We start from the raw sequence: 120588 nt of genomic DNA on the forward strand, positions 1-120588 counted from the left end.
TGTCTCCGTCCCTGTGGACGCAAAGTGATAGGCCACTTACTTACCCCTCCACCAAACACACCTGCACCTCCCCGAGTCAGGATAGCAAAGAACGACAAAGACGATAGCGAGAGGGTAGAAGAAGAAAAACTAGCGTGAATAGCTGCAGCCAAGTACGGCACACACCAAACGGTGGGGGCATTTTGGTGGACTGCCTGACCGACAGATTACAGTGACCTAATAGGAACTCAATTGCGGTTCTAGTCTCGTGGTTAATACGGCCCACACATCGCCAGCCATGGGACCTCTCCCTCCCTGCCTTTTTCTAAATGGCTGGAGTGAAGCCCAAGCACTATCTGTGACTTCTGGGAACTGGAGTTCCGAGTGGGCCTCCTGTCCAGTGAGTAATTCCAAGCCGAGATCCAAGAGTTGCCTGACGAGTGCTTCTACAATATTCCACTGAGGATGTGAGACGCGTATAGAGCAGTGCGGTACAGTGCTGAGCCGAGCAAAAGTAGGACAGACCAAAGCAGACTAGACCAGAGCAGAGCACAGCAAAGCAGAGATGACTAGAGAGCAAAGAGAAGCAGAATAAAGGCAAGCAGAGACTGAATCTAATTAAGAGTAGAGTGTTTCCCTCCCCTGCTCTGATGATATTGGAGAGGCGGCAGCGCCCATGATCACTCATTCCCCTGCCTGGCTGGACGGTCAATAGACGTTAGCATGGCCCGCTAATGAAAGCCCTAGTGATGTAGCGTGCTAACCAGAGTGACTCTGCAATCACGCTACAGGTTCTCGGCCCTAACCGCTCGCTACTGATTAGCATGACAAAGAGCTTTTATAAATGGGCCCTTCGGCTGGCTAGCACGCTACGGAGCTACACGCTAACTGTTAGCCGAGAAGGCCGTCGCGCATTTGCGTAGCGGGGCTTTGCTCCTCTCACAAGTCCAGCCCTGGCCTTGCCTCGCTAGTCCAATGTTAATGCGTGTGTATTATATCAGCATTGATTTTCATCCCCGGCGTGGCTGTTATCGACAGTTGAATACATCATGTTAACTGCTGAAGCGTGGCCGGTGGCGGCTTTACAGAGCTCAGTGCCGAGGTCAGGACCATTTGCGAAGGACCTCGATGTGGACGACACTCTGCTCTTCTCTGCAGTCCTCTCTACTCGATACAACAGTAGTCTGGTGGTCAGAACCACTGTGTCCTGTAATCCAAATGACAACAGGTTCCGTTCGGTCACCAGGTCTATGGTGCGGATCCAATACAGCCATGGTAATGTTCTCTTAAGGGTGTGTGAAATGCTAAAGACAGCTGGTCTTTTTCTCTCCCTTCCTCTCTCTTTGTCTCCCTCTTTTTCTCTGCGTGTGTCTGCGTGCACCAGAGCAGGTACTTGTGGAGGCTGTGAAATTGAATTGATGCTGCTCTCCACCACACCCTCCTCTAACATGCAAAGGTTTTAATGATCATGAACCCGGGAAGCATTCCAAATTGCAAATGCTTAATTGAGAAAAATGGATGGGAAAGAAAGACAATTCATTCATCTGAGGGAGGGGGGGGGGGGGAGGAGGAGGAGGGGCGCTTCCTGTCGTCGATCGGCCATTTTTTTTCAACTACTCGCTCAAGTGAACAAGTGGAAATTGCATTAGGTGACAACGCGGGAATAAATCAAGATGACGAATATCCCCACCTGTTTTAATTGTGTTTCGCTCAGCAGAATTTCTCAAGACAGAGAATGTTTTATGGCTGGTGGTCTAGGTCTGGCTCAGTGTGGTCATATTTGGTGAATTAAGTGAGAGGGATTTGTAATAGGCCGGTTCAGGTATTGGTTGACATGTCATTGTGTGTGTGTGTGTGTGTGTGTGTGTCTTTCTTTGTATGTGTGTGGCGTGTGTGAATTTTCCTTGAATTCCGTCCAATTTAGGCATTATCATAAATGTTCTTGCATTGTTCCTATTGTTCCACCGTCATAGAAGTGATTGTGCCAGGGTTTGGTCCTGACAAAGTCAACGTCAGGATGACATATGGCACAGTTCAGAGAGGGTTGCCTCGGTAATGAACACCTCATTAGTGACATCATTAGGAGAGGCCTCCTGCGGTCAGGATCACACCTCAGGGAGATGTCCTGCAGATTTGCTCAGGTCAGACTTGGTGCCCTGGGAGAGGGGGCCGGGCACCCAGACTGCCAGGGGTTAATGTGGGTGGAGAGCCCCTCACAGCGCTCCAGTCTGGAAGAACTCATCATTCTCCGATGGCAAGGCCTAATCTGTGATTATGTGTCAAGCGGGAGGCCATTTATTCCAGATTAATTTATGCTTGAATCCAGCTGCAGGGGATTGATGGTGCAATATATCTGAGGGAAAGAGAACGAGAGCGCTCCACTTCCTGCATCCACAGCCTCGGGCTAGCACTGAATACTGGCCACTCTACAAGTTATTGTCAGCGTTCGCTCCTGAAAACATGTCCCGCTGCCCTCCCCAGCCAGGCCACACGACAGAAAATGAACTCAAACAACCGACATCAGATTATCCACATTGACTTGGCTACGTCTTAATCCAGAGACCATGCTTTGGTATCTTTCCCTTACAAACACGTCTCCTCCTCCCCCTCCCCCCCCCCCCCCCCCCCCCCGCCCGCTCTCCAATACGGGGGTTCTGGGAGCTGTAGGCCTTCAGACTTCTGCAGTGACTACTAAGTAGATGGAGGTGGACTGACGGAATACAGAGCAGTAAAAAAAGAGCACCTCACATGAAGAAGTGGCTCTCTGTCAATCAGCATGAATAACTCATTTTACCATCGACCACGTGTTTGGTATTCATCAGGTCCTTGTATGGGCGGTGCCTAGTTTTCATCTAGTTAGAAGATATCATTAATCCATGAATGGTACTTTTAGTGGGGAAGGTGGCAACTTTCTCTCTGCCTCTCTCTCTCACGCCGTTCCCTTGGTCTCTTGTTGACGGGTGCATGCCTTGCGCAGGTGAACGGGAATTTGATGAAGGCTCTTGACAGACCACCTCCTGTGTGTATGGTTCCATCACACACACACACACACACATACACACACACACACACACTGCTGCTCCTCAAGACCACATGACAGGCACAGACAGGCAGACAGTGCTGTCTTTAAACATATCCACTGGAGGCTCGTGGAAAGTGCGTCTGGGTGTGTGTGTGTGTGTGGCTTTGAAGGCCATGAAAAGAAATGAAAAGCTTCCACTTGATGGGAAGGTAGAGGTGTGGAAGAGGTCCCCCATCAGCCTGGTATCAGTAGACCCTCGACGATGGTCCCAGGGCTGAGAAGCCGTGGAGAAGGGAGCACAGCCAGGGCTGCCCTTTGAAAGTTCCCCTCAGGTAGCACTGTCTGTCAGAACCGACATGCAGAGATGAACCACGATTTCAAGCAGGTGGATTGGGCTGAGACCGCTGCTTAGCTAGAGTGTGCACGCCCTGATAATCAAGCTGTTATCCTCCCCAAACCTGTCACTCATGGTGTTAGATCACCAGGAAGGAGAGCAGTGCCTTGAAGCAGACCTGCTTTTACAGCTGAGGTCACGCGAGCACAGTGGGGCCCCGATTCGTCTGCAGCAGGTGATATTGTAATGATCTACAGGTGCACCTCGATGCAAGTGTAAACTACCGTGGACTTTGTCGAAGAGCCTAGAGGGCAGATTGAAGGTCACACGATCTGTCTCAATAGCTCTCTCTCTTTGTCTCGCTCCCTCCGTCGCTCTCGTTCTTCCCATTTCTTCTTCTCTGGCATACCTCCTGAGGTCTGTCTGTCTCTCCGCTCCGCTCTCCTAGGTCCTTCCAGATGTGCCACATTAATTCAACAGCTGCTTTCCCCATTAATGTTCACCGTCACAGCTTGCACACTGTCATTTCCAGCTTTTTCAACCTCTCCTGTGTGTGTGTGTGTGCGCGCGCGTGTCTGTGCACGCGTGCTTTTAAGGGTGAGTACGTTCGCATTCTGCGCGCGTACCTGCGAGCACTGTTGATGTGGGTGTGTATGTCGGTGTGCCCGGTCGCAAGTGTAAGTGTGTATTATGCGTGTGTACGTGCGAGTGCTGTCGATGTTTTGTGTGTGTGTGTGTGTGTGTGTGTGTGTGTGTGAGATGGTGCAGCTGTTCCACCTGCACCCCCCAGTAAAACTGTGGTAGAAGTGGTGTCAGGACGAGATAGTGTTGAATTACTCAGTCACAGAGGTGTCATGAGAGACTCCTGTCAGGGTTGGCTGTACCCCCTCCCCCCCTCCTCGCCTCCCCCCATTCAAAGCAACCCTGCCTGAGAAGATTTCAATAACCCACTCTCCACAGTGGGCTGTTTTTCCAGCACATTGCCCCGGCATGTCCTGCCCCCCCACACCCACACGCCCACACACCAGGCCCAGGGAGGTTCCAGCTCGTGCCCCTCTCTCTCTGTGAGTTATCCCTGGGGAGAGGATGCTCTGGGTCCCCCTCTCCCCAAACTGGAGAGTGGAACTCTTCTTCTTCAGAACTGCTTCTTAAACTAACAGATTCAACCCTCCAACCTGCAGCGAGCTGGTGGTGAACAGGAATGTTGTTTCTTTGCAGAAATCCTATATACAGATGATACATTATTAATTTGTTTACTTTACAAGCAAGGCTTTCTTATGGTGATACATTTCTTGTGAGTATATACGAGATCAGGGAGTATTTATGCTCAACCTATTAGGCTTGGGCTGAATATTAATGTGGGAGGTAATGTGATTTGTGTCTCCGGCCAACCGTACATCAGCCTAGCTGCTCCACACCTCCTCCCCTCCTCTTTCCCCGCCTCCTCTCCTCCTCCTCTCCAGCAAAATACTCTTAATTTATCTGTGGCGAGGATGTGAAGGTCACACCTTTTGTGTGGGCTGTTTAACCTGATGAAAGCACCGCTCTGCTGCTGGAGCTGCCACTGGCTCCTCTCTGCCACCCTGGTTAGGTGTGCCGCGACACAGGATGGGCGGTGGCACTCACATGTCATAGACAGCAAGGAGATCGCCAACCAAAACGGCATGTAATAAAGAATCTCTATAGAATTAGATGATAAAAGACACAGTGCTGTGAATGAATGAGGGGTTAGGACACTGGTGAGGGGCTAGGACTAGGACACTGGTGAGGGGCTAGGACTAGGACACTGAGGGGCTAGGACTAGGACACTGGTAAGGGGCTAGGACTAGGACACTGGTAAGGGGCTTGGACTAGGACACTGAGGGGCTAGGACTAGTACACTGGTGAGGGGCTAGGACTAGGACACTGGGGGGCTAGGACTAGGACACTGGTGAGGGGCTAGGACTAGGACACTGGTGAGGGGCTAGGACTAGGACACTGAGGGGCTAGGACTAGGACACTGGTGAGGGGCTAGGACTAGGACACTGAGGGGCTAGGACTAGGACACTGGTGAGGGGCTAGGACACTGGTGAGGGGCTAGGACTAGGACACTGGTGAGGGGCTAGGACACTGGTGAGGGGCAAGGACTAGGACACTGAGGGGCTAGGACTAGGACACTGGTGAGGGGCTAGGACTAGGACACTGAGGGGCTAGGACCAGGACACTGGTGAGGGGCTAGGACACTGGTGAGGGGCTAGGACTAGGACACTGAGGGGCTAGGACTAGGACACTGGTGAGGGGCTAGGACTAGGACACTGAGGGGCTAGGACTAGGACACTGGTGAGGGGCTAGGACTAGGACACTGAGGGGCTAGGACTAGGACACTGGTGAGGGGCTAGGACACTGGTGAGGGGCTAGGACACTGGTGAGGGGCAAGGACTAGGACACTGAGGGGCTAGGACTAGGACACTGGTGAGGGGCTAGGACTAGGACACTGAGGGGCTAGGACCAGGACACTGGTGAGGGGCTAGGACACTGGTGAGGGGCTAGGACCAGAACACTGGTGAGGGGCTAGGACTAGAACACTGGTGAGGGACTAGGACACTGAGGGGCTTGGACACCAGTTGGATGGGTTCTCTGTGCCTCTCTTCCTTCAAACAAATGCCAGTTAGAACCCTGCTGGGTCTCCTAATGCTAATGACAGCCACATGTCACCACGCTGCCATGTTACTGTCACAACCTGAACCCGTTAGGATTACAGCACTGGAGAGACCCACACACACAAACAAAAACCACCACAAAATCGGGTGACTGGGGAGACTGCACTAAATCTGGAGCCGTGGCCAAATGTGGCCTGCCTCACCAGATAACAGAATTACTGCAAATTGAAGTTTGAGATTTGCTCTCTCTCTCTCTCTCTCTCTCTCTCTCTCTCTCTCTCTATCTCTCTCTCTCTCTCTCTCTCTCTCACACTCTCACACTCTCGTTCTCTTTCTCGCTCTCTCTGTCCATCTTTCTCGATATATATGTTCCCTCACACTGCTGCTGCCAGTACCCTCTCTGGGATTTATGAGTTTCTCTCTGGTTCCGTGGCACCTTCTGCCCTTCAGAGAGAAAAAGATAGAGAGGGAAAGAGTGAGAGGGAGATAGAAAGAGCGAGGGAGGGAGAGGGAGTAAAGGCACTAAGAGACTGATGCCTTCAAAGTAGGACTGAGAGAGTGAGAGGCGATAAAGAGCGGGAGAGAGACAAATGTGGAATCACAGTGGAAAGGTGAGGAAGAGCAATGTGGACCGAAAGACACAGATGTAGAAAAGAAAAGAGAGAGAGAGTGCGTGTGGGGTGAGAGAGAGGGCCGAAGGGAGAGCGTGTGAGAGACGGGGGAGTCAAGCCCGGGGTGAGACGTAACGGGAGAGACTCCTCTTCCCTCATGAGGAAGGTTAGAAAGCAGACAATTATGCTTGATGATTCCTCTAGCCAGGAACTTATTACCTCAAGGCCTTCAAGGCTGAGTACTCATTATGAGGGATGTTGTTTGAAGAGAGGCTGGAATTATGGTAAGACTGACAACAGTTTTCCTGAATCGACTATTAAAGGGGCGGCTCGTTAGCAGAGAAGAGTGGAAAACCGACAAGCAGATAAGTGAAACAAAGGACCACCGATTCCTACGACATGTTCTCCTCTCAGCGCCCCAGATAGGAGAGGGGCCAACAATAATCCTTACCCCCTGCCCTGGCCTCGCCCCTATGACCTCTGACCTGTGTGGAAACAGATGCCTGTTGGCCGAGGTCAAGCATGTTTACCCATGAGCCACCTGCAGGAGAGGACACCGCAGTGGGAGCCGTGTTCCTGACTGTGATCCCACACTGAGAGGGAGTGAGAAGGCCCACTGTGACACACAATGCCTCAGTATGTGGACCCTGTAGTTCACAATAAAACACGCAGTGTATCACACATAACAATGTAGGCCTCTTCTGCAGAAACTCCACTGAGACAATACCTCCCAGGCTTGATCTCCATGTGGCATAGCTACAGTTTAGCGTGTGCACTTCAGCATTGTCATTGAGGGGTTTATTTTCCCCCACTTTTCTCCTGGAATGTTCTGGTTTCTTTGCTAGCTTAACCCAATAAGAGGGAGCTTTGAGGAGCGAGAATCAGGGCACAGTTTGTAATTTATTTCTGAGGGACAAAGAAAAAAAAAGAATATAAAAGAACAGCCTTGTTTCATTTTGCGGCCTCTCTTATTCCGCAGAGCAGAAAACGTGTTTCCCAGCCAGAGGCTCTGCATTGGAGTTCATCTTGGAGCATTTGTTTGCGTTCCCTCTGACCTGCTGCATCTGCCAGCCCCGCAATGTTGCCTGTCCCCTCCTCTCCCCTCTGTTTTCACCCTCCGCTAAGCAGGAAACAGTTGTCATCGTAACCGCAAGTGTCTCTCTTTCACTCGGTTTGTGTCTGATCCTCGGGGTGATGTGATAAATATTTATGGAAAGGGTGAGGGGGGGTGGGTGGGGGGGGGTCAAATGGAAACTCACTTTTGAAATTGAATTTGGGCTGATGATGGGAGGACCACAATCATTGCATGTGTATATGCTGTGTATATTAATATACACACACACACACACATACCTGAATGGAAAGAGGGAATTGATTGTTAAGGCGGTCTTGAGCTTCACTGCCTCTGTCGCTCCTTCAGGGCCGGCGGAGACCTGTTGCTTGCCCCCTCTCAAGGGGGTCTTCAGTACGTGTTGAGGTAAGGAGGTCGTGGAGGCCTCCGCTGTGTTCCAGTCAGTCACTTCTAATCATACGAAGCTGCCTGGGCGCTCTGTGGTCCCGTGTAGGCTTCCTACCTCACCCTGCCCTCTGTCAATTGATTCTGAAATAGACTTTTTGGAATGTGCGGAACCTCCATATAAGAGAACAAAGGGGGAGCACTGACATTTCTCCTTCCAGGAAATTGGTGTGAGATTCATGCACCGCCGAGGTCTCATGCAGCTGGATGGGTTTCACTGTGGCCTCTTCATGTTTTATTCAGTATCGTAGCGTATGGCTCACTCTTGGAATTGAGTTCCATCTTTGATAGTTGGTATCGTTGATATGATCTTAGCGACGGTCAGTTTTATCCGTTTTTTGGGGGAAGGTGTTCCACTCTGTTTTTCATCAAAGGTCTGATATGGGACATCGTCAGTGGGTGATGATTTACTCCGAGGAAGTTCTCAGGGAAGCAAAGTCTGTCTGGGCGCTTTGAATCTGTGAACCGTGAAGGCCTGTTATGCTGTGGTTTTGCATTTGAAGTAAGCAACAACCCCTATCCCTCCCCTTCCAACCTCTCCAACGGTCTTTTCCCACTGCCTCTCAACGGCCCACAAAGACAATCTCCCTACAGCCATGCCAGCCCTAACCCTAACCAAATCCTCTGGCTGCGAAGGAGCTGAGAGTGGTGTGTTTGCCCACATTCTCAGTCTTTTGCCGCAAAACATTACACGCATTAGTAGCACCCGGACAAAGCATGGCCAAGCAGGGGGAAGTTCTTGAGGTGGGATGCAGGCGTGGGGGAGGAGGGGTCGGCGAAGCTCCTGCTTTGCATTGCAATAGGCTGATAGGGCCAGCGGGCAGGGGGAAGTCACAGGCCTTGCCAGCCATTCGACGGGCCTGAATACTTGGAGGCTGGTGTCTGTTCCTTCCATGGATAATTCTGTTTGAGGGTTGGGCTAGGGGGTGTGTGTGTGGTGGAGGGTGGAGGATGGGGGGCGGGGGGGGGTGCACTCGGACCAGCCCGCTCTCAGCCATTGTCGACTGGAGGTTCGCTGTTTTGAAGCCATTCACCCACAGACAGAATGCTCCATGAATAGAACCATCCAGAAGCAGAAAGAAGAAGCGTCTGAAAGAAAGAGAGAGAGAGGAGTTTGCTTAGTCCATTCCTATTTTCTCCCATAGAGAGAGAGAGAGAGCGAGAAACAAAAATAAAGGGAAAGCGATGAAGAGAGGGTGGCCGATGTTTTCAAACATTTTGCTCAATGAGGGTCCATTGTTGGAAGTCCAAGGGGTTGCAATTCGAATTCATCCCTTCCAGACTCCACGGTGGAATGCCAAATCAGGTTCTCTCCTATGTGATAGATTGACTAAGGAGTTCATAACAGTGGCTTGCCAGGGTCAGGGTTAGCTTTTGATTACCTCCTATTGATTCCCAATAGAGTTCCTTGTTTATTGGTGTGTCCTCCTCACCCTCTTAACCAATGGATTCGTGGGCAATGCAACAGAGAGCATTTAATGACCGTGTCCATACACACCCAGAGATTGAATGAGCTGCTTTGAACCCAACCACCCCGGTCACTGTACGGTGTCGGCGGTGCCGTAGCCTCAAATCGAATCGGTTAGCGTCACGGCGATGTACGACTCCGAAAAGACATTGGCGCCATTTCTTGCTGAACGACTCGCCTTCGCTCCCGTTTCGCTTCCTTTCCTTTTAGCGATAACTCAGAGTGACAAGGGGAGTATTGAAAAGCTCCAGAACGTGCTAGATCTTGTCTGACAGTGTCTCAGGCACGGCGGTCCGTAGAAGCCGCCGGACGCCCCAACAGCCTTCGCCTTCCCTCCTCACGTCCGCTTCCAGTTCCTGACGCCGCTGACCTTGGGCCTTCCCCCCGGGATATTAAACTGGGGCTTTCTTTTCATTTTTATGTCTTTTCTAACCTTTGAGAGAGAGAAAAAAGAAGCTTTGTCTCCATCCATCTCTGTCGGGCACCCAGAGAGAAATAATCGTATTTCAGTGGCATTAAACAGCCAATAGCCCCCATCATTGGGAGAAGTTCCAGTAACCAGGTTAGAAACCAGGCTGCACATTTATCATGTGTCGGGCCGGACAGCCGTAGATATGCTCTGCCAGAGGACTGCTCTCCTAGTGCTCCTCTCCTCTCGGCCACCACAGCCAAGGGGGGGGGGAGGGTATGGATGGATCCGGATCCGGAAGAGTAAGGCCTGTCTCATCCAGCGTGGTGTCTCACCAGGGTCATACTGTGCACAAGGGTTAATAGGGTTCCCTAAGCTGAGAGAGAACGATGAGAGGATCCGTAAGACAGATGTGTAACCTGGGTCTTCGACCCCCCACCTCTCCCCACCTCACCTCTCACCCCCCCACCCCACCTCTCACCCCCCACCCTCCAGCTGACACCAGCCCCGGTTAGATCAAACTTCCTCCCTGTAACCAGCTTCGACCTTCTGTCAGTTAGAACCACTGTGAGCTGTGCCTTCGACGGCCATATTCATTTCAGATGTCTGTGTTGTTTGTCCCCGAAGATGAGAAACAAGGATTAGCAGCAATAGGACGTATCATTCGTCATTGTCTGTGAGCGTCCTGGTTTGCTCTGGCTGGAAGACTGATGAAGAGGGGTGAGTGTTGACTGTTGTCGTGTCAGGCCTCTCTGGATGGAAATATGTCTCATTCCTACACTTGATAAAGGAGGCAGCCGCCTCGCTAAAATTGTATTCCATCTCCACTTGAGAACCTACTCTCACATGATAGGAGTAATGAAAAATCCTGGTCTTGTGTTTTATCCCTATGTTGCACCCGTGTACACAAACTTGTTTGGGCTGTGTCTGATGATATGAAAGGTGTGTGAGTGTGTGTGTGTGTGTGTGTGTGCGTACACGAGTGTGTGCGCAAGAGGGTGGGGAGATTGTGATCCGTAATAATTTCGCACAGGGGAATGAGTCGCCTCATCAATCAAGCGGCGTTCGTTAAAGGTTACGTCTCGCCACGTCAGAGGGAATGTATTCGGCAGGAGCGGGCGAATAAAAAAGTAATTATCCTTTATCATCAGCCAGAGGAGACTTGACATAATTAGTTTTTTTGTCTGAAGCTGATTTGAGCTTCCTGTCCCGGAGGATTAAATGTATTGAAGAATCGTATCAACGTTGGCACCGGAGAACTGCCCAGTCTTGTGACTACACACCCCTGGAGAACAAGGGCCATTCAAGCTGCTTCACGCCGTCATTGATAAGTGATAGCAGTGTGTGTGTGTGTGTGCGCGCGCGCGTGTGATCCTGTCCTTGTTGAATCTTGGAGAGAGGTGGATAGCCATATTGTTGGTCATTGCCGTGCAATCTGTATGTTCTGCATGGCAGCTGATATGAGAGCAGGTTCTATCGACGGGGATAGCGTACGACATTCTGACTGGCTGAGCTCTGCCCCATGTGAAGTGTTTGTGATGTTCAGACTGAGCTCAACAGCACACAGCATTAATGAATAGTTAAAGCTGCTGATTCTGTCTGTCATAACAACAATAGCGTCAGGCCACAGCTCAATATGAGCAATGTCACTTAGTCATTTATGCCCGTCTTTCCCTCCCAATAAAAGGTTTGATCTCTCCTCGCCTCTCCTCTCCTTCGCGCTGCTCTCCAATCCAATCCACTCGTCTCCTTCTCTTTAATACAGCTCCACTGAAGCTCAGAGGACAGTTCCTTTCAAAGTTCAATTACCTACGCGGTCCTCTCTCTGAAAAGACAGTGAGTGAATGAGTGAATGACTGAATGAGTGAATGAGTGAATGAGTGAATGAGTGAATGAGAGAGAGAGAGAGAGAGAGAGAGAGAGAGAGAGAGAGAGAGAGAGAGAGAGAGAGAGAGAGAGAGAGAGAGAGAGAGAGAGAGAGAGAGAGAGAGAGAGAGAGGCAAGTGGAAATCCATATACATGATTTATACCAGTGCGGCTGCGTGCGGTTGGCTGGAGTTATATTTTATTTATGAGGGCTTCAGCAGCAAAGCGCCCAGATGTTAAGCTGTATGGGGATCTCATCTCGCCAGAGTCGCTCTCTGGCAATAAAGCCAGGCTGAGGGAGAGGAAGGGTGGGGGGGGGGTAGGGGAAGCTCTGTCTTTAACGCCAGGGTGGAGACATGCAAAGGACTCTGCCTTCCCCAACTGACGGCTGTCGACCAGTGCGGGTGGCCTGAGGCGGGTGGGGGGGAGACTTCTGTCACATTTTTTTTTACACTTCATTAAAATGAAGAAGAGAGAAGAAGACGTTTTGCAGAAGTCATTTTCTCAGCTCGCCGTTCCTCCCTCCCTCCCCCCCCACCCGAGTATACGAGTAGTTTGTCTCTGGAGTGGGAATGCTCTTTGTTTGTGCTTCTGTCACCAGCTCATTCCCAACGTGCTCACGAGTCATCAGGATGACGAAGCCCCGGCGGTCGACCCTTGCATATCAGTGGCACCGTTCTGAGGAGAGCCATGCATCGACCTGAACTCTGATATTAGAGGAAGGAAAAATAAGAAAGATATCAGCTTATGTTGTCATGTTCAAACACATCTCCCGCCCCTCTAACCAGCAGAGGGAAGAAATTGGCACAGTGTTGCTGCATGCAACACTGGAGGTTAATGTTGCCAGTGTGACAGCCTGCCGTTTCCTACACTCCACCAGCCCTGGTTTTATCACAACAAATCTTGTTGACAAATCTCCCACAGCCTGGGGGTGGCGGGGGGGGGGAGGTGAGAGGACCGGGGGGAGGGGGGAGGACCGGGGGGGGGGAGGGCGAGACGGTGAACTGTAACGGCGGGAAAAGGTTATGGCACGAACAGGTCACGGAAGCGCCCCGAGCGCCTTGAACCCGCAGACGTTGGAAGCGTGGCTTAACCGGCGCCGCGCTCTCCGTCCTCCTGAACATTCACCGTTTCCATCTCAGCGGGGGAACGTGGCAGCACCAAATCTCAAGCCCCATATCATCGGCGCATGTTCCATCGCCTCGGCCGAGTGATTGCTTCTAAGCCCACCACACCCTGCTTTTCCCCTCCTGCTTACAGACACCCGTCCTCCTAAATCCCGCCAGACTGGGCTGCACTGGGAGGTTTTCACAAGCACCCGAAGCTCTGCGAGGTCAATTAAGATTTAATCCGTGAGCTATCAAACACAGTACTAGGAGCGCCTGTGGAAATGAGCTCTGGGAGGCTCAGAGGGGAGTCCGTAATAAGACGACGGCACAGTGAGCAAATGTTTATAAAATGAACAGAAACCCATTCGGCGTCTTTCTGGAACAGTGGCATTCTAAAAGGCTGGGCTTTGATCAGACGCGACAGTAACCGTTAATTATTGCTTCTCCCACTCTCATCTCCTCATTATCCCAATGGTGCCAATTAGTCATATGAAGGGTATACACCTGCCGTTTGGCTCCCAATGTGGACACTTACCGTATAAAACACTATTGATTGGAGTCCGGCAGGATTTGAACTTGGTGTACAGAAAGTACATTGCTGATGGTTCATTCCTTCACCCTCCGCTGAACCAAGGGAAATAAGAGAAAATGTGATTCGTTTGTTGATGGTGTACAGTCGTGGTGGGGGCGTTTTGTTCTCGTCGTTCCTGCAACAGAGCAAGCCCAGTTCCACAGAGAGAGAGAGTTGATATTGTACATGTATTTCCTGTTCCAGCACCAAGTCTATCTCAGATAACAGAGATCCATATTGTTTACTCATCAGACTTGTGGTAATGGTGAGAGGTGGAATCTCTGATGAGGATGTGGAGGTCTAGTCTCTGTGCTGAGGAGCAGCTTAGAGAGAAAGCGAGAGATCAATTGTGTGTGTGTGTGTGTGTGGCAGCCACTGCTGCAGGCAAGCAGACAAAGAGCCCCTCTTAAGGGTGTGTGTATATGAGAGGTTGCTGTGTAGACGCATGTCCTTGTTGCGCAGTATATACTCTCTACATACACACTGCTAATACCACTGAACCCTCCAGACATGGGAGAGGGTTTTGGTTGGATCCTGGCCGCACTAAGATTCCTGAACCTTGGGGCAGTGTGATGAAAGGCCGCGGATCCAGGTTGAACAGACAGCTCAGGAGTTCCCAGGTCCCTCTCCGTCTCTGAAAGCCTGATGTACCGTACCTGTTGTCCTGAAGATGAGACTAACATTCACACATCACATTCAACTCACCAAACCCGCCTTTCCGGTTCTTTCCGGGAAACCCGGAGGATTTTCCGTGGGGGGGAAACGGAGTGGAAAAAGAACTGTGGGGGTGCAACAAGCACAGCCCCCCCCCCCTCCCCACCCCCCAACCCCTCCCTCCCCTCCCCCCCTCCCCCCCCCCCCGTTAATCCTTCTCCCTGCTCCCGTCGCAGGCTGCTACTCAGCCCAACAGCTACGGCGGCGGCGGCGGCTGCAAATCACCCAGCCTGTCATTTAGGCCCTGTACGCTCCCCATTATCCTAACGTCCCAGGGCTCACCATCCCATCCCAGGGGCCAAGCGGGTCCCCCGCCGCGCACACGTCTAATAAGGCAAAGTGGCGAATCCAGAGGTTCCCATCAGCCTATAGATGGAACCTGTTTACTGGGAGCCCCATTAAGAAGATTGGGGGTGTGTGTGTGTGGGGCTGACGTGCGTCAAAGGACCTGGGACAGATGTAAGGTAGGAATAATTCATTGGCAGTTAATGGGATTTCAGTGAGGCTTGTGTTGCTGGCTGTTTACCGCGCCCACCGCACGTGAATTATTAAACAGCCTTGGGTTTCTATTAATGCTCCTTTACAATGGAGCAGGCAAACAAAGAGTTAGCCTTCTCGGGCAGACAAGAACCTTGGGAGGGAAGTGGAGTGGAGAGGACAGGAGAGGAAGGAGAGAAAGAGGAGAGGAGGGGAAAGGAGAGGAGATAGCAGCGGGCCAGAGGAGAGGGAATATTTCCCCGGTTGCAGGGAGCCTTAATTCAATATCCCACTGTTTGCTCCTAGATTAGACAAGGTCATTTGCATTTGCGGTCTTATTATTTTTCCGGCTGTTCCTATGCCCACCAAGGTGGGGAACGGAGGCATGGAGTGGGGAGAAGCAGAGGAAGGAATGAATGAATGAAGGGATAATAAACCTAAATAAGGAGTTTGTGTGTGCTGGTGCCTGTTGAGCATGATGTGTGGTGGGTGTGTGTGTGTGGGTGTGGGTGTGGCTGTGGATGGGTGTATGCATGTGAATGTGAGCATGTGTGTTCAGGGCAGGGCCATTAAAAGCTAAGGTGCTCCTGGCACGCTGTCAAGTATACTGCCTCTCAGCGTGATTGGCTGGGTGTGTGAAATCGATGGGCCTTGGCCCGCGGGCCAGCCACTTAAATCCGTACGGACAGAGCGTTACCGAGATGCGACAAGAGAAAGCGAGCTCCCCTCTCCCCCTCCCTCTCCTCTCCCCCCCCTCACAGGCTCCCTGCCGTTCAAGGCCTCATCGATAAGGACGTCCGAAGGCGTGGACTTTTGTTTCCTCGAGCAGCGCATGGAGAACAGCCTGGCTGCCCCCCCCCCCCCCCCCCCCCCAGATGAGACTAACAGGTCATTAGTCCAGTGGTGTGATGGCACGGCCAACAGGCTGCCTCCACACAGAACAGCATCTGGAAACCCTCCCCCCCCCCCTCCCCCGAACCCTCTCCTCCAGCCCCCACCTCCGAACGGCACAGGGACCAGCGGTCTGGCCACGGTCAGTGCCAAAGCAGATGGTGCAGCTCGTGGGCATGAGCGGTGGTGCGGGTGATGGTGGCTTGGGCCGATGGGCACTGGCTGCTTCTGGGCTCTCTGGTCATATTTATTTACTGAGGGCTGATAACAAAGTGGGCCGGTGGTTTGGCTCGCGGACATAGAGAGTGCAGTGAGGGGCCTCGAGTCTAGGCCAGGGGTTTGGTCATGGTGCAGGGAGGTTTGGTGGTTTGACTGGTTAGTTTGAAAGTGTTTTATGTGTGTCTACAGACAAGCAAGAGCTTTGTCTCTTGCTGGTAACTGATCACACATACCTTACTAACACACTTTCAGATCAAACCCAAACACCAATTAACACACACAGGACATGATCCTGACCGAGTCATAAATACACCAAACTCAGTCATCAAAGACACACACACACACTCTCATCACTTGAATTGGGATGAATAGGACACGGGATAATTAGCTGGTGTTTCCTCTTCATTAATCAGTCAGGTCTGGTCTGCACATGCTCAGTGTCTGCACAACGCTCATCAACTAAGATTGGGACCAAATTGAGCTGCTCAATATGCAATTATTACATGATGAGAGGGGAAACAAATCCCAAATGCCATGCTACACAATAGGAGTCCCCATAGAGATATGGAAACGTGTATGTGTGTGTGCGTGTGAGTGTGTGTTTGTCTGTGAATCCTACACAGACAAAGCCCAGGTCTGAGACAGGATAATCAGACCTGCAGATGGCTGTGCCCTCATCAGGAAGCTGTTACATATTCATTGCCCTCCGTGTAGCAACAGGCCAGGCGTGGAGAGGACAAACAGGATCGCACGCACGTCCCCCCCCCCCCCCCCAACCCCCCGTCCCCCCCCTGCCCCGGAGTTGTGCCTCCTTGACAAACCGACTGCTCCCCTCTTGTGCTTGGTGGGAATCCACTGCGGCGGGGGCAACACGGCGGGGGGGGGGGGGGGCCCCCCCAGCTCCAACTAGCCGGCGCTAACGCTAATTAGCGCTCTGGTTCCAGGAGTTGTATGGCTATCATCATTACATGCTCTTCAGTGCTCCCGAGGGCTAGCATTAGGGTGAAGAGACGCAGGGCTTTCGTCCAGCACTTGCCTCATCGCGGGGCTTTTGTTGGTTGTTAGTTTTTATGGTGAGCCTAGGTATAAATATAGGCCTGTGTGTCTGTGGGGTTGGTGGAGTGTGTATGTGTGGATGGGGGGGAGGGGTAGGTTGTTGGTAGGTTACAGAGCCATCAGCTCTGAGGCCTGGAGCATGGAGAAACAGAGTGGGCTGGGGAGGGAATCCAGGGCTGAGGAGAGAAGGTTCTGGAGACATGGAGGCTCTACAGATGCTTCTGTCAGCTTCAGTCATCACCCAGGAACAGGCTCATTAAAAGACTGTCCATCAAAGCCCACGCTCGTGCAAAAAAAAGAAGCCAGCCCTAGAGGATGAGGGGAGGGAAAAGGGGGGGGGGGAGCGTGGATAGGGAGGGTGTTAGAGTTTTAAACGGCACAACCTCCGTTGCTTAGGGATTAATCCGTTGATAGATTGGACCCTGAAAGTGTGAGCCAGTCACTGTTTTGTTCCCATAAACTCTACAATTATCAAGCTGGTCGACCACAAGGGAACCTTGTCTGTGTTTGTGTATGCTACTGATAGCTGCGTGTGTGTACGTGTATCTGCATATGTGTCTGTGTGTGTGTACCTGATGTAGGTGCGACGCGGGGCTGTGCGTGTTGCGGTGTGTACGCTTTGCGTGCGTGTGCAGGCGGCACGTGTGTTTGTGCGCGGGTCGACATGCTTGCGCTTGCGTGTGTGCCACACGTATGTGTGCATGCCTGCGCGTGTGTGAGTGTGTGTGAGGCTCAGTAATGAAGGGGTACTACTGCTGGTCTCCTGAGAGAGTCTCAGCCCTCCTCCAGGACGTGTGTCCATGTGGACAGGACCCCACACAGTCAGGAGGGAGAGCGTTTCAGCTCAACATTACGGGTCAGAGTTCCCCTCCTGGTTTCTGTCTGCTGTTTTCTCACGTCTCTCGTTACACAAGGCCCTAATTTAGGTTCTTCTTGTGTGTGTGTGTGTGTATGTATCGGTAAAAGGCCACTGTGGACCATCCAGAGTATTTAGCTGTAGAAGGGCATCCTTTGACCCCCCAGCACTCGAAAACATCAGTGATTTATTCATCTGTCTCACCGTATGGTCCTTTAAGGGCCAGTGGCAGAGACCATTAGCTGGTGTGTGGGTCGGTGCTAAGCGAATATGAGCATGTGAATGCAATGTGATGGGTCTGCATTCTTTTCCAGTCAGGTGAGTTTGTCTGCGTGTGTATGTGTGTTTGTGTCTGTGTGCGCGTGTGTCTGTGCGTGTATCAGTGTGTTTGTGCGTGTGTGTGTCTGTTTGCGTGTGTGTGTGCTGTGTGCCTCAGTCGGGCTCCTCCTTTAAGACCTGCACTGCTCTCTGGGAGATAACAGCTCCATTTAGGCTGGCCTGCCGCTCACGGCTGATAGCCTCTAATAGCAGCTCCATTGGCAGTTAACCACAGAGCACATCCAGCCAGCCCAGAGCAGGGGCCAGAACAGAGGCTAGCCCGGACAGGGGTCATCCAGAGAACAGCTGGCCACACTTAGACCTCAAATACAACACAACAAACGATGAACACCGGCCAATTTGAGCCAGGCACAACCTGGAGTGTTGACATTGAACGCTGGTTAAACGGCGCGTGTTTGTTCCTCTCCCGGCTAACCCCCCCCCCCCCCCCCTCTTCACCTCACCTCTCTGACCTCCATCTCCCTGGGAAGACACTGTACCACTCCTCCTCTCTTCGCACCAATCATCACATAGAACCAATCTGACCGAGGCAGGGATGGGGAATTCATCCTCCGTAGAGACACACAGAAGCCACATGTGCACAGCCCGTGCACAGCCGCCATCCTGAGCGTATCCATCTCATTCCGCGTCAGTCAGAACTCTTCACTTCTCCCTCTGAAGCTTAGGGAGAGAGAGAGAGGCATTGGTTCCGTCGGGACGAGCCGGCCCGCTCTCTCAGCCTGTCAGGGTGGACGTGATAGATGTGCACACAGGCAAATGTATCCTTCAACACATTCACATACACCGCCGTGATCTGATTAAGGCCCCGGGTGACCTCCTGAATGGACACGGGGTCAGAGTTCAGGGGTCGCTCCCCTGTTGTTGGCCAGTGTGGGAGAGAGGGTAAGCATACACCAGGGCAAGTCCCTGGTTACCCAGAGGCTGCATCCAAGGGGAGGGGGAGAGGGGGGGGGGGGGGTCGAGGGTTCGAAGGTGACGGCTTCACACCCAAGCTGATGTGTGTGAGAACCACCTGATCAGAGCTGACCCAACCAACCAAACACACACACACACACACTCTGGGTCCTGCTGTCATCTGTGGCATGGTAACCAGGGCAATGGGCTGTTCTATTTTCTTTCAATCTTCAATAGCTTCCTTTCCCCTTGTCATTATCTCCATTTAGAAAGCACAGGACAAAAGAATGGGCACCGATCCAACACACGGATGTATCAAGGAAAGGAGATGAGGGAAGGAGACCGTGTCTTGGTCTTTGTTTCAGAGGGGCCTCATTAGAAGAACAGGGAAGAGGCAAAAACGGCCGGCCTCCTTAGCTTGTTAAAAAAAAGACAAATCCCCTTAGCCTGCCGACATCACACGCTCCGACAGCACTCGCTCGTTCCACCCCACGGCATGCTGGGGGAAGGGGGGGTGGGGGGTCCGGTGGGGTTGAAGGAGGAGAAGGGTCCTTTCATGTGGGGACTCAAGCCGGTGACTTGACGCCGCGGCAAAAGTTCTGATCGACCTGTTTGGCCAATGGAAGCCAATAGTGGAGAAGAGGGGGTTGGGGAGGGGGGGGGGAGGAGGAGGGGGGTCCCTGGAGACTCCATTAGCGTGGGCAGCCCTTTAAGTGCTGTCATTAGGCAGGTGTGTGTGTGGTGTGTGTGTGTGCGTATCACTGCGTCAACATGCTCATCAGCACAGAGCACCAGAGTCCACCAGCAAGGGCAGGATGGAAGGCTCATCAAAGCCAGACTGCTTCTCTTGTTCCCTCCCAGCACTGCCCAAGCAGGAACATGGAGAGCGGGATTGGATGGGAGGGAAGGAAGGAGGCCGGAGAGGGTAAAGGAGAGGAGGCGGGAGGGGAGGAAAGGAGAGGAAAAGAGAAAGGAGGGGGAAGGAGAAGACGGGGCCAGGGGAGTGGAGGAAAGAGGAGAGGAGGGGAAAGAGCGAATTTGAGGATGACAATTTCCTTTTCGGATAGGTGACGCCTGACATCAGTGGTCGTTTTTTTGGCTTCAAAAGGGTTTGGTCTGATCCCAGAGATCTAATGATAAAGGGATCAGAAAGGAGTGTCCGTCCAAATTTGGAGACCCAATGAGCAGTGCAGGAGGGGAGACAGAGGAACCCAGGATGCTCCCGATTGGTTAAACCCGGCCGGGGGGGGGAACGTCATCATTCTCTGTGGATCTAAACAAAAGTCTATGTTGTCTGTGTTGCCACGTCCTGTGTATGTCAACACATCTGAACAATGGGCTTGTTTCAGTCTCTCACCCCGCTGAGTTCTCCAGTGTTGGAAATGTGACAAAGCCAACCACACCCCTACACAAACACACACCTTAATAGACACACATGCTCGTACTCAAACCCACACACACTCGCGCACACACATCAGAAGTATAAGGCTTGTTTTCTCTTTTGGAAACCCAGAACAAAGGCTCATGCTCTACTTTTGTCGACAGGATACACTGAGGCAGGAATGGGAAGAGATAAAGCATTCTGGTTGGCACAGATGTCTGTAGGATCACACACACACACACACACACACTAGTTTATGTAAAGAGGCTACTCAGATCCCTGGAGGGCTTTAGTGCCCTCTTCTAGAACGTAGCAGAGGAAACATCAAATATTCTGTCAAATCCCCCTCCTCTTTAGTTTCCATAGCGGTGTGTGGTGTGTGTGTGTGTGTGTGTGTGTGACCCCATCAAATGACCATCACCACCACATACTGTCTGTTTCCTCACCTGTACATCACACACACACACACACACAACATGCTGTAGTTAGGCTGTCAGGGGTTGTCAAAGATGTTATTTGCAATCCAGGATGGACCCCTCTGCTCCTCCTCAATCCCTCCAGCCCCCCCCCCCCTTAACCCCCCATAGTCATCCTTCAGCTTATCTTCAGTTTACCTCCAGCCCCCCACCTTTAATCTCTCTCTAGTCCCCTTATCCTCCCTGCAAGCACCCCAGAGCCTCCTCCAGCCTCCCTTTACCCCCATTCTCCACCCAGCCCCCCTAGCCACCCCCTCAGTATCCCTCCAGCCTCCCTTCACCCCCATTCTCCACCCAGCCCCCCTAGCCACCCCCTCAGTATCCCTCCAGCCTCCCTTCACCCCCATTCTCCACCCAGCCCCCCTAGCCACCCCCTCAGTATCCCTCCAGCCTCCCTTCACCCCCATTCTCCACCCAGCCCTTCTTCCCCCCCCCCCCCCTCAGCCCCCCCAGGTCCACCAGTTAGGTGAGGGCTGAAGGTAATGGTTTTCATTTCACTTTAATGCCAGCAGGTCAAGAGTCACTGCAGGTCCCAGCTTCATTACAGCAGCACAGCAGGGACCCCTGTCTCTTGGAGGAATTCATTACACTGCCCCCAGAACCTCCCACACACACGCACACACACTCACTAATATCACACACACACACATTAGCCACATAGTATCACACACACTAGCTACTACTAGTGCACGCACGCACTGATATCATACACACCCACGAGCGACATACCGTCACACACACATGCTAGCAACATACCAGCACACACACGTGCACACACACACACACACCATGTCTACATTCACACACATGCAGGGGAGATAGAAAAGGACACATGCTAAGGCATTCGGAAGATCCGGACACACTCAAGTGCGTGTGTACAAACAGAGGTGCGCACCCGCACACACCCAAGCACACGGAGCCTTGCAGACTGATTAATGGGCGCTCACACCTAGTTACTGCGCCCAGGAGCCTCTCCTGTTCCTCCTCCTTTGTCTCCGTGTGGCGGAGAGAGGAGCCAATAGGAGGCAGCTGCTTTGTTCTACAGACACATCTTCCTCATGCAGCCTTGACAGAAAGCCACTGATTCAGAAAGCCACTGCTGAAAGTGCTTTACGAAACAGTGTTGAATAGTCAAGGTTGTGTACACCAGGCCCGTACAAACAGAGAGACGATGGTGGAATTTGTCTGCGCCCTCCACATGATCTGTGCTCGTGTTTAAGAAATACTACACGGCATACATGTATGTGTGTTGTGGTTGTGAGCGTGAGCGTGAGGCACAGTGAGTTTGATTGTGAAGAGCTGGAATCAGCCTGCGGCCTTTCGTGTCTGTGTGGGAGTGTGTCTGTGTCTGTGTGTGTGTGTGTGCGTGGGTGTCTGTGTGTGTGTGTGTGTGTGTGTCTACTTGGAGCAGGAAGACGAGGCCATGTCCTCTTCCTAGCTGTCATGGTAACGTTCTCTACTTTCCTCTAGTCCACAGCAAGCCCAGAAGACTGGCGTCACCAGAGTTTAACCTCAGGACATGGCAATACACACACACAAGTGCGCACACAAACACACACACTAAAAGCTGAAGGCTCAGTCACCCATATCCTGGCACTGTGCGTCAACTGACTGTGTAAAATGTTACCATTGTTTAGACAGACCATGCACCAGGTATATACAACCTCATATTTTCAAAAAGGCTGTTCATACAAACCATTCATGTCCCCAATAGTTCACATGACATACTTTGTTCCCTGGTATGTTCATTCAGTCAAAAAGACGAGATGGATGGATCGGTTGACTGATTCATTTAGCTTAAGGGTGCATCAGCCTGTCTGGAACATTGGGGTAAACCTTTGTGTGTTTTCTGCTACGCCACGGACAGTCAAGGACAACCAATTTGTCTGATGTGTAAATTAATTTGTGACATTAAAACATGGATGGAGATATGGAAATGAAAGTAATTAAGATGATAGATTGGATGCAGCCCACAGATTCAGGTGTCTTCCATATTCCGCTTGCATTTTTAGAACCAGGGCAATAACAACGCTGACGTGCTCAGAGATACAAGAGGGGGATTCTGGTCATAACTAACGCTCTGATTCATTTATGCTTCGTTATTTTTGATGTTGTTAATGCATGAAGATATAGTACAGGGTTCTTCACGGCCTGACGAACATGGATTCTAGTTGTTCCAGAACCCAGGGATGTTTAAGACCCTATGGCGACAAGGATTCTGGCACATGTCATGGAAGCTTGCCATTATAGTTGGTGGACATTGCAACAATATAGTGTAGATCGTTTAAGTATTGATGTACAGTATATTTGTATAAAAAAAACAGCTTGAGAAGTGAAAGAGTGGTTCCTTTTTTTAATCTTTCCTTATTTTTCTATCTTATTCTAATCACACCATTTTTTTCTGATTGACCACTCATGTTGTGCCCTCCAAGCTACGGCCACTCTTGAAAAACCAGGCAGTAACCAGGGCAATCACAGCCCTTGTAATCTCCCCTCTAAATGCATTTTCCTTTCCTCATCTCTTTTCCTCATCCTAACTCTTCCTCTCCTCTCAGCTTCCCACCAAGGGCAGCAGGCTTTTATCATTTAACAGAGAGCAACAACCCAGAGAATCGCCTGTGCGATCACCTTGCCCAAATCCAGTCCACATGGGTTCAGACAGGTAATTCTAGCTTCGTTTAAAAACAGGTTTTATCCTCTCAAGGCACGCTGTCCTTGTCTCTTTCCAGATGTTGCTTAAAAAGCAGGTTGAACTAGCTAAGAATTTGATTTGGTCCTTTTTTTGGGGGGGGGGGGGGGAATTGAAGCAACTATTGTCCAGTGGCGATTGCAGAATAGAAATCCTTTTACAACCTTATCTCTTTTTTTCCTTCTCCCGCTCTCTCTCTCTCTCTCTCTCTCCCTCAGCTACATTGTTTTTAATCATGTCAGTGCTGTATTATTGCTTTAGCTGTGTTCCTTGTGACTGAAAGAGGTCAGACAATTACTGTCCTCCATCCACACTCCATCTCTTTCTTTCTCTCTCTCTCTCTCTCTCTATTTCTCTCTGTACTTCTCTCTCACTCGTTCTTTCCCTCGGCCTCCACAGTCTTTATTTTCTTTCCCTCAAACCTCCAAAACCATTGGTTTTGTCTCTTTGTAGTTTGTGGTCTGTAGAATATTGACGTCTGTCCGGGTGCCCGCTCGCACGCTGACTGTGTTTACTCTGTCTGAGAGCACTCTTCCTGCTATGGGTTTTCCAGTAAGTAGCTTTGGCCAGAACCCTCTCCTCACTGGAGAGACACAATATGCCTCTCTGATTTTCCCATGTAGCAGAAACATTCACAGGGAGCGACTTTGTTTTTGGTTGCTGCCGAGTTGCGAGATCTCACCTAGCCAAACAGTTTCAAGGAACTGAGGTGATTCTAGAAAAAACCATTAGCATAATTTCCCAGAGGCACGGTGAGCTTAATTATCAACACGGCTCATGCAGACTGCCTCGCAGCTCATCACGTTAAGAGCCCGTCCCTGCTGTTCCCCTGCTCTGCTTCAGTCCCAGCTGACTACCTGGAACACATTCAGTCCAGGAAAACGAAAAGGACAAACTTCACCAAAGGTTCCCAAACTATATCTCCCAGGGCATACTGGTGGTGTGTGTGGAGCCAGGAGCAGTGAGGAACAGCAGATAGCCGTAAATGTTCAGTAGTTGTAAACGCAGGAGAAAGACAACGATGATTTAGTGAGTCAGCCACTTTAACTACACATCCATAATTCCTCCAGAAGCCGGGACGCTGAGTAACATCCCTATGACATAAACATACCGTGCATCCATCTACAGCAGGACATACCCATATTTACCTCATGTATTACTTTGACAACATCTAAACACCCAAATGTCATGTTCTGTCTTTATCACGACGTCTTGTTGAGAGAAGGAGCCTGTTGGTGTTTTCCCGGAGAGCCGCTCGCCTCCGGCGTCTTGGTAATTCCATGCACGGTCAGACAGTGTAATGGTGGCGTGTGGCTGCCTCTCTCCTCCATCTCTGCCTCTCCTCTCGTCTAGACCGGGGCAGGAGGAGGTCGTCCATGGCTATCACCGTCTGCCTGGTGAGGGAAATGGAAATGCGCGACGTGGTCAGCCAATGAAAAGCAATTTTCGAGGGACACTCGTATCCACCCGGCCACCCTCCTCTGCTTTCATTATAAAGGTTTATGCCAGGAAATGATAGGAAATGACTTGACTGGAACACACACGCACACACACACACTTGCAATAACACTTACTGATTCAACAACATAGACTAAGCCACACATGTCCTGTGTGCCTTTCTCATTGCAGAGATGTATATTCTTACACCAGAATCTTTTTCCTTCACACATCCAATCATTTTGCTTCCCAACGACAGCTGCAGTTGTGGTAATGATCATGGAGACACATTCATCTCTGGCCCAGACAGGATCAAGCCACCTGTCCTGTTGTGTATGCACAGCATCTGTTAATCAAAGCAGAGGGGAAAGGTAGACAACAAGAAATGAGTAGGAAGGAAAACACCCTTAGAAGACCAGTTTTGATGTATGGCCATTAGCCTGCTACTGTAATTAAACAATATTTTTTGGTATTTCCAGGGCCTACAGCATATGGTTCATTTAGCTGTGTTTCAACACTGACAAACAGCGTAGGCTACACAAACAAATGAGTGTGCGGTTTTGGCAAATCAAGATTTATTAGACATTCCCCGCATACACAAATGTTTGCTTCAAAATATTTGCACAGAGAGAGACACCGTACATACTCATTCATTGAGTGAAATCACACAACATTTGTGTTCACGAGAGAATTCACAAGTCCTGCGTACTCTTTCAAACTGCACAGTGGCAGATAGATATCACCAGATGGATATCACAAAAAGCTATAAAGCCAGGAGTTGAAGACCAAAAAACCAGTGGGTGGTGACTCAGTGAGATTGTGGGGCTGGCATCTGAACCTGGTGTGACTGACCAGCGATCCACATCATCTGGACTGGGGCTGGTCAGGGAATGTCAGAGACTGGGACAGACTGGGACAGACCGGTCCGGAGGTCAAAAGAAATGGTCCTAACCTTCCTCTGTGAAAATAATGATTTACCCAAGATATGTTTATGCTTGAACAGTGATAAACAGTAACCCTGCCTTCCATGACCCTGAGGAGTTAAAGCCTTCCTGTGGCTCCTCTTACCTTCTCTCACCTACTGTGTGACCTTAACACTGTTTAGAAAGGGGGATAATTGCTACTTCTGTACATAGTCCGAGCCCTGGCACAGACCCAGCAGTCTGCCATAGCCAGGTGGCTAGGTCTAAGCGTTGGGTGACAGTAATGATGGAATGGGATGGCGTGGTTAACAGATGGAGCTAGAGGGAACAGGACAGGCTGATTACACCCGACCACGGGTCCGACCAGAGATTAGACCGGCCCCACACAGAGAGCCGTCAATCTCTAACTCAATCACACGGGTAACTTTCTTCAGCACTAACTCTAACTGAGTTATGGCAGTCAGCGTTTGGAGGTAATAAAGTTTGATCCGAAGCAGGAGTCTTGGCGTTTGTAATGAATGGGCCTCCAGGCTCCCAGGGAGGGCTGTAATCATGGCCTTCCATGGTCAAGGGGAGGGCCAAGTCTCCACAGCCAGGGCTGCAGCCCTCCACTCCCCTGCCACATAAACCTCCAGTTATAAGATTACTGTAGTCCATTGGCGTACTGCAAACCACATAAGGTCATCTGCTCTAATGCTCTGATCTCATCAAGGTGATTTGCGAAGCAGCAAGCCTTGCACAATATCAGGTTAAAACAGCGCGATCGACATGGACACTATTGGCGGATCGGAGATAATGATTCATACATAGACCCGTCTGTGGTCTGTCCTCAATCTTATTGGGTTAGCCTCTGCCAGGGCGGTGCGGCGTGTGCAAATGTGTGTGTGTGATGTGTGTGTGTGATGTGTGTGTTTCTATAGGGCCGCGGTGGTGCCTGGCAGCTAGTTAATGCACTGTCACGCATGGAGGCTATCTCATCACACACCTCGCACTAGGGACAGGCCATGGGCCAACAGGTTCACCTGCAAACCTTTAGAAAAAGCGTATTGAATCTTCTCTCTCCCCCCGGCTGCTGTGTCTCCCAGTATCATCCCATCTGGGGCTCGCCGCTTTATCCAGAAAGGTGAGCAGAGGAGGGATGATAGAAAAGAGAAAGTCTGACTCTGTGACAGTCACACTGAGCTTTGCCAGCCACTTCTCCCCCTTCAGCCCTGCCCTCCTCTTTACCTCTGCTTCGGAATCCCTCCTCTACTGTGAGGCAAAATACTCTTTCTCCCTATGTCTCTATTTCTCGCTCTCTTTCAGCCCCACTGATTCCTGTTAGTTTTCGACGCCTGGCTATAAACGCTGTAATGATCCAACACAGGGGCCCAGCGGGCCTCTTGTAAAAAAAAATGAAGCCTCACCCACGGACCTCGAGAACCTTCTCGACACCACGCCATTTGTCAACACATGGCCGGTTCAGACTGAGTGGACTTTGAAATCAGCCCGGGTGCATCAACACAAACGTTCGTTCACAGGCAATTAACCCAACCGTCCAAATCCACAAACAGTTTTCCAGGCTTCAAGGGCGGAAGCTGTCAGTTCTAAAGCCACGGAGCTACAACGAATGTGATCGTCTCATCGCAGAAGAGGGAAACTCATAGAATATGCTCAAACGGCATATGTTGCTGAATATAGGGGGCATACTGCATGTCTGCTTGTGATTTCACATGGTTAGCTTCATGTTAACTGGGCTGTTGTGATTATTTCTCTCGACGGCAGGGAAGAAGCAACAACTGGAACGGGGTTACGGAGACGTGTCTTCATTTTTCTCCGTTAGCCCCATCCTTTATTCATGTTTTGTGTCAGGCCGACGGGGAGAACGCAAGTGGGCTGTACATGTCACTGTCTGCACATGGTCATTCCTCATCCCCCCCCTCTCCTGTGGAGTTTCATCAGGATTCACAGAAAATGGGTTAAATCTGACGCAGAGAAGAGCCAAGCTCCTGGGCTATTTTTCACAACTCAAAAGAGTAGCGAACCACCTCAACCCCAAGGCATCGTATTCTTCTTTGTGACGTGTGCGTGTGTATTGAAATTGGAAGTCGCTCTGGGGACACTTTAGGCTGAACTAGACCTTCACCGTAGACGAATGTAACAATCTCTTTCTCTCTCTTTCATTCTTTTACCTGATGGACTCTCTGCTCAGTGGTCTCTGCCGATTAGAGGTGGATAATCACACTCTCCACACCTCTCTACCCCCCTTCCACTGATCCCCCACAATGCATTGTGTTGAAGAGGCAGCTGAGGCCTGCTAAACTGTAGCTAATGGGAGGCAGGAAGGAAATGGTTGAGGCGCTTTTTACTGCCCTGGAGCTATTGTGCAGACAGCTCTTTAAACTCGCTGTAATTGCATTTTAACTGCACTTCCTCATGGCTAACTGCCTTTATTAGTGCTGTACCTGCCGCCCAAGTGTGTCTCGAAGAAACCCTCCACCCCATCTTGGATGTCTGAGTTGACCAGCCTGAGAGTCACCGCTGTTGCTTTAGATAGTGCCTACTGCTCTGCCATTGTGTGGCAATTTATAGTAAGTAAATCAGCCCAATGGGTGTTTGTGGCTCATTAGCCCCCGCCAATCAGACGTTGTGTTTGTTTGTAGTGTTAGTTGTTGCCACTGGGACATTTCCTGAACGCTAACTTATCAGTCCTACCATTATCCCTCACCAACAGAATAACGACAGTTTGCCTCTATTTTTGTATATTTTTTACAAGACCTCCATAATCTCAATAAAACATGGGATATTCCGTTTGCTCGATCAGATGAGAGGAGTCTGCTTCTCGGGATGCTGGGGTAATGAATGCTACGAGGTTACCATGAGCAGTTTCACTGCAGGCCATCATCTTGTCATCTGTCACCACAGCATCCGTCCCCATAGGATTAGCCTGCCTTAGACGCCTCTGTATTCATGAGAGCGGGTTTAGCCAAGCGCGTCCACAGTGCTCCTTTAGCTCACATACCATTTTTACCTTTTACTGGACTCAAGGTTGAACGGGGGAAACCGCTTATACAAACACGTGACATCCTCAATAGCGCCATAGCATCTCGACGTGTTTTGGGGAGTTTGAATCTTCTCGAGGAAGCACCAAGAATGACGTCTTTCTGGATCCGTGGTTTTAGATGTGGTGTCCCTGCAGTAGACTTGTGTGTGTTCTCGAGAACTCAGTTGTCATTAACAGAGCTATGCAGCCCACAGAGATCCTATCGACCTGAAGCACAGTACTTATCTGATTTTGACAACAGTTGCCCCTGTGTACCCACTTGCCCTGCCTCTGTTGATGAAACCCAGCGCTCGCTGCTTTCCTGCCAACCGTCCACGGGCCGCACGTCGGCCTTGATTTCCTTCCTGCATTGATTATTTGGCATTTTCTGTTGTGTTCCCCCGACTCATCCATTTGGGTTGTGGCACAGGCTGTCTGTGTGAATCCGGTTGGCACAGCAACACGTGAGAGCAGAGACTTGGAAGAACCCCCCCCCCCCCCCCCTTTCCCTGCCTTGTGTCTTTGTGCCCCTACCACAAAAACAATGATAGTTTGATAGAGAAGGCCATTAAAGTGTCATTAGTGCATGCATTGTGGAGCCAGTCCCCCACAGATGAATACCGTTCATTCCGAGAGGAGGAGGAAGAGAAAGAGCCGGAGCCTTGGAGAGGTGATTCTAACACACGCAGTTTATCCATCCACTCTGACAGCCCCCTCTCTCCTCTCCTTTCTTTCTGTCACTCTCCCTTCTTCCCTGACTGCGCCCGAGCCGTCGTTCCCAAGTCATTCCAACGCGGTGAGAAAGCTGAGGAATTTCGTCTGGACACTCACCATTGTGCACGTGCAGTGTTACAGCAGGAAACCCTACATACATCATTTTACTGTTCCCTAATGTGACTATTACGTTCCATCTGCCAATGAACTCCGTCCTTGATCGTCCAATGAGCTCTTTTGGTGTGCTATATAGAAACTGCCAACAGCTCACCTCCGAAACCTATACTTCATATTTCCATTTTTGTGCGGACGACGTCCAACTGAAACCTAAGCTGTGTATTTCTCCTCAACATGAGTGAGAGCAGTAATGATACACTGCAGTCGATAGCTGCTTGGCTGTGCTGCCTGGCAGACTTGACTCAATTTGTAAAAGTGAGCCACTGGCTGACTGCACGGCCACTGACGACGTGATACTGTCTGGGAAAGCTGATCGCCTCTGAAGCACCCTCTTTTCTCGTGGTCGTCAGTTTGGGATGAGAAGTGCTAATGGATTTTTGGAGGCATGATTCACTGTGCATTAGTAGGGCCTGTCAATCAAGGGCCATCAAGTGCTCCTTTTTAATACACAAAAAGCCTCTTTCTGTCCATCACCGCCTAACTTGGGACACTATCTGGGTAGTGATTTATTTTCCGACAAATAGGATGTTAAGACTAAATTTGGTATTCAGGCTGCGACTGGAGATAGCCCCAGAAGAATGTCTTTGGAGCAATGCTTCGGAACGCCGCGTTATAAAACTTGCACTGCCCCCAAGTGGCTTTATGTGAACACAACCAGGAAAATTCTGGATTCCGGCAGCAGTCAGCGCCACTAAACATCCACATACTGATGATTGGGTAATCATTATCAACAAAGAGACGACTTCTACAATGTATCTCAGTAGTAAACCCTCCTCTCTTTCCCTCAGTGTTCATCATGGGCTCTGGACTGCTGGTGTATCCTTTCGGCCTCAACTCCTCCCTGGTGAGGTCCTTCTGCGGAGACTCGGACATCTACGATGCCGGAGAGTGCCAGATCGGATGGGGCTACATGCTGGCCATCGTGGGCGTCATGCTCACCCTGTTCCTGCCCTTCTTCGCCAAATATGCCCCCAAGGAGCAGCTGTCTCCTACCCCCCTGCCCACTCTCTTATAGTGCAACACCAGACCCCTTGGTTCCGAGTGGACTTCACCACTGTTCCCTCTCTTTTTGCCCCTGTATGATGTCATGAACTGATCCCTGGTTTTCTATTGGATGCCCTTTGGAAAGCCCCTGTAGATTTGTTTGTATTACCTGAGTATGAACAACTTGGCCAACTTGAATGCGCCATCTTTCTCTTAAAGAACCCTCTCTGACTGGCTAAATTGGATGAAAAACCTTTTCTTATTATAACGTCAATCGTTTAAAAAAAAATCCATATTGTTTCATGTATGTCATTTAATTCAAATAACAAGGTAATCATCATGTGAACTTTTTCCAGTTTAGACTTAGCAGTTAAAACAAAAATGTTCACGCAAGGACTGACAGCAACAACCAGTGATTCAACCAGAGGCTCCAGTGCATCAACACACATCCTCGCAGTGCAGATAGCGAGCATTCAAAAGACGGGGGGGGATTTAGGATTATACCAATGTTCTGAGTCTGTGTCAATATTTTACTGTCAGAGTGGTTGGCAAGAAAAACATTCTGTGGTGGTCAGGGGGAGCTGTTTGCATGAAATATGGGACGAGGAGAATCTTCTCAACTGGAGACGGAGGACGGCAGGAGATAAGCTGATGAGAGATTGCCACGCTCCTACATGCTCCCTTGTCGGTTGGTGTCTGCTTCGAGGATACTTCAACAGAATTGCAAAAAGACTTGACATTGACAGCAAGAGAGTCAAGATGGATTCAGACGTCACTGCAGCGTGCCCACGGATGTGTTCCGCGACGCAGTGGAGAGCTTGAATTGTACATATGTTCTTGACCGACGGAAATATTCCTTAGAGCCACAAATACCGTTTTGGATACGATGACACCAGAAGATGGACGAACGTTACTGTATGCAATACAGTAACTCTGGTAGGCTTGAATCTGGTTTATCAATGGATTCAAAGGACAGACCGTTTCTCAGTCAAAAAGAATGCTAACAACACCAGAGAAATGGTTGCTGACATGTTTGTCAAGAACACTGTGTCACAGTCAATAGAGTTGTACCATAGATACAGCATTTTACCTGCCTTCATGACTCAATTGATATATTGTCCTTTCTGCTTCATAAAATAATTGTCTCGAAGCAATGGGAGAATTTGCTGAAAATGTGATGTTTCGGTGATGTTGCATTCTTTTGTCAACCAATTTATTGTGTTAATATGATTGTCTTTTCTCAATTCTTCATTTGATTTTTCCAGTTTACACTACTATAACATACAGACTATTTCAGGACCTCATAAAATCAGGCATTAGACAAGGAGACGATATAGCACCATGCAATGCAAAATAAGTTGGGTTTAGTTAATAGTAAAAAGTTGATAACGATGACAAAATCTAATCTGACCATACCAACTTGTGCCTTTTCACATTAAACCAAGACAACAAAGTTTGCTTCAATACTAGTTTCAGATTGTTAAAACTGTTACATCTTCTGAAAACTGTGGCTATTGATTTGTTTAGATTTGCTTATCTTTCCAGTGCATTGAACCCGTTCTTTTTCATTTCTTTACTTATTAAACTTGGTGTGTAACTTTTCTGTCTACTTCAGATTGGTCTTCTGTACATGGTATGAGCTCCTTGAACTTGCATTACATTCTGCAAGTTAAAGCCTGATGCGCATTAAAGGTAATACTGTCAGAAAGATGTACTTGTAATGAATTATGCCTCGACACGTTTGCCAATTCTCAAGAGGTAAATCATTTTAATCACGAAATTAAAAGGTTGTGACATGCAGTTAATGCATAACTCCTGGCATCCCGACAAAGTGGGATAGAGGATTTGAGTGGCAGAGCTTGAGAGCTGTACAAATTGAACTTAGGCCACAGTTATCAGTGTTGAGTTGACACATTATCCTAGTAATGTGTGAAGCATGGCTAAAAATAATTACCTTCTGAGATAAGCTAATGGCTAAGTTTTATTCTTCCATCCCATTCCTCTTAAAGGACTTTATTCTTGTCATGTTCCAAGGACAAGTAGTAGTATTCCTTCTCCACTATTCCGTGAAGTTAATGAATCTGGATGTTTCTTTCCAAACCATTTCTCTGTGTGTGTTATCCAGATGTTGGGCTGAATTACTTTTAAAATTGATAAAAGATATCGCCAAAGGTAAAATGTCTAGCAGTTGGAGATTCGTGTCTTTATGTTGCCACGTTAAAAAACAAGACAAAGGAAAGAAATGTTGGTATTGTATAGGACCTCATACTGTGCTTGATTGTGTGAATGACTGGGGCTAACTGACACCGACTTGCTCCCTAACATGTTGAACCATTGTGTGTCAAGTCTCAGCACTGGTGAAACTTTTGTAGAGTAGAAGTATTGGGTTTTTCATTGTGATGTGTTGTAAATAAACTAATAACTGTTTGTCAGGTCACTTTCCATTCTAAACTTTCCCCATTTTTGAAAGATATATTTTGAGATATTACCTCATCAGTGTGTTTGTTTAACATGAAACTACCCTCTTAACAATGTTTGCTGTTGTGTGAATTTCCTTTGTAATAAAATGTTTCATAAATTAAGTTACTTTATGGTTTTGTTGTCGAAGTAACACAAGCACACCGTTTATTGTGAACATTCCCAATGCATGAAAGAGTTTAACGTGAGAATAAGAAAAAGAAACATCAACTTTGAATCCTGTAAGCCGAAACAGCAAAATGATAACCTTCCAGACACGCATGCTCCTCATACAACTCACAGCCAGAGCCTCAAACAGAGCAATGACCCTGCTTTCCTCCAATCACAGTAATAACAACACTTCCTGACCTATCAGACTTCACTGAGAGACTTGACCAGCCCCCTCATCTCGGCGTCGGAAGCTCTCACCGCCTCCTGGGCGTTCCTCTGCTCCGAGGGCAGAGCGGCCCTGACGGACACGCAGGTGAGGACGTCCCTCCTGCTGTCGTAGTTCCCCACGCAGCGGTGCACCTGGCCCCGGATCAGCCTGGGCAGCTCCAGCTCCTGCCAGGGGGGGGGGGGACCGGAGCACAGCTGGCTCAGCAGCTCACGCCTCCGCCTGTACCACACACCTTTACCTGCTTCTCGTACTCACGTTCTCGTAGAAGACACACTGCAAGACCTCTTTGCCGTCTCTCACGAGGAAGTCCTTGGCCCCGTGGGATCCCACCGTGACCGCGGAATCGAGAGTTGCTGAGGGGGGAGGGAGAGTGTGATGTGAGCCCGTCACACCGAGGGGGGAGGGAGAGTGTGATGTGAGCCCGTCACACCGAGGGGGGAGGGAGAGTGTGATGTGAGCCCGTCACACCGAGGGGGGAGGGAGAGTGTGATGTGAGCCCGTCACACCGAGGGGGGAGGGAGAGTGTGATGTGAGCCCGTCACACCGAGGGGGGAGGGAGAGTGTGATGTGAGCCCGTCACACCGAGGGGGGAGGGAGAGTGTGATGTGAGCCCGTCACACCGAGGGGGGAGGGAGAGTGTGATGTGAGCCCGTCACACCGAGGGGGGAGGGAGAGTGTGATGTGAGCCCGTCACACCGAGGGGGGAGGGAGAGTGTGATGTGAGCCCGTCACACCGAGGGGGGAGGGAGAGTGTGATGTGAGCCCGTCACACCGAGGGGGGAGGGAGAGTGTGATGTGAGCCCGTCACACCGAGGGGGGAGGGAGAGTGTGATGTGAGCCCGTCACACCGAGGGGGGAGGGAGAGTGTGATGTGAGCCCGTCACACCGAGGGGGGAGGGAGAGTGTGATGTGAGCCCGTCACACCGAGGGGGGAGGGAGAGTGTGATGTGAGCCCGTCACACCGAGGGGGGAGGGAGAGTGTGATGTGAGCCCGTCACACCGAGGGGGGAGGGAGAGTGTGATGTGAGCCCGTCACACCGAGGGGGGAGGGAGAGTGTGATGTGAGCCCGTCACACCGAGGGGGGAGGGAGAGTGTGATGTGAGCCCGTCACACCGAGGGGGGAGGGAGAGTGTGATGTGAGCCCGTCACACCGAGGGGGGAGGGAGAGTGTGATGTGAGCCCGTCACACCGAGGGGGGAGGGAGAGTGTGATGTGAGCCCGTCACACCGAGGGGGGAGGGAGAGTGTGATGTGAGCCCGTCACACCGAGGGGGGAGGGAGAGTGTGATGTGAGCCCGTCACACCGAGGGGGGAGGGAGAGTGTGATGTGAGCCCGTCACACCGAGGGGGGAGGGAGAGTGTGATGTGAGCCCGTCACACCGAGGGGGGAGGGAGAGTGTGATGTGAGCCCGTCACACCGAGGTAAGGACGGGACAACGACACACAGGGCCACGATAACACAGGCTGGACTGAAGCTTCCACTACTCACCGTAGATTTCAAACAGGGCGGGAGCTTTGTCCTTGAACTGGCTCCAGTGTCTCATCCCAGCTATGACAGCAGTCAGGATCCTTAGGGAGCTCTCAGCCACTGGTTTGACCTGAAATGCAGATGTCGTCTTCCCAAGACGGTAGAAATATTCTAAGCGGATACATTCCTTACATGTTGAGCTTTAATTACTGTATTTACCAACTTTCGTGAGAGTAAGAACACATTCCACGTCTTGTTTTTTCCCCTCTGTGTGCTACCTGAGTTGGAGCAGCAGGCTTGGTGTTGTATATGTTGTTATTGCCAGCAGGCTGTCTCAGTGGTCCAGTGCTACTGGTGCTTTTGAACCTCCACGTGCTGTTCTGATGTTGAGGTGCAGGGGCGGGTCGGCTTGGTGGAGGGGGCGGGGCCTGATGAGGCTGAGGGGGCTGAAGTGGGTTGGCCTGTGTGTGTGCTGACGGCCGACCCCTGGGAGAGTAGCCCGTGGCGGGTGCAGGGAGGCTCTGTGCGTGCCCACCTCTGCGAGGGTTGGCGTGGCTGCTCTGCCTGGGGTTGCTGGGAACTCGAAAATCCTGCCTCGCTGTTGTGTTCTGCTGAGCGGTCTGTGAACTGAAGACACAAAGCCCATTTTGATCAAAGCCTACTTGTGTTGTAGTGTACACTTTATCCATTCAACCTAATTGGACAATTGTCAACCTTAATGTAATTCCAGGTTACATACTGCGGTGAAGTAATTATGATGTGTAAAATATAAAATACATACAAAGGTGCAGTTGCCCACCTGCTGTACCCTGTGTTGCCAGGTTTGTATGGATGAGGCAGGCGGGCACAGCCTCTCCCCATAGGGCCAGGTGCAGGCCTACTACAGTGGCCCTGGGAGAGCTGGTGAGGTTGGGGGTTATCTGGTCTGTTCCACTGACTATTCTGAATAGCAGGAGCAGGAGCTTGATTCTGGGCATGTCTAGTGTAACCTATTGAACAAGTGAAAACATGCTTAGGGGTTTAATGTGATTTGTTTTATACTTTGACTGTGCTGCCATCTAGTGGCTGAAATCATGATGATCCTACTTGTGTTTGATGAGGCAGGTCCCTGAGAGGGGGGCATGTATTCATTGCTGGGGAAGAATTCATTCTCTGTGGGATTAGATGTCAAGGGTAATCTACTTCTTTTCTTGTGGTTAAACAGCGGCACGGAGAGACACCCTGTAGAAAAATGCTTGACAATGTACTAATCACATCAAGCTGGATAAGTAAGCATTCATATATCAAATTAATTTAGGTAAGGTAATCAGGTAAAGCCTAACAAAACATTTGCAGCATAGTACATAGTTACACGTGCTGTTCTGATGTTGAGGTGCAGGTACACAGTTGAGGTACATAGTACACAGTTTACAAACCTGCAGTGGGTCTGGTCTGGTTTTCGTATCTTTTCATTGTCTCCAGTCAGTATCTTCAGTCAGTCAATGAAATCTAATCAATAAATGAAACGATTTGGGGTATTTACATTCTAGTACTACTACAGATAAGTATTCACTAATGAATAACATAGCTATGTGACGTTAGCTATCAGTACAACAGGCTTATTCAGTTGTCCAACTTGCTAGCTAGCCAACGTCTTAGCCTAGGCTAGTTACAGTACATGAGTAGCTCTAATTTTAGAAAGCAGACAAGTCACTAACTTTAAAAACAGTTTTGTCTATCATAGTCATTTTAACCTTCTATTGAAACCCCGTATACATTTATATGGGTACTTCCGTTCCACATTAGCTAGCTTGCTGCAAACTTTTAAGTTTGATCGAGTGATGAGCGGGATCTGCTCTCCAACACCCACGCGCCAAATAAATAGTTGGAAACGATTGCTGACGTACGGTGCTACACTCTCTGTTTCGGGGTTAAACTGGAACCACCGCCTGCAATATTTCATTTGTTTTACTCCACTGTAAAGGTGTCAAGAAATAAGCATCCAAGGCACATCAACATACCCAGGGTCAATTAAATCCGGACAAAGGGTGCCCTTTACCACCATTGTGAACCATAAACTTACATTTAGAGAGACTGTCAAACCAGATCACACACTTTGGGTGTGTCTTTAAGAGCCAATTATGTTTGAAGTGTCAACTCTAATGACTAATTAAAAAAGTGTGCTACAGTATTTATAATTTTATTAATAGCAGCATGACCAGTAACACATTGAATCATACGGGCAGTATTGAAAAAGAGAGACAGAGACAGACAGAGAGAGAGAGAGAGAGAGAGAAGAAGAATGTGTGTGTGTGTGTGTGTGGGCAATGTGCCAAAGAGCATCTAAAGGTCTCCTCAGTGAGTGAGTCGTGACTCCCTGCACCGGATCTGGCGTTAGACCACTCTATTCGTCCGGAGGGATCCTTAAACTCATTAATCTATCAGGGGGAGCCTCAGTGAGGGAGACCTCACATCTGTGTCTAAAGCCAAAGTATCTGTGCCAAAAAGGAAACAATAGTCTCTACTGAGTTCAAATATAGTACTTTTTACAAACATACCACGTTTTTCTGTTTTCAAGCATTACCATTTTAACTGAAGAATAAGAATTGTCTTGAGTTCTGAGAAAGTTCACATGACATGGATGATGTCGATTGCTCTACAAAAATGAGATTGCAGGCATAATCTCGAGTGTCGTGGACTGTATAAAGGAAATGACAAGGGTCAAGGCTGCCGAGCTTCCATCGCTGCACCTCGTTAGCTGTGAGCCTGAGGGTAATCACCGACTGTGTGGCCCTGTGACTTCCACAGAGAGTCCGAAGGCCAGTCTTTTACGATACACATGGCCTCTCTGTGAGTGACTGTGTCTCTGAGTCCCTGCATCCATGGCAACAGTGATTTGAATAGTCTTCAGAAAGCCAACCAACCCACCACTCTTTGCTAACCTCCCCCAATAACGCTCTTGGAGAGAATTAATAAATCTGAACTCGCAGGTGCAATGACTCACCACTGACAGTTTAGACAGGTTTCGCCGTCATAATATTTGTGTTTGTGGGGGAGGAGTGTTTGTTTTATATCAACCATGATGAGGTGTGAGCTGTGGGCTGCATTCCTGCAGTCGTAAAGGCCAATGTTATGAACATATTATCACATAACAGAATCCTAATGAGTTGAGACATTTCTGAGGTGGATTCACATTGAGATGGATGATCCCAACGGTTTAGGACTGCGTCCTTTGCTCTCTGTGACTCAGAATTACTACAGGTAATAGCGTTGAGCAGTATGAATTTACTATTTCACGTCCATGGCCTCATTATGGACATCTTATTTTTAAAATGACGTCTGAAACAGGGCTTATTAATTGTCTTCATCTTATGTTATGATGGTATGCTCTAATCTTACATGACAACCAGGGACAGTGGTAGAATAAATAATTTCCAGCTATGTGCTGATACTGCATTTTACAACCTGGCTATATAAATCTGTGACAATCTTACCCCTTTCTCCATTCCTCATTCTTCAGTGGAAATGTGTGTAGCTAGTAGCAGTATCTCCTTCAGCTTGGAGTTAGATCCCTGTTCTGTGGCTGCTATGAAGGCTTGTTCTGGGAAAACATGTCTGAGGGCCTGGGCTGTCAGATAATAATTGTCCAGATGTGCTGCTGGAGTTGGGTTGCTGAAGGATCTCCAGGGTGGAACAGATTCAGACACACCTCTCAAAGCTTGTGACTTTAGCACGACTGGCCAGACATATGTCATGCATCATTTGTACTATGGAATACATGTTTTGGTTACTCCATAATAAAATAATAACTAACTGTAGCTATATAATTATATATTATGTTCTATCAATACATATTCTGTAACGATTTTCTATATATTTATCTGTCAACTGCAACCTTTATATTTACACAGATATATGTTCCAAGGCAGATTGGATTGCTTAATATATTTCGAAATATCTTTGTGTAGATTTTAAGTGTTACCTCTGTTTTCACCTATTCTGTAATTGTCCACTCTGTTACCTGAGCACTTGACTTTCCTTATCAATAAAGGGATTTGAATAGTAGTAAAATTAAGGTTGTAAACATGTGTTGTAACTCTGCACGATCCATACTATTATGGCCAACTCCTTAGGTAAAACGTTTATGTCAAAGTGAGAGAACCACAACTAATTTTTTTGTTGTAACTTTTTTTTAAACTTCCATTACAAAAGTAGCTGCCGATTCAGCCTGTGTTTCAGCCCAATCAATTCCATCTCTTAACTCTGCCCACACCATTCCACAGAATGTGTGGGTGACTGCTGGCTCAGCTGAAAAGTTCTCTTGGTCAGCCTCTTTGTAAAGTTTTTGAGACAACTTTCCAAACTCTTACAAAAATATTTGTCTTTTGCAACACTCAGGCAGTGAACATACATTGTAGCATGTGAAAGAGGAAATGGTTGTTAGGATTGTACTCCACCCTTGGCAGGGTAATCTGGAATGATGTTGACGTTCACTTACAAATCCAGTCCCTTGAAATTAGCAACATTTGAGCTGTTTGATTAATTGAAGAAAAGACTGCATACATGTTTAAAGGGAACTGTATTATATGGACAAGTAGGCCAGGTGTATAGGTTGTTTACAGTACATAATTCTGCAATAAAAATGGAAACCATTTGTTTTCCATGACATTATTTTTAAATCAATACTCCGACAATGGAAACATATTTAACACTGAAAATGTTTTTTTGTTAGCCTCAACATTCAGAAAAATAGGAGGCAGCCCAATTCAACATTTTATTTAATTAATTTCAAACCATTGCACGATTAGGCTTATCCAAACAGTTCGCTAGGCTACACCCCTGTGCCGGTGCGAAACAGTCCACAGCAAATAGGAACTGACGTTAGTTCAAGAGGACGAATGATGTGGCAAAAATCTAAGGGCGAATCGCAAAGAAATAGTACCAAAGAGCCCGATGTCTCCAATTGGATGACGTATTTACTTTACAGTAAATCATTTCGGATTTGAAACAAGATTCAAATGTTTCTAATGCAAATATCCTACGTGTATGAATATAGTGTCCATTTTGTGGATTGTCACTTTTAAAAATCCACGAACTTGTATTCGTCCGCCTTGCTGAAGTGCACAGCCATTTCCGGATAGTTTCTCTCCTGAGCAGCCTCCATCGCCATTGCAGGTCCAGCCAGGGAGTCAGTGCAGCGGCAGCCGTCTGTCATCAGGGGAAGCGCGCAAGTAAACAGCAAAAGGACGAATAAAATAGCCATCAAACTGACAACACATTTTCAATCAAGACGTAGAGTTTATCCGTTTGGACTTTTTACTAGCCGTTCCCTGGCTGTCCGGCTAGGATCAGAGAGAAGAAGTCGTAGTTTGTTAGTAGTAGGAGAAATAGGAGGAGAGCAGAGGAACCGCCATGGCTCAGATCCTGCCCATCCGCTTTCAGGAGCACCTGCAGGTAGCTAATGTTGAATGAATGGAAGCTATGATATTGTTTTGAACAGTTGCTGTTGGATATGTACGAAACGATTTGTTTGTTGGACTGGGATATTACCATTAAAGTATAGCATACGTCTGAAAGAAAATGACCTCTCAACAAAATGCTATCATAGCTTAGCTTACGATAGCTAACTAGCACTAGCCATTAGTATGACACATCGTCGATGGTTTCTTGGGAAACCTATGACTTTAGCATGCTATCTTACCTTTCTTAGCTAATTGCGAGGTCACATGAATGAACCAAATATCAAAGCTAATGGTCAACTATAAAGTTAAGAATGTTTTTTTGGCCATCAAGTAACTAGCTAGCTAAGTACCTAATTAGACTACTGTAGCCGACTCGTACTGTACCAACGAACTAGCAAGATACTTTAGCTTTCGCTTGCTTTCCAGTCAGCTTGCTAGCTATTAGTAATTGGTGCTAACCAACAAGAGGCTGGTTGGCTAAGCCGGCTAAGCTAGCTTGCTGGCTACGATAGCTATCTTGCTAAGGAAATAGTATTAATGAATAGATAACTACGGTAGATGCTATCCTGCTCGTTGTCATTGTCAGATTAATACGATATAGTGTGTGCTACTATAATTTTAAATTAGTTGGTTAAGAAACCAGCTAGTTAAATACTTTTACTGTTAAGCTTCTTCCACGTATGCTTTAAATCAGGTTCAGCAGGTTACTTGACAAAGCCTCTTTTAAACTAAACTGACTAGCGAGCAACATATTTATTAAAAAGCAAAAAGTGCATTTTCTTGATTAAAGGGGCTGATTTGCCTCACTTGTTGATGTTTTTTTTTTTAAAGTCATGAAATTATCTGTATGGCTTATCTAACTGTATTGGGATTAGAGCATGACATCAGCAGGTGAAAAAGGCACACCTTCATACTAGAGACCACACAGATCCTAAATGACTCGGTGTGAATGTGGAGTGTATGATAATAAATGGATATGGTAATAATGACTATTTTGTGATTAGGGGAAGGTAAACTCTTGAGCATGTTGCATCATGCAGGTCATATCCCATCACTGTTTCCCAACCCTCTAGACCTACATGTATTAGCAATAAGCCAGCACAAAGATACATTAGGAGAAAAAAAGAATCCTGAATCTTCTGTGATATGTGGTATTAAATGGCCACACCAAAGCTTGCGTTGTGATTCAATAGACCTTAATCTATGTCTGGTTGAGGAAGTGAAAAACGTTTATGCACCTCCAAGCGCATAGATTGTCAAGACTGCTGGCTTGCAAGTTCCCTTTGAGCTAATGAATAAGTCATAGTTTGTTTGGTGTTTCTTGAGCAGCCTCAGGATAAGACATGCGATCCACCTACATCTCCATTTCAGGATAATTATCTGTTTGTTTAAAGCACTTTTTTGGTATCCTAGCATAATGAAAGTTTGTTTGTTTTTGGAATGGCCAGGTTCTGTATTCAAAACACTCCCCCCCCCTCGTTTCAGGGTTGAGTTTTACACACTGACTGACTGATACTATTGTGTAGGCCTCGCAGTGTTTGCCTCCCATATCTGTAAACAGAATGGCATTTGTTGCAGTTTTACATGTTACTTTCAACCATCAGTAACTTCCATCCATCAAGTAGTTATAGAGAGTCAGGTGGCTGAGCGGTGAGGGAGTCGGGCTAGTAATCAGAAGGTTGCAGGATCGATTCTCCGCCGTGTAAAATGACGTTGTGTCCTTGGGCAAGGCACTTCACCCTACTTGCCTCAGGGGGAATGTCCCTGTACTTACTGTAAGTCGCTCTGGATAAGAGCGTCTGCTAAATGACTAAATGTAAATGTAATGTAAGTACAGAGACCTGCAATAGAAGCTCTCTCATGTCCTCGCTTTACTGCCCGTCTTGAGTTTGGGAGGATGGTTTTGTTGTTCGTCTTGTGCAGGTGGGGTCTGCACGGACGGCTCACACATATGCTCTGCTGGTACACTCCCCCCTGCTCTCGATTAACTAAGCCTACCGTTGCCGTTAGTTATACAGTTAATGTTCCCAGATTCATAGAGGATGGTGGACAACAGTGCTGTTCAATTAACATTTTACTGTGGGAGTGGGAGTTTCTGTTGTTTTGTCAAGTGCTTAATTGCAGGAGTGGGATTTAGAGAGATTATGGTGGAACTGGTGTACCGGTTATCCTGTCCATTTAAGATGGACATGGCACTGCAATTGTTTGGTGGGAAGTCTGTTTGGCCGTGCAAATTCTTTCTCATGCTCCTTGAGTTGTAGGTTTGTATCACCTGAAAATGAGATTGTAGGATCACTGTTGCGAGCGTATCATAGTGCTTTTGACATCAGGCTCTGTGTGTTGTAGTGGAAGGTCCTGAGTCAGTCGTCCCTTTTTTCTTCTGTTGGCTCATTCAACAGCAGTAGCACACAAGGTCCCTCTGATAAGGACTGGGGATCTGGTAGCCGAAGTGTGCCTTCTATGATTTCTTTGTCGTTGCCGTGTCAAGGTCATTTAGTGTGACGAATAACTACCAAAAGGATCGCCTGCCAATATTACTAATGCATGACCTCCTGTACGAGCCGTTTCACGCATGTTTCACGCATGTTTCACGCATGTTTCACGCATGTTTCACGGTGAGCAGGTCATGCTCAGCATTGGCCACACCGACTGCCCCCGTTAAGTGGATGTTTTGAAAGCGGGACTAGTCTGAAAAGGAAGAGGCTGTGGATATTTCTCGGTAGAGCGTCACCCATGGCAGAGGCTTGTTGGGGGCTGTCTGTCAGGTCTGCGTGCAACATCCCCCCTCGGAAGTTCATCCATAAACCCTGGACATGGGGCTCGGCAGCAGGATCTGCCCCGTGCATCAAGCAGCAGGCTGGGGGGGAATCTCACCCACCGACTGGCTGACGGCAGCCACATGACCCGAGCGAGTCACTCCCTACGTCAGCCGCTGGTGTCTGCTGCTGTGACGTCACGGTGCTCCCAGTGGGCAGGTGATGGATGGTTTGCCGCTCCGCTCTCTCTGTGTACCACAGCAGAGCACAGCCCATGGCTGCTGCAGATGGTCCAGATATAGACAAGCCTGTTTGTTCCTCCACCACAGTCAGCTTTGGGCACACGAGTTCACCCTGTTTGAACCCTAAAGCCCCTATCAGCCCACCATGCTGAACATCCATAGATCTGCCAGGGTGCAAGTGTTATTTATTTTTTAAACCTCCCTGGACCTATACACAAAAGGCTCTCTCTTTATTTGCTGTCCTTTTGCCTGTGTTCTCTGTCACACATTGCATAGCTTGCATTTTTATACGTCAACCATTTATACAGCTGTGTCTCTCTACTGAGCCCTGTTACAGCCTGCAACCTCTCCACAGCGGTAAAAAAGAATCTTCCAGTTACTTACACGCACACACTCTTGAGACTGGGAGCCAGTGGTTGGGATATAATGGATGTTGGATCCTATTCATTGGCTGACATCATCATGCCTGGCCTGTGTTGACAAAGGCCCTTGCAAACAGTTTTTTGTAATCGAGTATGGTGTGCAGAGTGAAGTTTCCTTCCTGGAGTGAAGGATTGTAAATCAAATCAAAGTCAATATTATTTGTGGTTTAACAGGCATTGTTTTAAAGGACTTTAAAGTATTTTTACAATATGCTACATAGAAGGAAGATATTTATTAAATAACAGTGCCCGTAATCTTGCTTATCGAAATCATTTGTTGTCGATAACTAGCCAAAGTACACAGTTTCTACCTTAATAGCCTGTCAGATTAGTTGGTTTGTTGTGGTACCGCATTAAATGTTCCTGTACCTAGACGGTCCTGAGACCAGCAGTGTTGAACATCTGTTTTTGACTATATTGGCTCATTTCCCTACGAGCTCCCACGAAGCTGCTTGTTATGATTCCATTCTGCATGTTATATGACCGTATCAACGTAGCTCGTTGGAGTTCGTTATTGCCGTACCCATGTCACGGTCACTTCAGTGACATCTCCTACACAACATTTACATTGCAGTGCTTGTCTGCTTCGCCCGCAATAACACTCTTATTTAGGGCACTTCACAACCCGTAACAAGTTAATTTAAGGAGTAAAATCTTCCGGGTGTGGCTTATGGCGAGCTGCTTTTTTTTAAATGTCACTTCGAAAAGGCCGCCCTCGCAGCAAACTTTGCCCTCTCACCTGGTAACCTGCTGATATCTCGTGACAGGCTTGTGAGGATATGGATTTGCTGAACACTCGACATTCCTGAGCTTCACCCAAACGTACCATAAAGTTAGCCGCTGCATTTCAAGGCGAAAAAAGGGGGAAAAAAGGCTGCTGCCAGGAAACGGGGCCCTCAGCAGAAACGGCTCTGGATGTCGTTTTACAAACGTATGCATTCCTCTCCTCTCCCCTTTCCCCTCGATTCTCCCTCTATATCCATCAGTGCAGCCGTCTTCCTACCCACCTCTGGGCTGGTCACATGTCGCCCCTCGATCGCACGTCGGCTCTGGCGACAGCGCCCGCCTGTCGTTCCAGCCCGGGAGACAATGGGTCAGGGCTTCCTGTTGTTGGCCTGCCTGCTAACCGGTTAGCAGGCCTCAGCACATCACACATCCTCTCCTGGCCTTCCTTGAACTGGCCCTGCACAGGACGCAGGACCTGTTTGTGCTGAGCTGGGTGCCCTCTTCCTTCGAAGGAAGAGAGAACAAGTCCCATCAGCAGATTGTGGGGGCTCCCAAGGGGTTGAGAGAGCGAAAGAGAGGCTGCCTGTTCCTGGTCCAGTAGGAACACACTAGAAACCCACCAGCCTGCCTCAGAGCTGTCACATGTCTGTTAGAATGTTCCGGCTTAGCCCCAAGGCCCAGAGCTCTGAATGGGACGCCCCCCCCCCCCCCCCCACTCCGTTTAAGGTCACTGGTTCCTGGTAAGGGAGGACAGCAGCTGGAGTGAGGCTGTAAGTGTATCATGCAGCTCTCCCTGCAGCAGGGATGGGAGAGGAAGAAACAAAAGGGCCGGCCTTTTTCCTTGAACGCCCAGTGCACGGACGGCAGTGGATTTCTGACTTTTGGGAGCCCGACCAAACGCATCACTCCACAGTGCTGCCGGAGCAGCTGTGGCGCTCCTCTCTGATCCGGCGCCGTAGTAGCCCCCACCGGCCTCACCATACGGCCGAGCGCTGAGGTCACCCCTGCCCCCCCCTCCCGCCCCTGGCTGGAGCGGCGTGCCGCTTGAGAGCACGCACGCCCCCGTCAGTCCACGCTTCCTGCTTGCAGTGTCTTGCGTAACCCGAGGGAGCTGTGTGGGAAAGTGCTTTGCAGTTCAGTGTCGTGGCGTCATCAGCGATCCAGTCGAGGATCCTCTGGAGGTGGGAGGAAATGATGTGTGGATGGGGAGGGGATGGTGATGGTGGTGGTGGAGGAAGGTGTTTGCTGGGCTGGTCGTGACTCCCCCAGCCCTTGTGGCGGTCTGCTTTCCCACAACAAGCGCCGTCTGCACTGGCTATCATCACTCCTCACAGGCAGGGCTGGCCGCGATCCGGCTGCTCATCTCCTGTCACACGCTGCTCCCCTCTCTCCTCCTCCTGCTTCCGTCCCGGGGCTCTTTTCTCCTCATGTTGTGCCGCTGAGATGGTGAACTCACTCGAGGACACTGCCCGGATAAATATGCATGTCACGCTGCGGCAGCCGTGACTCTCTCTCTCTCTCTCTCTCTCTCTCTCTCTCTCTCTCTCTCTCTCTCTCTCTCTCTCTCTCTCACATCTCTCTCTCCATCTCCCTTCTCTCACATCTCTCTCTCCCGCTTCTCTCATCTCTCTCCCCCTCTCTCCTGTGAAGAGCTTTTCTCTCTCGTGCCTCCTCCCCTGCTGGGCTGGTCGACTCGTCATATTTAATGCAGTGATTTGGCCGTGTCTGGAATCAAAGGCCTGGAGCCAGCATGTTTGCCACTCTTTGCCCAACAGGTAAAGCGACCCCCATGCAAGCGAAGACGGCTCCTCGGCCTCATGACTTAATCAATGAGTTTCCAGGTTGTACCGACTGGCTAACTGGTTTTTTGACCTGGTTTCACCTCGAGAACCGGCCTGTTGATGGCACAGGCTTCCATGGAAATTGAGTCGACACGACTTCCTGAAAGTTTGGTCTGGCACTGTGCAACATCTGTCAGTCTGAAGAGAATCATTTTATCCCATTCATTGTTTAGTGTTTTTTTTTTTTTTTAATTTATGAGGGTTTTCAGAGTGCATAAAGGGTGTCCCGCCCCCCAGAACACAGCCAGCAGATGGAGGATGGAGAGGGGAGAGCAAGTAAATCTGTCTAGACTATTGTTCAGACAGTGATGCGGTGTGGATGACTGTGGCCTACAGCCTCTCCAATGAAGGATATCCAACCACCGGGATTACCGTGGCATACGAATCCTGATTCCCAGGCACTGATTCACTGAGTGGCACTAGAAAGATCAGCCATTTCCAAGGGATTACGCAACAAAACCGTTTCTAAAAAACGACATTGGCACAGCGTCTTCCTTCGCTAGCATGTGGGTTTGAGTTCAAAATGTGTGGCTTCGCACAATGTTTGCAGAGCGCATGACAGATGCTTGGAGTTATGTAACCACATGCGTATCGTGTCACTGAAAGAGTCATGATATGGGTCCTCCATTGGAGGTTATCTCCAGGGAAGTGGTGGCTTTGGTTGTCTGGGAGTGCCTTTTAAATATGGCTCGCTTTAGTAAGGGATGAATCATAGTGGCTCGAGGCTAAAGCTGCAGCTTTACAATGTCTACTGTTGGAATCCAGTTCACCCTTTTCAATGCACTCCCACACAAACTGACCTCGACCAGCCAATGACAGAAAAGCCAGGTTCTCCTGGCAGCCAATGAGTACTAAGTTACACTCAATTGTCAGGGTTTTCTGTGACGATACAGCCGAGCTCTTGAAGAATATTGCGCAATGTCTTTCCCAATAGGACGTGTGTCGCTGGCTATGTCATTGAACGGAAGCCAGGCTCCACACCAGTGAAAGAATGTGGGTGGGGGAGGGTGTGTCCTCCCATTGATAAAAGATGCTTCTGGTTTCGTTGGGGCCTTCCAAGAACTGCGGTGATAAGTTGTCGGCCGGAGTCGCGCCTCATTGATAACGGAGGGCCCAGACTGGGGGAGACCAGCAGCTATGTAGGACATGCTGTGGTCTCTCTCAGCTACAGACCTGAGACCTCATTCAGTCAGAACCAGGTTAAGTCTTATTTTGTTCCCAACCATCCATTCTAGAGGCCCATGTTGTTGCTTTGATCCCATAGATAATTGTGTAGAGGATTCTTCAGATGAATTTAATTACCTTTGGATCGCCCCCTTTATATGTGAGAGTCGTTCCAGTGAACCATGGGGGGTGATTTGTTTCAGTGATAGTGTGGCAGAGATGTGCCCTGAGTGCCCCTGGAGCAGCTAACGGTAAAACATTCAGTGCTTCCACCCTTTCCCTGACCTCTGCCCCTCTGTCAGGCTATGGGGAGACAGCAGGGATTTGGCTAGCTAGCAGCTACCGCGCTGGGAACCTCTTCTTTGTGAGCCCTCCACCAACCTCCTGTCAGTGCTGCTGGCCACGTGATGCATGCTAACAGTTGAAGCTTGGGCGTCATCTTGGCTGCTTTCCTTCTCCCCGGAGCCTCAGATGTAGGTACATCTGGCAGCCCTGGAGCCTCGGTCTGACACACACACACACACACACACACACACTCGCACATAGAGGGCGGGGAAAAAGGTGTTAAAAAAAGAGAGGGAATCCTAACTAGCGGATGAGCTAGTCGACACGCGTTCCTCCCCTCAGAAACAGAAGGGAGACCAAATGCTGCCGTGACCCCTGGACGGAACAGAACGACACCATGCTTTCCTCAGGCTCCGTGTTCCCACGTTGGGCTCTGGCTCTGCCAGAGAGAGAGAGTGGCCGGCCATGGAGTGGTGGCTGTGAGGCAGCTGGTGTGCCGGTGCTGATTCACCTCCCAGGCCTATGTTTTCATGCTGGCTAGCGCCTCGTGTGCTCCTCGTGTGCTCTACGGCGTGTTGTTACTATCCACTACCAGTTCAGCAGCATGTCACAAAACGAAAGCACTGAACACTCGGGTGAATCAAGGAAACAGTTCATCCAACTCGTGAGGCAGAAATCACCTTAAACCTCGAACCCCTGTTCAGCATTTCAGCATTAGGTGGGGAGGAGACCTGTGCTTTGTAGCTATGTACCGCCATCTCACATGGGTGAGATACTCGATGGCAGCGAAAAAGAAAATCAAGTCTCAACTCGGATTGTGAGCAAGCCAGTGTGTTTCTGTGCTCAGTACTGAGGCCAGACGAGAAGCCGGGCCAGACTGATATCCCCCATCCGAGGAGGCCTGCCAGGGCCTCGCTCCGTGTGGGGTACCACTCCGTGTCAGCCTCGGTGACATCACCAGCCAGACCCCCCCCCCCCCCCCCCCCCCCCCCCCCCCCCCCCCCCCCCCCGGAGGACAGAGCAGCTGAGCATCATGACATCATGCTTGTTGTTCAGCCGTGGTGTTCGCTGAGAGCTCATGAAATCAGCTACAACAATGTAAACGGCTTCGCCTTCACCACCAGCTTCTGTGCTCAATAAATCATGGAGCCGTAGCTCTGCTTTCGCCAGAGACCTCCAGATTATTTATGCCTTGCTGTTGAATTGTTTTTTTTCCAGTTGACCTTGGAGGCTGGGAATAAGTTCCCTTCCGGTGTCTGAGTTTATGTTGCACTAATTGACGGGGAAATTTAAATGGGAACGTTGTTGATTTCCCAGTTCTAGCTGCCTTAGATGACCCCATTCCAGCCTGTGTGGCTGTTCTGGTACCGGTGAACCTCAACATGGCAAACGTTCCGGCGCTTTCCGCCCCCCGTTTCATACTGCCTGCCCTGAGCTCACGTTCTCTCTCCCCCCCCCCCCCCTCCTTCCCCCGTGTTCAGCTCCAGAACTTGGGGATCAACCCGGCCAACATCGGGTTCAGCACCCTGACAATGGAGTCGGACAAGTTCATCTGCATCCGGGAGAAGGTGGGCGAGCAGGCGCAGGTGGTGATCATCGACATGGCCGACCCCAACACGCCCATCCGCAGGCCCATCTCCGCCGACAGCGCCATCATGAACCCCGCCAGCAAGGTCATCGCTCTTAAAGGTACGGCAACGCCGCACAGGCGCACGCTCGCCTAGCGCATCGTCGGAAACCAACAAACAAAAATTCATTATTGTGTCTACGTTAAATGCTTAGTTTAGCCCCTTTTGGGGTCCTCATGGTTGAGTTTTGGTGTGTGTGTGTGTAATGTAGCGACATTTGTCCATTATGTGTTGAATTGCATTATTTTACGTCCAGCTGTTTTGGTTTTCTTTCGTAAAGTAGTTTGAATTGAATGATCTATGACCAGCAGTAGTGTAATTGTGATACTGTTGTCCAGCAGCCATAATTGCTTTGTCTGTTTTTTGTTTTTGTTTCTCTGTTCTGTACGTTCTTTTTTTTCTTTACCGCTTTCTTATGTGTATGCAGACGGTGAGTTCAAATTTCAGTACACTCAGTTGTGGAAGTTTTCAAATCCTGTTTTCAAATCTGCACCGAAAAGGGGCAAACAGCCTGACTCATGACCTGTCCCAGTTTTAGTTTAGCTGTGCATTCACCGGCCTTGTTAGACTCCCTCTCAGTCTCACCCAGCATCAGTCACTCAAACAGTTCTGTCTTCCTCATTTGATTACGTTATATTCCTGTGTTTAGTCTTTATGGGGCTTCAAGTGTGCTCTTATCATCTTCCACACACAAATCTATATATATTTTGTCATTCAGGTGCTAGTATGAGATTATATCAATTAGACCACCTAAACAGGATTTGACTTTCACAACTTTATAGCTTGAATGTTTGCATTACATCAATTTTGTTTCTTAGATGTATACATGATTTAGTACCCTTTTCTTTGGAGGGGAGAGAATATATCGGGGGTAAAATTATGATTTCAGTTTAATTTGGTTCCGAATTACGTTGCTTTCCATCCGGATTCCCACGACCAATTCCTGTGTTTCTACACATGTACTTGTTCATGCCCAAAGTTCCAGATAGGCTCCTCCTTATGTCCGATTGATACCTCGTCTCAAATAGTAAGAGTCAGCAAAGCTCCTCATGTCCCCGTGGTTCTGACAGCCGCCAGCCCGTCTCCACAGTGAAGGCTGGCCAGGCCAGGGTGCTACCAGACTGTCAGGAACACGGAGGTTTGACTGGGTGCCAGGAGAGTGTTGTGTTGGGAGCCAAGCCCGGCTGGTATTGATCTGATTACTGAAGTGTCCGTTGAGACCTCCTCTCCCAGATAATGATGATTATGAGGAGGAGTCAGTGAGTGTGTGTGTGTGTGGGGGGGGGGGGGTTTGGGTGGAAGCACTGCCAGAGCAGAGAGATTATGAAAGAGGCCTTTGAAGAGTTCCCACTGGGCCTGCCAGGGACAGGGAATCAGATTAGGCACGAATTGATTGGTAGTTACAGGCAAAAGGCAGTGTGATTGGTTTAGAAGAGTAGATCCAATGTATGTGGGTGCAAAAAAGAACCTCTGGTCCCTTGCCATCGAACCCAATATGATTTTCAGGTCTAAATAGCTTGAGTAAACAGCTAGCAGGTCTAAAATAGCTTGTGGGTTTTCTTCTAATTCCTGGGATGTCCATGCAGACCCTGGTCCTGTGGTGCTTGATCTCCTCAGCTGGCCTTTCACTGTGGCCCTGTGCTTTCCCCTGACCACTTCCATCAACCAGTCAAAGTATGCCGTTTTTCCATAGAAAAAACAACAACAAATGGGGTCAAATCTCCCATTTCTAAAGTAAGAAATCTATGGTGGTAAAGCTGTGTCCTGGGAAACCAAGGGGTCCTGATCTATTACCCACCTCTTCTTCCTCAATCTGCATTCAGTCACTATCAACCCCCCCCCGTCCCCCACCTCTTCCTCTCCCACCCTGCTCAGTCTACCCCCCGTCCCCCCTCTCCTCCCTGAGGGGGCTAGGCACACAGAGGAAGTCCACGCTGCGTGGCTGTGATCATTCACGTTAAATTGCCTGATCTGGCCCCAATCAAAACTCACTGTACACTTCACATCTGGCTGCAGACATTGTAATTGGTGCACTGCAACCCTTGTCTTGGTGTGTTGGTCTGAAAACGTATGATGACACGGTCACATGATTTCAGCAGGTTTCTGGAATAGCACTGCGCTCTTAATATCTCACTTGCTTTCACCATGGTTAGCGAGCAGGGAACACACTGCTTCTTAATACAGGCTTCAGCTCACCGACTTAATCATGTCATATGCAACAACAAAAAAACACAACAACTAATAACCAAAACCAAACCAACTCAGGTGAGTGAACCTTTTTCTAACCCTATTCAGTCGTTGATACATTAACACAATAACAAGACACACAACATCCTAGATCACCAAAAGCGATCACCGTTTAAACAACTTTGTCTGAGGGATTTCCACACTGTGACACAGGCCTTTCTCCCCTCTTGTTGCTGTTCCCACTAGTATAAATCCTGTCCCTCCCTCCTCTATGTTTAACTGACTGTAGTGGTTGTATCCTGTGATGATTTGCTTTACTGTCCTTTGCTACTGTCAGTCCACGGCAGCTGTTCAGTCGGTCATGGCCTCCCTTGCCTGATGCTCCGCGAGCCATGACTACCAACATTTCAGACTTGACTCGGTTATTCAAGTGGAATTTGGTATTTAGCCCACTGCCGCTCCCTCTGTCCTTGCCACTGTGTTTATGGGGAGTGTGTGTGTGTTTCCTGTCACGACGTGGTAATAACAAGTTCCCCCCCCCCCCCCCCCGTGCGCCGGCCTCCCGTCTCCGCCCGCAGCCGCCAAAACCCTCCAGATCTTCAACATCGAGATGAAGAGCAAGATGAAGGCCCACACCATGACGGACGACGTGACCTTCTGGAAGTGGATCTCCCTGAACACCGTGGCCCTGGTGACCGACAACGCCGTCTACCACTGGAGCATGGAGGGCGACTCGCAGCCCGTCAAGGTGTTCGACCGCCACTCCAGCCTGGCGGGCTGCCAGATCATCAACTACCGCACGGACGCCAAGCAGAAGTGGCTGCTTCTCATCGGCATCTCGGCCCAGGTTACTGACACACACACACACACACACAGCTATGTATCAAGCCTAAGTAGGGAATTTATCCTTATTATTATTTTTTCTTATTATTATTATTTTTAATCTTATCACCGTCTAATAAATGAACGTGGCGTTGAACCCTGCAGCAAAACCGCGTGGTGGGGGCCATGCAGCTGTACTCTGTGGACAGGAAGGTGTCCCAGCCCATCGAGGGCCACGCCGCCGGCTTCGCCCAGTTCAAGATGGAGGGCAACGCCGAGGAGTCGACGCTCTTCTGCTTCGCCGTGCGCGGCCAGGCGGGCGGGAAGGTGAGGCAGGGACCACAGGGTTAGGCTCGGGAGGTCGCTTCATCCGGACCCCCGTGCTCACTGTAACCGCTGCCCCTCTCCCTCTCCAGCTGCACATCATCGAGGTGGGCACCCCGCCCACAGGGAACCAGCCTTTTCCAAAGAAAGCAGTGGACGTCTTCTTCCCCCCAGAGGCTCAGAATGACTTCCCTGTGGCCATGCAGGTTGGTATTATGATTCATATGATTATCCTACTTATTATTCTTATTATTATGGGCTAGGCTGATTGAATGGCAGGCAAGCATTGGCCAAGGACAGTGTGATCTCGTAGCTAGCTAGATGGAGAGCATGGGGGGGGGGAGCAGTAGGGTCATTACCTCTCATATAGTCAAGTGGACCTGCTCTGTGGCTCAGCGCGGAAGGTTCCCGTTGACCCAGCTGCCTCCTGACGGCTCCTCTCCCCCCCTCCCTCCCTCCTCCCCTCAGATCAGCTCCAAGCAGGACGTGGTGTTCCTCATCACCAAGTACGGCTACATCCACCTGTACGACCTGGAGACGGGCACCTGCATCTACATGAACCGCATCAGCGGGGAGACCATCTTCGTCACGGCGCCCCACGAAGCCACCGCCGGCATCATCGGGGTCAACCGCAAAGGACAGGTACGAGCCTCCCCGCGCTCCTGCCCCCCCCCCCCCCCTCTCAAGCCCCGACAAGGGACCCCGGGAGGTGGATCCGACATCACGGTTCTTTTCCCTCACGCTGTCCAACCTCCGTGGGCTGTGCATAATGCATGGTGGTACATGGCGCTACACAGGGAGCTGAAACCCTAGTGTTGTGTCAGTGGGGGCTGGACTGTAACCCGGCCCGGCTACAGCTGCTCCTACAGCGGCTGGCTGGTTCAATACGGCTCTGTATCCCAGCCTTGATGCTCTGTCTCTCTGGGGAAACCGGAGGAGGGGGGGGGGCGGGGGGGGTGAGTACATCTCCTCCTCCTCCCCCCCCTCCACCACGCCGGCTGGTTGCCTTGGCGGCCTCTCCTCCAGCACCCCCATACCTAACACCCGGGACGCAATCACAACCCCCGGCCTCGCTTTCAGCTTCAATCATAGCATCAAGGGTAAGCCCCTCGGAGATGAACAGGAACTGGGAATAAGTCTGTGTCGCTAAACAGAACAATCCCACCCCCCCCCATCTGTCATCAGCGAGCCAGGTCCCTGCTAGCGAGGAGGCGTTATAAATAACCCCTGGGTGTCGTGTTCCACAGGTGAGAGGGCACCCGCTCCCGACAGCGGAGCGGGCCGTTATTATGGGCTGGATAACTGGATCCATCCAGCTGATGAACAACGGGGCCCGCAGAGCCCAGATGAATAATTCAGTGGCTGATCGGAAAGCTGATCCTCGGGGCGCTGTCTGGCCCGCCGTCCTCGCGGGCTGCCGAGGCCCGACTGGGTGTCCTCTCCAACACGGCCGGCCGCGGCTGCGGGCCCGGCCCGGGGGTCTCCACACGGTGGCCGAGTGACGGGCAGTGGAAACACAGCGCCGTAAAGCCTTCGCCCCTGCCACCGGGGAAACCCAACGGGCGCTCTTTCTTTTCCCCCCGTCTGTCGGCAGATTTTGCAAGCAGCTCTTAACTGGATTTGGCAGGAAAAGCTCGCAGTCCAAACTGAGGCTTAATCACTGTATTTGTTATGTATTTTTCATAGCTATTCATCAGTAATTGCAGTGGTTGACGGTGGTCTGGTCTGGTGCTGGACAGGTGAAAGCCCCAGTAGAATGGTGTCTTGTGGTCTATGGGTGAGGCTGCTCAGAGGAGATGTGCTGCTCACAGTAGTGGGCCCGGAAGCTGGGTTCATGTCTCCTGTGTGTGCTGGAGAGGAGGCCAGGGCCTGGGTTTAGGATGCTGTGTCAGCACTGTGTGGCCAGCCAGCCAGGCCCAGCCTTAACCTTGCTCTGGAGAAATCCCTGTTAAAGAGCTACAGCAGGGAAGCTTGTCCCACAGAAACCACAGAGGATGAAAAAAATAAAATAAAATTGACGTGGAGGATAAAGGGGGGGGGGGGAGAAGCTGTACCCTAACTAGCACGTGATGGAGGGAGGCGCTGCCTGGCGCCCTCAATCCTCTTACTGCTGACTGGCTGAGGGGAAGGCTCTCTGGACCAATCAGAGCCTTTCACACCCCCCCCCGCCCTCCCCCCCACATCATCCGCCTCGCTGTGCCCTGTGACGTCAGCGCTGCAGTTTTACTACCGTGTGATTCTGGGACAGACGACACTGCCGCTTATCTGTCCGCTGTTTGGAGCAGCGCTGGGAGGCTTGTTCCCCCCTCCCCTCCCCCGCAACACAGCTAGATTAATTTCATTAATTGCTACTGCCATCCAAACGTTGGCCCACATTTTGACAGTTCATACTAAGGTGCTGTTGATGCAGCCGTGTCCTTTCATCACCTCTCCGTGGGCGAATGCGTCTGCCGTTTTTTAAGCCCTCTCGGCATGTCAGAGGCGGCTGTGTTTAGGCCGGCCCCCTGCAGTCCAGCTGACACACAGCCCCGCGTCCCCCTCCTCGACAGCACTGACGTCAGAACGGCCCCTTTCCCCCCGGTCGCTTTCTGCCATCCCCCGCCCACCCACCTCGAGCTAGTGTTCTGAAAAGCTGCTTCCCTGCCAAAAGCTCTATTTTTCACCCTCCTCTCTGTCTCTCTCTCCCCCCGCCATCCATGTCTTTACTTGCCCGCCCCTATTCTACGGCGAGGCCAGGGACCTCCCTGTGGTTGTATGGAGAACAAAGGTGCGCCATCACCGGTTGCTGCGAGAGAGGACGCTATTGGCTGCTCCCAAATAGCCAATCAGAGCTCTCACGGCCTTGCGCACGAAAGGGGTCGGGGTCTCGGCATCCACTCAACCGCCGCTCCTCGTTCGCATCTGATTGGTCGTCCCCTCCTCGCCTGTAAGATTCCCGGCCCCTTGTTCGCTGCCCTCGCCAGAGGAGACGTACAGGAGCGAGTGGTGTGGCGGTGGAGGAAACGGGACTCCCCTCCACACTCGGCCGTGTCCTTTGTTTACGAGGGGTGCTGGAGGGATCGGCTTACCGGCTGGAACTCGGCCTGGACCTGGGCCCAGCCGGAACCCGATCTCCAGCTCTAGTTGTGCTGTTTGAATATGGGCTTTAGTGTGAAAGATCAGACCCCCCCCCCCCCCCCCCACGAACACAGGACCGGTAAACAATATTGAGTTGGAAGAGGAGGGAGGGAAAAAGATCGATGCTATGAATAATATATCGTTGTAAACCACACGGCAACCATTTATTGGCCTCGGAATTGGTGTCAATGAGTAGTTCTGTCATGGCCCCTGTGGAGCCGTACGCTCTTGTGACATGCCTTTTTATAAACAAAGCTAGTGTTTCTTTCCAAATAGCCGTTTTATTGGAACCAACATGTGTACAGATCTATTTTGAACATTTTCAAAATGATGTCTCGCATCCTTGTCACACATTCGTCACCTTCATTTCCCGCTGCGTTTCTCTGCTAACGTGTGTGCGTGTGCAGGTGCTCTCGGTGTGTGTGGAGGAGGAGAACATCATCCCCTACATCACCAACGTGCTGCAGAACCCCGACCTGGCCCTGCGCATGGCCGTCCGCAACAACCTGGCCGGAGCCGAGGAGCTGTTCGCCCGCAAGTTCAACACCCTCTTCGCCGGCGGCAACTACTCAGAGGCCGCCAAAGTAGCGGCCAACGCACCCAAGGTAACCCCCCCCCCCCCCCCAGAAAACCAGACCTGCCCCGCCAAACGTACCCAACCACAGAAGGGCCAAGGCTGTACTTGGGGTTAGGGTTAGCCGATTAGAAACCGTTGCCGTCTCTGAGCCTCTCCTAACCACTTGGGAGAGGCTATTAAGGGAACGGACCTCTTTGGTGTTGTGATTCTCTCCAGTGGTTCTTGTTGCTATGTGCAGCTAGCATTGTGCAGTCTTCTTATCAGTGTCCACAGCTGACCCCCCCCCCTCCCCCTCTACACACACACCCCACACACACACCCCACCCATGTTGTCCGTTCTCTCCCCCCCCCCCCCCCCCCCCAGGGTATCCTTCGTACCCCCGACACCATCCGGAAGTTCCAGAGCGTTCCGGCCCAGCCGGGCCAGACGTCCCCCCTTCTCCAGTACTTTGGCATCCTGCTGGACCAGGGCCAGCTCAACAAGTTTGAGTCCCTGGAGCTATGCAGGCCCGTGCTGCAGCAGGGCCGCAAGCAGCTGCTGGAGAAGTGGCTCAAAGAAGACAAGGTATCTGCTCACAGAGAGGGCTCTACCTCCACACACACACACACACACACACACACACGTATACACACACTTAATCTACAGGAAGAGGTCTTTCCTGGGTTGTGTGTACGTGTAGCATATCTCTCCAGGCATCTGGGCTGGGACTTTCTAAGCTGTGAGGTGATCTGTTGTGGAGGGCATTTCCAGTGTTTATTTCCCATCCTCTAAGTAGAGATATGGGTATTTCCCCTAGGGGAGTCTGGAGGGGCCCTCTGCCGTTTCATCCGACCCATGTATTTATTTTCGGCGTTATTTTCCCCATTCCTAGCATGCCTATCAAAGTACACAAAGCGGTCGGTCCTCTCCAGTGCGTCACGTTGACCCCCAGGGTTGTGTTGTTGTTGTGTGTCCCCAGCTGGAGTGCTCGGAGGAGCTGGGCGACCTGGTGAAGTCCGTGGACCCCACCCTGGCCCTCAGCGTGTACCTCCGGGCCAACGTGCCCAACAAGGTCATCCAGTGCTTCGCCGAGACGGGCCAGTTCCCCAAGATCGTCCTGTACGCCAAGAAGGTGGGTTTGGGTTGGTGTGAGACCTCAGAACCATCCTTCCTGTTATGCCTACCCATGGGAGGCTGGGAAGGGGGGGGGGGGAGAGTGTGTGTTTTTGTATTATGAAGGCCTCTGCCGTGAATCGTGAGTGGCTTCACTTCTAAAATCGTTTGGTATACGGTTAGAAACTCTATACAGCAGCATTTGAAGGGTGTTTTCTTGAACCCTCTCCGGTTCTCCCCTGCCTGCTCCCAGGTGGGCTACACCCCAGACTGGATCTTCCTGCTGAGGAACGTGATGCGCATCAGTCCGGAGCAGGGCCTGCAGTTCTCCCAGATGCTGGTCCAGGACGAGGAGCCTCTGGCTGACATCACACAGGTCTGGCCCATGACATCACACAGGTCTGGCCCATGACATCACACAGGTCTGGCCCATGACATCACATGGGTCTGGCCCCTGACATCACACGGGTCTGGCCCCTGACATCACATGGGTCTGGCCCCTGACATCACACAGGTCTGGCCCATGACATCACATAGGTCTGGCCCATGACATCACACGGGTCTGGCCTCTGACATCACACGGGTCTGGCCCCATGACATCACACGGGTCTGGCCCCATGACATCACATGGGTCTGGCCCCTGACATTACACAGGTCTGGCCCCTGACATCACACAGGTCTGGCCTCTGACATCACACGGGTCTGGCCTCTGACATCACACAGGTCTAGCCCCTGACATCACACGGGTCTGGCCCCTGACATCACACGGGTCTGACCCCTGACATCACACGGGTCTGGCCTCTGACATCACATGGGTCTGGCCTCTGACATCACACGGGTCTGGCCTCTGACATCACACGGGTCTGACCCCTGACGTCACACGGGTCTGGCCTCTGACATCACACGGGTCTGGCCTCTGACATCACACGGGTCTGGCCTCTGACATCACACGGGTCTGGCCTCTGACGTCACACGGGTCTGGCCTCTGACATCACACGGGTCTGACCCCTGACATCACACGGGTCTGGCCTCTGACATCACACGGGTCTGGCCTCTGACATCACACGGGTCTGACCCCTGACATCACACGGGTCTGGCCTCTGACATCACACGGGTCTGGCCTCTGACATCACACGGGTCTGGCCTCTTGACATCACACGGGTCTGGCCCATGACATCACACGGGTCTGGCCCTGACAGGATCCCACAGTCTCTGATAGAACCCACAAGCAACGAAACAACGAGTCACCGGATACTGATCGAACAAGCCCCACACCTCAACCCACCCGGCTCCCTGGAGGGGGAATCGATGTGATTCAATTCAGTCAGTCACTTTCTTTGTCCTGAGGGGAGTTGTAGCGGGTCAGCTGACGGTGGTTGTGTGTGTGTGTGTTTCCTCAGATCGTGGATGTGTTTATGGAGTACAACCTGATCCAGCAGTGCACCTCCTTCCTGCTGGACGCCCTGAAGAACAACAGGCCCACCGAGGGGCCCCTGCAGACTCGCCTGCTGGAGATGAACCTCATGCACGCCCCACAGGTACACACACACATACTGTCTCTCGCTTTCCCTCTCACTGTCTCTCTTCATCACCCTCTTTATGTCTTTCTCACTCTTTTTCTTTCTCGTTCTCCCTCTTTCTCGCTCTGTTTTTCTCCCCCCAATCATCCATGGGGCACACCCGTTTTGGTCTCGGTCCCTGACACCACGACACGATTGACGATCCCGTTCCTCCGCACCCCCCCCTCCCCAGGTCGCTGACGCCATCCTGGGCAACCAGATGTTCACCAACTACGACCGCGCCCACATCGCCCAGCTGTGTGAGAAGGCCGGCCTCCTGCAGAGGGCGCTGGAGCACTACACCGACCTGTACGACATCAAGCGGGCCGTGGTGCACACGCACCTGCTCAACCCTGAGGTAGTGTATCCCATATACACACACACCTGCTCAACCCTGAGGTACTGTGGCCCCTACACACACACACACACACACACACCTGCTCAACCCAGAGGTACTGGAGCTCCTACACACATGCGCACACACACACACTCAACTGTTCTTCTAGGCCACTCTGGAACCTTCTCCAAACACCATCTGACTGCCATTTCTCTTTTTCCCCAATTTGTCTCCCTTTTTTCTCCTCTCCTCTCTCTCTTCCCCTCCTCCCTCCAGTGGCTTGTGAACTACTTTGGCTCGCTGTCAGTGGAGGACTCCCTGGAGTGCCTGAGAGCCATGCTCTCGGCCAACATCCGGCAGAACCTGCAGATTTGCGTCCAGGTGGCGTCCAAGTACCACGAGCAGCTCTCCACGCAGTCCCTCACCGAGCTGTTCGAGTCCTTCAAGAGCTTCGAGGGTGAGGCCTGGCGACGAGCTGCCCTCAGATGACACAAACACATACACACACACACACAGCAGACACACACACACACACACACAGCAGACACACAGCAGACACGCTCACTCTCTCGTCCAGGTCACAGAGCAGCCAGGCAGCCCTCCTGTTCTATTGGTTCCCCCCCCCCCTCCCCCCCCCCGAACTCTCTCTCCCTCCAACCCCGACCCGTGGAGGTGCCACGCTCCGACAAGCTTGAACTCGGCCAATCATTCGGACTCATTAGTGCCCTTTCTGTGTGTCCCCGTGCCGGCCAGAAGTCATCAAGCTGCAATTAGCTAAGTAGGCCAGAGGCGGGGCGATCGATGCAGGCTGTGGAGCGCATCCGGCGAGGGAAGGACGCTCATGGGCTGTCGCGTCGAGGGTTACCGCGGCCACAGCCCAGTCAGCCAATAGCAGGAGAGACAGAAGTGCAGTCAGCTCGGATCATCTATGCGATTCATTCCAGTGTAGCACAACAGACATGGGTGTTATGATATCGACACATGGGATGCTGATGTTGCCATTATAAATAAAGTGCACATCACTTACTGGATAGTGAGACAGTGAGGTCGATGACTTGCCTTTGTTATAGATTGCCGTGACCGGAGGCTCAGTGAAAGCTGTTTGTGTGTGTGTGCGTAGCTGACCATGTCTGTCTGGTGTGTGTCTGACCACATGTCCCTGTGTGTGTGTCTGTCTGACCACATGTCTCTGTGTGTGTGTGTGTGTGTGCTCCAGGGCTGTTCTACTTCCTGGGCTCCATCGTGAACTTCAGCCAGGACCCAGAGGTCCACTTCAAGTACATCCAGGCGGCCTGCAAGACGGGCCAGATCAAGGAGGTGGAGAGGATCTGTCGCGAGAGCAACTGCTACGACCCCGAGCGCGTCAAGAACTTCCTCAAGGTAGGCAGACAGGCCGCACATCAGACACGTCCAGGAATGTCAACATGCCTGTTAATTTATCCTCTTTTTCCTCGATTCCCTCTCCTTTCTGCACTTCTCTATCGGTCTGAAATGGACCCGTTTAATTTTCTGCGATGAGTCATGATTACGATTTGTTGAACCTGGAACAGCAAGGGGCGTTTGAGATGACTTTTGGCTCATTCGGTCTCCCTTCTTCTGTTCTTCCTGTTACAGTCCCTTTTAAGAGTGCATGTTCCATTATAGAACTATCAACCTACATGATTTGACAGAGGACATTTTTTATTGAAACTGCATTGAAAAAGTTCTTGATTGAGTAACGCTGTCCCTCTATAAGCATTCCCAACTTGCTGTCGTTTGCCTCCATTGGAGAGATGTGTTCCTGATGGCAGTTATTCTATATCTTTTGTGCTTTTCCCTGTTGTCTTTGGAATGGCAGGACATGTACCAGGTAATTTCTCATCCCCAAGTACAGGACTCCCCCCCCCCCCCCCCCCCCCCCCCCCCCCTTCCTCTTTTCTTTCCTCCCACCCCCCATAGAAACAGGATTAACCCTGGGATTTGTATGAGCAGGGCCTGTAATGGTACCCCCCTCCCCCCCCCCCCCCCTCAATACCATACACCTGCCGGGTGCACCAAACCTGTTGGCAACATCCTCGTGCCATTTGGATTCCTCAGCACAGTCAGGGTGAGGTTTTGGCTCATGAATAGCACATCCTGACTCAACCATGGCTGTTGACTGGAGATTTCCTGTCACAGGGCAGATTGGCCCCAGATTGCCCCCCCCCCCCCTATTCCAGTGTGTAGCCCGACGCCAGGACTTGCTCCCAGGGCTCCCGGCGTGCCCTCCTCCCTGTAGCAGCCGCCGTGAGGCCAGGGCCGTGAGTCCAGCTGCACAATCCCAGAGGGTTGATCCTGTAGGAGTGTTGTTGGCAGTCTCCCAGTGGCAGCAGTGAGTCCTAGCGCCACCCAGAGGGCAGCAGCAGCAACAACAGGGCCTGCTGGGGGGGAGAGCCCCCAGTGGGTGTCCCTCCAGTGTGGTCAGGCAGTACCTCAGTAGAGCCTGCAGGGGGAGCCATCTGTACGCGCGTGTGTGAGCGAGGGGCCGGCTGCACTCGGCTTCAAGACTCAGAATGGGGCTTTATTGTGGTTTCTCTCTTTTTATTTCGTATTTTCTTTCTCTCTCTCTTTCTCCACTGTAGTAAACAAACTGTTTCCGCGGTACTCAACCATCATCTAACCTGTTCAGACGTGACGCCTTCCATTTGTTGTAGTCGAGAAACAGTTGATGTTTTTGTTCTTGTTGTTTTTCCTCTATTGTCATTTGGAATCACTCGAGCAGGACTGATGCAACTGGAAAATGATACCCCAATTTCATTTTCAGTGATTCTGACATTTATTTTTGTCGTTGTACATGAGTAAATTTACGGATGGGCCAGTAAGATGACAGTCAAACCTCTAGGCCTCCCAAAACGCGCCCAATGAGTCTTTCTCGTTGGTGCCCCCAAAAAAAACAAAAACTTTTCAGAAGGCTTCTGATTGGCCCACAGACCCTAGCAGGTTTGGCTGTGATCCTTGGTGACCTGTGTTGAGGCCCGCTGTGCTAGTGCTGTGGTGGCTGACTGTGGCTCCTCCCCCTGCTCCCTGTGATGGACAGGAGGCCAAGCTGACCGACCAGCTGCCCCTCATCATCGTCTGCGACCGCTTCGACTTTGTCCACGACCTGGTCCTCTACCTGTACCGCAACAACCTGCAGAAATACATCGAGATCTACGTGCAGAAAGTAAGTCCTACACACACACACACCCGCAGGAAGCATTTACTGGGAGAATGGAGTGTGAGCAGGAGATAAACCCCCGTGTGTGTGTGTGTGTGTGTTAGGTGAACCCCAGCCGTCTGCCGGTGGTGATCGGAGGTCTCCTGGACGTGGACTGCTCCGAGGACGTCATCAAGAGTCTGATCCTCGTGGTGAGGGGCCAGTTCTCCACAGACGAGCTGGTGGCCGAGGTCGAGAAGAGAAACAGGTACGCCTGCCCCCCACCACACACACACACACACACACACACACTGCTCCACCACATCCAGAAAGGTCACCTCTCCTGAGGAGAGCGTGTGTTGGACTGTGAAGATCTGGTATGTACCCTCACATGGCCCATCTCTTCCCTCCTCCTCTTCCTCCTCCTCTGTCAGACTGAAGCTGCTGCTGCCCTGGCTGGAGGCTCGCATCCACGAGGGCTGCGAGGAGCCGGCGACCCACAACGCCCTGGCCAAGATCTACATCGACAGCAACAACAACCCGGAGCGCTTCCTGCGCGAGAACCCCTTCTACGACAGCCGCGTGGTGGGCAAGTACTGCGAGAAGCGGGACCCCCACCTGGCCTGCGTGGCCTACGAGAGGGGACAGTGCGACCAGGAGCTCATCAACGTGAGGCTCCGCCCCTTTCCTTAGACGATTTGACTTTTCTTATCTCGTGTCGCCGACGAAGTGCCCCCCGTCGACTCGACGTGGCCACGTGGTTGACGCGCGGCGCCGCCTCTGCTTTGCGTTTCAGGTCTGCAATGAGAACTCCCTCTTCAAGAGTCTGTCCCGCTACCTGGTGCGCCGCAGGGACCCCGAGCTGTGGGCCAGCGTGCTGCTGGAGAGCAACCCCTTCAGACGGCCCCTCATCGACCAGGTGGGCTTTCCAAATGTTCTTCGTTAGATATGCAGGAACGGAAACATACCCAGAGGCCATCCCAGAGAAGCAGGGGGGCTCGAGAACGTGTATGGAGAGAGTTTGAGAGAGAAGGCCTAGAGGTTGCTCCGTGTCCCCAACCTGTGCTGTCCTCGCGTTCCTCAGGTGGTCCAGACGGCTCTCTCTGAGACCCAGGACCCCGAGGAGGTGTCGGTCACAGTCAAGGCCTTTATGACCGCCGACCTCCCCAACGAGCTCATCGAGCTGCTGGAGAAGATCGTTCTCGACAACTCCGTCTTCAGCGAACACAGGTGAACCGGGGGGCTTCATCCGTTTAGGGGATTCATGGTTAAAAAAACAGGTTCAAGTTAAAGGTCTCTCTTTCTCTCTCTCTCTCTCTCTCTCTCTCTCTCTCTCTCTCTCTCTCTCTCTCTCTCTCTCTCTGTCTCTGTCTCTGTCTCTGTCTGTCTCTGTCTCTGTCTCTCTCTCTCTCTCCGTCTTTCTCTCTGTCTCTCTCTCTGTCTCTCTCTCTCAGCCCGAGATGTTTTTCTCAACATTCTTTGGTTTTCGCCTCCACAGAAACCTCCAGAACCTTCTGATCCTGACGGCCATCAAGGCGGACCGCACGCGCGTCATGGAGTACATCAACCGCCTGGACAACTACGACGCCCCCGACATCGCCAACATCGCCATCAGCAACGAGCTCTTCGAGGAGGCCTTCGCCATCTTCAAGAAGTTTGACGTCAACACCTCGGCCGTGCAGGTCAGCACACACACACACACACAGTCATGTCTACCCCTATACCGTCCCCTACACCATGTGCGTATTGTCCATTTTATCCAGCACTGACCTTCTTTTCGGCGTTTGCGGTTTTCCCAGGTGCTGATCGAGCACATCGGTAACCTGGACCGGGCCTATGAGTTTGCGGAGCGCTGCAACGAGCCGGCGGTGTGGAGCCAGCTGGCCAAGGCCCAGCTGCAGAAGGGCCTGGTGAAGGAGGCCATCGACTCCTACATCAAGGCCGACGACCCCTCCGCCTACATGGAGGTGGTGCAGGCCGCCGACCAGAGCGGTAAGGATCAGATCAAAGGGGATTGTGGATTTGAAATGGGATCTTCTGGTGTGTTAATGTCTTCCCTCCAAGGTTTCTTCAATTTTTTTTCCCTTTTATCTGGAAGTTTTTCCTTGTCTTCCTTGAGGGTTTAGGTTGGTTTTGATGCAGTTCTGTGGGCGTATGTGAACCCCTGTGGGACATTACTTATAAAAAAAAAAAAAAAAAAAAATGTTCTCAGAGAACTCCCATCTGGAGGTGGCCTAGCGAGTCCCGACCTCCGTGGCTGACGGCTGCTATGACGGCTGTGTGTTGCAGGGAACTGGGAGGACCTGGTCAAGTTCCTCCAGATGGCTCGCAAGAAGGCGCGGGAGTCCTACGTGGAGACGGAGCTGATCTTCGCCCTGGCCAAGACCAACCGCCTGGCCGAGCTGGAGGAGTTCATCAACGGCCCCAACAACGCCCACATCCAGCAGGTACCACCACCACCCACGACAACTCCCATCCACCTCCCTCTCAACTGTTCCGTGGTGTTCGGCTAATGTGTCAAGGAAACCTGGTAGTCATATTTCCTTTTCTTTTTCTCTTGTTTCCCCGTCCAGGTTGGCGACCGCTGCTACGACGAGAAGATGTACGACGCCGCCAAGCTCCTGTACAACAACGTGTCCAACTTTGGCCGCCTGGCCTCCACCCTGGTGCACCTGGGCGAGTACCAGGCGGCCGTGGACGGAGCGCGCAAGGCCAACAGCACGCGCACCTGGAAGGAGGTGTGCTTCGCCTGCGTGGACGGCACCGAGTTCCGGCTGGCCCAGATGTGCGGCCTCCACATCGTGGTCCACGCCGACGAGCTGGAGGAGCTCATCAACTACTATCAGGCAAGAGGACGGGGGGGGGGGTTTATCACACACACACACACACAGAGAGAGGGCTGTCTAGGTCTATCACACACACAAACACACACTCAGAAAAGAGAGGCTTGAGCAATCCAACACAATTGGCCCAGACGCCTTGCCATGTTTTCTTTATCCATTTAGTGTTGTATTTTACGTACTTGGATTGGAAAATGTGATCCTGTACTGTGTTGTAACTCGCTAAACAGTACCACTCGGTACAGTGCGTCTCTTGAACATGCTCCACCTCCTCCTCTGGCCCCTCAGGACCGCGGTTACTTTGAGGAGCTGATCACCATGCTGGAGGCGGCCCTGGGCCTGGAGCGCGCTCACATGGGCATGTTCACCGAGCTGGCCATCCTCTACTCCAAGTTCAAGCCCCAGAAGATGAGGGAGCACCTGGAGCTCTTCTGGTCCCGGGTCAACATCCCCAAGGTAGGCCCCAAGCACCGGCCTGTCCTGGAGACCACAGCCTGGACATGAGACATAGTCAGCCTTCAATAGATGGCTCTGAAAGAAGCTGACTGTGATTGGTTCAGACTTTTACAATTATTTTTCGTACCCAATCAGGTGTTGAGGGCGGCCGAGCAGGCCCACCTGTGGGCGGAGCTGGTCTTCCTGTACGACAAGTACGAGGAGTTCGACAACGCCATCATCACCATGATGAACCACCCCACAGATGCCTGGAAGGAGGGCCAGTTCAAAGACATCATCACCAAGGTACGACACGACCACGCCCATCCACCACCTCCCACGTGGCGGGAGCCGTTCTCCACGGACGCAGAGGTTTCCTCGTTGAGGACCGTGTACATAACCCCCTCTCCCTCTCTCTCGCCTCGTGCAGGTGGCCAATGTGGAACTTTACTACAAAGCTGTCCAGTTTTACCTGGAGTTCAAGCCCTTGTTACTGAACGATCTGCTCATCGTGCTGTCGCCCAGACTCGACCACTCCCGCGCCGTCAACTACTTCACCAAGGTCAGCCCCTCCCCCCCTCTCTACTCCTCCATGCCCACTCTGTGGGGTCAGTGTACAGGGACTGTATGGACTGGTAGTTTCAATGTCTGAGTTCCTGTGGCGGTTTCCCCAGGTCAAGCAGTTGCCCCTTGTCAAGCCCTACCTGCGGTCAGTACAGAACCACAACAACAAGTCTGTCAATGAAGCACTTAACAACCTCTTCATCACAGAGGAGGACTACCAGGTGAGACCCCTCTTCCCCTCCAGCGTTTAACTTACTGAAGACTGTCGGGGCGATCACGGTGTTTGAACAGGAAAACGTTCACCGTTTCCTCTCCCTCGTCCCGTGTCCGTAGGCTGTGAGGACATCAATAGACGCCTACGACAACTTTGACAACATCTCCCTGGCCCAGCGACTGGAGAAACACGAGCTGATCGAGTTCAGGAGAATCGCCGCCTACCTCTTCAAGGGCAACAACCGCTGGAAACAGAGCGTGGAGCTCTGCAAGAAAGACAAACTGTACAAGGTAAGAGCTGCACTGGATGTTGGAAGATGTTGGAACGCGCCATGACCACTAGATGGCCACGTTGGTTTGGACAAGCATCTCTCAGAATGTTATTTTATTTTTTTAACCCACTCCTCTATGTGGGTCGCCCATTAGTCCCACTAGACAGTCAGTCACCAGTCTGAGAAACCTCTTTAACCCCCCCCCCCCCCCTCTCCCTTCCCAGGATGCCATGCAGTACGCGTCCGAGTCCAAGGACGTGGAGCTGGCCGAGGAGCTGCTGGCCTGGTTCCTGCAGGACGACAAGAGGGAGTGCTTCGCCGCCTGCCTGTTCAGCTGCTACGACCTGCTGCGGCCCGACGTGGTGCTGGAGACGGCCTGGAGGCACAACCTCATGGACTTCTCCATGCCCTACTTCATCCAGGTCATGAGGGAGTACCTGTCCAAGGTGGGTCCCCGCGGAGAGGCCCCGGACGGGCCGCCACCGCTCGGACGGAGGGCCGCGCCTTCTCCCAGCTCCCAGATGCTGAACGGATGAATCGGCACTTTTAAATGTTATTGTCGTGCACATTTTCGTTCTCCTTTTCTTTCTTTATTTTGTACTTTGAGTACCTTTGTGTTCGTTTTTTTGTGTTTTCCTCTTTCAGTTCGCTCTGCTTTTTTTCATGTTTGAGATGGTAAATGATTTGGGGGACTGCTCTCGGAGGAGAATTGAGCCAATCAGATTTTTGGGTGGCTGTGGCTCGAAACGAAACGTGATTTAAGTGGTGTCCCGTCTACTTTAGTGGTGTCCTCTCTGCAGACCAGAGGGCCAGTTGCGCGCTCTCTCTCTCCCCCATCTCTTAGTTTTCTCCCACTAGAATCCAATGACTTTTCTAGTGCCAAGTAAGTGCCTCGTCATTGGTTGCGGTGTGTGTGCATGCTGTCTCTGCCCTGAGCATGACTGCATGAGTCAGCATGCCTGCGCAGCACACCTGAACACAAGCTGCTCTCACACCAACCTTTCAGCGTTTATCACCGTGGGCCATAAATAGCATAAGCCTAGCTACTGTACTGTATAGAAAAGTAGGTTTTGTTAGTCCGTTGCTTACATGGCGATATGTGTCAGGCAAAATTGGGAGGTGAGCCAATCAGAACACTCGTTTTGATTTTGATCTTGGACAGGAGTACGTTATGGTCTGTAAGCTATTTACTTTTGTTTTCTTTCTATACTGTAGATGGGCTATTGGTCGCCCCCCTTTGTATACTGATTAGACTGCTCTCTGTCTCTATGAAAATTGAGTTTGATTTTATTTTCTAAGCCTCGCTTGTGTTGAATTTCCTTCCAGGTTGATGCAATTAAGGACAAGGTGAAACTCAATTCCTCTCTTCCATCTATCTCTTACTCTCTTAAATTGTTCGTGTAGCTTGGAGGATTGCAACCTCAGGAATCTGCATGACCGTTTTGGATTTAATTCTCCCCCCCCCCCCCATGTTTCCCTGCTTTCATGAAAGCAAGCTAGCACGCACGTACGAGCACACACTCACATGCGCTCACACTCACAAATGCGCGCGCACGCGTGCACACAAGCGCACACACACACAGACATATTAATTTCCCCATGGGGAGCAATATAAAGTTATTATCCTTTCTCACATACAGACATATAGAGCTTTCTAATCAACCCGACCTGACTGAGGAGAGAATGTCAGTAGATTTGGTTGTAACTAATAACAGGTACTCTTGAGTCTCAATCCAGCCTTGCCAGTCTGCCATTGGCTCTCAGTCCTGACCTCTGACCCCCCCCCCCCCCCTCCCCCCATTATGGTGACCACAATTTGAGGTTTACCTCCGATTCGTCTTCTGATACGGCGGGCACTTCAGCCACATTTCAGGACAGAAAACCAGCGGTGGACTGCATGTAACCATGGTACTAAAACAGTAAGCCAAGACAAGTGGTCGAGGCCTCCTGGAAGAGAATGCACTTTCCAGAGAAGCTGGGTCCTGTCGTTGAGTGAGAAGCAAACTGCTGTGTTCACTGTAACGCGTGGAAAACACCAAAGTTGGGTCGACGCAGAACAGGTCAACGGTTCAGCACGTTGGCCGCTCATGGACCATCGCTGCAGAGTGCATTCCCTCACAAACCTTCTCACCGTTAAGGAGTAGGACCTCGATATCCTGTTTGTAGGTGCAGCTCAGGGGCAGAGCAACTGACTGCAGATCGAGGAGTGACATTAACTGCACTTGGAAGCGTTCTCTGGTTTTCTCCAAGCATGTGAGGCGGTGAGCCTGGCAGCTGTGTATGGGAGGCCTGTGCTGGTGGAGCGTGTGAACCAGCCTGGGAGCTGTGTATGGGAGGCCTGTGCTGGTGGAGCGTGTGAACCAGCCTGGCAGCTGTGTATGGGAGGCCTGTGCTGGTGGAGCGTGTGAACCAGCCTGGCAGCTGCTCTCCAGGCTGTGGTACCTTCTCCCATGCACCTGTTGGAACAACTGTGGAACACCAACCAGGGCTCGAAATTAACTTTTTTCTGGTAGATGAAAAATTACCAGCCAATCATATTTTTACTGGCCAAAATTAAACCTGGCATTTCAGACGTACTCTGAAATTGTTTGACGTAAACAACCTTTACCTATGATTTTAATATTGTAAATCACTCTGTTTCATGACCCAAATCAAAATTCTGTGACAGATCAATGGGGAATTGCTCTCTCTCTCTTAAATGCTGTCATCCTCAACCCTTTTTTGTATTTTTAAATCTAACTATTTGTATTATCCATGTCATACTCTAGCTGTTACAAAAGCTATGTTCCCGGTTTTCTGCCACCTAGATGCGCGCACAACTGTTCGTGTTGGCGGTGCAAGCTTTTTTAAACCATAACGGTAGTCGGGAGCTGTACTCCACAATTTCACTCGCCAAATGGCGGAGCATCGGACACAATTTAGTCTCCAGCCCAAAAATCTACACGTCATTGGCGCTTGGCGGGTGCCAATTTCGAGCCCTGACACCAACCATGGTTCTCTTCTGCCAATGAAACCTCAGCTAATAGGGAGTTGTAGTTTTTTGGGGTCTAATCTCCAAACTACTTTAACAAAGAGGTATGAAGGGAACTGAACCCACTTTGATTGAACGGGTAGATGCATAATCGGCTACAAATACCCGAGGCTTTGTTGTATGACAAAGTCTATTTTCAGGACAACATGCGTCCTACATAATGCTGCATCTTCCAGCCCATGAAAGAATATTTGGTGACAACTTGTGGAGGTCAGCCATCTTCCCTGCTCTGTTTACCAGACCTGGGATGGCTACCGCATACTGCTGAATCCAAGAAACAGAATATCAACCACCTGATGGGTTCGGTTCTCTGCATACAGGGGTCTGTCAGTCCTGGAAACCGTTCAGTTTGGTTAGCACTGCTGGTTGAATGGAGGGACCAGTGTTCAATCTAGTTTTAATTGTAGTCCCCTTCAGTCATGTAGTGTTCTGTTCCCCTGCTTTTGCTTGACTGGTATGTGACCATGGTGCAGTTCACAGGCCTGGCTGGGGGTTCCTAAGTTTGCACACAATCTACACCCCCTCCCCTGGAATGGTCCCTTCCATCAATCACTTCAGTTCATTAATTTAACTACTAAATTCAACGTAAACCTTCTCCAGCGGCTTCACGACCTGCAGTACCTTAACCTGGGTGTAATGAACTGTTCCTCTCTCCCAGGTGGACAAGCTAGAAACCTCAGAGTCCCTACGGAAAGAGGAGGAGCAGGCGACAGAGACGCAGCCCATTGTCTACGGTAAGCCCCTTCACATCCTCCCCTCGTGAAGCACCGCAGGTCTGAGCCCTCACACGGCCACACCGGCGTAGGTAACCGACAATTCAAGATGAAAAGCATTGCGTGTGAAAGTCCTGTCTCCTCAGACCATGACGGGGTTTGTGTTAGAATCATGATGTATGGTGTTTGTCTACAGAAGGAAGGCACATGTTGAACCTTGTGTGTGTGTTTGTGTGTGTGTTGCAGGCACACCCCAGCTGATGCTCACAGCAGGTCCCAGCGTGGCAGTGCCCCCCCCACAGGCCGCCTACGGCTACGGCTACTCGGCGCCCGCGGCCTACGGCCAGCCCCCTCAGGCCCAGCCAGGCTTCGGCTACGGCATGTAGGGCCCGGGTCGAGCAGCCCTCCGGAACCATCCATCCATCTGTTCCTCAGTCCTTCACCAGCCCATTACTATCTTCTACTCACCGCAGGGGATACCAACAAGCAGTTCTTCTCTTCTTTTTATTTTATTGTTATCTGTTTTTTTTGTTTTATTTTCTTTCAAACTGTCATGAAGGACTCCATTTTATTTCTATTGTCAATGGAAAAAAAAAAAAGATTGGATCACAAGTTGTTTTTTCACATTCCATATTTACTAGAATTAATTTGTCTATTTTATTTTTGAATGGGGAATGGTTTGTGTACAATGAAGGGGCTTGTGGAAAGAGGAAGTCCTCTTCTTAATTAAAAAGGTCTGTTGTGAAGCATCTGATTTGCACTCTGTAGTGAGAAGAAACTAATGTAGAATCTCTTCATTTTGATGTGTGTGAGCAGCTTATTCTGTCCGTCTGTAAAATGCATTTAATTATTGTATATTCAGAAACAAGAAAAAATACAAAAAAAACAACAGCTACAATGTTCTTCTATATTTGAACAATGAGACTGCCGCTTCCATGACCACAAACTAGAAACACTACGTAACACCAGTGATGTCCCAACACTCGGGGAGGGGGGGGGCCATGCCTGCGTAGCTCTTGAGGAACGAGAGATTATTTTAAATGCATACAGAAAATTAGTTTTATTATCCTTCCCAAATCAAGCCTATGCAGGTGTACCAGTCAGACGGTGTCCAGGAGCAGGTGTCTCGGCGTGTAACAGATTACCTCTGACCTCTGAGCTGTGTTACGTGCTCGTGTGGGACCATTCCATTTGAGGAGGGATTACTAAAGAAACCTTATTCTTCGGACCTGTGTGTATTTTACTAACCTGCCCCTGCCTCCCTTTCTTTGTGCTAAGGTTTGTGTATGCTGGATATCGTGGTGTTCTAGGTCACTGTTCTTCAGTGTACAGGAGAGAATCTAAAGCCTTAGCCTTGATTTCCTGGCAGGTTTAGGTTTTCTTTTCAGTTGGCCCTCTCTGAATCTCAGAGTTAAAAATCACACGACTGTGGTAATTGGATGTTTTGATCAAAGGCTTGCGCGTATACAAGAAATCAATCATTAACTCCCTCTACCTTATACTCTTAAACAAAATGACTTTAGATTAAGCGTGCACTTAAGATAGTTGATTGTGCATAATCTGGATCATGAACGAAACGGCGGTTTTCTTTTCCACATAAAATAAAGGCTTCTTGTTTGTCAAGAAAATTGGGTTCTTGTCACCATTCTTTATACATGTTTGCAACTGTGGTATATGTATTGACATTTACATTGTATTCATTGAGTCACATTTCTCGATGTAAAGGACCTTGCCTATTAAACTCAGCACCAGTGTTGTCCCAATGTCATGTCAACCGCAGCCAGCACAACTAAGAGCACTTAAGCAACTGGGCTCGATTAGGCCAAAGGATTGTGGTTCTGATTTTAACAGACAATGTAACCCATGACAGCTTCAAATACAACTATGATATAAAAAAAATATCTTGTTTGGGAGGCAGTCCCAGTGTTACTTAAACTATTTCCTACAGACAATTAAGTATTCCTGTTATATTGTTCAATACAGCTTCAAGTGTCCGGTGACTTTGTCCACAAGATCTGCAGGGCCAGGACCAATGCCGAGCACAGTGCGTGATCCTGGTGCAATCTGCGTCCTCCCTGCGTCTTGGATCAGACTGACGGGCAGCCCAACCTCTTTAGCATGGGTCAGCAGCTCTAACAAACTGTCCTCGTCATTGGTTTTCACCACCACCTTGGGCTGGCCACAGTATTCCCACTGTTTCAAGAGCTCCGGGTTTCTGCGTTGCACTTGCTTGTAGGCTGACACAGCTGCGTGCGAGCACTGAGCCGCAACTTTACCCTTTCCCATCTTCAGGTCGGATCGAACCACAAGAATCATTTTGAATTCGCCGCTTTCTCCCATAACACTTGTTTCATTTCCGGTGCCGTTTCCGACAGCTGAGATGACAGCCCTGGAAGAGTTGCCGAAGCGAGCACGAAAGTGCCATCCAAGACAAAGTCCACAGCCCACTCCAGCCAATATACCCACAGCTATCTGGCCGTACAGTGAATCCATATCAACGTGACCAAGCTGTGAATTAATTATAAGTCAACGTAGTCAGAGTACATCCAGGGTTAAACACGGACTCAGCTTCAACTTTGCTACAACCTCATTTGTGCCTGTACCATTAAACGTGCTAGCTTAGCCAGGTTTAGACAACAATTGTGCGAGCCTTTGGTCTTGATACATAAAAACGAGTCTTCATTTATGATCACAACGTATTTTACGAAGTAAACTAGGTCACTGAAAATAATAACTTTAGTTCTTTAGGGCGCGATAAAAACAAAATCCTGATTTAAGCCTACCTTTCCGTTGGATAAACGTGTTGCTATTGCTTCCTTCGTCCGGTTCCTCGTCTCTTTTTGATGACGTAAAGGTGAGTGCGTTTCAGTAAATTAAGGTGCTGCTGCGCAACGTGCTTACAAACGAAGATAGATTTTTTAAATAAGGTAATACCAATTGATGGTATGCTCATATAGGCCCACTTATTAATACAATTATTAGAGATCACTTAATGTGGTCTATATGTGTGTGGGCTAGTTTGATACAAAGTAGAGTTGCCAAGTTGTAAACGTGTATAATTGTTGATAGCATATTTACACGTACAGTTTAAACCACAGCCTATATGTCAGGATTAAATTAATAATTTTCTGTATTGTATGCGATTAAAAATATAAATCATACAATTTAAAAAATCTGTGTGCCGATTGCCGAAGCAGCGCGTATAATGCTCTTCTAAAAACAGGCGGTGTTGGTTCAAGCGCTCGCTGTCTTTTTCGACATAATTTATGTGAGGCGTCTCCATAGGGTGCATCTCTCCATAGAATCATATCCAAGTTAAGGATCTTTATTGCACAGTCTGTGTGCGTGGTGCGCGTTCTGCGCGCTGGCGGAAGTAGGCTAAACCACAGTCCAGACTGTTCACGAGATTGGCAAAAACGCACGTCTGATTCCTGTGATATAGGCTGCGGCGTTTGACAGCTCGGGTTGGAAGAAGGTAAGGGTGATACAGATGACTACTAATCTGTTGAATATCGTGTTCCAGATACACGACAGGACGAATCCACCTGACATTGACTGATCTACGGCTTGTCTTGCAATGCACCAGGCTTGTTACTGAGGTTTAAACCTGCACTAACAGTCTCCTCCACTTGGCTCCGCCGGAGACAATGGTAGTTCCACACATGAGACTGTTCGGTAGGTACAAATATCCACATTTATCTGCTGTGTTAGTTGCATCAGATATTAAAAGTAGGCAAAAACAGCATAATACTGGAAATAGGCCTAACTGTAATTTAATACATGTTTTATTTGCCAGACCCTATTGGCGTACTCTTATTTACTTATTTGATGTTTAATTCCACTTGTCAATTATATAAATATGAATGTGTTTTTGTATATGATGATCACAGTAACTACACAAGGACTACTGCAGTACTGTACTTTGTGTCATTTTGGATGAAGTTGAAATCTAACCCTATTCAGGCACATAAGTTAACTTTAACACCAAGAAACATTAAAAAATAAATAAACCGGGAGCATTTAAAATGAGGGGCCCAGCTAATTAGGCCATGCTTTGACTTCTTGTTACTTTACGAAAAAATCTCTCCGGCCGGGGTGTGTTTTTGAGACTGGGGTATTTGCACCAATGCCAGTCACTTTATAGTTGAAATCGACTGAGAGACCAGATCTCTTAGATGTGTGCTCCAGGAAAACGATCTGATTTTATTTTTAGTGCTCTAATTAGTCTATGTCTCTGAGGGTTTTTGTAGGCAGATGATGAAACGTCCCTTATCCGCATCCTTATGCCATCCCCTCCCCCGACAACTCTTGCAGCGTTATCCCTTGCTGGCCCCCACCACACCCCGAATAAGTTTTGATGTAGTTAATGGATTCTATTACCCTACATCACCAGCGGAGCTGAGACGGTGGCATATGGGGCATAGTTCTTGTGGATTTGAGACATATATCTGTAAGGTGAGTAGCCTTCTCTCCTTCAAACACTAGATTCTGATTTGTTTGTTGTTTGGCTTCTGTTGTTGAAATTTAGGGACTATTGGTTTACATTGCCCAGTGTTTACTTGTTAAAAGATCCGGATTGTTCGAAGATGTATTAGGATTGTAAAGATTATGTTCTCTGTATAAAGTTTTGCATTGGTGTGTGAGGACTGCATGGTTACTCAACAGGTCCTGCACAGGCAGTTGTTTTTGAGGAAGCTATTGCGCAATCAAATCCGTGGCAGGCAATGTGCGCTGCTGAATAAAACGCGCGTTGTTCTCTTCTGTCTTTCAAAGCGGACACATTCAGTTGCTTAGGAACCATATAAACTTGTAAATAAAGTAAATGTCCCACATTGTCCTAAGTTAGCCTATATGTTATGCGGAAGTACAGGTTTAGGTCAATTGTTTGTATCTCGAGTCCTTTTGGTGACGCAACCCTGTAGAAATCGGTGCGTTTTACATATTCACGTAATGTCACCACGGAAAGTCTGTAATGAACGCGAGATCTTCATAATCTGAAGTCTTCGGGGATAGCGCAATAGTTTCCCAATTGTTTCAACCCCTTCATATGGTAACACTGATCAATTGAGATTCAAGGTCGCAGGTCAGAGCGGAATATATTTGCTGCTACATGGTGATCAGTTTAATACACATATATTGTATGCTCTTATGCAACAACCTATCTCAGAATTATAGTGGGAGTATTCTCATGCACCTTATATTGCAACCCAACTGAAGCATTTAGGAGCTCGTCCAGTACGTTGTTAACTTTCCTCCACTGTTAGGCCCAGGATTGATCTGAACACATGATCCAATGTTGGGAGAAAAGGACACACACACCATCTCTGCCATCTTTGTTGGGCCTCAACATATGTCCACAAAATTCCTTACGGTTCTAAAGAGCCTTCATGGGCCCTTTGTAAAGTCAACACTGTTGACTGCCGTCTGTCAGCACAGCCAATGTGGACGTCAGGAAACTGGAGCCAGAGGCTCCTCTGGAGAGGGGGACGGGGGGCTGGCTGGAGAGATTATCCTGTGTGGGACTGACACTTCCACCAGATGGTAAACTGCGTGCCTGGGTGTCAGCCTCATCTCATGGCTTTACAGACAGACTCCTGAGCGTGCTGAAGGTGTGCCTTGTTTCAATCTTACCCCCCCGACTCCCACCATCTGTCTCGGCGCTGGACCATTCCAGACACGACGATACATCTGTGCATGACGGATGATGTTCGCTAACGTGTCTGGGATGAGATGCAGAACATGCTAACTTGTTCAGTATGGGCGCCACCCGGCTTTTGGAGTATTCAACTCTGCTACAAACTAGGGGCCGCACTGTGCAGGGAATGGGGCATTGGGGGTCTAATTAGCCTTTCTCAGCCCTGGTCCTCGGGACCCTCTGCACTGCATGTTTGAGATGTTTCCTTTTTCAAACCCACCTCATGAAAGGGTTGTTAACATGCTCTGCAGAAGCCGGATAACGAACATTCATTTGAATGGGGTGTGTTGGAGCGGGGAAACATCTCAAACTGGCAGGGCAGGGCGTCCCAAAGACCAGGACTGAAAAAGGCACACGGTGACATTGCACCACATTAGGATGTACTTTTCCCCCAGTTGACACAAGGCATAAATACATTAATGAGGCTACTATTGGCTGCAAGGACTAACTACACCAGTCTACGTTACGTGTCTAGTGCAGAGAACGCTGTAGAATTGGCAGGACGAATTGTTGTGAGTATCATTAGGTCACGCCACGGCCTGATTGGGTTACCAGTAATCTGCAGGACGCAGCATATTAACTCTGTGATCGCTCTGGTCCCCCGGTCAGTGCCTGTATATTTATAAATGTGTGTGTGTGAGAGAGAGAAAGATATCGTATGGCGTAGATTATAGAAACGTGTCTCGTCTCCGTTAAGCCTGTCTGTTCTCTCCGTCGTTCCACCAGGCCCTCGGCGCTTCCGTTACCCCGTGAGATGGCAGAGAGCGGGACAGACTGTCGGCTTCCTCAGCAGCGTGTCGGGGCCAAGGAGCAGCCCAACGGACAGTCTACAGGTGAGCCATGGCTGCCTCTGTCCCCGAAAGAACACTCGTTTAGCTCCGTCGTGGAGTTTTTGTACTGAAAACCGAGGTTCTACTATGCTGTAAGAACGGATGTCAACACGTGAAAGGTAGGACGACGGTGGATGTGAAACGGTGTTTGTGTGGACAGATGTGTCGCTGAGCGAGCGGAGACAGAGGGACCGGGAGGAGCGTCTGTCTCTGGTGGTGTGGAAGAGGCCGCTCGTCACCCTCCACTACTTCCTGTTGGAGCTGCTAATCACCCTGAAGGAGTGGGCGTGCAGGTGAGAGAAGACGGCATCCGTTCTTATATTGTGGAGGAAATGCCTTCAATGTCTTACTCGCATCCACGTATGTTACGGTAGAGAAACGTGTATGTTCAAACGCAGGACACGTTGAAGAGAGGTCTGACTCTGTCGTGTTCTCGTCAGCTTGTGTTTTGGGTTCATTTGTTTAGACGTACTTCTTATCTTGAAAAGAGAAGTTTGTTTGGTTTTCACCGATGAACTTGCACTTTGTTATGTCTGCGAATCAAGGTAATATACACACAAACACACGCTCCTGCACACAGAGACCCAGACAGAGACACGTATGGGACCTTGAGACTCTTGTCTGCCTTCATTTGACCGGCCCTCCTGACTCCCTCAACATGTTTCAGTCTGGAGTTGCGAAGCCATGACAGGAGGGTATTACTTGTTATCACGGACCTCCATTCATTTCAGACGTGATGATGCTGTTATTCCCTCTGTCTGAAAGGAGATGGTGTGAGATAGTCTGTTGTATAACACTCCCACATGCACTAAGAGCGCGGGCCCTGGGATGACGCAAACGTGTTTCCGAAATGACGAACTCTGTTAACCCCATCCAGGTCCTTCCCCCCCTGCCTCACACCTCCCGTATGTACCTAGTAGTGTGTGCTGATGTAAAAGGCCCCCGGCAAAACAAGGTCAGCATGTGCACTCTTTGAGCGGGCTGCGGTTGGTTGTGTGAGGACAAGATGTTTATTTTCCTCAAACTACAAGAGGATGTGGGGAACCGCAAACGCCACGAGCCGTGCGCTCATAGCACGCTGTTCTGAGCACATGTTGTTCTTGCATTAGGCAGTAGACCGACTCTCAAAAGTGATTAGATGTGAAAAATCCAAACTCGACATAAAAACCATGCATTCATTCATTGTTTTAATTCAACAGTGGCCCAAATTCGAGTTCCTCCGCAAAGTCGGCACACGGTTGTGTGCAGACTTCAAGCAGGCGACTGACAGATGGACGTTCATTTCATCATGACACTCAACAAGAATTTTGTTCAAAATAATGTGACTGCACTGTAAAACCACCAATCTTTATGAGGGAACTTGCAGTCGATTCCTCAGAGGCATAAGCGTTATCTTGTCCTGAGCCCTGGATCGACAGATGGGGGGGGAAGTGTTGATTAAGAATGTGACCGTCTTTATATCCTGTGGCACTCGTACACTAATGAGCCTGATATGTAGAAGGGACAATCAAGCCTTTAAGACTGTTATCAGGGATCAGGGATTTAAGCTCCTGCCTCAAACGGCCGCTTAAACACACTGTCATGATCTGGCCCAGCAGGTCTGATCCACACGCTGCCCACCGTGTAAGACCTTTTCCCCCTTCTCTTTTTCCCTTCTGCTCCTCCCTCCCTCCTTCCTCTCTCCTTCCTCTCCTCGTAGGCTTTGGCACCGGCGACAGACTGCCTTTGCCTTGTTGGGGCTCTTCATCCTTCTGTACGTGGTCTACTCCTTTGAAGGAACTCATCAAAAGGTCAATTGCTACTTTCAAATGTTAATAAAATACAAATGAATCTCTCTCCCTCTCTCTCTCTAGCTCTGTCTCTCTCTCTAGCTCTGTCTCTCTCTTTAGCTCTGTCTCTCTCTCTCTCTCTTGCCCTCTCCCACCCTCTGTGGTTCCCTTTCTCTCTGTTACGCACTTTCACTCTCGTACGTTCCCTCGGCCCTCCCTCCTGTCTCTCTTGTTTTTCTCTCTGGTTTCTCTCTCGCTGTCTCTCTTGTTTGCAGTTTTATTGGTCATGCAGTGTGACACGCGTGCAGGGAGTGATCCCCCCCCCCCCCCCACACACACACAGACAAAGGTGTCCACCACATTTTTGCACTACATTTCCCATCCTGTTGTCCTTCCTCTGAGGGCAGCCAGGAGCAGTGGTCAGCCACGTCCAGGTGACCAGGGGCCAAGTCCAAGTGCTCACCGTGTCCTGGTTCAGGGTTGTGGGTAGGAGGAGCCATCTGCTCTGCATGGTTTTATTGGGGATCTTTTGCGGAGGAAACCCTTGTGAGCGTGGGCAGAACACGTCGACTCCACGCAGAGAGGCCCGGGAGAAAGGCAACCTCAGTACCAGTGCCTCAGGCAGGAATCAAACCCAAGAACCTCTTGCTGTGAAACAACAGTGCCACAGTGCTACGCAGGATCCTCGTTTTCTAACTTGCATATGTGCGTGTGTGTGTGTGTCTGTTCTTGTGTGTTTGAATCACCGTGCGCTTGCATCGTGTTAATAATTAGCATCACTACGCTGTGAGGTAACGCACGTTAAGATCAGTCCTATTCATTCTGAAAGGCTCAATACCAAACACATATGCTTTTCCAGGGCAAAACACACAGATTTGGCTTGAATCTTTCCTTATTGTATTTACCTGCTAAAACTGGTCATGAATGTTCAAGGCCGTAAATGTATTTTCCACGTTTACATGTGCCCCAAGGTGTTGCGTAATTCCTAGGAAACACTGAAAACAATTACTAATAGCTAGCACTTCCCAGCACGCTGACTAAGTGATGAGAGACCAGTGCATATGTTGTTTTTGTTTTCCTGGGGTCACTGGGAAACGAGCAATTTGCCAGAAAACCTCCACAGTTACTGTAATCTACACCATCCATCCATGCTTCTTCCTGAAAACAACCTGCCCTCACTTCAGGAACTGCTTTTCTATGTAGATGGAGGTAGATATGGATGGAGGAGGGCGAGGGAGAGAGATTTGGCTTGTTTAACTTATTAGTTGTGTAAGACTTGGCTGCCGTGAAAAGAGTGATTCTCTTCTTTTGTTCTGAACACTCCTACCCTACGGCTCTGTCCTCCAAACTTTTCAGCAGAGCAGGCTGTGACTCTGGTTCTAGGTCTCTTTCTTTCTCTGTAGCTCCAGCTCTGTCTATCTCTTTAGCTCTGTCTCTCTCTCTCTCTCTTGCCCTCTCCCACCCTCTGTGGTTCCCTCTCTCTCTGTTGCGCACTTTCACTCTCGTACCTTCCCTCGGCCCTCCCTCCTGTCTCTCTTGTTTTTCTCTCTCTCCCTCTCTCTCGCTGTCTCTCTTGTTTGCGTCTGCCTGTTCTGCCGACATGCGTCTGACTGTCCCCCTCTCTGGCCCCCGTAGTACGTCCAGTACGCGGAGAAGAGGTCCCTGTGGTGTGCCTACTGGCTGGGCCTGGGCATCCTGTCCTCCGTGGGTCTGGGGACCGGCCTGCACACCTTCCTGCTCTACCTGGTGAGTACAGCCACTCTGCAGCTCCACAGACCTCTTGCCTCTCTCGGGTTTCATAATGTGTCGTTTTTTGTTGTAGTTTTTTTTTCTGGTGCCATCCAGTACCTGTTGACGCCACTGGATGTAGCCAGAAGCCATGCGCCGTCTGTGACCGATGCTGGGGGGGGGGGGGGTGGGGGGGGTGAGTGAGTGGTCATCGCGTCGTGTTGTTCAGCACTTTCATGAAACGTCAAAGCGCGGTTAGGAGTTCAGGGAGATTAACTGTCTCAGAGGGGAGGGAGACAGAGGGAGAGAGAGAGAGAGTTTGTGTGTGTGTGCAAGTGCACGTGTGCGTGGCGGGACGGGACGGTGTTGAGTTCCCCTCGGTGGAGAGGCACACTGCGGCATGGTAGCAGCGGTGTTTTGACAGGCTGTCCGGGAACGAGCGCACTCGGTGACCTCGCTGACTGAGTGCACGCTGCAAAACCCTGCCCCCCCCCCCCCACACCCTCCACCTCTCCTTCTCCCTCCACCTCTCCCTCCCTCTCTACGTTTCTCCCTCTTCTGTTCCCTCCCTCCCTCCCCTTTCTGTTTTGTCCTCCCTGATCTCTCTCTCGCTCGCTCTCTCACTCTCTCGCTCTCTCTCTCTCACCCTCTCTCTCTCTCTGCCTCCCATCTTATCCCCTCCCTCTAGGTTTCTACCCATCCCTCTTCCTCTGCCTCCCCCCTCCCTCTCTCTGTTTTGCACGTTCTGTGCATCCGTGAGTATCGGGGGCTGGCTGCGCAGCAGACACGGCCTCCCAAACATCTGCTAGTCTTTACTGTTCTCTGAGCATTATTAACACTGAGCCACCCAGCTGCCATTTGGGAGCCCGCAGTCGCACTCACTCCCCATCACCCAGAGGAGTTGAACTGGAAACTGTTAAGTGTGTCCTTCATTCTGTGTTTTGGAAAGCAAACTCTGTGCCCCCAAATGTAATTTGAGAAGCTGTAGCTTTTTTTGGTGACCTGACTTACTTTCTTTTCTTTTTTTTCCCCCTCTTTCATGCAAGTTTGTTTTCAAGTAGATGGGCACCATCTAGTGGGCAGTGAGCTGTACTAGGGTACAAACTGACGTTGGAAGAAGAAATGTCAGATTTTTTTATGTTAAGCTTAGAGCAGTGGTTCCCAACCCTGGTCCTCGGGACCCCCTGTCCTGCATGTTTTAGATGTTTCCCTGCTCCAACACACCTGATTCAAATGAATGGGTCGTTATCCAGCTCTGCAGAAACCTGTTAACGACCATTCATTTGAATCAGGTGTGTTGGAGCAGGGAAACATCTAAAACATGCAGGACAGGGGGTACTTGAGGACCAGCTTTGGGAACCACTGGCTTAGAGCAGAGAAACTATGTTAGTTTGCTGTGTGTTTTCAAGTTCTGATAGGCTGTCCTATCCACAACCATCTGTGGAAAAAAGAAAAGAAAAAAAAAGAAAAATCTGGAAACTCCGATCACTGAGTTCACTCTGTCCTCCTCAGCTCTGCGTCAAAAGATTGTTTATGTGCATGAAGGAGTTCACTGTGGTTTGATTTCCTGCTCGACCCCGCCCCTGCTTGTGTGCTGTCCTATCACACAGCGCTGCCGAGGACACAGCTCTCCTGCTGAACCTCTCTCTGCACCTATGACACACGTTCACCACTGGGTGCTGTCTGGGCCCCTCTGGGCCCCTGTACTGTTACGCACTCGCTATACCTCGAGTGAGCCAGCAGGCTGCGCCGTCTGTCTGCGGATTGAGATCCCCGTGTTCAAACGGGATGAGGAAGAACTCGACAACGCGACCATCAGCGCCACTCGTGGATCTTCTTCCCGGCTTTGTTTCGACTCGAGGGGCCTTGCCCGCGAGGCATCCAGTGACATGTGACTCCCTTTTCACCTCATGGGTGTTCATGTGACTTTCTTGTTTGCGAGGGGAGTTGACATGTGACTGTTATTTCCTTTTGTGGGTAATTAGGGAACTAGATGTAAGAGTGGTCTGTGGCCAGATGCACAGGACCCATCTTCCTGTATCGCCCTGTCCTCTATAAGTGCTGCGCTCTGCAACACGTGTGTCATTTAACCATGGTCCACCGCCTACCTTATTAACTGAGATTGCAAAAAGTTGTTATTCAACAGGCTTATCGATGATGAATCGAGTGCCTTTATTAGTGGCCTAGTTGTAGTACCGGTAAACCCCAGCAGAGGGAGATGGGGACCCAGAGAGAGCGGAGCGCCCACCTCGCTGGCTCTGGTTGCGCTCGTGTCTCTTTTGTGTCAGTGTTTCAGTGAGGCCGAACATTGACAGTACTTGTAGTTACTGGAGAAGCACACAACCTTCCATATCCCTCGGCCCATACACACACACACACACACACACATGCTCGAACACCCACGCACACACACCCTTCACCGGGGCAGCATCAAAGTGGACTCCTATACAGCTGCATGTTAGCTGTATATAGCTACAGTACAGGACAGCCTCTCAACACAAAAGAATTGTGAATGCGTCTCGGAAACAGAGGGGGTAAGGTCTGATTCCCCCGTGGGTGTAGCGGCTGCGAGGGTGTGGGGGAGGGGGCAGGGGGTGCAAACACATGACTCAGTATTCTGGCTCCGGTCCATATGCTCTGGCAACAAGGGCCTTTATTTGAGATGGTTGCCCTCGCTACTCACCCGTGCAGTGGGCACAGCTCTCCCAGTGGGGGGTGGAGGAGTGGGGCTCGAGGAGCGCGTCCCCTCTGCCAGGCCTCGTGAGTGGACTGGGGGGGACGGAGGGGGACGGTGGTGGGGGACGACCCGCTGAGGCGTGGTTCCCCTCCCCCTTGAAACTGTGACACAACAGCCCCCCCCTTCCTGGAGGGTTGGGGCGGAGCGACAGTCGCCGATCGGTGGTGGTGGTGGTGAAGATGACGAGGAGGAAGAGCTTCTTGGACGCGATCACCGTTTTGCATTCAGCGGATCCCCCACCCCCTGAGTCCCTGAGTCATGTGTTTTCACCATTTGTCTTTCAGCGTCATCTCCATTGGAGATGTCACTGCTGTTGTCCATAAATCATGCTGGAGTGTCATGATGGATGGGGGGAGTCCGAAGGGGGACGATGCAGATGCTTGGGATGGGAGCTCATTTGAGTCACTCATCCATTTCAACAACATTCAGTAAGTGGGTTGGGGTGTTTTGAAAATTGCAGTGCTCAACAGTAAATCAACAAAGCCACGAGGGATTAAATAGGTATTAGACTCTTGAGTCGTACACATTTTTTGTTTGGGTGAAAGCGACAAGCCCTCCCGTTTAGTCGTCACTAGGGCCTTCTCTACAATATTTCTCCCGGGCCTGAAAGTCCCACAGATCAAAAGGACTTTAGAGGCATTATCAGAAAGACCTTCGTGTTTGTAGCTTGTCTAGGGAGTGTGATTTACAACCACTTGTCCTCCAGAAATAAGCATGTGGATCGGCTAAATAAAGGAGACGTTCACTCCATTTCTATATCCAGCGTCTTTTAGGCTCGCAAAATTACATGTTGTCCCGAGGGCTGTGTAGTGTATACAGATTTTCCCCGGCAAAGCCCCTGAAATTAAGTTTCACTGTCGGTAATTATGACCGGCGCTGCCTTAATTATCGGCAACTGACGCGGTGCGTGGCCAGGCCGACCTGGAGGTCTGTGTTCCCCCCTCAGGGAATCACCGCCAGGGTTATCGTCTACACGACCCTCTCCTTCAGACTCATTCAGACACCCACACGCTGCCATGGAAATCCATACAAGTGCCTTCCGCATAAACAAGGACCGCATGACGTGCTGCCACACACTTGGTCTGTCCGGGACGCACACAAACCTTGTGTTTATCCATTGCTGTTCTCCCAACGCCCATTCCGTATGTGTCCGTGTGGGTGTGCGTGGACACATGCACGCATGTGTGTAACAGGAGTCTACCGGGGGCTGTATCTGTCATAGTATCTGTGGGCAGCGTCCGCCGCTCACCTACCTATTGTGTGGGCTGGACAGGGGCGCAAGGTGACCACAAACCAACGTTCCCCTGCACAGCAGGACACACCAGAGGACAAAGGAGCCCCGTCACCCAGAGCCGGGTCACTGTCTGGCGGCCCTGTGACACCGAGCCGTGAGTCACCGGCTTGTCTTTCTACCTGCCGCCACTCTGAAACCACATCAGAGCGTCGGCAGGGAGGAGATGATGGACGGGAACAGGGTTCGTTATGGCAACGGTAACGGTCCCTGACAGGTGTGTCTGTGTGTGTGTGTGTGTTTCATGCACTAATTATGGGAAAGGTGGTGGAGGAATCATGTCGGCGGCCCGCCATTTGACTGCGTCAGAACGACTTGCTTTGTTCCCCCGCTGATAGTGACACGCCGAGATCAAATTTGAATCCTTTCATTCCCCAAACGGCAGCAATGGTCCCTTGAAATGGATCCTTTGATTCAAATGGATGTAAAACTCGATTAGAGGCGTTCCACCCCTGGCTGTACGAGCACTGGGAAGGGGATGGGCCGGCGTTTGATCCTGGACTGTTGAGAGGAGGTTTGAGTTACCTCTCTGTGACGCAGCCTGCGTGGGGGGGCATGGAGTCGACACGGCTAATGCAAACCACAGCTGGGCATGGGTTTCGATTGGAAACGAAAACACAAAGGCTAATTCTGCCGAGGCACAATTGCCTACATTCATGCGCTCGGGCCTTCCCCCGTTTTGGTTTGCGTGTGTGTTCGTTTGTTCATTCAAGCGTTCATTCATCTCTTCATTCAACTCTTCCGCCTTTTTCGCGCATTCCACCTCGGTTTGGAGGCATGGGTCGGGGCAAGCGTTGTCGTGACTCACGTCCTCGAAGCGCAGTCAAAGCCAAATGCCAGGGAGATGTGCAGGGACGAGATTATCGGTTGCTCGTTGCTAACTGCTGAATCATAGCTCCTCAATCTCCCACACCAGCTATCTGAGGTATGTGTCTGAGGAGCAGGCCCCCCCCCCCCCCCCCCCAGGTGTAGGGCATAGGAGTGCCGGGAGATAAAGGTGTCAGCTACACACTAGCATCCACCCCTAAACCAAGCTTAGCCAAGCTTGTGGAATCAGCCGGAAGCTTCTGGATGGTCTTGAGCAGCACTGTGTGTGCCTGCTCACCAGGATGTAACGGCGCAACTACAGATGGTTTCCATATTTATTAGTGTTCGATATGGATTTAGCTTTATCTCTCGGGCCACTCCCCGTGTGTGTGTGTTGTTGGCGGGGTGTGTGTGTGTGGCTGCTGGTACCATTACAGTCCAGGGGGAGGGGAGGGGGCTCAGATGAGGTCATGAGTCCTGCCCACATGAATAAATCACATCAGCCCCTCCCCACTTCCCCCTCACCACAGGATGTCAGCCACCTCATGGAGGCTGTGTGTGTGTGGATTCACATTTGTATGTGTATGCAGTTGTGTGTGTGTGCCACAGACATTCCCTCCCTCCACTGTCTCCTCCCCAGGACAAGCCCCCCCCCCGCCCCTTGCCCGACCATGTCATAAACAGCTACAGCAGTGGTTATGTTCGAGGCACCACGAATGTACCATGCACCACTGGCCCCTGACCAGAGACCCAGATGACCGGACTATACCGCTGATGTGGTTGTCATGGGGGCTACGGTCAGATTACAGTCAACCGTTGGGGTCTGTGCCCAGGGTTGGGGGTTGGGTTCCCCTGTCGTTAACACCATCGCACTCAAGCCCAGGCCAATACTACAGTACCGAGTACTGGCCAAGCTATGTACTGTACAGTTTGTATTTCTCAGTGGGCATCGATGTAGTTGCTTGTTTTGACTCCTTGGGCAGTACCCCAGTGTACTTTTTCTTCAGAGCTCAGGAGGTCTGCTGACACGTCTATGGGACATGTTCAGATGCCAGGGTTGGAAGTGGCAAGTGAATGACAAGGAAGTGAATCCGATAACTTTGCACGTGGCACAAAACAAAGGAAATGTGTGTTTGTTCTTGTCTCTTAATATTTAGACGAATGACGGTTGATAATTCTGTAGTTGTCTGCCGAACAGCACAGGAACGATAGGTCTTGTTCCGGTGTTGTGACGAACAGACTTTCAGAATCGCCATGAGTTTGACCAATGTCAGTTCAACGGTGGCACAGTATCGAAAGTCCAGTTTCAAGCTTTGTTTGTCTGTGTGCACTGTTGGTGGGGTTGCATTGTTTGTATTATGTCCTGTAATCAATGAGGAGGAATATTGAACTCCTCCCTGTCTCAATACTGGCGCACACACACACCGCAGAAGGTCCTGGTCCTTGTGGTGGTCTCCACGGGACGCCACAAGAATGTGAGCTATGCTGCTTTCAGCAGGGATCCTGCGGGGGCTGCTGGGGTGGCGAGCTCATGCAGACAAGCCCGCTTCCGCGGGAGAACCGGGCTGTTCCACCGGCTCCTCGGACGCTGGCGTCCTTTCCGGCATCCAGGTTTCCAGTCAGGAGTAGGAGGAAGGAGAAATGTTTCCTGACGGTTGTTTGAACACAAGACAGTCCCTGCCCCCGAACCAGTCGTTACCTTATCTTATCATGGAAGTTTACCCAGGTCTAATGGGCTTTTCATGCGTGTGCACACATCTGCTTGCTCGAATGTTCTTCAGAGAAGTGAGCCATGTGGCTAGCTTTTCGCAATCTCATGGATGGATTTACGGTAAGGTGCCTAAGGAGTGTGTGTGTGTGTGTGTGTGGCGGTGGGGGAATCTACCTCCTTTTACATCTCTACCAGGCCGACGGGTTTTGTATGGCCCTCTGTGCCTCTTGCTCTCTTGGCTGTATGTGTGTGTGTGGGTTTGTGTTCTGTCAAGTGTGCTGTGACACCTGAGCGAGGTAGAGAGGCTGACCGTTCAGGGTTGGGCTCCAGATTAACTGAGTCACCCAACAACATGAGAGGACTTATTGTAAGTTGAGAAACAGTGACACAGCATGGCACCCGTGTTTGTGCGTGTTAGTGTTGCATCCATTGAGTGTGAGTGTGTGTGTGTGTGTGATGCAGAAAGAACACAGTCATGCACGTAGGATCTTCTTGCCCTCTTGCAGCCTGTGTGTGTGTGTGTGTTTAGTAAACATATCTGATACTGTTGGGAGGCATCAGTGTGAGTCAGAGAAATCAAACCTGCCTGAGTCACCCACAAACACACATTTACTCAAGAAAACACACACACACACACTAATGGACAGTTTGTTGTAGCAGTTCATCTGTGTGCGTTAGAGGACAGCTTGTTCTCAGCCTTAGCTGGGCGCCACTACAGTGCTTGAGAAGAGGAAATGAATAGTATGTTATAGACAGGGTCAGATCAGGGACTTTCCTCTGGTGTTATTTGATCGCACATTTCTCGCTGTCTCTCTCTTTCAGAGAGAACACCAGTAACAAGGAACTGGCTGAGGTTAAATATTGATTTCCAGAAACACAGTAGGTGGACGTTCTCTAGAAAAATGATAAACCATTCCACAGATTACCACAGAATGCTTCTCAGTTCTCATAACAGTCTGCGGTACGTGACCTGTGAGGGAGAGCACCTTTCTGTAAAGTGTGGTTGGATATGTACAGCTCACTGACGACCGGACTGGCTAGCTACCTGACTGCCTGACTGCCTGCTTGCCTGACTGACGAGCTGCCTGACTGGCTGACTGGCTGTACAGGCTGTTGCTTCACTGCTAGGCCCCATCCTGTCCTCTCTGTCCTGGTTCCTAGCTGAAGCCTCGGCCCCACCCCAGATTGCGAGATACAGTAGCCGTAATATTGCGTAATGACAAACTGCCCTGTGACTGTTGGTAGTAGAGTGTGCGTCACTGGGTGGCACCACTCCTACACACATTGACATGTACAAACACACACACACGCACTGACCCAGATTCTAGGCCTGCCCTTGTTTGTAAACCCTGGGCCTAACTTCTCAGAGCAATAGGGAGGGTACAAAGCCGTGTGCGTGCGTGTGAGCAGGGGGGTTCTCCATAGAACTCCATGTCAGGACATGCTGTCTGTTAGCAGGACATACAGAACTGAACGTTCACCGCCCGTTGGAGAGGAGCTCTCCCTCCCTGCCCTGTGTTCGCCGCCTCAGGAGTCATTACCAAACTAAACAAACAACACGCGAGGATGTAAACACGACAAGCCCCTATCGGTGTTTTTCTTCTTTTTTTTTTCTTCCCTCAAAGGCATGCTCGCACACCTGCCTCTGTCCTTACATAAACACCGACGAGGAACACCAGCGTCACATTCACTGAATTATGAGCAGTTTAATAACTGCACATTCAACGTGTGTGCATGTCATGGATTGCTGCCACATCAGATGCAGAGCAGCACTATCACTATGACTGGCACCTCAGGGCACTTCACAGACCCTCTGAAGGCCTCTTCTCTTTTGAATTTGCCCCCCCCCCCTCCCGCCCTTTTTCGAAACGCAGGTGCACCAGTGTGTGTGTGTGTGTGTGTGTGTAACGGTTCTTGTCCCCAGCTTTCGTTTCCGTCTTTGATGTGAGGTACGTTGGACCCACCTTTCAGCCCCGAGGGCCCCAGTGCTCCTCCCTGGGTCTCTGCACAGTGTCGAGGTGATGTCACAATGTGGCTCTCTCTGCCACCTCTCCGTCTGGGGACGGTCGCTCGCATCTTAGCGACGGAGTGTCAGACGAGAGATGTCAATGGAGTTAACTGGCGTCGTTAAAAAGTGTTTTTCCCTGGTATTTGATATTGTTGCTTGGGATCTCCCTGAACAAAGTGTGACTCAAAGCTGCCCACAGGTGCACCGCTGCCACTCCTACTCTCCCTTCACTCTTAATTCACCCCCCCCCCCCCCGTCTCTCTGTCTCTCTCTCTCTCTCTCTCTCTCTCTCAGGGTCCTCACATCGCATCAGTGACCCTGGCGGCGTATGAGTGCGGCTCCGTCGACTTCCCCGAGCCGCCCTACCCGGAGCAGATCGTCTGCCCCCTGCAGGCCGGGGCTCAGGAGGAGGCCGGGGCGGTGGCTGTGCAGGGGGGCATCACCCTCTGGACCATCCTGTCCAAGGTCCGCCTGGAGGCCTGCATGTGGGTGAGTGGGCTCTCTCCGCTCCATCCAGGTCCCATCCTCTACATGTCTTTATTCTCACACAAACACATCCGGGGGGGGGGGGCAAGCATCTGACTAATACCTTCTGAGTCGTCGTCGCTTCATGTTTTTGTGCACACAACCTACACTACTGACAAGGGACAGTTTTCAGAAGTCGATTCTGTTTCTCTTATTTGCACTAGGCTGCCCATTCTTATTCTGTTTTTGTATATATTTTATATTTTCAATTGTTTAAATTTTTGGATTGTTCAGTTCCTCGAATTAGTTAGACTATTGTACTTTTTCACTTTCATTTAAGATCCGTATTTTTTTTTATTGTTTGCACCTTCCTGCCACCGTAAATTCCGTGTTTGTGTAAACCTACATGGCGAATAAACCAGATTCAGATTCTATCCAGTGGCCGTCTACTACACTCGTCAGAGCTTGTGTATTCATAGTGAATCACATTAGCTGTCGCTAATGTAAGCCCTCATTCCGAAAACAACCTCCAGTGTGGTTATCTTGGCTGCATTGGAAGCCCTTGTTTTTTACCATGAACTACCCGGAAACAAAATCTGTGGTTTTGACACCTCAACCGGGCTTGTGGTTCATTGTGAACTGAACTGACATCAGATACTTGCAAACATTGAGCCCCGCCACCGCGCAGCTCCAGCTAATCTAGCTATCCCGTGCCACAGGCTACGGGTAACTCTGTACCAACTGATCTGGTTGCCTAGCAGTGACTCAGCGATGGCACGGAGCTGCCATGAAACCCTGTCATTCATATACGTCAAGTCTGGCCGCATGACACATTGCTGGTACCAAATCGGCTTCTCTCTGACGCCGGTTTCGGTATTCTCTCTTTCCGAAGCATTTTACCGGCAGCGCGGGGGCCTTTCTTATCTATTGCCATTTGCACCCGTGTGCTGGTGACAAACAGTTTGCGCCACACCAAGAAAAGCTTCAGACAAAAAAAACGTGTGAAGGACCGATGAATGTCTGTTTTTATCTTCCTCTCAGAGGCAGAAGTGAGAAGTGGTGGTTTTCTCTCTCCCTTGTTCGAGTCACGTGAACTGGCCTCTACCACGGCTCCCCACGAGAGTGTTCTAGAACAGCGAAGCTCGCCGCCGACTGCCCTTTACCCGGCCACAATCACTTACAGAGAAAGGAGACCTTGTGACTTCCTTATTGTTTTGTGTCACAACAGCTACTGAAGTCCACACACTAAAACACACACGCTAACCCCACGTACGCGCGCACACACACACACACGCACAAGCACTTCACACTTTTTATCCTCTATCTGTTCTTCCTCTGTGAGTCGGCTGGACAGGAAGTGTGTGGAGAGGCTGATTGGTGGTCTCCATGGCACCCAGTCATTCAGATGGAGATCAAGATGTAACCCCACACTCAACACACCCTTCATTCAAGCTACCTGCGTGGGAGAGCATGTGTGCGCAATTGCGTTCGGGTGTGTGTGTGTGTTTGGATCGGCACATGGCTCCTTACCAATCGTGTGGCGAGGGTGTGTGTGGTATTTGTGTGGGATCATCGTTTCAGCTCTGCCACAATAGGAGTCGTTTCCTCTGGACTCTCTACTCCAGCGGCCACCGGGGAGACTCCGCTTTCAGTCGAGCAGGTTCCCGCCGTGTTTGGCTGGCAGGCCGTGCCCACACCAGTGCCGAGGGGGGCGGAGCTGTGTGTGTGCCAGGGATGTGTGCCACCCGATCCTACTCCCCCCCCCCCCCCCCCTCCTCCCTCTGGAGGCCGGCACAGCCCGAGGTGCTTGTCAGCTCCACAGTTGGCGACACCTGCTGCGCCCACGGCTTCAAAGCCCTTGAAATGCCCACCCCCGGTGTCCCCACCCCGCCCCCACCCCCGTTTGGCAACAGCAGGCCCCTGTGTGCTGAGAGAGAGAGAGACATCTCTCCTCTCTCTCTGTGTGTCTCTGTCTGTGTGTGTCTCTCTCTCTCTCTCTCTCTGCCACCCTGCCCACCACTGCAGGCTCTAAGTGGTCCACTTCAAACAACATGGTGCAGGTGGCAGGGTCTGGCTGCCTATACCCCACACACACGCACACATGCACACACACAAACAGAGCCAATGAATGAAGCAGCTGCTCGGGAGATTAGGGCACGTTATAAGAAAACTGGCTGGTTTCATCAAAGACTGCTGTGTTGACATGGAACAGGATGTCCAGCTTAAGAACCTCACCCTTCTCCCCCGTTCTGCTCTCCCCCTTCCCTCCTCCTCTCTCCCCCTTTCCTACCAGTCTCCCTGTGCCTGCTAACATGACCATAATGAGCTGTGAGCAATTCCAAATCGCTGCATTTCTCTGCGGGTTTTGAGTCGGGCTAATTAGGTCTGTCACTCGCCCTCCTCGTGTTGGTTCAGGGGTCTGAACTCTGTGAACTGGCAGGACACGCAGCATTTCTCTCAGTCCAATCTCTTTCGTTTTCCTGCCGCTAAGCTCGGATCACTCTGCACTAAAACGAAAGAAATCTCCTTTGGAGGTTGGATATTGATACAGTTACCTTGTAATCACGTTCTGAATTGGGCCTGGAAGGGAGTGGATTGTAAACATCCAGTACGCAAACATTGCTGTATCTTGAACCCTTGTTGTGTGTGTGTGTGTGTGTGTGTGTGTGTGTGTGTGTGTGTGCAGGGCGCAGGTACAGCCATAGGAGAGCTGCCTCCCTACTTCATGGCGCGGGCTGCGAGGCTGTCTGGTGCTGAGCCTGACGATGAGGACTACGAGGAGTTTGAGGAGATGCTGGAGCAGGCCGAGACCGCGCAGGTGACACACACAAACTCCCTCACACACACACACACTCCCTCCCTCTCTCACACACACACACAGTCCCTCACTCACACACACACTCACACACCTCTTTCTCTCACACACAAACTCATTTCATTCTCACAGTCCTCTACATTATCGAAATGATCGAAATCCCCCCCCCCCCACCTACTTTCCGCTTGTCCTCGACCACTCCGTGACTCCTCCCTCTATCTTTTCCTGACTTCTCTTATCGGTCGGTTTTTTGTTTTCATTTGAATGATCTTTGAACCCAGCCCTCCCCCAGTTTCATGTCAGAAGTCGTGTGGTTTCACTTCTCACCCATTCCTTCTATCAGTCATAGTAGACGCACGTTTGTCTGAGCTTGGGGACTAACGGTCATCACAGCGATAGTGGGTGTCAGAGATGGGCGTGTGCGCTAACCTAACCTCTGAATTCTCACAGTCCAAGCTCCTGCCTGGATGCAACTAAAGGATTCTGTTGCTTACACACGGCTATGACTAAATGGTTATAAATGCCCCTCAAGGGCAAAGGAATTGTCTCTGCATGGACTTAAACTCAGCGAACAGCGTCTTTATTTCAATAATCCTCACAAATATGTCGACAATGTGGAACCTCTCTGCGAAAACGTGCATCTGCCAGACACTCGAGAGTATGAATGAAGGAATGACAAACATGTCCGTTGTTTTGTCCTCCCCTCATCTCAACCTGTTTTTGGTGACGGCATCCCCTCGGAATGAATTGTCACTCATCACCATAATAATGCTTCAGAAATGTAAACACTTACTCCCAAAGTTTAGGGAGGAGGAGGAAAACTAGTGCTCACATTTGAGAGAACTTTTAAGGTAATTGCTACATTTCACATGACCCCTTCGTTGAGTTTGTGAAATCTCTTTTCAACCTTGGTAGCCTGAGGAAACATTGCTATGACTTTCAGCCTGAAGATACATGACGATCAGTCGACCTTCATGTGCCCTTTAACAGGCTGTCATTGCCATTTGAGGAAAGCAAGAGAAACCACTCGTGTCTAAAGGTTAGGAGACACACTGCTGGTCGGACTGGAAAAAAGAGACCTCGCTAGGAAAGGACAGGGTGGTGTTGGGAGTGAGAGTGAAGAGTGCCCTGGTATGGAGGATGGTAGTTGGAAGGGATACCTACTGTACGCTTCATCGCTAACGCTATGGGCATCTGTGGACGCTGGCACATCCTGCAGCCCTGGCCATCGGACCACACGGGAGCGAGAGAAGCTCTGACATCACCAGGCAGAGCGATACAGTCCTTCACTCCTGCAGAACAAAGCGGGAGAGGAAGAGCTTGCGTGAGAGAGACCGATGCCCGCTGTGGAGAGGAGAGCTATTTATCAGCGTATTGTTCTTCATTTAAATACTTTTCCTGTTCTTTTTTTTTTGTCTTCTTTTTCCTTCCCCCCCCCCCTAAAGCTTTGTTGTCTCAGGGAAGGAGCTGCGCTTGTTTGTGTCTCGCATCCTCAGGAGGAAGGGGAGTTTTAGTGACACTGCAGTGACTCCCGCTGCCTCAGTTTAGCATCAGTGCACAGCCTCTCTCTGTGGCGTTCTGTTTCTCTCTCCTTTCTCTCTCTGTCTTTTATCTTTCTTTCGCTCTCTCTTTTCTAAGGACATCCCTCCGCTTTTCATACATTCTCTCTCTGTCCCTCTTTCTCTTTGGTCTGTCTCTTTTTATCTCTCTCTAACTCTGTCTCTCTGTGTCTCTCTCTCTCCCTTCCCCTCCTCTGATATGTCTGGTCTGGCTGCCCCGTGTGTGTGTGTGTTTGAACAGCATCTGGTGGCAGGTTGCTCACCCTGCTGTGGAGCAGTCGGAAGCCTTTTTTCCTCCCCACTCGTTTTCACCATCAGATGGACCTGTGCATGTTCAAGCAGGGATCATACTGTCTCCAGAAGAGACCCGCGGCGCGTCGCCTTTCTCATTTGGACCGATCGCTTGTCGTTCGCTGGTCGCGCCGGACTTTTCCGAGTGATTTTCGACACAGGTGTTTTTAGGACGTTTTTTTCATGTATGGCTGTGTTGCTTTTCATTTTGACCTCAAATCACTGGTTTTGGAGGGATTTGGGGGGGTGGTGGGTGTGGGTTGGGATGTTAGAGCAATTAAGTAGAGACAAGCTGAAGAAATTGGGAGATTGGGACTGTTGAGCCTAGCGGACAGAAAAGAGCTCCATATCGATGTAAGACAGGGGGGGGGGAACTCTGGGCAGCCGGAGCTGCTGACGCTGTTGTCACTCTGAGGTCATCGAGGCGTCCGACTGCCAGCAGTTTGACTTCAACCCAGTGGTATTTCTCTCAACCTGCACGTGCCAGCTTCCTGCCGCAGGCACACGTGAGGGAGGCCAGGCAACATCCTCTCATTCGCCACGACTATTCGGGATTGATGAAGTCATGAGTGCCGGTCCAGACGCTGAGGTCATGAACACCGGCCGTGTTTGTTTTGTTGTCACAGCGTCGTAGTCAACATTTTGTGGAGGTCTCGAAATGCATCTGTCCATCTACTTGTTGGGGGGGGGGGAGTTTCCACGTGTGTTTTTTTCCCCCCTCTTCAACACATGTGCCCACTGGACAATAAAATGTAACATGATTATTGAGTCATTCCCTGACGGATGTGTTTTTTTTTCTTCCATCCGGCGTGGGAAGGGTTAACAGGCTGTGAATTCTTGATTGCCAACTCCCAGGATCGTATCTCCTGTAACCCGAATAAGAGCCATCTGCACTGGGCGTGTGCCTGCCTCCCACTGGCCTACTGCACTCAAAGGCTCTCTGTGCTGTGGTTTGCCCAGCCCCGTCACGTGACTTCTCTGAAAGTGCCCCCTCCCTCCTCCTCCCCCTTTATTTCCAGTAAACTGTTTGAAAGGAGGGGGTGAGTCAGAGTAGAACCAGCTTCCCTTTAACCACAGCTTGTTAAAGAATTTGTCAACGTGGACTTGGGGGCGCTTTTTTTTTTGTCTTGTCTCCAGAGATATAACATTTCTGGAGGGGGCTATGGCTCCGGTTACGTCAGTAGCCTTAATGACTGCACTTCCTGTGCCAGTGTATGATAGACGGGAGAAGGCTTACGAAGAGTTAACGCAATGAACTTTAGTCGTTTCCCTGTCAGGCTCTCCCTGCTCTCGAGATGTGTGTTCTCCTCTGGGTGAAAGACTTTCATTCAGAAAAAAAAAGAGAAAAAAAAGTATGAAGGAGAGAGAGAGAGAGAGAGAGAGAGAGAAAAAAAATGTGCGTGGGTGTTGACTTATATAGGCTACGCATAGATTTTTCCTCCTCTGACACTTAACTTTTCCACATGCAGATTGCTTTGTCGTCTGCCTGTGTTTTGTCTTTAGATGAACTCCTTACCCCGTCATGGTTCTTGAAAGTCTACCAAAAAATCGAAAATGATTTATACCTTCACATTCTTGTATTTAACAGTATATCACACAAGCACATGCTACTACTTGCACTGTTTATCCTATGTCCGTACGATGACGCTTATAGTGCTGCATGTATACACCATACATTTATATCAAGGCTTGTTATCATAAACATGGGGTGCCTGTTTGTTTATAAAAAACATTTTTCCCAGATCCACAGTTTGAAATAGGGTTGCTATATCATTATGCTGGCAGGGAAACAGTGAGCTATTTTCCTTTCTCCCCCTCCCGACTATTTGCGTCAATCTTCATCATCTCTATGGCGACGGCAACTGTTGGTATTCAAACTATTATTTCAAACATACATTATTGCTCCTCATTGTGTAAAAACTAAATATAGAAACTGTCCAGTGATGTGTCACTGTTGGTTTGAACTTATAGTGAAGTTTAAGTACCCACAAAACCTTTAAATCCCTCTTCCAAAAAATGCATCACTTTGAGAGGAGGCGATCTGCAAACTATGTCAAGGTGTTTCATCCACCAGTGACTTCACACATCGAAGGCAGCTTGATGTGGGAGACGCAGAGCCGAGAGTGCTGACTAATGCTGCTGAGGGAACCGTAAGCCGAAGCCATGCTCCCATGGTTTTAATGACGCTGCACCCTTGACTAGATCTCCCAGATTTAATTGCTGGTAAGCCCAGCCCTGGGGGCCAGCCGTGGTGATGGGGGCGGCTGGCAGCCCTGGCCAGGAGCCCGAGCCAGCATGGTGATTTTCCATCAGACATCAACAATGGTTAGATGGTGCAGTGTCTAGAGGAGGATTGAAAGCTGGTCGTGGGAGACACTGTCGTGGCCCAGGACGCACATTTATGGAACAAAAAGGAGGGTGGTGGTGGTGGGGGGGGGGGGGGGGGTTGGGGAGGGGGAGGGCACAGCTACAGTAAATCGGGAAGTCGCGAGTCTGCGCATATATGTTCACGCCCCTCCCTCGGGGGGGGGGGGGGGGGGGGGGGGGTCTGCAGTTAATTTGCCAGTGAGGTGGTCATCTCCACTCGCTTGTTTAACTAAGGGAGCGGAAGTGGACGTAAACATGGCAAAATGTAAATCTTCTTATCCATTACCACAGATTTGGTCGGCACTGTTTGTTTCCATAGCAGTGATTGGTTATGCATGGATCCTTTAGCTCTCCAGCGGTTGTCAGGTGTTTTGTGGTCAAGAGAGGGTCCAAAGTTGTTCGGCCATAAACCATTAGCATTCCTTCCCCCAGACGACCAACTATGTTCCCAGATTTAGAAAAATAAATAAATAAAAGACAAAATAAAAAAACCGCGATGAAGAGTCTGAAAGAGAACGGTGGAATAAAAGAGGAAGGCAGAGAGTTTTCAGGACTGGATGTCATTGGTGGGAGACATTCAAAATTTGAGCCAATCAGAGTCCACTCACCCCCCTTTTCTCCTTTACCTCCCATGTCTCTCAAATTTCCTGTGGGCTGGATCCACACTTTTGAAAGAATGCCATCATTTCTCTGCTGGTTTTGTTGACCATATTAGGCATGATCAAGCCGTACCCCATCCGAATGCTGCTCCTATCATTTTACAGCATGGATCTGAAATGTCTTAATCACTCGATGTTTCCTCTGTTATTGTTCGGCATTTTAGTACATGCAGGGGAAACGTTTATTCTCTTTGTATCTTATACAAAAATATTAACTCTCTTAAGAACTGTAATAGTTGTCATAACTAACAAGCCTTTTCTAATTAGATAATTACAGCAAAAACAAACATAAACCACATCGTTTTACTGTAATTACCGGGCCAAATAATGATCAGTCAGATGTGAATGTTAACATTGTGCACCGCTTCAGATGGTTGCCTTTTCAATGAGGAAAGCTCATAGATTTAGGGAAATTAAGGTATATTAAGATGACAATCTTTCCTTTTCTAGACAGAACATCTTGTTCCAGTTGTCCTGTTTGTTATCTTATCATGCATACAGTACCTCCTGTTCTTGTGCGTTCCTGAAAGCAATACCAGCAATGTTCAGATTTATTAGGCCAACATCTGAATTTAGACATGTTTTGAAGTCTGCGTAAAGGTAGAATTTGCTATAAAATAACCTGAGAAGATTATACACAACTTTACAGTGAATAAAGAAGGTTAATTTGGTACATTCCAGATGAATATAATGAAATCATATTAGACAAGCATTGTTAAATCGTAATCTTATTACAAGTACTATGTTTTAAATGTTTTCTTCCCCAAATCGTCTAATTTATGAAGTATCTAATTCAAATTAAATACATTTCCAGCTCTTTATAAACGCCTTCAGCTTCTAAATCAGTTTGAGATCAGCTCAAATGTGTTTCAGAAGTCATAAAGCTCGGATTTGTAGATGTTGCAGTAGATACACAACCTTTGGGCTACTTCACCTGCATGTTATATTTAATTGTCCAAAGTTTAATTTCACCAGAATAATCCCTTTCACTCCCATACTGTTCCCAGAAATATATTAAGCAGTTTAACTCTTCCCGGCAAAGGTGCTAAATATAGGGAAAATCCTTGTCATTGCTCTTAAAGGAATCCTTTGTCAGGCTTTCAGGAGAGACAAAAGCTGCAGTATAACTCAGTTTGTGAGTCATTAAACGACCAGGAGGAGTCATGTTCTTATACTATGTTCCCAATGAGGATGGTTTGAAATTGTCCATCGAGGTAGGTTACAGGAACAATACACAGTAAATATCTTACCAAGAGCTCTGATGATGAATTTGCAAGGTAATCTTAATCTTAATCTATGCACAGAATTTTTGCTGGTCTTGTAAAGATGTCTTTGAAACGAAAACAATGACAGATTTGCCAAAACAATTACAAGCTTATGAACATTTACTTCAGACTGCTCTGAGAGTGAGATGAAAATGTGTCCTTTTGGATGAAACTTAAGATTTTTTAGCCACATCAGCCTCCCTGGATCAATTTATCTGTTTTTATAATTAAGCAGACTCAGATCTGGACCTCAAGCCTTAACATATTTGAAAATGTGCATGACCTTGTCGATTGAATAAAATCCTAAGCAGTCCCCCTGTTAGACAGACCACTCACTGACTTTAGGGTTCTGCTTTATGAACTCTCCTAACATGAGCGACAAGTTCAACCTTGGTAGATGTTTTGTCCTGAACGCCTTTTAGGTGTTATGGTTCAATTTGAAAACTCCAGTCTTAATCAGTAATTTATTATTGGATTAGAAGTATATTGTCAATGCATTTGATATTAAATATTAAAGATATTCTGAGTAGAGAAGGATACTTTGCGGCAGTAAATATGCATGAACCTTTATCTCACTGAGACAAAATTTGATTTAAAATGAAGGCTAATACTTTGTTATTCGTTTATTTAGTACATGTATGTATTTTTGCATCTAAAATGGACGGATTTATATACAGATTGTATTTGGTGGACAGTACATGATTATTTCAGAGTTGAATTGTACTTTTTCTCAGTTTTGAAAAAACAAATCTATTAAATGATTAATTTCTTCATTGTATTTTCCTTTTGCCTGTGTCAATATCACCTCATATATAATGTTGCACCTAAATAAACAAAAGTAATTATGAAAGCCTTATGAATTGTAGATCATTTGGGAACTACTCCTGAAAATCTTCATGAATATCTGTTTTCATTGCCTTCATATGAATGAAAAATAATTTTGCCTGCTTCAATATCAGTATTTCTTTTTGTAGAGTGTAAATTAAAAGCCCTCTTGTAATAAAACAAATTTGGTAATAAATTACAGTAGATAAAAGTTACAAAAATATACATGCTCAATGTTTGTTCATTCAACATGTATACCCCACGTCTTATTTGATGTACACATTTGTTTTTTCTCCGATTTCTATGATGCTGAATGTTTGTGTATGCTTACTTTCAGGACTTTGCCACCAAAGCAAAACTAACCGTGCAGACAATGATACAGCGGGTTGGCTTCTTTGGGATTCTAGCATGCGCCTCTGTAAGTGCACCCATCCAACTCAATTAGTAAACAGATTTGTACGTGATTACATGTGGGATTCATAACCTGATGAAATTGAACATTTCAATTATCTGAGCAAGATGATTACAAAAGCATGTTTTGAGTGAAATAATTGAGTCTTTTTATTTTCCTCAGATTCCAAACCCTCTCTTTGACCTGGCAGGAATAACCTGTGGCCATTTTCTGGTCCCCTTTTGGACCTTCTTTGGTGCAACACTGATTGGGAAGGCGATCATCAAAATGCACATTCAGGTAAGGAATAAGGAATGTTTTTAAGCAAACCAGGCAGTACTAAGGAGAGAGTAATTTTGGTTACAGTAGATGAAGTATTTCTTTCTGTCTGTTAGTTCGAAGTTGCCTGATGAATTTAGATTTGATATACAAATGACTAGAATCACCATCAATAGATGGCCAATATAACAATTAGTGTACTATTAAGTTAATGTTAGTGGTTGCTGAAAAATTATGCAGTGCATCATCAATACTGTACAGATTTGAGTAGGAGGCCATTTTGTGCAATGAAAGCAGGGAGGGTCGTCCATTTTGTGAGAGCAGCTGCAGCAGACACTTCAGTAGAGGACTTGCAAATAACTTGAAAGGCTTTGAAGACTGTTGAAGACTGACCAAGGATTATTCAAGCTCCTTAATCCCTTGATACATTTTGCAACCATATTAACACCAAACATGTATGCCAAAAGTAACCGAAGATTGTAAAAGTGTTGAGTTTTTATAGATCAAACTGTCGAAAAACTGGAACTCTGAGTTTATAACATGCATTTGGCTGTTTCATTACCTAGAGAATTAGGATGGGTGTAAATTGTAGCGATGTGTATATAAACATGTATTATGAGATGATATGAGAGGTCCGTGGGCGGCAGCAGCACAGGGGGCAGATGAGGTTTGCTGTCCCTGGGGTCTGGTGGCAGTGTCAGGATACTAGGTGTGTCTCACAGCGCAAACAGTAGCACATCACCGTGGGTGGAAACTGAACCCGGTTCACTAACAGGGCCTCTCTCTATCTCTGCTCCGCTAGTTTTGCTGCTGTGTGTTAAGTCTGGAAAGAATGCCGAGAATTTGGTTGGTAGTATTACAACTTCTTTGTCTAATGTTTTTTGCAATGTTAAGCCTTCACTGTTTGAGCCACATACGAGCATACTGTTCTTACTGTAGTAGCTTAAGAATGAAGGAAATGGCACAAAAACCAGAGAGAATGCACAGTTGAACAGGTAAATGTGGCCCAGCCAGGGAACAATGCATGCGGGGGATTTTCAGATGGGTTGTGTGTGGGCGGAACAATCTTTGCAGCCTTGATGGTTCAAAGAGCTGTGTAGTGCTGGGTTTGTACCTGCAGAAAGGTGTGTTCACTCTGGTCCCAGAGGGTTGTTTACAACACGACACACACCCGTCTCCTTTCTGACAGCTTTGGAAATGTGGACCGTCTAAACCAATGTCCAAAAAGCCTGCTGTTAGGTTACATACCTTTTACATACATTTCCCTTAATGATGTGTCATCGTGGATCTTATCAAAAGTGTTTTTGTTTTTGTCATTGAAAGGAGGAAGTACAAATGATTTAGCCCGGTTCAGATCATCGATTACAGGTTTCTAAATGTCCTTCCTGTAAACACAGTAAAAGCTAAGAGGAAACACTGTTTAGCAGAAGAAGTTTTGTCGGTCATCCATAGCAACATTAGTCACAGTTAACAGTTAACAGTAGGGCCTAAAACAAAAGGGCAGAAGCAGTGTACGTGACGAAAAACAACGTGTTGTAACAGTAAAACATGAACAGCACTCACCCAGGTCATCCTAGCTTGTGTCACACAGTGGGATCTTTCAACTTCCCTCTGAAGTATGTAAACACGCCCGTGCCCCAAAGAGAACAAAACCGAAATGCACTCACCAGCCAACCTGTCTCATGAGCAGCCATCTTGGCCTCCCAGTGTTTCCTGGTTGCTGCACAGCAAGGGGCTGAGCGGAAAACAGCCATAATGAGCGTCCTAATGGGAGACGTGGGACTGATTTGACCCGTAGCTGCTGCAACCCACTACCCCCCCTCCCACCCCCCCCATCTCCTGTGTGTCCTGTCTGGGCCGGTGAGCAAGACTTTATCCCGCTTGGACAAGAGCCCCATCCAGGCCCTACTTGATGGTTAAGAACACAGTGACACGTCTCTCTAATCCCCGCTACGGCCCTTCGTTCGAGGCCTCCTCTCCTCCTCTCACACACCCTCCACCCTTCGACAGTTTTTTTTATTTAATCACCCGTCATCCCACACCCACAGACCCCAAAGACATTCTGTGTAATTTCCTGACCTGTCTGTGTGATGGTGATGTGTCATAGACTAAAGGCTCTTTGGTCCTGGCCAACAAGACAAAGGGTCACTTTACTGCCTCTTTGATGGGGACCGCCTGACAGACACCAAGTGTGGCTTTGGTTAGTGGGGTGGGATATTAATGACCAAGCTATGAATGTACTGCCCCATGCTGTACCCCCCACGACCACACAGTCCTCTCTAACTCTCTCTCTCTCTCTCTCTCTCTCTCTCTCTCTCTCTCTCTCTCTCTCTCTCTCTCTCTCTCTCTCTCTCTCTCTCTCTCTGTCTTTCTCACAGAAACTGTTTGTGATCATAACCTTCAGCAAGCACATAGTGGAGCAGATGGTGGCGCTCATCGGGTGAGTAAGCCTGCAACTGAGTAATATTGAACCTCTGTACAAATGGAAATGTGCGTGCGTGCGTGTGTGTGTGTTGTGTGTGCATCACACTTGGTGGAGGAGGGCTGGTAGAGGAGGGCAATGATAGGGGCTGTCGGTTGAGAATGCTTCGATTGTGCCATTGAGGTCACCCATGGCCCTGCAGGGGAACCCCGCTCCTATTCATTTGAGGACTGAAAAAAGGTCACTGACCTCAAAGTAGCTCCAAATGAAACGTGGCGATATATAGACGTGCAGTGGCTGCGTCGAGTGGCGGCATATTTTTCAGAGCACATTTTGAAAGGGCGCCTTTTTTATGCTTCCCTGGAAATCCTTCTCTCAGTCTGGGTGTTGGCTGATAAGAGTGAAATACCACGTGGGAGGGTGGTTATGAGCAGAGGCATGCACGGAAGCTTCCAGGTGAAGATGAACTCAAGGCTGCCTGTTTCATCTGTGTCTCTCTGCCTTTTTTCTTTATGACCACACGCAGATTGGCTACTGGCTCGTTCGAGCTTTATTTAGCAATCATTTAGAACACAGGCAACAGGAGATGACTGATAGCGTGCCTTATAAACCTTCCATTCATGATATCGTCCATTTGTCAGTGTCACCCACTCTTATCCGTGGACATCTTTCCTCATCTCCTGCCACACACACACACACAGTCACACACACACACACACACACACACACATCCCTCTGGGCTATGCTACAGGGCAGGATGTTGGGTTGATCTTGTAGAGATGCCAGGAGGTGACTTCCCCTACACACCTGCAGATGGGAGTGTCTCTTTCTGCACACACACTCACACACCTACAAACACACACCTACACACACACACACACACTCACGCATACACACACACACACACACACACTCACATGCATTCACACACACACATACCCACATATGCACATGTAGACATACCCACATGTGTATACACACACACTTTCTTAAATCAGATAGTGAGATTTCACTCAACTCACTTCCTTGGCATAAGAGTTTTCTTTTGTCATTGTTTCAAAAAGACACACTCAAGGATTTTTGGTTTTACAAGAACGTGGTTTTACTTTTTTGGGGGGGTGGGGGGGGGGCTATAAATTTCATTTTATAACCAAATAATTTTGTCATGTGCATTCTATTACATTGTTAAATCATGTATTACAGTAACAGAAACGGTATTATAAAGTTGTTACAAAATGCATAATTCGAAAAGTAAGAAGTAACAGGTTGATACGATGTTACTACAGTACATTTTCAAAAGATATCGCTACAAAGAACAGACAGCATTGTATTGCTGAATACTTGCCTGCGTCTGAGCGTGTGCTGGTGCGTGCGGTGTGTGTGGTGTGCTGTACTTCAGAAGCGTCGTCCTCCTGCTCGTTGTTCATTGTTCCGAGGTGACAGATATGGGGTGAATGGCAGGTTTCACTCTGAGTCAGGACTCTGCAGCTCCATGTCTGGTTTCCCCTTTTTACTACCTTTCAACCGTCAACATCCTTCCTGTCTGTCACACATCCACCTTGACAGTTACGCACGCACACACACATTGTAGCATCCATAGATAGGTCATGTTCACTGTTAACCCTTTAGATCCTGGCACACGTCGTTATTAACCCCTCGCTCAACAATACTTCTAGTGCAATCATCAACGACTTAATTAATCATTAACGACTTTGGGGTCTTTATTACATTTACATAACATTTATTCATTTAGCTGATGCTTTTATACAAAGCGACTTCCAAAAGAGAGCTTTACCAAAGTGCATAGGTCACTGATCATAACAACTAGATAGAGAAAACATTGCAGTTAGCCAAAACATAAAGCATACGTTCTGAAAAACCAAATACGTTCCAAAGGGAAGAACCATAAGAGCATGCAGTCAAACAAGTTACAATTAAACAATATGAACCTCCAAAAGTGCAAGAGTGTACCTGTGGAAAAGTAAGTAACAATAATATATTTCACAGAGAGTACAATAATTTAAATGAGTTACAACCAACCAACAACAGCAACTGTCGTTTTTGTTTGTTGATTATTCATTTCTTTATTGCTTCAAGTTGACATAATCTCAATTACATTCAACAAACTTTATCAAGTTTAGCTTCTCTTTTGATTTCTAAGTATAGCGATACTTTCTGAGTTATTATACAGCTCAATTATAAGGGTAAGCTGTTGGCTGTCAGTATTAACAATTGCTCAGTGAATAATGCCCTTGCCACTTATGGATGTATTTACATAATTGCAAGGTTTTTAGCGTAGTAGTATTAACCTATCAACAAACCTAATTTAAATAGGAGTTCATTCACTATTTGTGAGAAAGAACACAAAACTGTTTCAAACGATATACAAAATAGATTGTATGTGATTATCCTTCATTATTGAATTGAATTGTTGCTTTTCAAAAGGCATTTTTAATTCACCATGTAAGAACATCATGAAATACCATGCCATGTCATTGTGACTTTTGGACTTCCTTGTGGTGATTTCACTCTCACATGACATGAGATGACACTACCCTTGCAGTTGTTGTTGTTTTAAAGTTAACCATTGTCTAGGAATTGCCCTCAATCCCTCTCTGAGGACCATGTGCCTACTAGTATTTCACTTCAGAACAATCATCAATCAAAGCTTATTTTCACCATCACAACAATGACATTACAGTTATCATTTGGAGTAATAGACATCACAGTACAGACATCACTACAGTTATGAATGAGGATGTTCCCTTTTTGATTCTAGTCCATCAATGAACATCTCAACAATGGGGTGCTGTTGAGAGAGGAACCACTGGCACGCTGCTCAGAAAGACCTGTTAGGAACGGCAAAACCCCCTTTTGACGACTCATTGTATGAGTGACCTTTCAGTTCAACTGGTGTATTTTCTGCATCTTTTGTTGAATACTACTTACAGCATTAAGCTTTTCATGAACTGGAAGAGAAAAGAAAAGCTTGGGGAGACTGATGGGAATACTTTTAGTGAGCTGTGTGGAATTTTAAACATCGCAAATAAATATTTGTAAAAATGTCACCTTTTCACGTTAGGCTGTCTTCCATCGGCAACGGTATCTGCATCTGCAATCCACACAACCCTCTGAGTGACTGCATCTCGAGGCTTATAGAAAAAAGATGGGATGTTTGTGATGAAGAAGTAGATTCAAGTTTGATTTTATGGCCACTTCGATCTGGCCCCCTTACAAGAGTGATGTGTCCCGAGTCATTGTTATAATGAATAAGAACTTCCGCCTATCATCTTTAACAAGCCTTTGATGGAGCCTGTGAGCAATCACACACAGCTTTCATCCTCCTGTTCTTGTGTCGGTGTTGCCAAGCGGCCCACAAGCCTCACTCTGGAGGGAGCTTGTTATGATCCTCCTCTGTGATCTCCTGCAGGCCCCAGTGAAGCACAAGTCATGGTCCCCAGACTTCCATGGATCTGCCGGAGTTAGTCAGATAACCTGTCCCCCTCCTCCCCCTCCCCCCTCCAGCTACTTCTCCCTTATCTCCGCCACAGCCCCGTCGCTCAGGATCTGGACGTAAAAACTCAGCCGCCGTGCCCCTTTTTACTGGAACACACAGCTTTCCTGTGGTAATCATGCTTGGCGAATGTTAGACAGCCAGTGATGAGATATTTATTTCAGCTCTTTGATCTGGCGCTAGCGCCTTTGTTTAGGCTGAGCTGGAGGGCTGGTTAAGCCTGCCAGATAGATATCTTAACCGCCGATCTGGTGCTATTTGGGAATGAAAGGGTGTCTGATGATGATGATGATTATGATGGTAAGGAGGATGGGTGGTACAGTTCTAAGTGCTGATTCAGCGTCTGCAGGTCGACAGCATGTCTGGACTGTGTCAGTGTTTCCCCCTGCTGTGGCAGGAGGGTCAAGACTTAAGAGCTTTAGGGGGGGGGGGGGGTTGAGACTCTAAAGTGTGCATTCGTGCCTGTCTGCCTGCGTGTGTGCGTGTGTGCGTGCCTGCGTGCGTCACATATTCCCGGGTTAATAATCGATCACCAATCCATCTTCTCGATTGAGGCATCTGAAATGGCCCCGGTCAGTAACAGTTAACACGCGCCGCATTGTCATGCGGGGCTCCAGTCATCCTTCACGCTGCGTGTCAGTGGAGGGGGCCTGGTGGGGGTGGGAGGGGAGAGGGGAGAGCCATTGAGATGCACAGGAGAAGAGGGGCGGTGGAGGCCGGGCTCCTCAGGGGTCTGGCCCTCAATACCAGAGCGACAGAGTGGAGGGAGGACCTGGCTCTCCATGACAAAGCAGCTGTTTCCACCTGAGTCCCGTCTTCCAGTCAGGAGCAGATTAGCAGCACAATGGCCATGCAGATGGCCTTTTCCTGTTCCGGGTCTAACACCAGACCGGCCCCGAACCTCGGGGTAGATGGAGAGGCCAGAAAGTGAGAGCGGGAATTGAATGAGAAGAATGGATTAGGAGGTGATGTGAGATCTGCAAATGGGTTGTGTGCAAATCGGTAACTGATGCATGAAGGCAGAGACCGAGGGTTTCTTTTTGCAGGGACGTGTGATAATGTGGGGGTCTACTTTGCCAAGGAGGATGGCGAGGTGTGAAGTCCCGACGAAGCCACGGTGACTGGCTGAATGCTCCCTGACCCAAGTCAAATCAAACCAGGCAGTCAGCCCTTTATTGACTCTATCTCCCGTCTGCTCATTCCAGGGTTAACAGCCTCCACGGCGGGCACCTCGCTGCCAGTATAAGTAGCACTTGTGAGAAATGTGACTACATTCTTGCCACTAACGCCATCGGCAGGAAGGGAGTGGTCTCGGGCCCTTCCAGGGCTGGGTGGCTGCTCGTCGGCGACCACAGAAGGCACTCCCCCCCAGGTTAGTCACTGCAGGGAGTGTTGGGAGGGCCGCGGCCCGCAGACGGACAGACGGTCACCTGAGGCCCCCCTCACAAAGGTGGCATTGATCAGGTCTTGGTGGCTGACCGCCGCCCTGCTCTCTCTGCGCTCTGGTCTGGTCCGGTCCGCTCCGCTCCGGGGGGAAGTCACAGTCAGACGCCTCATTTAGAAAGACAGGATCGGAGTGGAGAGAAGGGGTGGGGGGGGGGTTCAGGAGGGAGGGAGGGAGTGAGGGATGCAGTCCCAGATTGAGGGTGACGGCTTTTATACGGCGTCGTTAAGTTTAATGCCCGGCGCAGCAGGAGGGGCCTTTTTCCTCATCTCCTCTCTATGATTACCTCGGGCTCTGGCCGTGAGAGTTGAGAAATCAGACCAATCTGGAAGGCTTTATCCCCCCCCCCCCCCCCCCCCCCCCCCCCCCCCCCCCATTCCAAGTTCGCCTTATCTCAGCCCTTAGAATAATATGACCTGCTAACTTAGTTATTAAGCGGTCAAGGCGATGCGTCTCTGAGGTCATTAACGCTAGGAGGGGCAGTGAGGGGTTGTGTGTGTGTGTGGCTCTGGCTCGGACGAGGGAGTCTGTCAGGAGAGATGGGGGTTGGACGAGGGTGGGGAGGGGCCGCCTTGTCAAATCAATGACACCATCTCCGGTGTCGTGTTCCGAGCCCTCGGGTTCAGCGTCATCCTCGCACCCACCTTTCTCGCTCCCTGCGTTGCTGATTCATTTGTTTTTCGTCTCCTGTTGCCCCCTCCTGTCCTCCCCTATTGAGACCTGGGCCGGTCATCAAATCAGGCCTGAACAAGCACCGGACTGAACTGTTCACTGCTGGGAAATGAGTCATTTGTTTATTAGCTCACTAGACTACACAATGACTGTGGGTTGTTGATGGGGCAACATGGATTCATTGTGGACTGATATCTGATGAAGCTGGGATCTAACGACACACTCATTGGCTGTTAGTCAGCGTCATGTGCAGTTATTTTGTGGTGATCAGTCCCGTCTCCTGTGGTCTGCTGTGTTGTGTGATTCTATGCTTGGTTCAGCAGTTGTCCTTGGAGGCTGAGTCGTCATCCAAGTGTGGTCCTGGTCCAGACCTGAGTCACAGCATGGCTGCATGGATGTTCTACCACACACACACACACACATACACACACACATACAATCATACACACATCCCTAATCTAGTATAAAAGGTGTCTATTCAGAAAAATAACAAACTAAAGATAAGGATGTGCTTATTTATCTTGTGTTTTCTACTAACTGTATAAAAAAGAACATTTTGATATATTTTGCCTCTCTCATTTCTAATTCAATCCTTCTCTGACACATGTGGAGGTACAACCTATATACTGTAGTAGAGCACATTGTTTCCGTTACGGAAGACCGACTCACTGTTTGTGGTTTTTAATAGCGTCTTGGTAACCTATGTGGTTGCCAGAGCAACCAGTCAAGGTTAACATATAAGCCACACGTAAAGTTACAGGTCCACTGTATGAGTCAAACACAGTCACATCGATGTCGTCGATGTGACTCTCCTACTGGAGCAGTGCGACAGAGCCAACCGTCTCCACAGACACACACCTTCCCTCACCCCTGTCCGTGTCTCCCCCTGTCTGTCGTATGGTCCTGTCTGACTGGCCCAGTCCGTGGTGGGGGTCAATAACCCCCTGGCCAGGCTAACTCACCCAGCGCTCCACAGCAACACACCTCCACAGTCTGCGGGGCCACATCAGAGGCTGTTTTATGGGCCTGCCTGGGAGGTGACAGGAATAACTTCCTTCTGTAATTGGTGCCCTTGCTTTCCCGGCAACGTAGTGGGCACCCATAGTGGGTATTTGTGTGAGTGTGTTTGACTGGCAGTCGCTGCTGATAAGTTATTTGCCAAAAAGAAATGACTTCATTTCTGGGGCTGTTCCTTCTCTTTGTAGTGTTAGTGGAACTGTGTGTGTGTGTGTTTGTGTAGGATGGAGGGTGTGAAGGAGGCCATGAGATAGGGAGTGTGTGTGGGGGGGTGGTGTGTGTGTGTGGGGGGTGTGTGAGTGTGTGTGTGGGGTGTGTGAGTGTGTGTGTGGGGTGTGTGTGTGAGTGGGCTGCCACAGATGGCTGAGAAGCGAGAATGTGATAAACACCCCGGTTGGGGGATCTCCGTCCAGGAGCCTTCTCCATGCCTTGGTGGTGAGGTCATCGGGAAAGAGCCCCATCCCTCTGGCTGACGGAGCGGAGAATGGAACCAGGGAGACACGCTGACACGCGCGCACACGCAGGCACATGCACACCACTCTGGAGGATCGCTTTCTGGGAAAACGAATGAGAATGTTCCTCATTTTCAATTTGTAGTTTATTTTTTGAAGAAGTGGTACAATTGGTGTAACCGTGCCTGAATGCACTTTGTGGATGCGAGGCTTAGGGCTAGGGTCACTGTAGTCTAGAGGTCAGGATTTTAGTGTGTCAAGGGAAATAAATGCAGCTGTCCCACTCAAACGATCATGTCTGTTGTGGAGTTGGTCTTGTGTTGCCAAACTAGAGATACTTTCAACTTGTTCTTGTGATACTTTTGACCAGTTGAATGTGACTTACTCAAAGATGACCGAGGTATTGTGTGAGGTTTCTAGACTATGTCCTGTAGGTTGTGTTTGTATGTATGTCGACTGTAATGTGCTCATTTATCTTTTGTGAGTGTGTGTGTTTGTGTAGTTCGGACATGCAGCTATATGGGCATGTGAGCACGTGAACGTGTTTTTTTGCATGTCTCTGTGTGTGTGTGTGTGTGTGTGTGTGTGCGTGCGTGTGAGTGTCTTGCTTTTCCCTCCTGAGGTGGCAGGCTGTGTTCTGGCGGGCAGCTTCAGAAGGGGCCTAAGGTCAAAGGTTGTCTCTGACTCATGGCCTGTGGAATTTGGTCTCAAGCAAATCTACAGCTCTGAAAAATCTGAATAGTCTTTTCTAACGGCAGCAGGAAATGATAGCTCATTAAAAAAATCCGGCCGTTGATGGCAGTCACAAATTAACTCTTTCATGTCTTCTAGTCGGCAAGAAGGATGTAGTTCTCGCAGGAAGTGGCGAAAATCCCCTTGAAAGGCTTGCTGTAAAGAATCCCACACGGCACCTGAACATTTCACTCAGGTGTTCTTCATCAGTGATTTCACTTTCTGGTTTTGATTTGGACAACAACCGACAGCCTCATAAAAATAGAGTTTATGGCACTTCGGCATCCTGCACAACTCCAAATGCACATCCACCTCTCGAGAATATCAGTATAGATGTCTATTACTGGATGGCGCTTGTGGAAATTTTATTGTTATATTATTATTATGTCGTGTATGTTAACTGAGGGGTGGGGATTTGACTTTTGGAACCGTTCGGTACTTTGCAAACACCGGTCTTGGTTCACTGTGAAGCAGGCCAGCAGTCTCCGTTTAGTCTCCATTCAGTCTACCTATCACAGCCTAACCTCTATCAGTCTGTGTGCTTCCAGACCAACTCTGCCCTTCTGATGCTTCCTGTGATGTTGTTTTTGTTGTGAAGTTAGTAGATACATGCTGTCAACATGGAGGTTAACAGTTGGGTCTGTGGACTTTGGGAGCAGGTATTTGTAGACGTGTGGCGGTCATTCTCAGAATATGTCTATCTGTGTGTGTGTGTGAGTGTATGTGTCTTGACGATGATACCTCACCCTCCAGTTGATCTGAGTCAGCTAGGAGTTCCCAACACTGGCTACAGATAGAGAAAATGATCTCATGGACTGAGGAGAATTCAGACGCCTCACATCCTAAATACAAATCCGTCCTCTGTCACTAGTCATACAGGTGACCTCGTATGATACACCCTATGAAGAGTATCTGTACCGCTAAGGCTTAGGAATACAGCCTACACGGTAAAAAGAAAAAGAAAGCAAAGGTCTACTTGTTATTTGCTCCCTCACCGCCCCCTCCACCTGAGTTGTCTCATACCTTAGTTAACAGATAGTAGCACTCCCAGCATCTATACCCTTATGTCCATATAGTTGACTTAGTGTGACCACTGCTGTTCAAACAAACAGACCTCGTCAGTGATGTTGTTTTATTTGCTTTCATTGTGAACTTTAAAATTACTACGTGTGATTGCTTCATGGATAACACTGTAATTTAAAATAACAGTTTGATAGCTTGGATATTTAAAACAGGATTCATTTGTACTGGTCTGATATCCGTAACGGTATTGATAGCCTTACACTTTTTTGGGGTGACAAAGCTTTCTAGGTTTCTAATGGGTCGGATTGTGTTTTAGATGAGAACAATAAATGGACATTTACGAGTTAATTTCATGACTTCAGACATCAGAAACAAATTGAAATAATTATTTATTCTTTCTTTACTTTGTCTTTACTTGAGTCTTTTAATATAATGTTAGTTCACATCAAACTGATCCATCAATTGGAATGTTTTTTTCTATCAGCGTAAATCAAAATAGAATCAAAATAGAGGGCATCTGAATTCAAATGTACTTCTCACTTATACAGAACTCACTTACATATTCCCCACCAAGAAATATAGGTGGATAGAAGCGTGATTGAAAATGATTAGAATTTGAGAAAACTTGAAGCTTGCAGTGCTGTAAAAACAATATGATTTACAAAAACTAAAACAGATTTAGAATTCTTTTAAGCATATTTGCTCTCTTATTGTTTCCATTATTTGAATACAATTCATGGTATGTTTTGACTTTGGCATAACAATATAAACAATTTCTACCTGATTTCAATTTAGGTGGAAATGCTCTGGTATCATTTTGAAGGGATTCAATTAGCTTGAGCACTTTTCCCATGTTTATTCACCATGAACTCAATCCTGACCCTTGAGTAGATATATACATTTTCTTTATAATACGTTCACAGTTGTATTTGCAACAAGGAATACTGCATTTATCCTTTTATCCGTTGTTGTGTGCTCATTATTTGTTGTTGCATACAACCTTGCAGTAAATAGAAAGCAAGAATAATTTAAACTTGAAACTTTACATTTGCCAGTGGAATGTTTCAGTCAATAGAATTAAGTTCAACGGCTGTACCCATGTGGCGGTCTCTTCCAAGACTTTCGAGACTATGATTTCATGGTTTTATAAATATTTCATTATTTGAGCACATTTAATATTAAATATTAAATACTTGAATAATTTATATTATAATGTTTGTATATTATTTTAAGATTATGATTTATTGAACCGTGAGCCGGCATTGTATAATTTCAACTTGCATACACAACAATTAATTTTAGGCTTAGTGGTAGATTGGGTCAATGTCTGGTGACTGAATAACAGGAAGTAATTGTTTATAACAATTTAATTGGTTTTAATAAAATGTAGCCCCTGCCAGTATCTCCTTTTTAATTTATTCAAGAATGAAACTGGGGATGCGGTGTTAGAAGATACTAGTTTTATTGTATAACTGACATTTAATTAAATGAAAAAACAATTTCATAATAGTATCACATTTTGTTCTCATCATAGAGAATGTACACATGTCCAAATCATAATATTTGATCAGAATCCACACATCATACATTTGTTCACGGCAAAGTATACACAGGTACTGCAGCTTGTTACATTCCTCTTCAATAAAGACACATGCACTGTGTATACTCCCACACTGAGGATAAAAACACAGGTTTGAAGGAGGCTACTTACAGTACAGGTATATTAAGGAACACATTTATAGAAGAAATGTCAAAGTCCATCATGTTCAAAAAGCGTTCTTCTGCATCCAGTTAAAGGAAGTCAAAACCATATTTGAAATTAGTGTGACACTCTTGTAGCATTAAAAACCTCTTTGTGACGGTTGGGTTTGAGTTTCTCCCTCTTTGTTGGTTGAGTCGCCCAGGCTTATGACTCAGTATTGCTCATCGAAGAAGGCATGAATCGAGCCCGCCATTTCTTCAACCATGGGTTTCAGTCTTTGTTCGAGTTCAAGTGCTTCAATCTGTTAAATGAGTATCTTTGACTTTAGGTAACAAGAATGAGTTTTACTCAACTAAGAATAAGGACTATGGTTGAAATTAGCATTTGAATGGTTAGGTATGGTAAATAAAAGTATGAGTGTTGGGTGGGGGAGGAAGTGACATTCCCTCTCATTTCTGTTGGTTAGTCTTCAACATATCTCTTGAATTCTTTTGTGCTTTCTCTATTGTGGAGTTTAGTCTCTTTTCCCCTTTTGGCTTTCCCTCCATTTTCTGCCAAATGGTGTTGAGGATGTCTGTTACTTTGTGCTCAAGTAATGATTAGAGAAGGCTGACCAATTTGCTAACTCATTCATTTACCACACACTCATCTCACACAATGAAAGTGAAGGTGTGTGTAGGCTTTATCAGTGTGTGGGAAGTGTGGCAAAAGGTTGTATGGAAGAGAAAGTTGTCCGACCCATAAAGTCAGCTTCAAATGACTATGACATCGCCATGCCTGTTCAAACATGCATTAGGAGCTTTGAAGTGTGTCTTTGTACATGCTATCCCGCCATTTACAGTACACAGATGGATCTCATTGACTGTGTATTGCCACAAAAATATAAAAGTGGAGGTCTTTAGTATGTATTTGTTTAGTGATTAATCACTAACTCCTGACTAGGGATGGGCAACTCGGTACTCCGGCACATTCTCACTCCTATTTTTTTTTTCTCCTTTGTGTGTGAGTTGGGGGGGGGGGGGGGGGTGCTTGTAGTCGGTGGCTAAGTCTTGTAAAGGGTTTCCTAATATGGGCTGTCTTACAGGAGCACTCTCCTCCTATGGGCTTAGAGGGCAGGGCCTTCCCTTTGCTCTCAGCCAGTGATGACACAGCCCCACGACTCATATCCTCATTAATTGGCTGAAACCAGTTCTTACAGGAACCGCCGACCATAAATTTGAGAGTTCTGAGAAGTCATTCATTTCTCCTCTCTGCAGCGTTAGAGGAGCACTGCAGGGGAGTTGAGCGGGTTCATGGATGTGTGTGTGAGAGAGAGCGGGAGAGTGTAATGCGTGTGTGGACTCCGAGGACAAGCCAACTTTTTTCCTCCTTCTCTCTCTTTTTTTCTTTCTATTTTTTTTCCTTTTTTTTTTTTTTTTTTTACTGAAACTTAGGATATGTAGCTCTCAGTACATCCTGTCCTTTTTTCCTCTTGTGTTTTTTATTTGGTCTGTTCTGAATTCCTATCTGTGGAGATGAGATCGCAGGCTCTCTCCGTGTCTCTCTCACACGGCATTGTGGGGAGAGAGCCAACCCTGTACAGGAGCCAGGACAGCATGCCTCCCTTTGTTGCTGCCCTTGGGTTGGTGAGTTACAATGAAGTGACGTGCTTTGTCTCCCCCCCCCCCCCCCACCCCCTCTCCTTCCCTCTCTCCCTCCCATCCTCCCTCCATTTCTCTCTATCTGGGTTGGCTGAGGCAGTGCTGTGCCAGTGCTGGGGGCCTCCATCCAGAGGCCCTTCAGAGACTATTTGGAGGCCCAGAGGTCGAAGATGCACCGTGGCGCTGGAGAGGGGACCCCGGCGGTAAGTACAGGGCCTCTCGGAACCTCTAGTCGCTCATGTGTCAGCGCTAAGAAAGAATGTTACTAGCCGCTCGTTTCCCCTCCCTCTCCCTTCAGACGCCCTTTAGCTTCGTTTATCTTTAGTTCTCTCTTATCTCTCTCTCTTTCAAGCTTGCTCTCAATCGCTCTCTGATTTTCCTTCTTTTTTTTTTATTCTAATCTATAGACTCGTTTGCTTTTAATTCAGGCTGTTTTTCAACCTCTGTTCCTCTGTTGACTCCTAGTAATAGCAGTTGTGTCCACACAGCGGGGGTCTTTCTCCTGCCGTTGCGATGTGTGTAATTGTACTGTAGTTCCGCGGGGCTCGATCCGGGGCTCAGTTAGAGTGACAGGGGGCTAGCTGTGCGCGCTGCAGGTTGGGCGGGCAGAGAGGGGGTGGGTTGTGTGGGGGCTGAGAAAGAAAGAGAGGGAGAGAGGGAGAGAGAGATAGAGAGAGGGAGGCCAGTGTGGGGTCTGGCTTTACTAGCTTAGCAGCGTAGCTCAATTGTACTGTAGGACGGGGCGTGCTGAGTCATGCTCAGTCTCAGCGATTGGGAGTGTGTGTGTGTGTGTGTGTAAATGTGTGAGTGGTCACTCCCCCGTGTCACACTGTGCCCCGCCTGAACCCGGCGCTGACTGGAGGCTAGGGGAGAGGGGGCGGGGGCTGGGGCGGGGGACTCTCGCTAGTGACAATCCATCAAAACCTTCTTCTAGAACAAAAAGAACCAGTTGTAGCTGGAGCCCTATCTCTTTGAAAGCTTTTTTTTTCTCCCTTCCTCCTCTCTCCCTCCCTCGCTTTCTCTATCTCTCTCTCTTTTTCTCTCAGTTTCTCCCCATCGTTCTCTCTCTCTTTCGACCACTCTAGTGATTCATTGAAAAACATTTTTTTTTTTTTTTTTTTACTCGCTCCTGTTTTACTTTGGCTAGAGAGAGAGAGAGAAATAGAAGCAGAGACTTTTAGTTGCACAACGAGAGATTAAGGCTGTTTCTAGAACAATGTACCTTTTTTCTTGTAACTTGAGCCTCCTGCAGTTTCAGGAGAGAAACGAGGCAATTTAACAGTGCGGAGGGAGGCTGCCAGCCGGGGTCAGTGAGGGCGAGTAGGGAGGATGGTGGGGGCCACAGAACAGCAGCGTTTTATTAGCCTCTATCTGTCCGGCACATGGCAGAGGAAACCCATCTCCCATTCTTTAGCCTCTGGGATCATCACGGTGAGCGGCGAGTGGAGCAGGTCGCCACCTGACTGACCCAACTTCTCTGTTCTTTTGTGGTTCCTCACAGGAAGAGAACTGGCTCTCCTGGCTTTTCGAGAAGGTGGTGATCGTCATGGTATGTTTCTTTGTCTGCTCCATCGTCAACTCCATGGCCCAGAGCTATGCCAAGAGGTTACAGCAGCAGAAGTTCTCAGAGGGCAAGACCCAATGAAGACCCTCCCTGATATTCCTGTTTGGAGCGTTTTGGGTATTCTCTGGTCCAAAACCTTGCTTCTTTCAGACAGAATTCTGACATCATCCGGAGATTTATGGCTTCTTTAAATCGAACCCATAATGAAAGTGCTTTTTGCTTCTGTAGTGGTACTGACGATGATTGCGTTTACTTTTTGAATTTGGACTTCTTTCATTGGCTTGTTAGTGGTTGTTTTTTTATAGAGATTTCTAGCTTCTAGGGTTTTGGCCTTTTTTCAGAGGTTTATTGTCCTCTTCAAGGTAGGTGCTTGATTGTGTGCTTGTTGTGGATAGTATGACTATTTCAGGCATAGGGCAGCTTCAACTTTGTGTGTGAGTGTGTATGGATGTACTGTCTGTCGGCAATGCTTCTCCATGGCGAGGCCTTATGCTGCACTGGAACTTAGTGGTTTTTATTGTAGAGGTGCCTGATTTACTTGATTGTGTTAGGTCTAGATCTGTTTACTCGAACTAATTGAATTATTTTCTGAGTATACTGTAAACCCATCTCACTTAATCGTATTTGAATTTAAAAAAATGTGACTTATGGTAATTAACTCTGTTGAGCAATAATGGCAATACAGATAAAATAGACTGCAAATCTTGTACATACTTGTTTTCAGTTTCCTGCCAATTTTCCATTTTCATTAATTTATTTAGCTGAAGAATATATTCCAGTTGTAAGATTACATTTGTGCCTCCTGTCGTTGATGCCATTTGTATTCTGTAGAGCAACTAGGGATGAGTGTTTATAAATCAACCATGAATCATTCTGCTCAACTCTTTGTCTGGACTTACTCACTTGTCTGGCTTCCAGTTTGAGAGCATATGAGTCTGCCTGGGGCCATTCAGCCAGATGCAAAATCAGATCTGTGTGTGTGTGTGTGTGTGTGGTTGCCCACTCATATATCTTGCCCCCATTTGTTGCCCACTCTTATATTTCACACAGAACTCCACCGATTGAGTGTCAGGGACTTCCAGTAAGTTTAGTTTCGTTCGGGGGGATCTGAGCTGAAACGAAGCGTGTCGATCTTGGGGACAGTTGTGCTACTAGGAGCCTCGTGGTGAGGGACTCCTTTGTGTGGTTTTTACATGTGTGTGTGAACACACACATCGTGTCTCCGATGTAAAGCTCAAACAGACTAATGGGCTCATGTTCGGCTGTGCGCTAGAAACACAGACATCCAAATGATGTTATGTCATCGACATGTCTTTTCCTTCTTTGTGTCCTTTTCTCATTGGATAACGTCAGCTGGCCCGGGTTCCAAGATTCCTCTTTTTCGTAATTGCTTGTGACTTTTCTTTCGGTTTTTTTTCCGTCTTTTTTTTCTCTTCTGTGCCGTTGGCCTGGTATGTGAGTGCCGGAGTTCGGGCTTGGAGCAGGGAGGGAAAAAAGAACACAGTGAAAAGCTTCTGTGCCGTTACCTCAAGTGAACTCTCTGATGAACTCAATGCACTGCCCCAGTGACGGAGCCAGGAGACGAATCACTCGAGTAGATTCAAAACAGAGGGGCACTGTTGAGCGCACTGAGCTCTATGGTCTGCCTCCGATCCAGTCAAGCCTTTCAAATCCTCCCTCTCTCTCTCGCTCTCCCTCTCTCTCTCTCTCTCTCCCTCTCTTTCTTTCAGGGTAAGTAAAGGCAGGATTTTATTTTGTTCTCCACATGGTGCCTGTGTATGTGTATGTGTCCCAGGCATGATCGTCACTCTCTCGGCCCGTCAGATAGCTTATCAGACTGGTGTTGGCTGTTACATTGCATGGCGACAACAGTCTGTAGGCTGTCTGACATTTCGAGCTCTTTCATCTGACCAGCATCCTGTTCTGTTCTTCTGTTGTTGTCATTGTTTGAGCATCCGTTAATGTGGACATTTTGTAGTCCAGTGTAACTTCCTCTACCCCACTGTCTGTAACATATCATTAGTCAATTGTTATAGTTAGTTGATTATTTATGTTTTGAATGTAAATACAGATGTATTCGATGTGTTTGTCCAACTGTACTTTTCTCACCAGGATTACCTGCCTCTTAAATGGGCCGGTGTGTGTGTGCTTGTGTGTGTGTGTGTGTCTTTGCCTCCACCCGCTCCCCTCCCTCTTTCCTTCCCCTGAATTTTCAGATTATCCAAAAGGCTCACACCTTATTGCAACACCTTCCATTGTGACACCCAGTCATCGGTATGGGACACACTGTTCTGTTCTCGTTTCCGCTTCAGTTTCACACTTCCTTCTTTTCTTTCACAGATCTCTTTCCTCTATTGCTCAATAGCAGCTTTTTTGTCTTGGGTTGCATTTCATTGGTGAGTTGTTTGTTTTTGCTTATGGGTCATATTTATAGTGCTATAGTGTTGGACAAAGCTGAAATCATAGTTTGACCCATAAATGGTCGTAAAATATGCCGAGCCACGATGACTTACCTTTTGAGAAATTACTAATGCAAGTGGATGGTTTTCCTGGTTATAAAAGCAAAATCCTTGGATAACATTGGAATGGTCCTGCTGGCTCTAGTCGTGTTATTTTTTAATTTTTTGGGTGGTTCTGAAGGGGGGGGTTTCAGAGCATCCTGCTCCATAAGGGAGCCCCCTTTTCGGCGTATGTCTCCCAATGTGTATGTGCAAAGAGATTGTTTATGTCTGTGTGAGAGAGAATGAGTGTATGTGTATCTTATGTCTGGACTGAGTTTTTTCCTTTCATTGTATGTGTACATGCTTTGTTTGAAAAATGCTTCTACTCAAAATAAAGTCCCCCAAAAAATGCAGGGTTTGTGGTATTATTTGTTCATGTTATAAGGACGTTGTGTCGCCATGGAACAGGGAAGGGCCCTTGGTCATACTCACATGACAGCCTGACAGAGAGCTCTGACTCCATCTCTCACATTTCACATCTACTGTTTCACATTGAAATGGATATCCTATTACGGATTCTCTCCCTCAGCATTTGCATCATACCGTCTCAAATGGCGGATAAAGGCAGTTGAACTCATTTACAAGCAGCTGATGGATTATGGATAAGTGCAGTTACCTATTGCATTGTTCTTTTTACAGAGGTACATGGTTGGTGTAGCTAGCATAACTGTCTTATTCTATTGTGTCAGACTCAAATAGACTCTAAATCAGAACTGATTCAATAATATTTAGTCATTTAGATTTAGTCATTTAGCCGACGCTCTTATCCAGAGCGACAATAAATGATGTGCACAGCAAGAAAATAAAACCGAAAACACACACAAAAGCATCAGTCTGTAAAAGGGAACCAATTATTATATGGGTCAGAATACATGTGTGATGGGCAAGGGTGGATCCTCTGGCAGCCACGCCCTGCCCATGACAGGATATTCTCCTCCAGGGCATAGCATGAAAACCAACATTCAAATCCTGCTCCTCCAAACAGGTCAGCCCACTAGTATGCAAATGATGAGACTGCTTTTGTCCTCCCTCTTTCTCTCCCTCTCTTTCTCTCCCTCTTTCCTTCCCTGTCTTTCTCTCCCTCTTTCCCTCCCCCTCTTTCTATCCCTCTTTCCCTCCCTCTGTTTCTATCCCTCTTTCTCTCCTTTGTCTCTCCCTCTTTCCCTCCCCCTCTTTCTCTCCCTCTTTCCCTCCCTCTGTTTCTATCCCTCTTTCTCTCCTTTATCTCTCCCTCTTTCCCTCCCTCTCTTTTTCTCCCTCTTACTCTCTCTCTTTATCTCTCCCTCTTTCTCTCTCTCTTTCTCTCCTTTATCTCTCTTTCTCTCTCTCTATTTCTCTCCTTTTTCTCTCTCTCCCTCCACCGTTCTTCTTGCTGATGTAGCCCTCGTGCAGCTCGGTGTCTGCATATGTCTTCTTCCTGGGAGTGGGAACGTCTGGCGGCCTGATGCTCGTGTCTCTGGTTTAACGAGTGACTGAGTCACACATGCTCCTCTCGCCAGGGGTCCCCTGTCCCTGTCAGCACTCTAACCAGCGAGGAGAACTGACGGAAGATCGCTGTCTGTCTTGGTACAG

At 49.1% G+C, this 120588-nt stretch overlaps 4 protein-coding genes and 1 long non-coding RNA gene across 13 annotated transcripts; 2 read left to right on the plus strand and 3 right to left on the minus strand.

Moving 5' to 3' along the window:
* Window positions 1–33600: 33600 nt before the first annotated feature.
* LOC124468200 (E3 ubiquitin-protein ligase CBL-B-B) lies at window positions 33601–35959 on the minus strand. Its single transcript, XM_047020836.1, has 5 exons — window positions 35898–35959; window positions 35377–35725; window positions 35120–35246; window positions 33886–33983; window positions 33601–33794 (listed from the first exon to the last, which is right to left on the minus strand). Exons 1-5 carry the CDS (start codon window positions 35957–35959, stop codon window positions 33603–33605), a joined length of 828 nt encoding a protein of 275 aa, XP_046876792.1. The 3' UTR covers window positions 33601–33602.
* Window positions 35960–40001: 4042 nt separating this feature from the next.
* cltca (clathrin, heavy chain a (Hc)) lies at window positions 40002–72469 on the plus strand. 2 transcript variants are annotated; one of them, XM_047020047.1, is made up of 32 exons: window positions 40002–40531; window positions 49457–49664; window positions 50031–50033; window positions 52369–52637; window positions 52778–52939; window positions 53029–53142; window positions 53405–53578; window positions 56461–56658; window positions 56995–57195; window positions 57590–57742; window positions 57977–58099; window positions 59124–59261; window positions 59476–59640; window positions 59896–60076; window positions 60836–60999; window positions 62675–62800; window positions 62899–63041; window positions 63208–63442; window positions 63570–63692; window positions 63858–64003; window positions 64272–64455; window positions 64573–64765; window positions 65063–65220; window positions 65347–65619; window positions 65902–66069; window positions 66205–66354; window positions 66479–66610; window positions 66723–66833; window positions 66946–67116; window positions 67322–67543; window positions 70787–70862; window positions 71088–72469. In XM_047020047.1, the coding sequence occupies exons 1-32, from the start codon at window positions 40490–40492 to the stop codon at window positions 71225–71227; spliced, it is 5046 nt and encodes a 1681-aa protein (XP_046876003.1). In that variant the 5' UTR covers window positions 40002–40489; the 3' UTR covers window positions 71228–72469. The 2 variants fall into 2 exon arrangements, with proteins under 2 accessions (XP_046876003.1, XP_046876004.1); XM_047020048.1 differs by lacking the exon at window positions 50031–50033 and having other exon boundaries at window positions 40003–40531.
* On the minus strand, window positions 72218–73349 carry ptrh2 (peptidyl-tRNA hydrolase 2). The gene has a single exon (XM_047020058.1). It carries the CDS (start codon window positions 73332–73334, stop codon window positions 72816–72818), a length of 519 nt encoding a protein of 172 aa, XP_046876014.1. The 5' UTR covers window positions 73335–73349; the 3' UTR covers window positions 72218–72815.
* A 325-nt stretch (window positions 73350–73674) lies between these two features.
* On the plus strand, window positions 73675–119369 carry LOC124467693 (vacuole membrane protein 1-like). Of its 8 annotated transcripts, none has more exons than XM_047020054.1 (15): window positions 73675–73768; window positions 74365–74516; window positions 75156–75291; window positions 77263–77369; window positions 77527–77659; window positions 79066–79156; window positions 80771–80881; window positions 89712–89906; window positions 92569–92700; window positions 100001–100081; window positions 100238–100354; window positions 102712–102773; window positions 107475–107641; window positions 115052–115154; window positions 116453–119369. In XM_047020054.1, exons 4-15 carry the CDS (start codon window positions 77291–77293, stop codon window positions 116490–116492), a joined length of 1311 nt encoding a protein of 436 aa, XP_046876010.1. In that variant the 5' UTR covers window positions 73675–73768; window positions 74365–74516; window positions 75156–75291; window positions 77263–77290; the 3' UTR covers window positions 116493–119369. The 8 variants fall into 8 exon arrangements, with proteins under 8 accessions (XP_046876010.1, XP_046876011.1, XP_046876005.1 ...); XM_047020049.1 differs by having other exon boundaries at window positions 73676–73768; window positions 75156–75296; XM_047020052.1 differs by having other exon boundaries at window positions 73676–73768; window positions 75235–75296.
* On the minus strand, window positions 100361–102666 carry LOC124467695. Its single transcript, XR_006956113.1, has 3 exons — window positions 101897–102666; window positions 101448–101541; window positions 100361–101156 (listed from the first exon to the last, which is right to left on the minus strand). It is a non-coding gene; the product is annotated as an uncharacterized LOC124467695 (long non-coding RNA).
* Window positions 119370–120588: the final 1219 nt, after the last annotated feature.

This window comes from Hypomesus transpacificus, chromosome 5 (genome assembly GCF_021917145.1).
Source record: "Hypomesus transpacificus isolate Combined female chromosome 5, fHypTra1, whole genome shotgun sequence".
NCBI lineage: Eukaryota > Metazoa > Chordata > Actinopteri > Osmeriformes > Osmeridae > Hypomesus > Hypomesus transpacificus.

Bases quoted from the DNA above. Each gene is read 5' to 3' on its own strand.
- LOC124468200 (XM_047020836.1), bottom strand. From the start codon at position 35,959: ATGGGGAGAGGCTGTGCCCGCCTGCCTCATCCATACAAACCTGGCAAC. The intron at 35,726-35,897 runs GTGGGCAACTGC...TTGTGTCTTCAG, and splicing joins GGCAACACAGGGTACAGCAG to TTCACAGACCGCTCAGCAGA. The intron at 33,795-33,885 runs GTGAGTACGAGA...CCCCCCTGGCAG, and splicing joins AGTGTGTCTTCTACGAGAAC to GAGCTGGAGCTGCCCAGGCT.
- cltca (XM_047020047.1), top strand. From the start codon at position 40,490: ATGGCTCAGATCCTGCCCATCCGCTTTCAGGAGCACCTGCAG. The intron at 52,940-53,028 runs GTGAGGCAGGGA...CTCCCTCTCCAG, and splicing joins GCGGCCAGGCGGGCGGGAAG to CTGCACATCATCGAGGTGGG. The intron at 62,801-62,898 runs GTAAGTCCTACA...TGTGTGTGTTAG, and splicing joins TCGAGATCTACGTGCAGAAA to GTGAACCCCAGCCGTCTGCC.
- ptrh2 (XM_047020058.1), bottom strand. From the start codon at position 73,334: ATGGATTCACTGTACGGCCAGATAGCTGTGGGTATATTGGCTGGAGTG.
- LOC124467693 (XM_047020054.1), top strand. From the start codon at position 77,291: ATGGCAGAGAGCGGGACAGACTGTCGGCTTCCTCAGCAGCGTGTCGGG. The intron at 80,882-89,711 runs GTGAGTACAGCC...TCTCTCTCTCAG, and splicing joins ACACCTTCCTGCTCTACCTG to GGTCCTCACATCGCATCAGT. The intron at 107,642-115,051 runs GTTAGTCACTGC...TGGCTGAGGCAG, and splicing joins CAGAAGGCACTCCCCCCCAG to TGCTGTGCCAGTGCTGGGGG.